This window comes from Myotis daubentonii, chromosome 16, assembly GCF_963259705.1.
Source record: "Myotis daubentonii chromosome 16, mMyoDau2.1, whole genome shotgun sequence".
Taxonomy (NCBI): Eukaryota; Metazoa; Chordata; class Mammalia; order Chiroptera; family Vespertilionidae; genus Myotis; species Myotis daubentonii.
Genome location: NC_081855.1, coordinates 56,967,977 through 57,089,872, shown reverse-complemented (window position 1 = coordinate 57,089,872; position 121,896 = coordinate 56,967,977). Strand labels below are relative to the sequence as shown.

Sequence of the window (121,896 nt, the reverse complement as noted above, 5' to 3'; positions counted from 1 at the left end):
GATGTCTGTGTTTGTACTCGGCGCCGAGACATGTGGTAAATTGTGATTATTTTTTCTTTCCTGCCCAACTTTTGTTTTCCTTCGTTATTAATTGCCTTCTTGTTCATTTGCTGTTTCCTGTGTACTAACACCAGCGAGGCTGTGCTCTCCCCGTCCTCCCCGTCTCCTCCCAGTGCGGTTGGTCACTGGGGCCCGTCGAGGGTGCCTCCCCGGAGCCTCTGCCCTGCTTGGGGCCCAGGGACCCCCACCCCCGCCCCCGGCCGGGCACAGCTCCTGGGGATGGGCCCTGACGCTCCTGGTGTGATCTATGTTTATCGAAGTCCATGCTTTCCTCTTCCTGGTCTCCACACTCTTTGTAACACACATATGCGCACACACGCACACGCACACGCGCACAGGCTGGGAGGGACCCCTGCTCTTGGGCGCCGAGGGAAGGACTGGGTGCAGGTGGTGGAGGAAGGGGCAGAGGGCCTGGGCCTTTATCTCCCGCTGGAGTGATGCTGTGGGGCGCGGGGCCCTGAGTGAGAAAGGGGGGCCCTCCTCGGCCCCCTCCCCCAGCCTGCAGGGCTGCCCACTCAGAACCAGGGTTTACTGGCTGGGCAGGCCCAGCCCGGCCAGGCCTCCACTCCGCCCGACTCCTCTGGCCGCTCTGGTTCCCCTGGGGACGGGACGGGGTAAAGGAGGACAAGGGCAGAGGGACTCGGGATGGGGGGGCAGCAGGAGGCCCCTGGGTGAGTACGCACCCCCAGGCGGTCACTGACCCTGAGCTCAGCCGCCGTGAAGGAGGCTGTGCCTTCCCTGTGCCAGCTGGGGCCGCACGGGCTCCCGGGCGCCGAGGGCTGGCGGGTGCCCCGTGGGCAGGGTCTCCAAGAGACTCGGGGCCTCGGGGGCCTGGGCATGAGGTGGCCTGACGCCTAAGGTCAGGTGCCTCCAGCCTCCGCTGCTCGGCTGGCACGGCCTCGGGTCCTGCCAGGTGCAGCCCACTAAGCACAGGGCACAGGACTCTCCGCTAATTAGCCTCCTAACCCCCTCCCCCCTCTGGGTCTCGGGCGTGGGCGGCTGGGGTGCAGCCCCTCAGGAGGCCCCGTCAGGCGGCAGTAATTCTATTTACCTTTCCTGAGAGCCTCCTGTCCTCTCATTTGCTCCCATTAGCGGCTGTGCCTGAGCAGCTCCAGCCCACGTGGCCGCCCGCCCGTGGTGGCACCCCTCCCCCAGGCCCAGCGAGTGGCCCAGTGGCTCCAAGAGCAGGGCCACCTGGCTGGCGGCCTGGCTGCGCACTCTGCTCCAGCCCCCCCTCCTCTGATGGCGCCCCCCTCCCGACACACGTCCCACCAGGCTCTCAGCTCTGCTCCCCAAGGGGTGACCACAGCCCCGGTGGCTCCTCCCGCCCTCGCCTCCAGCCTCTCCAGACGCTGTACCCAGGCGCTCGCTCCCTGCTCACCCTGAGCGCCTGGGCGTCCGCCAGCACTCGGCTCCGTCCTGGGGTCAGTCCCCCGCCTGCCCAGCAGGTGCCCGCCCACCCACGGCAGCTCCTGATGGGGAGGTCCCGGTGGCCTTGCAGAGGCCAGGGACACTGTGCTGTCACCTCACTCGGACCAGTTCAGTTGGGGTCCCCTGTCCCCCCACTTCACCTGCTGCGTGCCCTGCGCGCTGCTCAGGTGGCCGGAGCCTGGATGAGGCAGAGGCGAGCGGAGGACTCCAGGCCCAGGTTGTGCGGCAACGTCCCCACTGACCCGAGTGCAGCCCCGGCCATGTGTCCATGGGGCAGGAGGGGTGGGATGTCAGTGTCCTCCCTGGGCCATCGCCCCCCATCATGTCCCTCGCCTGGCAAATGGTGACCCCTGGGGGCCAAAGCCAATGGGGGGCTATCCCCTCAGCCTGGGGCAGCTGAGGCCGCCTGCGCTGGCGAGAGGCGGCAGCCGGGACCTGCTCCATGGGGCAGCCGGGGCGCTGCCAGCCACCACCACACTCGGTCCCATCGGGGTCCAGCTGCATCCAGTCCATCTGTAAAATGGGGGGTCCCAGAGGGCAGTGCCAGCCCAGGGGGTGGAAGAGGACCACTGCGCAAGCTCTTTATTGTTGGAGGACACACATTCCTCCTCAGACTCACAGACACACACGGGACACAGACACGCACTCACGAGAGCTCCCCACCCGTCCCCCCGCTCCCCCCTCGGGCCCGCTGGGCACAGAGCAGGTGTGGGGAGTGGAGGGGCAGGGCAGGGGAGGCCCGCCCTCAGGCCACTTGCAGTGGGCCCCGGGGACAGGGGGCCGCTCTGGCTACACCCCAGGCCACTCTGGGTCTTGGTCTGAATTGTTCGGGTGGCCTCTCACTCCCGAGTCCAGCCCCGGGGGCTCGGGCCTCACAGGGCGCTCTGGGCCCACCCCGGGGGGCTGCCGGCCGCGCGGGGCTCCCCGGAGGGGGAGGGGCCGTGGCTGCCCCCGTTGCTGTCGCAGCCTCCGGACAGCAGCAGCTTCTCGGTGGGGGCCCCGCTGGTGGACCGGGCCAGGGCCGGGTGGCCGCTGCCCTGGCGCTCCTCCCGCAGCAGCTCGCCCAGGCGCCAGCGGTGCCAGCTCCGCAGCAGCTCCGTCTGCACCTGGGGCAGCCGACAGGTGAGCCGGGCCCGGTGCCGCCAGTCCCACCCGGCTTCCCGCCTCTGGCCCCGAAGGCCGCCTGGCACCCGGCTGCGAGCAGGATGGGCTGTGCCACCTGGACACAGGGGCTGGGGACGGCTGGCACCCGGGCCGTGGCTGCCACGGGGCAAATGCAGGTGGGCATGAAGGCCGGGCGCCCGGGCTCTCTCCCCGCACCCCAGGCCGGTCCCAGACCCTCACCCACCTCCTTGTTGAGGAAACAGTAGAGGACAGCCACCAGCAGGCCCTGCAGAGAGGGGGTGGTCAGCGCGGCCCCGGGGAGGGGGGCGGGCAGCTGGGGGGGCGCGCACCTGGAAGGAGCTGAGGAAGAGGTCGAAGAAGAACTTGATGAAGCGCAGGGTGCCCTGGGCGTTCTCGTACATCACAAAGGCGAACACCACCTCGTGGACCCCCAGCAGGGGGATGAGGGTCAGCGTGGACTTGGCCAGCCTGTGGGGGCGGGGCCTGAGCACGGGCCCTGGGCGTCCCCGCCCCTCCCCGCCCGCCCGCCCGCCCGCACCCACCGGAATTTGTAGTCGGTGTGGTGCATCTGATGGGCCCGCAGCTTGGCCACGAGGATGTGCAGGATTCGGATGAAAATGCAGCTGTTGATCTGCACGTGGAGGGCATGGCTCAGGGCGGCCCTGGGGCTGGAGGGCACCCGGCCAAGACGGGCAGCCCAGCCCCAGGCCAGGGCGCCGGCCAGTGCCCTGGCTGAGTGCCGGGCCTCCCTCCCGGTCCGCCCAGGCAGGATGCTGTCTGCCTTCCTGGCCGCCGGCCGCCACAGGCCCACGGGGAGGCACGCCATCTCCTCACCAAGGTGGCCAGGAAGACGGGGAAGCGCAGAATCCACCAGAAGCTCATGTTGCCGTGGCTGGTCCAGCACCTGCAGGGCGGCCGCTCACACCTGTCAGCCCCCCGCCCCCCGCCCCGCCCCCCCATTCCCCGTGGATCTGATCAGTGACTCGGGAAAGAAAGGAGATGATCACGCGTGACCCCCATCCCGGGCTCCAGGTGTGCTCACCCCCAACGGCCTCAGGCCAGCGATACCTTCCCCCCCGCCCCCCAGCACTGGCTGCCGCCCCGCGGGCACTGCCAGCACCCGGAGAGGGGAGCCCGGCCGCTGTCCTCCCGTAGCAGCTCCTACTCACTGGATGTTCTCCAACACACACTTCAGCACGGCCCAGGGGATGACGAACAGCATGGGGGCGCCTGCAGGGGGCGGCCGCTGTGGTCCACGCTCCGGCCGGCCGCCCCCCCCCGCCGCCCCCCCGCAGCGGCCCACTCACCCCAGCCGATGCCCACGTAGAAGGCGAAGACGCTCCTCCTCTCAGGGCTGGCGGAGAGGCGCAGCAGGCGGTGCAGGTACAGGCCCTCCACCAGCAGCCAGCAGGCGTTGGCCACGACGCCGTACTGCATGAACACCGTGGCCACCCGGCAGCCGGCCAGCGCCTGGGGCAGAGCAGTGCGTGAGCCGGGCCCCGGCCTGCCGCCCGCCTGGGCACGGGGGGCGCTCACCTCGTCGCTCATCCAGCCCTGCAAGCGGAGGTCGTCCCCGAACTCCTGGCTGTAGCGGGTCTTGAGCAGCAGGTCGATGACCAGCACGGAGCTGGCCTTGAGCACGAAGGAGGCGAACAGGTTGATGTGGATGTAGTTGCGGGTGCAGTGCAGCTTCCTGTGGGGACGGGAGTCGGCGCCCGCCCGCACCCCGCCCGCCGCGCCCCTCCCGCCCGCCTGGCGTCCGTACCTGAGGCCCAGCATGATGGCCAGGGCCAGGAGCAGGGCCCCCAGCGAGAGGCAGTACCCCACCGTGTACATCACCCTGAACCCGACCAGCAGCTTGGCTTTCGCCTCCTGCAAATCACAGGGCTGCTCAGGCAGGAGGGGCGGGGGCCCGCGCCCGGCCCCGTGCCCCCTTCGCTGGCCGCGGGCTGACCTGCACCTCAAGCTCCTCCTTGTCCATCCGGCACTGGGAGGCGTTTCTCAGCGACTGCCCCTGCGGCCCCCTCACCCACTGCCCGTCCGGCCCGCACGTCTTGTAGACGAACCGGTGCTGAACTGCGGGGGGTGGGGGGCGGGGGGGGCGATGGTCAGCGCACGCCCTGAGGCCGGCCCCCGCCCCCCTGCCTCTGCAGTTACCTTTGTGGTACCAGGGCAGGTACCAGGGGCAGGCGATGCTGGCCGTGGTGTTGGGGCGCGTGTCGGGCCAGCAGGAGTACTTGTCGAAGGTTCTGTTGCAGACCAGCTCTGAGGGGGGCGGGCGGGGCTCAGCAGGCCGGGCCCTCTCTCCCCTCTCGGGATCCGCTGAGAACCGTCCTCTGCTCCCGCCTCCCAGGCCGCTGACCACCCGCCTCCCCTGGGACCCTGCATTTCCCCCAACTTGCCCCCAACCTACCTGGGGCTCCCCCTCTTCCCAGTTCCCTTCTTAAAAGTGCCTCCCGCTCTGGGGACTGAACCCCAATTTTGTTGGCTCTCTTCCTGGGCCCAGCACCTACCCTGTGGGCAGTCCCTGGCCCCCTGCCCTGTGCGGGCCCCTTCCCTGCCAGGCCAGCCCTCCTGCTCCTGCCTCTCTGCACCCCGGGGGCCTCCAGGACTGACCCCATCCTGGCCTGGCCCCCCACCCCCGGGCCTGTGAGGTCTGCCCACCTGTCTCAGCCGCCTCCTGTGGCCTCTAAGCCATGGGAGCAGATTCACTGTCCCCAGGCCCCCATGGGGGCGCCCAGCAGCAGGGGGCACGGAGCACCCCAGTGCGGAGGCAAGTCCACCACCTCTTTTTCCTGCTCCTGCGGCCTCTCCGTGACTCAGTCTCCTCACTGTGCCGAGCCTTCCCGTAAGCAGAGCCCAGGAAATGCCGCCTGGGAGGAAGGCAGGGCCCACCCGTGGGGCTCACCCGTGGGGCTCACCCGTGGGGGGCGGCAGCAGGCTCAGGTTGTGCAGACACTGCTCCCCATACAGCTTCCAGTTCTCAAACACGGAGTCCATCATCTGCGCACGGGGGGCCTGCAGCTGGGCAGGGAGGGTGGGCGGAGCGGCTGGGTCAGACAGGGGAGGGCCAGCCGGGAGGCGGGAGCCCGAGGGCAGCGGCAGCGGGCGCTCACCTGGCAGGCCAGCAGCAGCAGCAGCAGGAAGGAGGGTGGGCGTGGCCGGGTGGGGGGCATGCCTCCGGGCTGCCGCCCCCCACATCTGCCTGGAGCTGCAAAGCGGGGGCAGAGGGTCCTTTAGGCGTGGGCTCCGGGGCTGCGGGGGTCAGGCAGGGGGGCCTGGGGAGAGGCCCGCAGCGAGGAGGCTCAGCTGGGTCCTGTCTTGGCCACGGGGTGTCCTGCTCCCCTCAAGGCCCCCCCTGAGCCTCCGGGGCCCACTGATGAGGCGGGAGCTGGGGGGAAGCAGCGCTCTTGGCCAATAGGTCCTGCCGGGTCCTGGGGGCCGGCCGCCTCCAGGGGGACGGGGTTCCCGTGACCCCAGCGCCCGCCCTCCCCTCCCGCGGGTGGCAGCCATCAGCCTGCCGTCCGAAGCTGAGGGGGGAGGGGGAGCGGCGCCCGGACAGCCCCCCTGCCCCCCGCCTCCCTGCCTATTCTTAGCTCCTGGGAAAGGCCAGCGGGCAGGGTGCGGGCCATGACACCCCCAGCGCGGGAGCAGCAGGCGACCGGCCAGCGCCCAGCCGCGCCAGGGCCAGGAGCACCGGCACATTCTCAGGGTGGTCGCTGTCCACGCGCTGCAGGCTACTGGGCCCAGACGCGGGACCCCTGCCCTGTGGGGCCTGCGGGCGGGGGCGCCCCGGGGCCTGGTCGCGGGCTGCAGCCGTCTGTGCAGAGTTCTGGGGCAGCCGCAGCCCCATAAATCCTCCCCTCAGGCTTCCAGAGCCGGCGACTCCCACGGGGCAGCCGGGGGCGCCTCCCTCCGCCGGTGCAGGGCCCGCAGCCCCGCCCACTAGTCCAGCTGGTCCTGTGGGACCATTTCACCAGGGCCTCCCTGGGACGCGCCCCCCCGCCCCCTAATGGGGCCCTGAGATGCCACCGCGAGGGGAGAGCTGAGTGACCTGGGCGGGCACCGGCTCCCAGCCTGCTTGGGGCTCCTGACCCAGCGTGGTCCCCGGCTGCCGGCCAGGCCTGGGGAGGCCTCCCAGGGCGGCTGGTCCCGTCCCTGCGCAGGTAGGCTCCGCACTCAGGGCTGCGGGTGGGGCAGCCACAGTCTGAGGGGTGCCCTCAGCCGAGAAGGAGGCAGACCCGTGTCCTCAGCCCCGAGGTCACGAGGTCAAAAATGTTCCTTCTCTCCTGATCTGACCAGCCCCTCGCTGCCCTGCCCCTCGCTGCCCTGCCCCTCGCTGCCCCAGCTCTGAGCTGGGGGTTGGGTGGGAGTGGAGGGGGTAGTGGGGGGGGCGCCCCTAGGAGCAGCCTCTCCCTGTCCTACCGGCTGCAGGCGAGGAGGGCTGGGGTGCAGGGGTGTCCTGAGCAGCTAGAGGCTCCCCGGGGAGGGGAGTGACGGGCTGGCGGGCGAAGTGCACGGCGAGATGCTGGGCCCACGGAGGAAGGACACTGCCCGATAAGCTGTTCCGTCCAGAGGCCCTGCCCGGGGGGGCGGGGGGGCTGACAGCCAGCCAGGAGCTCCCAGGAAGCACAGCCCCCCCGAGAGCCGGCTTCTGGGGGGTGACAGTGCTCCTGCTGGCCCCCCGGGCCCTGGGGGAGGTGGGCGGGGCCTGGGGCGCCCAGGTGGGTGGTGGCCTACCTTCTGCAGGTGCTAACTTATCCCCGGACCCCAGAGAGAGTCAGGACTCAGGGGGAGGGGAGAGAGGGAGGGGCTGCCTGGGCTCTTCTCCATGGGGCTCTCCATGTCCCCCACTCCCACCCCCGGTCTGGCAGGGGCTCAGGGACCAGACCCCCAGGTCACAGACCTTGGCTCAGGTCCCAGAGGCTGCGGGGACCCCGCAGTGCCTGACGGGGGGGGGGGGGGGGGTAGTGGCGGACAAGGGGCAGAAGGAGGAAGTCCTCTGTCCGTTTACGGGGCCGGGGGGGGGCAAGGCGAGTCCAGACCCTCGTCTGATTAGGGGTGAGGTGGGGCGGGAGCCCCTTCCCCTGCACAGAGCTGAGGCCCCGGGGTCCCTGCTGGGCACCCGGTGGGAGGCTGGCTCCACGGGAGGCGCCCAGGGCTGGTCCCGGGACGGAGAACGAAGGACTTAACTCCTCGGAGCCCCAGGTTCCCCACTTGTGGATGGGGTGCCGCCTCCTCAGGAGTCAGTGAGCTCTGCCACCTGAGGGCTGGTGGAGCGTCCTGGCCAGGCCCCCCTGCCCCCCCATCCCCCAGCACAGGCCCCCCCTTACCCCCCCGCCCCCAACCCCCCCAGCACAGGTCGGGGCTGTGGGATGAATGAGGCCTGAGCCCGGGAGGGGGGGGCTGCAGGTAGGGGTGCTCAGGGCCCCCTGCTTCTACTATTGACCCCCCAGCTGAGCAGGGGGTGGAGGTGACCAGCCAGGGACCAGGACTGTGCCCCATAAATGTCAGCTCAGGACGGGTGCGGCTCAAGCGGACAGAGATGGGGGCTCTCCCCTCTTTCTCAGCCCCACCCTGGGTTCCCCCACCTGCCAGCTGGCACGCGCCCTGCAGAAGGCACCACTCACCCCCCAACAAGTATGGCTTGGCCAGCGTCCCACCAGTTTCAGGGCAGGGGTGGGGGTGGGGGGCCGGAGGGACTCCCAGGCCGGGGGAGGGACCCCAGCTGGGTGGGTGGCCATTATGAGACCGGCAGGTCCCCCAGGATGGAGGGCGGGGTTGAGGCCTCCCAGCCTCTGAGGTGCAGAGGTGCGTGGGGGGGGGAGGGTGTTTGTGAAACCGGATCAAGTGGCCGGAGGTGGTGGCCGAGGTGCACCAGGGGCCAGGCCTGTTGACAAAGCCTGGTTCCCTGTCCTTCACCCCCGGCCCTGAGGGCGGGCAGGCACAGCTCCCCCTGCACCCTCGCCCCTGCACCCTCACCCCCAGCCCTGGCCGGCCTCAGCCTGCGTGGATGCGGGCGCCCAGACCTGCGGGGTCAGTGGGTTGGGCTGGGGGTGGGGAGGGGGAGGGGAGGGGGGGAGCGGGTCACAGTGACAGCGTGGGCTTCCGGGGCGCTGGCCCCTCGCCCCCCATCCCGGAGACACCCGCTCCCGGAGCTGGGGTGCTGCTGGGACCTTCCTGGGGGGCAGGGCACGGAGGGGGGAGGCCGGGCCCGAGGACGCGGCCCGGGGGTGTCTCACGGGGCTGCCGTGGGGGAGAGAGCGGAGGGAGTAGCCGAGCCCAGGGGGGGCCGGACGGGCACCTGGCGGCGCGCACCCCCCGCCCGCCCCGCGCTTCCCGGAGAGGAGGGCGCAGCCCGGGTCCCCGTGGGCCGGTTCCGAGCCCCGATTCTGCCGCCCCCGGACGTCCCCTCGGGCCCCGTGCTCACCGCGCTCGGTCGGGTCCGGGTCGGCGCTCCCCGCTCCCCGCTGCCGCCGGCTCCCGCGCCCGCGCCCCGCGCCCCGATCCGGCCGCGCGCAAACTTTCCGGCGGCGACGCTGGGAGGCGGAGGCGGTGGCGGCGGCGGCGCGGGGGGGGGGGGGCAGCCGAGGGTCCGCGCCCCGCTCCTCCCAGCGACACCCCGGTCCTGCCCCCCGGACCCCGGCCCCGGGCCCGAGGACTCCGAGCGGCGGGTCCCTCCCAGGCAGAGGCGGTCGCCCGGAAGGACAGGTGGGGGTGGGGGTGGGGTGCGGTGCGGGGTGCGGGGTGCGGGGTGTGGGCTGATTTGCTGGAAGGACCGACTCCCCACTTACCCCCGCGGCTCCTGGGCGCAGAGCAGGCGGATGGGTGGGGGCTGCCCAGGCGGGAAGGGGGGCCCGGGTGCCCCTTAACCCGTCTCAGGGCCCAGGTCCCCTCCGTTAACCCCTCCAGCGCCACTGCCCCCCTCCCCCGGCTGCGCCAAGTCCCCCCGCACACTGGGGGCCCTACAGCTGCACCCCCAGCCTTGTGCCTGCAGACCCTCGGGAACCCCTCTCCTCCCCCAGGCCCCCCAGCGCCATCACCTCAGGGCCCCCCCCCCCCCCCCACACACACACACTGTGGGGCCCTATCTTTCCTGGGCTGTCAGCATTCAGGACCGGAAGTGGCCGCTCCTTCTAGAAAGTTCTCCCACTGCGTGGTTTCCTGGGGCTGCTCCCTCCACTGCCCTCACTGTCCACCTGCTCCCCAGGCGCCCCCAGTACCCAGACCCCACCCGGGCTGCTTGCGCCCCCTGGCTGTGCCCCCCCCTGCACCCCCTGGGGGGACACCCGGCTCAGCCCAGGCCGCCTCCCACCGCCGCCTGTTTCCTGGGATCCCCTGGCCTCTCTGTCAACCGCCTCCGGGCACCTGGGCGGCTCCCCCGTCCTTGGTCCCCAGGGTCCCCGGGCCCTTCTCGACTTCAGTTTTGGGGGCACTGGAAGCCATGGTCTCCCCGGGGCCCCGCCTCCAGCCCCCAGAGCAGAGATGCTGGCAGGGGCCTTAGCCCACCTGTGCCAGCCAGGCCTGGAGCCCAGGTGAGGGGCGCTCTGGAGGTGCCCGCCAGACCCCCCTTCTTACCAGTGCACCGGAGCCCTGCCCCCAGGGCGGCCTTTCTGTTTCAGTTCAGGTGCCGGCCAGAAGGCAGAGGTCAGCGGCAAAGGTCAGAGGCAAAGGTCAGAGAGCGGCTCAGCCCGCAGAAGGGCCTGTGCAAACGCAGGGGCGGGCGGGGAGGGCCTCCGCCTGTGCCCAGACCTGCCGTCCTCCCTCGCGGCCCCTCCTCTCTCCGCCCCTCTCCCTAAGACACAGGTCTGGACACCCCCAGGCGGCTGTGATGTCAGAGGTGGGGTGCCCCCTCCCGTGTGACCCTCAGAGATGCCCGGCCTCCCTGGCCCTTATTCCCGGGAGTCTCTGGCCGGGCACAGGCCCAGCAGCCTGGGCAGGCGCTGGGTGGCCCGAGAGGGGACAGATGGGGCGGGGGTTCCCCCCTGGGCTGGGCCACCTCTATTTACATAACTGAATTCATAAGACATAAACAGAGCGGATGGGAACGGAGGGCCTGGGCCTTCCCAGAGCCGTCCGGGGGCCTGGGGAGGAAGGCGCCTGCCCGCCGGGAACCCCAGAGTCCTATGGGGCGGCCTCGGAGCTGCGGGCACCCATGCAGCGGGGGCGGGGGGGGTAGCTGCCTCTGCCTGTGTCTGCCCAGTCCCTGTGCGGCCTGCCTGCAGCTGGTACTGCCCGCCACCAGGAGGACCACACCCCCACCTCGTGCTCTTGGGGGGCCCAGACGACAGTAAGCAGTAGAGAGAGGGGGCCCGACCGGGCGGGCAGACCCAGGGGGAGGGACCTGGTGGGGAGGGCCCGGGGCAGCGGGAGAGGAGGCCGCAGGGCCGGTGCCCACACACAGTGCGGGGGGCACCGGCTGGTCCCGCCCACGGCTCCTTGCTGCGCCTACTCATTCCTTTTGGTGAGCTTCTCCAGCTTTTCTTGGCTTAGAACACAAGCATTTCCTTCTACTGATAGAGGGCCTCACCCGCTCGCTCGGCCTGGCTCAGGGTTGAGTGTCGACCTAGGAACCAGGAGGTCACGGTTTGATTCCCGGTCAGGGCTCCATCGCGCCCCCTGCCCCCCCCCCCCGCCCCCGGGCCTGGCTAGTTCTGCTCCAGCCCAGGCCTGACCACGCGGATGGGCCTCCCGCCCTGCTCCCTCCTCCGGCCCCTGCCCACCGGGCCCAGGCCAGTGCTGTCCACCCCCGGCCCCCATGTCTGTCACTGACCTGAGCCCGGTACCGTCCGCAGCTGCAGCCCCGGGGCCCTCTCTTCAGTCGGCCTGAACGCGGCTCCCCAGAGCCTGACGACCTTGCTGGTGGCTGGGGCGAGAGGCGCCGGCGAGACCAGGCCAGGGCCCAGCGCCCTTCCCAGGGGAGGGGGGCCACTCGGGGGGAGAGAGGAGACACGGAAGGTCCCTGTTCCGGGCTGGACCGTGTCCCCAAATTCGTGATGAAGCCCCACCCCCAGCAGCTCCGGAGGGTCTGTGCTTGGAGGGGCTTAAGGTGACATGAGGCCATGGGGCCCGGCCAGCAGGGCTCAGGGGCTGAGCGTCCACCTAGGAGCCAGGAGGTCAGGGTTCGATTCCCGGTCGGGGCACAGGCCCGGATTGCAGGCTCCATCCCCAGTGTGGGCCGTGCAGGAGGCGGCTGGTCCATGATCTTCTGTGATCATTGATGTTTCTCTCTCTCTCCCCCCCTTTCTCTCTAAAATCAATTAAAATAATAACAATAATAATAATAGTATGGAGGGAGGAGATGACAGGCCCAGGGGCGGGGGGGGGGGGGGCGCGGTGGGTGGCGTCCATAGGAAGATCCGCTCCCTCAGGGCAGGTCCTGCAGAGTCGAGGTCCCTGCCTGTCTGCAGGGTGATGCTAAGGTGGGGTGCCCGCGGGGCGGGCGCCGAGGGCCTCGGGGAGCCCTAACGGCAGGAGCTGGACACGGTGTCCTCGCCGAGGGCATCAGCCACCCACGGCTGCAGAGCAAATTACCCCAAATGTGTCCGCTCCCAGCAGCCAGCACTTACCCCTCAGGCTCCTGCGGCTCCTGCGGCCAGGAATCTGGATCAGGTGTGAGCCGGGGCTGCAGCATCTCGATGCCCCTGGAGGGCCCTGCCCGGCTCAGCCCTGGGTCCCAGGCCTCGTCCCTACTGGCCGCTCGCCGCTTCCTCGGGCCGAGCAGGATGGCGGCCACCATCCTCCCTGAGCCTGATCTCGGAAACGTCGCCTCGGCCGCCCGTGCGTCAGAGGTGCTCCCTCTGTCCAGTCGAGGCTGCAGGCGGGGGTGCCAGGGCGGGGTCAGTGTCGCATGGGACAGAGCTTCAGTTGAAGAAAATGAGGAAGTTCTCACCAGCGGCGTGGCTCAGTGGTTGAGCATCGACCTAGGAACCGGGAGGCCAGGGTTCGATTCCCGGTCAGGGCACAGGCCCGGGTTGTGGGCTCCATCCCCAGCGGGGGGCGTGCAGGAGGCAGCCGGCCCATGGTTCTCTCTCATCATTGATGTTTCTGTCTCCCTCTCCCTTCCTCTCTCGCTAAAATCAATTTTTTAAAAATATATTTTATTGATTTTTTACAGAGAGGAAGGGAGAGGGATAGAGAGTTAGATGAGCGAGAAACATCGATCAGCTGCCTCCTGCACATCTCCTACTGGGGATGTGCCCGCAACCCAGGTACATGCCCTTGACTGGAATCGAACCTGGGACCTTTCAGTCCACAGGCCGACGCTCTATCCACTGAGCCAAACCGGTTTCGGCTAAAATCAATTTTTAAATAAACAAAAAAACCTCAGTATTTATTTTTTTATCCTCACCCTAGGATATTTTTCCACTGACTTTTTAGAGTGGAAGGGAGAGAGACAGGCACATCAATGTGAGAGAAACACATGGATTGGTTGCCTCCTGCACGTGCCCCGACCAGAGCCCAGGCCCGGGAGGAGCCTGCAACCCAACTGAGGTCCGCGCCCTTGACCGGAATCGAACCCGGGACCCTTCGCTCAGCAGGCTGATGCTCTATCCACTGAGCCAAAGGAGCTAGACTAGAGCAAAACCCTCACTATTTAAAAAATAGAAAGGAAGTGAGGAGTGCTGGAGATGATGTTGCGGACGGCTGCACAACAGTGTGAATGGGCTTCATGCCGCTGAGCTGAGGGCGGGCACGCGGGCTCCCAGCCACGGCCCAGCTGCCTGACACCTGCTGCCGCCCGAGAGCAGCCCGCCCGCCCGCGCACCTGCGGGAACGCCTCGCCCTCGGGTCCGCCTTCCTGAGGGGAGAGTCGGCCGACCTTGATGCACACGCAGGGTCTGAAGTGCCCGCACTCAGATTCATGATGTATTAATATCGTTATATGATTATTCCATTTTACCACAATAAAACCATTTTTAAAAATATACTTTTATTGATTTTAGAGAGGAAGGGAGAGAGAGATAGAAACATCAATGATGAGAATCATTGATCGGCTGCCTCCTGCACGCCCCCTACTGCGAGTAGAGCCTGCAACCCAGGCCTGTGCCCTTGGCTGGAACTGAACCCAGGACCCTTCAGTCGCAGGCCAACACTCTATCCACTGAGCCACACCGGCCAGGGCCGTGGTCGGCAAACTGCGGCTCCCGAGCCACATGCGGCTCTTTGGCCCCTTGAGTGTGGCTCTTCCTAAGCCTTAGGAGTACCCTAATTCAGTTAATAACAATGTACCTACCTATATAGTTTAAGTTTTTTTTTTTTTTTTTTAAATATATTTTATTGATTTTTTACAGAGAGGAAGGGAGAGAGACAGAGAGCCAGAAACATCGATGAGAGAGAAACACCGATCAGCTGCCTCCTGCACATCTCCCACTGGGGATATGCCCGCAACCCAGGCACATGCCCTTGACTGGAATCGAACCTGGGACCCCTCAGTCCGCAGGCCGACGCTCCATCCACTGAGCCAAACCGGTTTCGGCTATAGTTTAAGTTTTAAAAATTTGGCTCTCAAAAGGAATTTCAATCGTTGTCCTGTTGATATTTGGCTTGTTGTCTAATGAATTTGCCGACCACTGGGCTAGGGCAATAAAACCATTTTTTTAAACTATATTTTTATTGATTTCAGAGAGAGGAAGGGAGATTGAGAGAGAGAAACATCAATGGTGAGAGTCATGGACCGGCCGGCTGTGGGCGCGGGGCCAGCGCGTCCAGGTCTGGAATGTGTCCCATCGGTGGGGCTGCTTCTGGCCGCGAGGCCTCAGAATCCGAGCGGCTGAGGGTGGTGGATGGGAGCGGGGTGGGCTGGGGGGGGGGCGGGTGCAGGCCCACCTGAGGGTGCGTCTCCCAGGGGGCGGCCTCAGGGCCCACAGCGGCCAGGCCTCGAGGGACACGGGGGCCTGGGCCCAGCCTGGTCTAGGGTTCCCCAGGACCCCGCCCCGGGAGAGGAGGCTGCACCCAGTGGCCTTTGGAGGGTGAGGAAGGACTCTGTCACATGCAGGGGCACCGGGGTCAGAGCAGGAAGTGGGGGTGCAGAGCCCTTGGGGGACACACGCTGCACCCTGCGTCCAGCGCCCCCAGGCCGGCTTCCCCTGCAGAGCCCGCTCCCTCCAGCCGCCATGTCCCACCTGCACCGCGGCCACCCTCAGGGGCTCGCTCCGCACGCTGCGGTCTGCGGGGTCTCCCAGGCGCCCCAGCGGGGCCGCGGGACAGACACTCCTGGCTGGACAGGCCGGTCGCGCGGCCATGACTCGCCCTTCCTCCTTCCCAGCCGCGCGGGCCACTCGGACCCGCCCGCCCCTGCGGCTCCAACGCGCATCGCCCCTGAGCGCCCCGCTCCCAGGAGCGCAGGGCAGGTCGAGGTCGGCCGGGCGCCTCCAGGTCGGGGAGCCCTCAGGGTGGGGGCCCCGCCGGCCGAAGCCTGCGCCCTGGTCCCGCCCGGCGGCCCCCCTCCCTCGGGCCCTGCTGCCTCCTCCGCCGGGAGGGCGGCTCGGACCGGATGTGGGCCTGAGTGGTCCAGTTCGAATTGTCGCGGCCAAACCCCGGAAAACGGGCCGCCAGCTCCCTCTCTGCCGCCCCTTCCACTCCGAGTCCGGCCGGGCCGCCGCCGGACACGCCCCCTTCCCGGGCTCCGCCCACAAGCCCCGCCCCGCCGGCCACGCCCACCCGCCCCGCGGTCAGCGTCGCCCGGCTGCCCCCCAGCGGCCGCGCGGGGAGTGACAGGCTCTGCTGTGTCTGCGGGGCCCCAGGTGGTCACCCCCACCCAGGCCTCTCCATCCACAACTGGGTCTGGGTGGGGAGGGTCAGTTCCTGGGTTTGGGAGCCGGAGGAGCCGGGAAGGCACGCCCTTGAGAGGCGGTAGGATGGACCCCGGGGGCGGGGGCGCCACCCTTGGGGTCAGTGCTGGGGTCAGGGTTCATGGTCAGGGTTAGGGGCCATAGATGGTGAGTGGTGGCGCTCATCGTTGTTGTTAGGATTTCGCCTTATTGAAAAAATATTTTTATTGATTTCAGAGTGGAAGGGAGAGGGAGAGAGAGACATCAGTGGGAGAACGCCATTGGTTTGCTGTGTGCCCCCTTCCGGGGATCGAGCCCACAATCCGGGCCTGTGCCCGACTGGCAACCTCTTGGTGCACGGGGTGGTGCTCAACCCAGTGAGCCACTGGCCAGGGCAGGAGTGACTGTTTCTTCTTTTTAAAAATGCATGTCTCGCCCCGGCTGGTTTGGCTCAGGGGACAGTGTTGCCCTGCAGACTGAAGGGTCCTGGGTCCGATTCCGGCCGAGGGCACATGCCGGGGTGCAGGCGCCACCCCTGGCCCTGGTGAGGCACCGATCGGCGCCTCCCTCACGTGGATGTCTCTCTCTCCCCCGCTTCCACTCTCGAAACATCAATGGAAAAGCGTCCTGGGGTGAGGATTAACCAAGGAAAAAAGGGCAGCAGCAGAGGGTGTTAAGGGGTACGGAAGCGCGAGGAGGCCAGGGTCCGATTCCGGGCTACGACCTCCTTGAGGGTTCACCCCGGGGGAGGCATTACTTCGGGCATCGGCCCGGTACGTTCCTGTGGCCACAGCGCTGTCGGCCGGCAAACACCAACCTCGCCCTGGAACCCCAGGCCTGGTCCGACTGGCGACTGGCACAGGGCCTGCCGGTGAGGGCCCACCTCGCAGAGACACTTCCTGTGGAACCCCCACTTCCTGTGGGACACCAGGCAGGCAGGAAGCCCGGAGACTGGGGAGCAGAGCAGCTCCTCCCAGGGGCCCCTCCACCCATGGGAGGCGGGGTGACCTCACAAGCAGGACAAGCAGAGCCCGTTCCTCACTCCAGCTGCCTCGCACCCCGGACAGGGCCTGGACCCTGGCGTGGGAACCGGGCGAGTGTGAGGACGGGACGGGGACCCTGGCGTGGGAATGGGGCGAGTGTGAGGACGGACCAGGGCGCGCTCCCTCCTCCCGAACTCTGAGGGCAGGGCCTCTGCTTGTTCCTCCTGGGTTTTGCCCTTTGGCTCTGGGATCGCTTGGTGTTAACGTCTGGAGTGCGGGAAGGGTCCAAAGTCGCCTGTGCATGTGTCCAGCCCGGCGGCGTGGCTCAGTGGCTGAGCGTTGACCTATGAACCAGGAGGTCAGGGTTCGGTTCGATTCCCGGTCCCCAATGTGGGGCCCGCAAGAGGCAGCCGAACGGTGACTTCCTCTCATCATTGATGTTTCTCTCTCTCCCTCTCCCCTCCTCTCTGACATCAATAAAATATATTTAAAAAATAAGCAAAGCCTGGCTTTTCCACTGAATCTGCCTGGTGCCCTCACTAACATTTAAAAAAAAAATATTTTCATTGATTTCAGAGAGGAAGGGAGAGGGAGAGAGAAACATCCATGATGAGAATCATGGATCGGCTGCCTCCTGCACGTCCCCCACTGGGGATCGAGCCTGCAACCCGGGCCTGTGCCCTTGACTGGAATTGAACCCGGGACCCTTCAGTCCGCAGGCTGACGCTCTATCCTGAGCCACACCGGCAGGGCCTTCTGTGCAGCTTTTTGTAAACCAGACAGTCTCTCTTTAAGGAAAAGGCCTGGGCTGACTGGAAAGGCGGGGCTTGCTCTCCTGAGGGTGCATTTTTCCGCTTCCCTCCCGGCCCCGCCCTCCGGGGGCCAGAGGACCCAAGGCGGGCACGGCGGGACCCACCGAGGGCGGGGCGGCCCAGGCTCCCTCACACTCCAGACTGGTGCTGACCCCAGCAATGCCGGCTGTGGGCCCTGAACCAAAACCTCCAGGGGGAGGGGGGCGGCGCCCAGCCCTGCTCCCAGCCTTTCTGCTGTGCTGGGTGCTCTGTGCCAGGAGGCCCCGGGGAGCTCTGCCCACGCCCGCCTCTGTGCCCTGGAAACCTTGTCCCATCTACCCCACCCTCTGCTCTCTGCCCTGCACTGGGCCCCGGCCAGGCCCGTCCCTGCCAAACCGCCCAACCAGACAGGGCACTTTCTCCCTCCGTCCTGGCCCAGCAGGCGTGGCATCATGGGGGCCAGGCTGGGAGGAGGCTGGTGAGATGCCAACTGCCCGCTGCCCAGGGCACACCAGCACGCAGGTGAGTCGGTGCCAGGCTGGTGCTCCAAGTCGAAGCAGCTGAAGGAGACCCAGGCAGCCCTGAGGCCGGAGGACTGACCGGAGGCTGCTGTGGTCGCATCCCTCAGGCTCTCACAGACATGAAGTATTTCCCTATAAATGACCTGGCTTCCAGCCCCAGCAGTGTGGCTCAGTGGATGAAGCGCCGGCCTGCGGGCCAAAGGATCCCGGGTTCGATTCTGGTCAAGGGCATGGACCTCGGTTGCAGGCTCCTCCCTGGGCTGGTGGGGGCCCATGCAGGAGGCAACCAATAGATGTGTTTCTCTCACATCAATGCTTCTGTCTTTCCCTCTCTTCCACTCGCCCTAAAAATCAATGGAAAAATATCCTTGGTTGAGGATTAACCAAAAACAAAAGAAACCACCACCAAAAACTGACGTGACTTCAGGGTTTGCTCCCAAACACTCCAGGGGTGCGGAGGGCCTGGGTGCTCACCGCGGGAGCTGGGTGGGAGGTGGGTGCGGGCGGCTGGTTCTAACAGCAGCCTCATTGAGGTTCCGCGGTTTTCAACGTGGTCACAGCTGTGCAACCATCGCCACCTTGTACAATCCGACTTATCTGCTCGATGCTCCGACCGGGGTTGGGGCCCTGAGGTCTGAGCGGGCTGGGCTGCCCAGACCTCCTGGCCTGCTGGTCTCTATCCCGGGCAGTGCCCAGCTCCCCCGCCCCACCCGTCTGAGGGCCTCCAGTCCAGGCTCTCCCTAGCCCTGGGCTTGCTGGACCAGCACCCAGTGTCCAGGAGCCCGGCTCGGACTCGGGCACCTCCCACAGCAAAGGGGAGGGCCACCAGCTCAGCTAAGGGGTCTCCCGTTCCAGGTGCCGCTGGGCAGGGTCCTATGCGGTCCAGGTGAGCGGGACCTGGGAGCGCAGCACCTACCAGAACTCTCAGCTCGCACACATAGCCATGCCCCATGCTGGTTTAAGGCTGCCACCCCACACCCCAGCCCCCCACCCACACCCCAATCCCCACCCACACCCCAACCCCTCACCCACACCCCAACCCCTCACCCACACCCCAATCCCTCACCCACACCCCAATCCCTCACCCACACCCCAACCCCTCACCCACACCCCAATCCCTCACCCACACCCCAATCCCTCACCCACACCCCAACGCCTCACCCACACCCCAACGCCTCACCCACACCCCAACCCCTCACCCACACCCCAACCCCTCACCCACACCCCAACCCCTCAGCCCACACCCCAACCCCTCAGCCCACAGGCCTCAAGGCACCAGGCAGGGCTGGGCTTCCGCCCTGGCCCCCCGTGAGCCCAGCCCTCCTGCCCTCGGACAGCAAGGCGGCCACAGACCAGCGGGCGGCCTGGACACAGGGACCCACAAACCAGGGGCAGCTCACTGTCCTTTATTGCCAAGCCCTGCTGGGGGCACAGCCCTGAGGCGGGAGCAGTGACGAAGCCGGCCCATTTGGGGGGAACAGGCTGCGCTGGCAGCAGAGCCGGCGGGTTCTGGCTGATCAGCTGCTGGCGTCTTGGGGCACCGTCTGCAGGGAGGCCCCGAGGACCCCACAGCCCGCCTCTGCCTGGGGCGCGGGAGGCTCGGGCTTGGCGCGGCCAGTGAGGGACACAGCTCAACCCAGGGACAGCAGTGGCCTCTGGGCGCTGCGTTTTGGCAAACTAACTGTTGGAGCAGCTGGGGTCGGCTGGTGTGGGAGGGCAAGGGCCCCGCACTCGCGCCCGTGGTGCCCGCCCCGCACCTGGCTCTGTGGTCCGCTGGGCTCAGCTGTGGGTCAGCTACCTGTGAGCATCATGGAGGCCGCCCCCCTGCCCCCCACAAAGGTGCAGCAGCCACTGCCCTGAGGGAGCTGCGGACGTGCTGAGGGCCCAGGAGCTGCTCCATGAAAGAACCCTCAGGGCCAGAAGAGGGGCAGGGACCCCAGGAAACCGGACAGCCCAGCGCGCCCATCTCCGGTGCCAACTGCCTGCTGGGGGAGGGAACGGGGCCCGGACGCCTCCCTCGGCGTGTGGTCCGTGTGTAGGGCAGCAGGGCGTGGGGGCGGGTGAGGGGAGGCGAAGCTACAGGGGCCACCGGGGTGGGGGCCACGCTGCTGGAAGGAGCTCTGACCGGGCAGGCCAGGCGGTCCAGCCGGGGAGGGGGCGGCCGAGCTCTGTGGCCGGTGCGGGCTCAGGGCAGCGCCGGCCGCGTGGCCTCGGGAAGGAGCGGGCAGGCCGGCCGCTCCACGCCCTGTCAGGACGGCACCTTGACGCCGAAGTGCTTGCGAAGCTGCTCCAGGAAGACGAACGTGAGCACGGTGTGCGGCATGAGGCGGATGCCGGCAGGCACGAGGCCCTGGGGGGGGCGAAGTGAAAGCTAGGGGACCCCAGCCCCGACCCACTGTGCGCCCCTGACCCCCGGCACCACCCCTCCCCCACCACCGTGCCACCCACGCACCCTCCCCCGAACCTTGTAGAAGGCCAGCGGCCCCAGCTTCGCCGTCTCCATGGTGCAGTGCAGCACGCCCTGCAGGAGCGAGTGAGGCAGATGGAGCTGCGCCCCTTCCACACGGAGCACAACCCCCTCCCACAGCCGGGACGCAGGCCAGCGCACAGCGCGGCTGGACGTTCAGACACGGGACGTGTGAGCCAAAAGGTCACGGCCGCCCGGCCGCTGCCCGGCTGACTGCTGATGCGGCAGAACCAGAGCCCTGAGGGCGGGGGGGGGGGCGCCCGGGGTGCCAGCAGCAGGCTGGCTGTCGGGCACCGAGTGGGGTGGGGAGAACAGGGGCAGGGCCGCAGGCGCGTGAAGACACAGAAGGCGCAGAAGGCGCCGTGGGCACCATCAGGGCACCGTGGAGCCCAGGTCGTGCTCACTAGGTGGGCACCGGGCACCTGCCAGTTAGTATATCAGAGACTCTGACTCAGGGACACACGGGGCCAGGGCTGCTTGGAGGCGGCTGGGGGGGACCCATGGCGGGAGAGAACAGCTCTTGGCCACCCCAGGGCCAGAGCCTGGCAGCCGCAGGGCAGGGACCCCCAGGCCCCGCTCACCTGGTACTCGCCCTTGGAATTCATCAGGCGGGTCTTCAGCACGTCCAGGGGCTGGCACAGGACCGTGGCACACCCGCCCTGGGGGGGGGGCACGTCACCAACGGGCCTGCCATGTACGATGCCCGGGCGTCCCTCAACCCCCACAGGCCTGTCCAGGCCTGGGAGGCGATCCAGGGCTGCAGGGGGCACTGACCACTCTAGCCTGGGCCGGGGTGCCCCTCTCCCGGCCTGGCACCCCCAGTCTGAGGGGGGCATCCAGCGCCCCCACCCCGCCTGGCACTCACGGCGATGAAGCTGGCGATGAAGTGTGTGAAGATGCCGTCCGACAGGTACCCCGTGCCCAGGACCAGCTGCTTGGCCTGATCGTAGCAGGACAGCTGTGGGTGCAGGGAGGTCAGGGCCCGGCCGCCCGGCTCCTGGGAGCGCCGACGGGGCCCACAGGGACACCACCCGGATCAACTAGCGCCTGCTGGCAGTCACCTCATGTACTGGGGCTGCTGGACAGGTGAGACCAGGCAGGGAGGGGCCTGCCCAAGGCCATACACCCGACCTGCCTGTGCCCACTTCCCAGTGCCCACCTATGGCCACCACCTTCCTCTGTGGTCTCTGGGGGGGGGGGGCGGTACGCAGGGCAGGGACCCCCGGAGGCTCCCCCGAGCCCCCCTTCCCCCCGAGAAGGCCTACCTGGCCCACAGTGACCAGCATTCCCCGACTGGAGGCCATGGTTGCACCCGAGAACAGCTTCCTCAGACCCTCTGCGGAGGGAGGAGAAGGTGGGCACCGGCCGCATCCACCAGGCTGCCCAGCTCTGGACGATGCCCCTTCCCCTCTGCTCCTCGGGCTCTGGGCTCCCAGCTGGGGCTGCCCGGCCCCTGCCCGGCTCCTGCCCCGCCAGGGCCTGCTCCTCACCTTCACGGGCCACGCGGTACAGGCCGTCCAGGGCGTGGGCGTAGCTGCCGGGACACAGAAGGGGCCCACGTGAGGCTCCCTGGGGGGTGGGGAGGGGGTCCCCCAGGACGAGCCCGAGACCCTCGCAGAAGCCAAGGCCAGGGCTGTTCCAGAGCTCAGAGCAGCCTCCCGCCTCGGGGACCCACAGGAGCACACCTGGGCACAGGCCCTGGCTGACACCGGGACAGGAGGACGGGGCGCCCTGCCCGCCCTCCCCGCCCCGTCACCCGGTCGGAGGGTGCACAGCGGGCTGGCCCGGGGCCACCGTCCCCCTGAACTGACGCCCGTGATGGGTTCGCCGGCGAGTCTGTCCACAGGCAGGCTCAGTGACAGCGCCTTAGACGTCACAGAAAACGGTGCTTTCATCATTAAAAACCCCAGCTCCCAACCCGTGAAACGCCCAACTCGGACTTCTAGGCCACCCTCCGAGGAAACGTGACCGGCCGCCCGCCAGCCGCCCTGGTCCCACACCCTCCCCAGGGAAGCCTCAGGCCTGGCTCCCAAAGCCCAGGGCATCCCGCACAGCGCCCACCAGCCACACCCCGAGGGCAGAGCGCCCGACTCACTTGCGGCGCTGGCTGGGGGCCAGCTTCACGTCGTTCTGCATCCTGAAACAAGGACGCGGCTCAGGGGGCAGCTCCCCGGCTCGCCCCACAGGCTCGGCCGGCCCGTCGGGGGACCGCAGACCCTGACCTTGGGGGCCACTGACCTGACATTGACCATGTCGGCGGGAGTCCCCACGAAGCCTCCGACGCAACCTGGCAACAGACCAGACCCAGCACGTGACCGGCCGTGTCCCTGCTGCCCCGCGGCCCCTCTCAGCCCGCCCCCCACTCACCGCTGACGGCGCCCAGCAGCACCTTCTTGGAGAAGGGCAGGGGCCCCTCGCTGCCCTTGGCCACTCGGTCCCGCACGGTCTCGTAGATGGCGAACCGAGTCAGGGAGTAGGTCATCTGGGGGGAGGGGCCGGCTCGGAACGTGCAGGGGGAGGGGCAGGACAGGGCAGCACGACATGGACCCCTGCCCCCCCCAACCCCGCCCCCCCCCGCCCGGGCTGGCTGGGTGCACGGGCATCACCCGGACCACAGGGGCAAGAAGCCCTCCCAAGGCCGCACGGCCAACAGGTGGCTGAGCCCAGGCCTCGGTTTCCCCATCTGTAAGTGGCCGTCTCCAGCCGGCTGTGAGGGTGGGAGCAGCACACCCCACACCGCCCCGCCCTGCGCCCACCCAGCCCTGGGGTTCCTTCCTCCTGAGCAGCCTCAAAAGGGAGAGAGTGGCTTCGATGGGCATGGGCACCCACGGTGGGTAGAAGGCACAGCCACGTCGGAGCCAGCCCTCCCCTCTGCCCGCGTGGGCTGCTCGCCACGTGGGCGCTGGGACCGGGACCGCGGGAGGCACCTGTCGGCACAGCGAGGCGCTCAGGCCGTTGTAGAGCGCCAGCACGCCGTCGGAGCGCACCACCTGCAGCGCCATGCCCGTCATGCGCATCCTCACCTCCTGCTGCGTCTGCAGGTGCACCTGGGGGGCAGGGACACACCCGCTGAGTGGCTGCCGCGCGGCGGACCCTTTCCCACGGCCTGGGCAGGGCAGAGGGAAAGGCCGCCTCAGGCGGTCACACCCTGCGGGGCCGGCGTGGGCAGGTCACTGGCCCGTGCCTCAGTTTCTCTAGCTGTGCTGTGAGGATGAAGGAACTCAGTGGATACACCCCCCCCCCGCCCCCTTCAGGCTCTTCCCGGGGTCTCGGGTAGGGGAGCAGCACAGGTGGGGACGGAGAGGGCTTGTGCCCAGCTCAGGGACACAAGCTGCGTCCTCCTGCTGCCCGAGCCAAGCTGGGCAGGACAGTGGGCACTGGGCCTGCGGTCAGGGCAGCCACGCGGGCAGCAGCTCCCACCCAGGCAAGAAGAGGCTGAGGATCAAGTCAGGACATGAGACAGAAAGATCCAGGAGCTTTAAAATAATTTCCCCAATGACCATGCTGAGAGGTAAAACCCCGGCTGGGCCTCCTCCACGGCGGCCCCCACCCCCGGCGCAAGGCCACACGCTGCCGGGCAGAGGGGAGCCGGGCTCCTGTGGCCACCTGCTCCCGACTCATCCTGGCAGCAACACAGCACCCGGGGACGGGGGGCAGGGCAAGGGGCAGTGACGCCCAAAGGGGCCTTGGACAATGGGCAGGGGGCTAGGCCAGCCCAGGCCGGGAGGGCCCTGCAGCCCCTGGAGGCTGTGCCTGCTCCTGGCCAGAGCCTGACCCTCGGGCCCCCTGAGCGGGGCTGGGGACCTGCGAGGGCACCCAGAGAGCAAACCAGCAGAGGTGAGGGAGGGAGGGCTCCCGCTCACTGCCGTGCCCTCTGCTGGTCAGCGCACCCCCCAGGCCCAGCCCGGCCTCCGGCCCGCAGCCGGGCTACCAGCTTCAGCTTCTAACCGCAGGGCAGCCCCCCCCCCCCCCCCCCCCCCCGTCCCCGTCCCTGCTCCCCTGGCTCTCGCCCTTGGGATGCATCAGGTGGCATTTTTACTCATTAGAGAGGCAATGCCCTCCCTTCAGAAGAAGGACTGCTGCAAGCACGCCCACAGGCAGGGGCGCCCGGTCAGCCGGCACAGGCCACGTGGGCACAGACAGCTGGGGGGGGCGGGGGGGCCGGTGGCTGCCCCTTGCCCACGGGCCCCACGTGACACAGTGCCAGCTCCCTGGGCGGCCCTTTCTCCTCTGTTCCTTGTGGTGAGACAGGGCTCGGCCGGCCCTGGAGACAAGGAAGTTCTATCTTCTTCGACCCCATCAGCGGGCAGAACCCGGGTGCGCGGGGCGAGGCTGCCAGGCACCCGTGCCCCTCGCCAGGCCACCTCCCTCCTCCCTCTCCCTCCGCTGTGCCGGCCCCGCCGCGCGGGGGGCAGCTGGGTCCGCGGGAACCGCCCCTCAACTGTCGTCGGGCTGGACGACGTCCTCGGAGGAGCGGAGGGCACGGGCGGCCAGGCCAGGTGGCTGCCCGAGGTCACAGGTAGCGAAGCGCCGGGCCGGGAGGGACAGGCCTCCAGGAGCCGGGGCACCGGGCGCCCACCCCCCGGGGCCAGGCCTGGGGCCGCCCTCCCTCCCGCTCCCGGCGGCGTCTGCGGGCGGGGCAGCGAGCCCGTGGGCCGCGGTCCTCGGGGCCAGGCCAGCCGGCCGGTGCCCGCGGGTGCGGGAGCCCGGGTGGCGCGGAGCCCGGCCCGCCGCCCTCACCTTGAGCAGGTCCAGCGGGTGCGTGCAGCAGGCGGCCCCGGACGAGGCCAGGCCCCCGAAGTACCAGCGCGACACGCGCGACTCGGCCGCCATGCTCGTCGCTGCACCGGCTGTCCGACCCGACCCGACCCAGCCCGGACCCCGAGCCCGACCCGGACCGGCCGCGCCGCCCCAGCGCCGGGTTCAAAGCGCGTCCGCCACCCGCGCCCGGCGCAGCCAATACGCCCGCGCGGCGCGGGGCGGGACCGCATCCGGGGCGGGGCCGACGAGACCACGCCCCTCCTGCCTTAAAGGGGCCGCGGTCGCACGGACGGGAGGCGGAGCCGCGGATTCCACTGCCCGGCTCTGCCGGCCGCGCGGACTTCGGAGCCTGCTGCGCGGGCCGCCCCGATGCCCCAGGACCCCCCCACGCCTGGGGCACGCGGCTCTGCCAGCCCCCACCCCCGCGAGCACCCGCCCCGCAGGGTGGGGTCCTCCCCCGACACGTGCAGTTGCCAGGAGCAGCGAATCCCCGGGGACCGGCCTGCGGTTACAGTAAAACTAGGGGCGAAAGGCAAGTCCGAGCCCAGACACCGCCTCAGCCCGGACTTCCCAGCCACGTCCGGCCTCAGGCCTCCCTCCGACCAGGCCGCCCGGGCTGGAGTCCTGGGAACCGACCCGGGCGACCGTCAGCGGGGCCCCCGCCTGCCCCTGCCCGTCGGCTCCCACGCTCCTCCGCCCGCAGCCGGCGGCAGGAAGTGCCGGCGGGCCCCCAGCCCAGAAGGGAGCCGCGTCCCCAGGGCCACTTCCAGGCAGGATCTTGGGGGCCCAGGCGTTCTCTGCCGGGCAGCCTCCGATCTCAGGGGGGCACAGCCAGACCCCTCCCCCAGGGCAGGACCTGCGGCTCGGCCACTGCAGCCCCCAGCCCAAGGGAGAAGGGGGAGGAGCACCGGGGAAACCGCTCCTGGTCCCCTGAACCCGCAGAGCCTGGCCTCATGGCCTCGGCACCAGCCGGTCTCCAGGATGTGAGCAAACCCGCCATCTATTCATCCGTTTAACTGGAGCGGCCACTCGGAGACTCAGGAGCCAGGTCTTCCGGACCCCCCACCCGGCCTCTGACCCTGAGGTCATCGCTGGGCAGTGAAGAGCAGATGGCGTCCTGCCCGGAAATGCTGGGATCCAGGGGGCAGGAGGAGGGGCCGTTGGCACCGGGGCAGCTGGCTGATCTGAAGGGGGAGGGATTGATGTCCACCGGCCCGCGGGGCTCAGCTGGCCGAGCCGGTTCCTGTGCCCAGAGGGTTGCTGGTTTGATTTCCGGTCAGGGTCAGGGCGCATGTGGAAGGCAGCGCATCCAGGTTTCTCACATCGGCGCTTCCCTTTCCCGTCCTGTCGCTAAGCATGTCCGGGGTGTGGGTCTTTTTCTAAAAGACGTCAGATGCAAACCAGGCAAAACCACCACCCAGGGGCTCGCCGGGGGAGGAAGGGGGGTCCCACCAGGAAGCGGGGTGGCTCTCGGTGACGCACAGGCTCTGAGGTCACAGCCAGAGCTGCCCTGGCCTGGGTGTGTGGTTAGTGACCTCCCCGAGCACCGGGCTGTGGTTCGACCGCCAGGGCACCTACAGGACCAGCCAGTGAATGCGCAGGTGGGCGGAAGTCACTGCTTCTCTCTGAATCAATTTCTAGCAAACAGAAAACCAGAACCAACAGCCCAGCGGCCAGGGGGCGTGGCCCTTGGCAGGTGTCCCAGGGGGGTGAGGTGCCCCCAGCCCACTCCCTGCCCCCACACCTGCCTCACTCCTGTTGGGATCAGCCCCAGGGGGAAGCTGCTGAGCAGGGGTCTCTGAACCCCCAGCACTCACGCTGGGGACCGTCCTCAATTTGGGAGGGGCTGGCGGGAGGCTCGGCAGCCTGGACACTTTAAGAATAAAAAATGCAAAGAGCAGCGTCTGAAATGTGGTTCCTGGCAAAGCCGGGTCAGAACCGGGAGGTGGGAAATGCATGGACACTGCGGGTCAGGGACCGAGGACGCCGAGCGGGGTCAGACGGAGCCCAGCCTGGCCACACGCCCGGGGCTGCCGGGCAGACAGGCACGTCTGAGGCCAGGGCTGCCAGCCAGGCCGGGCTCTCGGGTGGGGCCCGGGGTCTGTTCTGGGGCGTCTGCACTTTCTCCTGGAGCCTGAAGCCCAGCAGGGAGGACGGAGCCACGTGGGTGGCCTGGCAGACACCAGGCTCCCTGGAACGGGAGGTCGGTGGGGGCAGGAGGCACGAGTCGGCTCCAGCTCCCTCTCAGCCGTGTCCCGTGACCTTCTCGTCAGGCTGGGCAGAGAGCAGGAATGCTAACTCCTCCCGGGATCCGATGGGGTCTTGTCAGGTGCTGTGTGGGCACCAGCGGGGAACTCGGGACCCACAGATCCCCCTCCCAGGACCAGGGCCATCCCTGGGGCACAGGCCACCGGGGTCCCCAGGTCTGACACTGTCTGGGCCACCTGCAGGCTGCAGCACATCCGGGGGGAGCCAGGAGTGGGGGGGCAGGACCCCCAGGGCCCTGACTGTGAGTGGGTGCAGAGCACCAAGCAGACCAGGTGCTGGCCGCTCCTGGCACACAGAAGGCATTTGGCTCGAGGGCCCGGAGGCAGGGTCACTCCCTCTGAGCAGCGACCACGGGATGAGGCAGAGGCCCCATCACCCCAGCTGTGCCCCTGGCTCCTTGGGAAAGAGGACGAGGGTCCGAGCTCAGCCCACTCCCCCCCACCCCCCCCAGGCAGGCAGCTCAGCAGGCCATGCCCGGCCCCAGGTGGCCCAGCACCCACTTCCGGGGAAAGGCGCACCCACAGATCTGCTGATGGAGAATCATTAACCCTGGGGTGGGCGGGGAAGCTCTGGGTCAGGCGGCAGCCTTCCCGCCTCCTTAGACCAGCGAGGTCCAGGGGAGCACACACGGGAGGTGGAGGTGGGGGGCCAGCCCCCGGGCTTGGGAACTGCTGGGCTCGCCCACCCAGGAGCTGCCCCACCAGAGGCCGACGCCTGGACACAGCGCCCCCTCTGGTCCCACACAACTTGCAGGCCATCCTTCCAACAGGCAAAGCTGGGGGGGTTCCCGGCACACTGCAGCCCCCTCCCGCTCCCTCCTTCCTGCTCTGGCCCAAGGCCCTGGGCCGGCTTCACTCTGCGCTGGTGCTTTGCAAGGCCCTGGGGCACAGCCTCACCCCTGCCGGCGGGGCGGGAGCCGCACACCCAGCTCCTGGGTGGACGGTTAACGCTGCTGATCACCTGCAGAGCCCCTCCCGCTGCCCGGGACACAGAAGCAGCGCGCATGGCCCAAACCATATATTTTCTCAGCGGCCACCAGGGGGCGCGTGGTAAACCCGGGGCGGTCCAGAGTCAGGCCGGATGCCCACAGGCAGCGCTGCCCGCTGCCCCCTGCCCGCTGGGTAGGTCCATGCCTGATCCAGGGCCCGGCTGCCGCGCAGTCGCGGGTGGGTGTGCCCTTCTGCTCTGAGGTGCCGGTCAGCTGAGCCTGGGTGCTGGGCGGGCGGCCGGGCCTCTCCCGGGTCCCAGGGACCCCTGTCCACAGTTCTCGGGGAGCCTACTCCAGGACCACGGTGCCGCCCACCGCCTCCAGCGCCGCCTTGATCTTCTCCGCCTCGGCCTTGGCGACGTTGGCTTTGATTTCCTGGGGCAGCGACTCCACCAGCTTCTTCGCCTGCCGAGAGCCGAGTCAGACGCGGCCCGGGCTCTGCACCCAGCCTGCCCGCAGGGGCCGCCGCACTCACCTGCACGAGGTTGATGCCCTGGACGTAGTTCTTGATCTCCTTGATCAGCTTCACTTTGTCCACCGGCTTCGCCTCGGTCAGGCGGACGGTGAAGTGTGTCTGCTCCTTTTGCTTGGGGATGTCTTCTTCCTCCACCGCCTGGGGAGGGAGGGAGGGAGGGGCTGGGTGAGGGAGGACGAGGGGAGCAGGCACCTTTGCTCCTCGGCTGTGGGTCCCCGCGATCCGGCCGGCCGCCCCTCCCACTCGGCGCCTCCCCCACCTCGTCCACTCCTCGGTCAGACTGGGTTCCACCACCCAGAACCCTTCCCAGCTCTCCAGAGGCTGTGATGACTGCCTCCCTCCCCGGCCCCCAAAACTCATCCTTTTAAAACTGTAACTTGTGAGACAGGGAAGAGCAACCCCAGAAGTGCTCTGTGGGTGAAACGACATGATAGAGAAGCAGCGCCGTGCCAGCCCCGGCCAAGCCAGCGCCGTGTCTCGGCACCAATGACACCAGCTCAGCCCCCCCGCCTTCGCCAAGCGGCCGCGGGGGTGGCGGAGCTCCCGAGGTGGGAAGAGTTGGGGTCGGAGTCAAGGCCAATGCCCTCTGCTGTGCAAATGGCGCCAGGCCACCGGTGCTGTCAGAGAGGGGTGTGCAGGGCCCCAGGAGAGAGGACAGGCCGGAAACCTGCCTTCAGCTTCAGGGAAAGAGACACACATGTGGCAAAACCTTAGTTATTTCTAAGGCCGGTGAGGGTGTGATTATTTCTGGGTGGGTGGGTAATTGGAGATTTTAAAAAATAACAAATATTGAAAAACACACACACACACATACAAAAAAGCAACAAAACCCCGCAAATTAGTGTGCGGCTTCAAGTCTGCTGTTTCCTCGCAGACCCCCAAGCCGTGGAGCTGCCCCCAGCTCCCCGCTCCTCTCCAGCCCTGGACGCGCTCATGGCCCGCGAGCCGGGAATGCCTTGCCGTCTCCCGCAACTCCTCAGGCTCCTCTCCTCAGGGCCTTCCCTGGCCTGTCACCCACCCCTCCCCCCAGGTTCTTCCCTCCTCCCCCCAGCTCCCCCCCCCCCCCCCCGCAACACAGCCTCTTCCGGTCCTTTCCCTTCCATCAGCTCATTGTTTCCCTCCCCCAGAAACAGTCCCCACGGGACACAGGTCCCCCGTGGGCAGGGCCCTGCCCGTCCTCGTCCCCAGGAAGGCTGACCAGAGCCTCAGCTGGAGGCACACGGATGTGGGGGGCGTGTTGACTGGCGCAGGACAGAGATGAGGGGCAAAGAGAGAATTCGGGACGTGAGGGAAGCGGGGAACCGGGCACCAGAGAAACAGGTCTCTGCGGAGGCCAGCGCCTGGCTCACCTCGGGGGCTGCGGCGGCAGGGGCAGCAGCGGGCATCGCGCCCCCCATGGGCATGAGCCCCACCTCCTGGATCTTGAGCGTTTTCTGCGGGGACAGAGGAGACAGTCTCAGAAGCTGGCGGTCACACCCACACACGCGCAGGGACGAGCCCGGCACACCCCTGCACCCAGGGAGCACACTTGCCACAACTGACCAAACCCTACCCCCCAAATGCACCAGGAGCGAGACACGAGCCCCAGACCCCACTGCCCAGGCCCGGCCCGCGATACCTTCAGGAGCTCATTGAGGTCTGAGATCTCCAGGAGCGTGAGGCTGGCAATGTCCTGGACCAGCTGCTGGATCTTGGGGGGGTACTCCTTGGGGGCGTTATCTAGGGGTGCGCCGGCGAGGGCCTCTCCCCTCCGATGGCTGCTGCATCGCATCAGCCGCACGGTGCTGACGCGCGGCACTTGTTGCCTAGACCCCATGCAAACAGAGCGGTCAGCCGGCACAGGCAGGTGGGTGCCACGAGCTCAGGTCTAGCCCCTTGGTCCCAACCCAGGGTTCTCAGCCTCCAGGCTCCACGTCGAGAGCAAGGGGGTTTCCCCGCTACTTTGTATTTTATATTCTTCACAAGCCTTAGAAACCCTCGTTATTATTATTATTATTATCATCATTATTACTGCAGGAGGTTGCCCTTAACAACTTCCTGGTTTGAATGAACCGTAGCAGCTCACGGGGTAACGCAATCACGTAAATGCACTTTGCTGCACAAAGCCTTTCAGAACCCGGAGCGCCGGATGCACTGGTGGGGGTCCTACGCGTCACTGGGCTGCGGGGGAAACCGAGGCCCGGGCAAAGACGGAACCCGTCTCATGTGATCTGAGGCCACCCCGGCACTCTCCGCGGCCCACACGGGAGTGTGTGTGTGTGTGGGGGGGGGTGTCTCCCCGTCCCGCCTGCTGCTCCGACCTGAACCATCGGTGGCCGGCTGAGGGCTACCCTCTGCCCGCCCGGCCCTCGGCAGCCCGCGGTACCTGGCGAAGCGGAGCGCGGCGCCCCTAAGCACTAGACACGGCCCCCATAGGGGGCGAGCAGCCGCCGGCAGCATCGCTCCACCGGCGGGAAGGTCACACGAGGCTCCCCGGAGGAGGGACGCTCTAGCTGCCAGAGCAGCCGAGTACACGCGCTGGAGAGGACGCTCTAGCCGCCAGGGCCGCCGAGCATACGCGCTGGGGGAGGACGCTCTAGCCGCCAGGGCCGCAGAGCATATGAGCTGAGAGGGACGCTCTAGCCGCCAGGGCCGCAGAGCATATGAGCTGAGAGGGACGCTCTAGCTGTCCGGGCCGCCAAGCATACGAGTTGGGGAGGACGCTCTAGCTGCCAAGGCCGCCGAGCATACGAGTTGGGACGGACGCTCTAGCCGCACCTCGCGCTGGCTTCCTCTCGCTCGCCGAGATTACCCACAAGGGACCGGGCTAAGGGAGGCCAGTGGAGGCCGAGGCTGAGCGCGGGCTCCGTCTGAATCGGGGGCGGGCCCGTCCGTGTGGAGCAGCGCAGTGGCCCCTGCGGGAGTCTCGCGTCAGCCGACCGCGGCTTTCGGCTCGTGCCGTTGGCTCGGCATCCGTGGTCACCACGTGCGGAGTGCTCGCTGCGCTCTGGCCGGCACGGCTGCCTCTCCCGCCGGTGCGGGAGGGGAGGAGCATGTTTTGTCAGTCGGTGCAGCCGCCCCGGGAGCGAGGACGCCTCCCTCCGCGGGACCGAGCGCGCGTCCCGGGCAGCGTGTGCTGGGGCTGTGATAGCCCGAGAGGGAACCGGGGCGGCGGGCTAGCGGGTCCCAGGAGAAGAGGATGCATAAGCCCCGGTTCTGTCTCCAGACCCCGGACCCCGCGCGCCCTGCCCAGCTCCCAACACCGGCCGCAGCGCCTGCCCCGAGGGCCTGGGCTTTGCTCTTTAGATGCAGCCAGAGGCACAGGCGGGATCCTCTGCCGCCGCCACGGGGATGCCTGGAGCCAGCGCTGAGCGGACTTGATGTCAAACGACAAGGCGCTGCCCCTCCGCCCCGCACCTCCGCGTCCTGGCCCTGCCCCTGCCTCTGGCCTGCGCTCCGAGAGCCTCTGGGCCTGTTCACTAGTCCGGCCCCGCATGGAGGAGCCAAGGCCGCCGTCACCTAGGAGGTCTGGGCGCCTCAGGCCTTGAGTTCTGGATGCAAGCGACGGACTCTAACATTGCACATTTTCCTCCAACTACAGCTACTGGCCTTGCAGTGGAGCCATAGCCGCGGGCCCTGCGAGCCCGTCCCAGGACTCGGGGCCAGGCTGGCCTGCGGAGATGCCCACACACCCCTGCCCAGCTGCCCAGCACCTTTCCCCTGAGCAGACGCGTGGCACTTGTTGAAGAGACTTTATTATGGCCGATCCATTCTGTCTCACTGGCGGCACTGGGCAACATGACAGCTCAGAAGCAGAGAAGCTGGAGACTAGCCCCCCTTCCTGTGGGGGCCAGGAGCCCCTGCTGACAGCTGGGGGGGCCTAGAGGGCTCTGGGGGCACACACTGGTCATCCATAGGCCCCTGCGGGAGTGGGGGGCAAAGGGACCTGACATCCAGGCTGGGGCTCACCCCCACCTCCCACCCCAGGCCCGGCCGTGGGGAAGGAGGTCGGAGGCCAACTCAGGGACAGGAGGTGGAGCCCGAGGGGTGAGCACAGGTGAGGACAGAAAGGCGGGCTGGGGGCAGGGGCCCTACATGGAGGAGGGGAGAGCGAGGAGAGCAGAGGAGGGGACAGGACGCTAGTCAGAGGGAGGCGGCGGTCTCGGGGAACGTAGTGTTACTCTGGGCAGCGCGCTGGCCTGGTCAGTCGAAGGAGATGAGCTGGGCTTCACTGCCCTGCACCTGCAGCCCCTGTGCGGGCGGCTGCTGGGCCACGGGTGGAGGCTGCTGGGGGGGGCCGCCAGCAGGTGCCATCTGTGGGACGAGAGGCCGTTGGTGCTCCTCCCCAGGCCCAGCTCCCCCTCTACTGGCTGCTCTAGAAACCCCACCCCAGCCTTGTCCCTGGTCTCCTCCAGCCCAGGGTGCGCCCCCCCTTGTCATGGGCTCTGAGCTTCACGCCCCAGCAGGGCCCACCCCGGAATCCTGACAGCGCCTATGGAGCTGAGCTTCAAGTCAACGTGGTTTGCTCCCCCCCACCCCCCAGGACGCTGCGTGCACCCAGGGTCTGCGGGCCGAGTGGCCTTCCCGCTGGACTCTTCCCAGGACAGCCCCCCGCAGACGGCCGGGGCCCAGGTGGTGGCCTGGGAGGGGCTCACCTGCTGGTACATGGGCTGCTGCCCCGAGATGTAGGGCTGAGGCGGCGGCTGCAGAGATGCGTCCTGGCTGGGGAGGGCAGTCATGAGATTCTGTGGAGAATGAAAGGAACCCCGACATTGAGAAAGCAGCCCTGTAACCAGACAAGTGGGGGAGTTTCTGACTTGGAAGAGCAGCTGGGGAGCCCAGTCGGGGGGAGGGGGACCAGAAGGACCTGCCTATCGGATGCCCCGTGTGGTCTCACCTGCATTTGGTAGGGCTGGTAGCCCACGGACACCGCCTGGCTCCCCATGTAGCCCACGCCGGCGGGCTGCGGGGGCTGGGAGGGCACCGTCTGTGGAGGGAAGGCCTGTGAGGAGTGTGAGGAGCTGGGAGAAGGGCTGGGCGGGCACCTCACAGGGGCCTCTGGGGGAGGGGCGCAGCCTCACCCTACCTGATAGCCCTGGGTGGGGGTGGGCTGGTAGGAGGAGTAGGCTGGGCTGGCGGCCGGTCCGGCGGGGCCCTGGGGGGCTGTCTGTGCGCCAGGGACCCCTGCTGGGTACATGTAGGTGCTCACCACGCTGGGATCTGAAGGAAGAGGAGTGAGGGGGAGACCCCAGAGTTGGGGAGCATTTCTCTGAGTTTTCCTTTTTTGTTGTGAGACTTGGAACCAAGTTCACGTTTCACCTTCTCACCCAAGGGAAATAAGGACATCAGCACAGATGGGAGGGGCCCCCAGCGATGAGTGAAGTCGAATGAACCCAACTGTATTCCAGCCAAGTCAGGACACTGCAGGGCGGGCAGCGTCGCCTGCACCTCCTGAACCCAGAACCGGGATCGGGACAGTGAGCACCTGTCAGGCCTGGGCTGGATCCTGAAACTCCTTTCCGAATCCCAGGACCCACGTCAGTCCACAGGGGACGGGGTGGGGGTGGGGGTGAAAGGGGAGGAAGCCAGAGCCTCCAGCCGGAAGGTGTCGGAGTGAACGCACGTTAGTGTGCGCAGTAGAGGCGTGTGCGTGTAGAGAGCAAACGTGGAAGAATGTTAACATTTGGGGAATCTCGGAAATTCTTTACACCATTCATTCTCTTAGCTATTCTATAAAACAAGCCAACGTAAAAATAAAACAAAAAAATAACGGTCTGGGGCTCATGTTGGCTGGTCGACGCATCCGCCCACCCGGTTACCTGCTGCGGCCCCGGGCACACTGGGGTAGGGGCTGCCGGTGGCCGCGGCCGGCTGGCTCATGTACACGGTGTGCATGGGGGAGCCCTCCACCGAGCCTGCCGGGCTATAGGTCCCCGGGAAGCTTGTGGGGCCAGAGGGCTGGTACAGCACGCCGCCCGCCGCGGGCATGGCCTGGAGCTGGGGAGAGAGACGGCTGTCAGGGGGCTCCCGGCGGCTGCAGGGCAGCGGGAGCGGGAGGGGCGGGCGCCTGCCTGGGCGTAGGGCAGGGAGAAGGCGGGCATCTGGGCGCGCATCTGGATGGTCTGCTTCTGCTGCTCCAGGCGCAGCTGCCGCTCCTTCTCCTGCTCCTGCAGGCGCTGGATGGCCAGCTGCCTCTGCACCTCCAGGTACTCCTGCGGGCACAGGTCGCCATCAGCACCGGCACAGCCGGTGCCCGCCACCCGGCCGCCAGGCCGCCCAGCGCACCTGCTTCTTCTGCCGCATGATCTCCAGCTTCTGGGCCAGCTGGATCTGGCGCTGGCGCTCCGCCTCCTCTGCCGCCCGGCGCAGCTTCTCCCGGTGCTCCTCCCGCAAGGCGCTCAGCGCCCCCCGCGCGTCTCGGATCTGCGCCAGCTTGTCCTGCAGCCCCTCGTAGTACACTGCAGGGGCAGAGCGGCCGTGGCTGGGGGACGCCGCCTTCAGCTGCCGGTCCCATGCTTGGTGGGCTATTGCCCGTCATTGGGACCCCCCTCCCCGCCGCTGGAGCCCAGGCGCCGCCCTGCCCCAGGAGCCTGCCCAGCCCACAGCCCGGCAGCGCGGAGGCCCGAGGGACGCACGCCTGCGCTCGTCCAGCTGGTTGAGCAGCTCCAGCAGCTGGGGGTGCATGCCGTTGATGGACTGGAAGAGGGACAGCACGGCCGAGTCGTTGGTGATGCTCCGGCCTCGCACGTGGTTGCTCTTCATGCGGTTGACGAAGGTGCTGACGGCGTTCTGCAGGGCCTTCAGGAACTGCGCGTGGCTCTCCTCCGACTCCCCGTTCTGGAACTGCTGCTGGGGACGGGCACACTGTGGGGTCCCCCGGCTCCCGAGTCAGGATCTGCCTCCGTGGGCAGGGCCTCTGCCCGGGGCCTCAGCAGCCGCGCCTGCACCAGCCCCGGACCCGGACCAAGGCCAGCACCTCAGGCTCCAGTCCTTCAATGAGGACAGAGCCGGCTGCAGCCCCCGCGGCCGCCCACAAGCACCCCCCCCCCACGGGTGCCATGGACCGGCCTCCCCTGCAAAGGCCTGGCATCTACTCCAGTGGCAACAAGGCCCGGAGCCCCAGGACGGACAGCGGGGTGCCTCTGGGCGCTGGTCCGCTCGGTAGGCAGCCAGGCCCAGCCGCCTCGGGTCACTGTGGGCGGCGGGGCCTGCGCTGCACCCAGAGGCTGTGTCCGCGGCCGAGGAGGGCGCTTACCTCGCTGAAGAGGCCCCCGGAGGAGGTTACGGGCTGAGGGTCCGTCTCGGGGAGGGAAGCCTGGAAGACACAGAGGGTGAGTGGCCGGCCAGTCCCTGGGGCCCTCCCCGGGGCACCGAGAGCGGCCTCACCTCCACCGCGGCCGCAGGGGCTGCGTGCGCCTCCCCGGGCTGGGCGGCGGGCTCCGCCAGGGGCGCGGGGGCGGAGGGCGTGGGGCTCTTCCGAGCCTCCTCCTGCTTCTTCTCCCAGTAGTTCCGGTTGAGGTACCGGGCGAGCTGCGGGGCAACGGGAGGTCATCCGAGGGCCGGGCGCAGGAGGGGAGCCCCGCGCACAGGACACTCACCTCAGGGTCCATGTCCTCAGCCAGAGGCGCCGACGAGTTCTGGGGAGACAGGGGAGGGGCCGAGGGTCACAGGCCACAGCACAGCTCCCCCACAGCCGTCACTCAGGGGCCCCATGGCCACGGCTGGTGTGAGGGAGCCCAAGGGGCTCCATACGGCTGACGAGATGCAAGGTGGCGCCTGCCCACCAACCGTACAAATGGTCCCCGATGGGCAGGGGCAGGGCTGTTCTCAGCCTGGGCCTGGCTGGCCCCAGCCCCCTACAGAAAGGCAGTCCTGTCCCGGCCAAGGTGAGGCTAGAAAGGGCAGCCACCTTGGCCTAGGGCTCCCACCTGCTCCCGCCTGGGACAGACAGACGGGCAGCACGGGCCTCTGCACCCGCACACGGGGGTGGGGCCTCCCTCCTGATCCCACCAGGAGCTTCAAGCCCAAACAGAGGCGCGGGAGAGCCTGGGCTCTCACCAGTGGGGACCCCTGGCCGGGAGCCGAGAGCAGGGATGGGAGTGGGGAGGGGAGGGAGACCAGGGGGCAGGGGCCGTCCTTTCTGGGCAGCCCTCCCGCTCCCACGGGGAGTAGTCCAGCCAGCGTGTGGGCCACGCGGGGCGCAGGGGGACTCACCACAGGTGACGCGTACAGGCTGCTGGCGGGGGGCGCGGATGAGGCCACGGGTGTGGGCTCCGCCTTGGGGTATGCTGTGTACCCCGACTTGTGTCTCTGTGGGAGAACCAGGAAGTGTGTCCCGCAGGGAGCACAGGCATGGCAGGCCCAGCCTCCACACTCAGCCCTCCCCAAACATCCAGGGGTGCCCCCTAGCTCCCCCTTCAGTGCAGCCTCGGGTTCCTCCTCCCCACTCACCATCCTCTCCTTCTCCTCGGCCTCGGACTGGGACAGCGCCAGGGCCAGCTGCAGCTCCTCCTCCTCCTGCAGGGCCGTCTCGTCCCGCTTAGGGGGCAGCTGGGGGCAGACAGGCTGGTGAGCGGGGCCCGGGGAGAAGGGCCGGGGGCGGGCCGCGCGGGGCATACCTGGGACTGCTGCGACAGGGGGCTGGTCAGGTACTCCGGGGGCAGCTCCGTCGTCGGGGGAGCCTTGCCGTCCGCTTTCCTGGACAACAGGGTGCTGTGGGGGACCGGGCACCGCACCGGATCCCCAAGGATTCCCTAGCGTCACCGTGGTCACCCCCGCACCCCAGAGAAAAACTGACCCTCAGACTAGCGGGTGCTTCCAGGCGGGGGACCCTGGTGAGTCACCGGCCTGACCACAGCCCGTCTCCAGGAAGTGAGGCTGGGACACTGCCTGGGACAGACAGACGGACGGCACGGGCCTCTGCGCCTACACACCGGGGACACGGCCTCCCTCCTGGTCCCACCAGGAGTACAGGCCTGACCCGAACCACGAGGGACCTCAAGCCCAAACCGAGGGCCACACAGCAAAGGCCTGGACATATCCGGAAAGGCAGAGGGGACCCCGGGGGCTGAGACGAACAGGCCCTGACATCACTGGGACTCGTGGACCAGAACAAGGTGCAGAGGACACGGCAGCGCCATGCGTGGGCTGCGGAACAGAGGGTTCCTCTTCTGGGCACGCACGAAGGTCCAGGACCACACACGTGTGTGAACACACACGCAGGGGGAGCCACCGTCAATGTCAACACCAAGGGACCAGGCAGAGGGCAGCCCTCACCCCTCACGCCCGTGTCTTTCCTGGAAGTTTGACTTCCAGACTAAAAAGTTAAGGGGCAACAAACTCCAACAAGCCCCAGGCTCTGGGTGCCCGCCTGGCTCCGCCCTGAGTCTGGGGCAGCTGAGGCTGGACAGGGGGCAGGGCCGGCCTCTGCCAGGCCGCGCTTTGGGGGACAGAAGCCGGGCTGCGGGGAGCGGGGAGCAGGCCGGCGCCGGGGACTCACTTGTTGAGCTGTTCGTAGCAGGGCTCGCACACACGCACCTCCTTCTCGATGCCGAACTTGGGGATGGTGGAGTACCGGGAGGAGCACTTGCCGCAGAAGATCTGGCCGCAGGCCCGGCAGTGGTGCTGCGACACAGGGCGGTGGCGGCTGCAGGACGGGCCACTGACCCCACTCGCCACCCACTCCACCCACAGCGCCCACCGAAAGCTGCCAGGCTGGCCTCCCGCGGGCGGGCCAAGGGCGGCGGAGGCAGGCCCTCCCGACACGGCACTGACACGGCACTCACCTTGCGGGTCACCACCCCGAACTGCACCCTGCAGCGGTGGCACTCCTCCGCATCCACCCAGTCGGGGGCCTGCGGGGGGGGGGGGGGGGGGGGGGGGGCGGCAGAGTCAGGCCCCGCCCCTGCCCTCATGCCCCCGCCCCCCCACAGTCAGGCCCCGCCCCTGCCCTCATGCCCCGCCCCCCACAGTCAGGCCCCGCCCCCCTCCCTGCGTCTGCTCCCGGAGGCCCTGCGGGAGGAGTCCTCCCCCAAGGACAGGCCCGATGCCACGTAACCGCGAGCCCGCCAGCCACAGCCCGCTCACTCCACTGGGCCACGCTGGGCGCCGCACTTTCCACGCAGACAGCAGCTCCCTGCGGCCCAGGTCCCAGCAGGCCTGTCCCGGCTCCCTCCGCCCCAGAGCAGCCCCCTCGCCCGGCACCAGAGACTCACTCTCTCCGCAGCGAACATGGCATCGCTCTCCTTGAACTCCGGGAAGACGTGTCCTGGAGAGAGAAGGCTGCAGTCACCGCGGGCCACCAGGTGCACGAGGCCCAGGCTCCCCTGCCCCCTCAGGACCGCGACCAGGCTCAGCACCCCGGTCTCTATGGAGAGAGACCTCCGAGAGCACCCCTGGGCCGCCCCTGCTCTGTTCCCCAGCGCGTGGTGTGCTGCTTGGCCCCACCCCGGCCCCAGTGGCGTTGAGGTCTGGAAAGGCAGGGGCTGGCTGCCTGGAGCTGGGCTGACCCACGCTCCTTGGGGGTGCCCGCTCCGTGTGCCACTGCTGGTTGGCTGGTGGGTGCCGTCCCCGCCCGCTCAGAGTGAGCACCGCCCGGGTCACCCAATGCGGACACCGTCCCGCCGACTCACCCTCCACCTTCATGATCTGGTAGGTGTCCTGGACCACCTTGTACTTGGGCTCGTTCCGGAAGGCGTGCGCCCAGGCCTGGATCAGGTACAGGATCTTGTTTCGGACGTTGACTTCCACCTGCCTCTACAGAGGAGGGAGGAAGACGTGAGGAGGGACACGGAGACGCAGGTGCAAAGGGATGTCAGCGTGACCACGTGGTGGGAGGACCCACTGCTCGGGCAGAGGTGGGCAGGTCCCCGTGGGGCGCAGGGGCCACCCTCTCCCCAGGCCCAGCCCCCTCCATGGAACTCCAACCTTGAGAAGCCCTGGCATCTGTCTGCCCACGGGGCCTGCATGGTAACCCCAGGTCCTGTAACAAGACCGGACTGGGAACCCCTCGCCTGTAACCTGCCTGACGCTGGGCCCTCCTTCCAGTCACAGCCAGGCCCACACCCAGCACCCTCGCCACCACCTGGAGCACCAGCTACACTCTAGCGCCTCAGGGCCACCCACCCAGGTCGCCCAGGAGGATGCGGGCAGAGCAGGCGGCTTCGGAGGGGCAGCCACAGCCCAGAGCCGGCTGCTGGGCCTTTCCTGGGATCCATGTGCCACCAGTGGAGGCCTCTTATCGCCAAGGGGGACTAACGGCCGTGGGCCATGATCTGCGGAACTCCTCCCCCTCTTCCCAATGGCCTCTGAGGAGCCAGCCGTCAGCTCAGGCCCAGATGGGCTCTGGCCCGTGGGCCCAAGGCACCGGCAGGACCAGGAGACCGCCGGAGCCGGGGCTGCGCTCCTCAGAGCACAAGGCAGCCGCAACTCCGAGGGGCCCTTGCACCCCAAGAATGTCTGCCCCACACCGCTCTGCATCACACAGCCTCGGGGTCACTGCCCAGGTCACAATCCCTGCAGGGGCAGCGCCGGCCCGGGCTCAGCAGGACTGTCCCTCTGCCCAAGGAGGGCATCGCCCCTCTCCCTCCAGCACACATCAGACCACTGCACCCTGCTCGGCGTGCGGGCGCCCAGCTGCCCTCATCCCTCCTCTCCCCTTCCCCCCACCCCCCCCCCTCTGCTCACACACACGCAGCTCCGTCCTCCTCTCAGCGAGTGTCCTGCCTTCACGCTGGGCTCCGGCCCTGCCCTGAGGGCTCCCTGGGCCTCTGCACGCGCATGCTCTCTCTCTCTCTCTCTCTCTCTCTCTCTCTCTCACACACACACACACACACACACACACACACACACGCAGCTCCTCCCTCCACCTTCCTCTCCTCAGTGAGTGTCCCGTGTGTCAGTGTCAGGTGGGCAGGTGAGGCCTGGCCCCGCCCCCAGACGCCTCGTCCACCTGGCGCCCAGGCATCACGGGCTGAGGCTGGCCTGGTGCAGGGACCACCACACTTGCCTCGCGGCCTCTGCCACACCTGGTGCTGCTCCTGCCACAGGTGCCAGCAAACACCCGGAACGGCCCAGGCCTGGCAGCGGGCGACACCCCTCCCCCGCGGGCCCTGAGGCGGGCCCACCTTCAGCAGCTCCTTCAGCTCCTCCATGGTCTGCTTGTTGGCCACCTCGTCGTGGACAGTCTGGCCACAGTTCTTCACCACGGACTCCATGACCTGCAGACCCCAAGGAGGGGAAGGGACGGGCTGCTGGCCAGTGCAGGGACCGCCCCCCCCCACGGGCCCACCGCCCCGCAGAAGGCCGCCCTCCACAGGCTCTCGGGCTCCCAGCGCGTCAGGAGAGCCCCGGGAGCCTGCGCTACCCAGGCTCCACCTAACTCCACGTGCCATCTCCACCGGAGGCTAGCGCCACCCTCCCTGCCCTAGGTCAGTGTCAGGTGGGGCAGGTGAGGCCCAGCCCGCCCCGGCTCTGCAGGCTGCTCCATCTGCCTCCCGCCCGATGCCCGCACTGTGTGGGCGCTGCCCCGGGCGGTGGGGAGGCCGTGGGCCCCTCCTCTGCCACCCTGACCGCTCGGGAGGGGCCCTGCGAGGGTGGGGTGCAGGCGTCCAGTCACCTCTAGGGCATACAGGGCCACGTGGGGGTTCTTGTCACTGACTTTCTTCTTGATGGAACTCACAGCATATTTTGCCCTGAAAGGAAAGGGCGTTGGTAGAAGCGCAAAGAGATGGGAGAAAGAAACTGTCTCAGCAACTAGACGAGAGAAGCCCAGCTCCGCCTGGCCCTCGAGGCCCCCACGCTGTACAGAGAGGCCTCCGGCTGCGGCAGATCTCCAAACCCCAGGCGCCCGGACCACACAGCTCCGCCCTGGTGCAGGCCGAGGGCAGTGCGCACAAGCGCCCCTCACTTACTGGGTGTCCCCCTGGCGGATGAGGTCACAGATCTGCAGGATGGACTCCCAGTCGGTCTCCAGCAGAAGCTGGCTGGTCGCTTTGTCTAAAACGGAAACGCACCATCACGGGGGCTCGTCCTGCTGGGGTTCCCTCGGGGGCCCCAGCTCAGCCACAGGGAGGAGCTGCCTCCACCCCGTTTCAAACACTTGGACGCAATGGAAAACCCCGCGGAAATCCTCCGGGCGCAGTGAGAGCCGTGGGAGCGCTGGCCTGGCCCAACGAGGCAAACCGCTTGGAAAATAACAAGAGACCCCGGCCCGCGCGGTCCCGGGTTCAGCGTCGACCTATGGACCAGGAGGTCAGGGCACCTGCCCGGGTTGTGGACTCAATGATTTTTCTCTCATCACGGATGTTTCTCTCTCTCTCCCCTTTCCCTTCCTCTCTGAAGACAATAAAAATACGTTAAAAAAACACAACAACAGAGAAACCCTGTTGTGTGCCTGTTACCAGCCTCTGGCCAACGCTCTCCACGAACCCGCTTCTCGCACAGCCTCACGGGCTGGGTCCCACTTCCGCCCCCTTACGGGTAAACCAGACAAACCGCGGCGGAGCGGGGAGGGCGCTGCCAGGGGTGACACAGCTTGCTGGGGACATGGCCAGGACCCGAGCCCGGGCCGGCTGACTGCCGACAGGGACCCGAGCCCTGGTTTGGGGAGGTTGGGCCTCGCTGGTGAGATGCCCGCGGGGGCCAGGCTCCGGAGCAGCACCTGGACTCGTCCTCTGCTTCAGGGACTGACCTCGTGGATTCTCCAGAATCCCTCCCTCCCCATCACGTGCGAGGCTCCAGCCCTGCTGGCACCCTCCTCCCTGGAGACGCCAACCACCCAGCAAGGCCTGGCCCCTTCGCGCTGATCTGCTGGGAACTCCTGGGTTGGTCCTCGAGAGGCTGAGCCACCCCCTAACGGGGTCCCTCGCCTGCTCCCCCCAAGAGCAGGAATGACGCCGGGCCTGAGGGTGGGCTCGGGCTGACCAGGGGGGGCCCAGGGCGCCTGTCCCGCCGGCACACGCCGTTCCGTGGGAGGGAGGGGGCTTTCCCGGGAACATTCCTCCTTCCTGACGGGTGTGACCTCCCGGAGCTCAGAGAGGATGAGCCACAGCCCGACAGACGGGATCGCCTCCCCGAAGCGCCCGGGCCCGTGGGGACAGCGGGGCTGGCCGGGCCGCAGGGAGCCTGCAGGTCCCGGAAAGGCGTCCTCTTGTGGGGGTGCTCGTGTTTGGGTCAGAAGCCCCAACCCCACGCGACCTCGGCTTTTTGCGGGGCGGACGTCCACCGAGATGGGCTATGCGGTCGAGTCACCCATCTTGGTGACTCAGAATCTCGAGATCGCTCGGTCAGGCGCCCGCGGTCGGCTCCCGGAGACCTGCCGGCTCCAGGCCCGGCTCCCCCGCGGACCCTCACCGCCCGGTCAGCGTCCGCGCCTGGCACGGCCAACCCCCGCTCGCGGCGCCCCCAGCCAGGGCCCGGGCCGCGCGGAGGCCGGCCGCTCCGCTCGGATCCGCTCGGGGCCGCGGGCCGGCGGGGAGGTGCAGGGGCCGCGTTACCTAGGAGACGCTCGAAGGTGCCGCTGCCGCGCCCCATGGCGACCCGGACCCGACCCGACGCCGAGGCCTCCTTTGCTGCGAGCCAGCGCGTCCCCGACTTCCGCTTCCGCCTTCCCCGTGGGCGCGCGCACGCACACGTCGCCCTCCTCCATCCGCGAGGGGGCGGCCTCTCCGCTCGCCCCAGTCTCTGCACGCCGATTGGGCCGCGGCTGCTGGAAGACCAATGAGCAGCCCGGGAGGCGAGGCTTGTCCAATGAAAGCGGAGCCGGGGGCGGGCCTTGCGTCCCTGCGGGGCGGAGCTACGGGGGCCGAGCGGCGAAGCGGTGGGGATGTGTCTCCTGTTGGGGGCCGCGGGCGCGGGCAAGTCGCTGTTGGTGAAACGACTGCAGACTATCCTTCCGGCCGGGCGAGGGGCACCGGGGAGGCGGGGGCGCCTGGCGGGGTCGCGGTGGTGGGGGACGCCGGGGGAGGCCGGGGCGGGGGTGGCCGGGGCGGGCGACGCGGGACTCTCCGGAGGCGGTCGGGGGCTGGAGCGGGAGCCCGGGGGGTCGGGGCGGCGTCCGGTCCCCGCTGCCCCCGCTGCCCCGCTTGGGTCCTTGACCGCCTCGCACAGCTGAGCTCTCAGGATGGGAAGGGCGACCTGGGCGATCCTCCGTCGACGCGGCCCACGGTAGGCGTCGCCCGCCCGCACGTTCAGTGGAAACGGTGCCCTTTGCGTTCTGCCAAGCGCTGTGGCTTCTGAAGCGGAAGCTGGGCCCCAGCCGGGCGGCGAGTTAAATTCACCCCCGGGAAGCGAGTGGGTGCCAGGGAGGCGCTGGGCCCGCGAGGACAGCGCTGTGGAGGCGGCCGGACGGCGCGGGCCGCCCGCGGAGCGCATCCCCCGGCGGGCGCCGCCTCCGGCCACAGCCCGCGGGAGCGGGAGGGGGCCCAGCCCTGGAAGCCCCTCTTCCTGTGGTTCCGCTCCAGGCCCGAGGCCTCGAGGAGGAAGGGCCTGTGAATTGGGGTCGCGGTGTGAGGAGCGCGCGGTGCTCTGCGGGGCCGGTGGGAGAGCTGTGCGGCCGCCGCATCCTGCTTTTCCCCGCAGGTGGGCACCAACCTGACCGACATCGTGGCCCCCAGAAGGATCACCATCCGGGAGCTGGGCGGGTGCATGGGACCCATCTGGCCCAGTTACTATGGAAACTGCCGCTCCCTCCTGGTGGGTCCCGTCTTTGAACTCTTCCAGGGAAGTGTGTCCCCGACCTGACTTTGGGGGGGGGCGGGCGGGGACTTGGCTTCCTGAGCGACTGTGCGAGTGGAGGGGACAGGGCCCACGCTGCTGTGTCCCTCTGGGAGCGCGGCCTGAGCCTGGTGGTCCCGCAGCCTCTGCTTCAGTCATTTTGCTCGTCTCAAGCCAGGTCTGTGGTGCCCGGGGGAGGAGATTGGGCAGGGCTGCCTCCATCACAGTGGCCCTGAGCTTTCCCCTTCTTCCCAGTTCATGATCGATGCCTCCAACCCCACCCAGCTCTCCGCAGCCTGCGCGCAGCTCCTGGGCCTGCTCTCTGCAGAACCGCTGGCAGAAGCACAGGTCCTGATCCTCTTCAATAAAACGTACGGGTCCGCCAGCCGAGAGGGAGCTCAGAGGGTTCCTGGAGAAGGGGTCCCTTGGAATGTAGCCAGGAGGGTGGCCCCTTAGGGAGGGGTGCCGTGGGGGTTGGGGTGGGCTTGTGGGGCCCACTTTGACAAGGCGCCCCTTTCGCTCCAGTGACCTGTCCTGTTATATGACCGTAGAGGAGATGAAATCGTTAATCAGGCTCCCGGACATCATTGCTTGTGCCAAGCAGAACATCACCGTGGCAGACATCAGTGCCCGCACAGGCACAGGCTTGACCGAGGTGCTGCGCTGGCTCCAGGACACCCACGGAGCCGGCTGACTACTATTGGGAGGGGGCGTGGCTGGACCGCTCTGTGGGGAGGAGGCGAGGGCAACCCTGCTTGGCCTCCGGAGGCAGATAAGGACCCAGCGTAGGAGGCAGATAAGGACCCAGCGTAAACGTAGAAGGCGGGCTTCAGTGCCGAGCTGCAGTGATGGGTAAACTGAGGCACCCAGGCTGGAAGTCCTGACAGCCGACGTTGGAATGAAAACTGTCCAGGGCTAGGAGAGCAGCACCGGCCTGCAGACCTCAGCACCCGGAGCGGCATGCAGGCAGGGAGGGCGGCAGGGACAGGTCTGGTGGCGCGCGGGTGCCGCTGAGCTCATGGTTACATCTGCGAAGACCCTTTCTCCAAGTAAGCTCAGGTTGGCACGTCCTGGGGGCCATGCTTGAACGTACCTTTTTGGGCCACTGTTCAGCCTCCTGTGATTGGTAAGGAGCTGTCTGCCTGAGTGTGGTGACACCTTAGGCCTTGCAGGTGTGCACGGCCCGTGCCACTGCTGGGCGCCACCTCCCCAGACGCCACCGAGCAGCCTGGACGCGGGCCATCTCCACTCCCCATTGGGGTCCTCGTAGATTTCACAGGCAACTTGAGACCCAAAGGGCTTTCAGACACCCCCCAGTTTCAGAGGACTTCAGCAGAGCCCAGTGAAAAGCGTGAAGTGTTAGAAGACTCTGGGCTGTAAGTCAGTTCTTCAGCTAAGAGTGTGCGACTCTCGGGGCAGCACCAGGTGAGCTCTAGGGCCTGCCTGCAGGGCAGGAGGCTCCCCCTTTCACTGTAAAATCGGAATTATGTAAACCGCGTTCTCTGTACTCAAAAAATGAATTAAAACAGCAAAGCAAAAATGACAACTTAAAGCCTGAAAACACAAAAGATCTTAACTGTATATCAAATTGTGCCACAACCAGAGAAAAGAACCTCTTAAGGCGACATTCCAACACCTGTCTGGTTGGATGAGAACAAAAATTGACATCTTAAACCTCGTTCTGTCCGTTTACGTTAGTGCTGTTCATATTGGGTATTTTATGTTTATTGGAGGATAAAGTACCTGTGAAACATTTCCAGTGTAAAAGATACAAAGACAAGTAAAACTTAAGATATTAAAATTTAATAGTAAATGTCTGTAAACTCAGAACTTTTAAGTTACATATATACATTTTAAAAAGTACATTCCTAAGGCCTGTCTGCAAAAATGGTCTAGAAACGACATCTCGGCATCCGCATTCCTAGAACCCAGGTGTTGGTCTCTAGGTACCACCCCCACACAGGGAACCGTGGTCTCCGACAGAAACCCTCCTACCACAGGCAGGGAGAGGCCGCCTTGCACCTGAGCCCGGAGCCCAGGCCAGGTCAGTGTCGAGAGGTACCAGGTCTCTTTGGAGGACTGACAGCTGCCCGGCCACTCTGGTGAGAAAGACTCCCTGCTGCCACGCCCCTTGGGGCGGTGCTGTCATTGGGCTCCACATCAGAACCAAGGCCTGGGCGGACTCCAGCTGCCTCTGGGGACTAAACTGGCACTGGGAGCCGGCGGTGTAGATGCCAACCACCCCTCATGGTCCTGCCCCCGCCCCCCTGCACTGGCAAACCCCGGAAGCCTGCGATGGATTTGGTTGACCCGAATGCACAGCATCTACAGTCACTTGGCACCTGGGGTTGGGATTATGGGTTATGGGGTTGGCCCGCGGTTGTCTCAGCCTGGACCTGTGTGCGCAGAACAACTGAGGGAGATGCTAGGCTCGGGAACGGTGCCGGGTGTGACTGGCTGGGGCTCAACCAGGCACTGGCCCCTTCTATGGGAGCTCGGCACAGGTCACGTCCCCTGGGACAAGGGCCTGGCAGATGATCTCATGTGAAAGAGTGGTCTTTAGGGAGGAAAAATGAGAGCAGAGAGTGGAGCCCTTTCCCGAACTCAGGAGTTGGTGCACCAGGCTGTGTCCGGAGGGGGAGGGGGGGGCATCCAGGGAAAGGACTAATTTGAGGACCCCCTGCCCCCCCCCCCCCCCCCCCGTGCAGGAACCCTCGTCTCTCAAAGGCAGGTCTCTGGCTCCTTCCTGGGAGGGAGATGGGCTGACTGAGGCCCCTGCCGCCGCCTTATCGCCCTGTAGGCCTGCACGGCCCGCGCTCTCTCCTCTGCCACAATCCGCTGTCGGGCCATGGAGGTGGGTGGGGGCTGGGACACACCGCCAGGGCGCAAAAGCATCGCCAGCATCAGGGATTTCCTGCCAGGCTGAGGACCAGACCGAGCGGGCACAGGGTCAGGAAGGAGGTGACAGAGCCTGGCCCGGAGCTGTTAGGCCCCGTGGGAACCTCACTCCCCGTGGCAGCCAGGGACGCCCCCCGCCCTCCTCACCTGGCCGGTGCTCACGCTCTTCCTGGGCTTGGCGGTCAGCTCAGGGGGCTGCAGGGCGACCTCACCGAACTTCACGGTGTCTAGGGGGCAGAGGAGCACGCCTGAGGCCTGCTGCCACCTGAGCCGCTGGGTGCCCACCCACCGACCTGGGGGGCACATTGGTGCCGCCGGCCCCACCCCCACCCCCACCCAGGCTGACAGTCCCCTCAGGACGAGCCACCTCGGAGCAGCTCCTGCTCCAGCCTCTCCGCTGCCTTTTCCTGTCTTTTCTTCCGGACTTTATCCCGCCGCCGCTTCTGGAACCTGGGGAAGAAAGCACAACACGGCAGGTTCCCAACTCATCTCACTGGACTCAGGAGGCGGTGAGGGTCACCCTGCCCTCGAGGGTGCCTGAGGCAGAGCCCCGGCAGCTGCCCCAAGTCCCCAATCCTTCACCACCCACAGCTGTCCACCAGAGGGCCCTGCACCCCGCCAGCCAACCTGTAAGATGGAGACGCCGGCACCTCCTCTGTACAAATGAGGAACTGAGGCTAATAGGGGTCACTGCTAAGGGCTCTCAAATGTCCTCTGGACAGGAAAGGTGACATTGGGAACAGAACCCCAGTCCTGGTCCAGGGAGAGACGGTGGCACCTGCTGACCAGAGAGGGAACCCCAGGGCTGCGTGTCAGCCTCACCCAGACCCCCACCCACAGCCGACTCCCACGGGGTAGGCATGGTCCTTGGCAGCCAGCAAGCCCTCCTGGGAGGACACTGAGCCTCATCCTTTCTCCAGCTCCCGACAGCAGCCAGCCTGGCTGGACAGCGGGCCTGACCTGCGCTGGCTCTTGGTCCCACTGATGACTTTCCAGAGAAACACAGAGGCAACGCTGGGCCCTCAGAGCTCCTGGGTCAGGGCCTCCCTGACCCGGAGGTGACCAGGGTTCTCAACTTCTTTCCCTGAATCATGGGGTGGGGTTGCCCCTGGCAACAGAAAACCATCATGGGACCCCAAGCCCCTCCAGCCCCCACTCACGCTTTCTTCCCCTCGGACTTCTTCTTGGGAGCCACCTGCGCCTCGGGCTGCTGGTCGGCCTGGTTTTTGCTGAGGAACAGCACGTGCTGGGCCTCCTGCTCCATGCGCTGGATGTAGGCGCCGTCAGACTCCCACTTCCTCTGCTTGAACTTGGGGACCGCGATGTCTGGGTCCACTCCCCTCGCCTCCTTCTCCAGCGTCTTTCTGAAGGCCGCCTGGGCTGCGGGTAAAGGGAGATGAGGCATGAGGGGCCGGGAGGAGTGGTGGCCCCAGTCCGGCTGCCGTGGTCACCCCCTCCCAAGGCCACAGGAAGGGAACACCAGGCTCAGGAGGGGGCAGCCCAACGACTGTGGCCGACGGGGGGATGTACGATGCCCGTCCTGGGGCACCTACAGGGACGGGGTCGCCCAGGCCACTGGCACATGTCGGAGATGTCAGCTCAGCTGAGAAAGGAAACAGGAAGCCACCTGATGTCCATCAGCAGGTGGTCCTGAGTGAGTCCCTGTGCTCGGGCAGAGGCCCCCCGCCCCGGTCAGGGGAGAGCACAGGGCAGCTCCGCACAGGGGTGTGGACAGGCCATAAAGCCCACTGCACGCGGAATGTGTCGAGGGCAGCACGCCCTCGTGTCACACGGACCAGGAGGCACGTGCAGGCGTCTGGAAGGTACGAAGCAGGAGCAGTGGGAGGAGGCTGTGCCTCATACCCCTCAGAACGGCCTGACTTTACCACATATGTGAGTTTATCCTTCAAAAAGCCCGGGATTTAGGTTAAATTACCCAGCAGCAGTGCTGCAAAATCACTCCTACCTCTGGGAGAACAAACACGTCTGCACAAAACAGAAACTCCACTCCCCCACACGTGCAAAGGCTCACCTCTGGCAGAAGCTGATGGACGGCACTGCCTGGCCTGGGGGGGTGTGATGGGCCAGTTTGTCCGAGTGAGCCTCATCACTGCCCTCCGCACCCCCGCACCCCCGCTGCTCCCCCCATTCTCCCTCACAGGAGACTCACTGGCTGGCCCTGTCCACCCTCCCTCCCTCCAAGTACATCTGCACCGACCTCCGTCCGACGGGTCCCCTGCTCTTGGGGGAAGTGAATGCCGCTCACCCCAGGCCCAGGGCTCCCCTGCAGCCTCTTCTGAAACCAGAGGCGGCGGCGGCCCTGGAGACGCGGGCCTCGGGTCAGCCCCCGGCAGGCAGGCCGTGGCGATCTGGGCAGGGACGCTCTATTGCCGCCCAGGCGGGCCCGCCCATTACCCTCTTTCTTCCTCCTCTTGTTACTGACGGGGTTCTTCATTTCCTGGCGGCTCCTCATAATCTCCCGGAGACGGAAAGGGACTTCCTGTTCATCCTGGTTCTTGGGCTTGGAATTCACTCTCTTCTTCTCTTGGCTAAGAAGGAGAACACGGGGGTGAGACGCGTCCTACGTCCCGCAGAAGCAGAGTCAGAGAAAACGAAGCGTCGCAGGCCGCCCCGCGGCTGTGGGCACGCGGGCCGAGGCAGCATCCTCCCCCGCAGAACGCTCCGAGCGCCCTGGCCTCGCCCAGGATGGCAAGACGGCACCCCGGCCGGTGGCAGTGTCCCCTCCTTCGCGCCTCCACTCGCGGCACCGACAGGGCAGAACGCGAGGGGCCCGGCACGGGGAGAGACCCACCTCCGCGGCCTGGGCCACGGCGCCGACTGCTTCCCCAGCAGCTGCTGCCGCCGCCCCTGCGGCCGCTCCGGGCCCCCAGGCCTCCCTGTCCTCGGGGGGCCCGCTGCTCGGAGCCTGGCTCCCGCCATCGGCACGCGCCGGGGTCGCAGAGAAGCCACTTCCTCTCTCGCGGCCGGTCCTGCCCCACGACAGCCGCTTCCACTTCCTGCACCCGCCCCACGCCCATTGGGTGGTGCAGCACCTGGCGGAGTGGCGATTGGCTAAGGCGGTTGCCGCTCACGGCCCGGAAGGGGCGGGGACTGGGGCGCGCGTGCGCGATGGGTCGGGCCGCGGGCGATGCTGCTGCGGTGTGTAGCCGCGGGCGGCCGGGCGGCGGCCTCAGCTTCCCGGTGCTGGGTGAGTACCTGGCGGGGTGGGCGCGGGGCCGGGGCGGCACGGACCGGAGAAATCCCGGCCTCCCCGCTTCCCAGGGACCGCGCTGCAGCCCGCGCCGCCGGCGGGCAGGGCAGCCTGGACGCCGCTGGTCCGTGCTGCTCCCGCTAGGCCCGCTCCCTGTCGGCGAGGCCGGCTGCTTTGCTTCTGGGCCGAGCCCCGGGATTGGGCCAGCGGGTTCTGGCTCGTCCTCCCGCTCGGCCATATCTAGGGGCGCCTGCTGCATGCGCGCCCTTTGGGGAGGCCGCCGTGAACAGGGAGCTCATGGTCCCCGCAGGAGCTGGAGACATAGTTCGGGCTGAGTCTGTCGGTTCTCCGTGCCCTGGAGACACGTGGAGCGGGAGGGGGCCCCGGGGCTGGAGGAGGCAGGGAGGCTGCCCACGGGCTCTGCGGCGACCCGGGCCGCCCGGGCTTCTCCTGTGAGAAGGAGAAACAGGACGAAGGGGTGATGCGGTCAGTGAGAAGGTCAGAGGGCACGGGCCCTCTGTGCTGGGTGGAGGGAGAGGGGGCTTGGCTGGAGGTGCCGAGCTTCCCCCCACCCTCCATCTGCTGGAATGCATTCCGGTGACAGGCCCTGAAACCGGCACTTCCCTTCAGTCGCATCAGGGCGTCAAGCCAACCATCACATCCGGTTACAGGTGGAAACCGAGTCTAGACTTGTCTAAGGTCACATGGGACTGAGGAAGCGGAGAAGACTGCGGATCCTTGGGCCCAGAGGCCGGGATTCCTCTGGAGCTGGGGGCGGGCCAGGCCTGACCAGCTCTCTGGACACTCACAGGCTTATTTGCGTTCTTAGGGGCCAGGCCGACTCGCCAGCTGGGAGCGGTGCCGCGGGCTTCCTGGAGGCGGCAGCACTCTGCACAGGCACCGTGCCTGGATCCTGGTCTGCGAAGGCCGTAGAGAGTTCGGGAAGGACCATGGGGAGGAGGGCTCCCAGGCAGGTGCGGAGGGCACCAGGCATCCTAAGTCCTCCCTGCCCGGCGGGAGCACCCTGGAGGCCCCGTACCCGCCGCCTCCTGAGCTGCAGCCCCCCACGAACTGCTGCATGAGCGGCTGCCCCAACTGCGTGTGGGTGGACTACGCAGACGCGCTGCTGCAGCACTACCAGGACGGCGGGGAGCGGGCCCTGGCCGCCCTGCAGGAGCACGTGGCCGACGAGAACCTCAAGGCCTTCCTTAGGACGGAGATCCAGCTCCGCACGAGGAGCAGAGGCTGAGCGGCCGCCGACAGCTCACCCACGGGAGCCCCAGCCCCTGCCCCGCAGCGCGCGGCCCCTCTGTCCCGGCGGCTTCGTGGGGCTTGCGTCGGGTGGGAATCCACTTCGCCTGGAAATAAATAAGCTCCCTGCCGCTGAGACGAGAGGCTCTGTGGTCTGAGAGGCTGTTGTGGCCTCGGCGGAGAGCAGGTGCCCTCAGACAGTCCCCGAGCACCTGCAGCCGCACCGGCCTGTGGGCGAAACAAGACCCCTCCTTGAATATTCAGATGACACTGACCCCAGAGCCCCTTTCCATGTCCCGCCTCCCAGGAGTCCGGCCGGAAGGTCAGCTGTGGCCGCTCAGCTGTGGGCAGAGGGAGGACTGTCTGCTCCCAGGAAGGTGCCCTTGGCAGCCCAGAACGTTCCCCGTTTGTCCTTGAGGGGACACCCGTCTGCCAGCCAAGCAGCCGGCTGCCGGTCAGCCTGCAGGGGCCTGAGCATGGAGCCACCGGTCCTTCCAGCTCACTTAGGCCCAGCCTCCCGGGCAGGTGGCCAGGGGAGGACTAGGAGGCCTCCGGCATTAACCCGAGAACCAGGGTCCCGACACCGGCCCGGTCCTTGGCTGCAGACCTGGCCCTGGGACCAAGTGGGACTTTATCTTAGGGCCCTCGCCGCCCATCCCTTCTCCCCTCATCCCCCACCCCAGCAATCGCAAGCTCCGATGCTAGTGGCCTGGGCAGGGCAAGGATTAAAAGAATTGATGCCGGTTTGTTGCCTCATTGAAGGGAAAAGCTCAGTGGGAACACGACTTCACAAGGGATTTGAGCTGACAAACAGGCCTCTTTGATGTGAAACCAAAGAAGGGGAATGCTCATTCCTCCTGGGATCCGATGGGGTCTTGTAAGGTGCTGTGTGGGCACCAGCAGGGAACGCGGGCCCACCTCCCAGCGCAGAGCCCATAGGGGTCCCCAGGTCTGACTGCTGTGTGGGCCACCTGCAGGCGGCAGCACGCCGGGGCGTGAAGGCGGTTTTCTGGAAGTCGGACTGGGCTGAGGCGGGGAGGCCAGGACAGCAGCAGCGTTGTGCTTCGTCTTTGTCTCGAGGAAGAGCTGCTTCAGGAGAGAGTCCTGCCCTGCTCACTGTCCTGATCACACTTCCCTCCCTGTCCTGGCCCGGCCCAGCTCCCTAGCTCGCCCTCCCTTCAGGCCCCTGACCGCACCTGAGCCCCTTCCCGTCCCCTGGTGCCCGCCCCAGCGGCCCCGGCAAGCTCATTAGTGTGGCATCAGGGGACAGTGCTAATCGGCTTACCCGGCAGCAGGATAAATGCCCGCTGACCCTGGTGCGGGAGGCCACCCTCACACCGATGGCCCCCTGAGACCTGCCCAGTGTCTGGTGAGTAGTGACCTCCCGTTGCCTCTCCTGGCAGCCCCTCACCCAAGGGTGTTCGTGGGCGGCTGCGCAGAGGGTGGGGAGCGGGCGCGCGTTTCACCACGACGCTGAGCCTGGGTCGGAGGATGCGCAGCCAGTCACCTCCTCTGCTCCCCCAAGTCAAGCGAGGTGCAGGCCGTCCCCAGGCCAGCGACGCTCTGGGTCTCACGTGCCCAGCCAACTTGAGGGGCAGCTCAGGCAGCAGTTTCCATGGGAACAGCATCTTCTCCTGGAGCTCCCTTGGGGCACAGAACTGTCCACGCCAGGCCCGGGGCCCAGGACTGAGGAAAGGACCCGGCCAGGCCTGCTGCCGTCCTCCTGGGACCGGCCTGGGCTGGTTCTGGTCTCAGCACAGAGGCTGAATCTTAGGGAGGGAAGGTCCATGGCGGGGCCACCCCAATCCCAGGCACCCAGCACCCACCACTGAGCCTTCCTTCCCAGCGGGACAACCTGTCCTTGCCTCTCACTTGGTCTCAGCCAGCAGGCGGCTGTTGGCAGCCCAAGGCTGGACCCCAGCCTTGCAGCCCATCAGACTGGGGGCAAAAGGGGACCCAAGGGACGGCGCCTGGGCCTGCGCTGTGGGCACAGCGCTCCTGTCTGTCACCTTCTGGGCCCCAGTGGCCGAGGGATTAGCCTCCCTCCGCTGCTAATAGGCTTAGAGGAAGCCGGGCTGCCCTTGTTCTGGGCCAAGGTCGCTGGGCTGAGGGCATCGGGAGTGGCTCTGGGAGAGGAGAGGAGGTCACCCGGTCGGTGTTGCACGGACACCAACAGGTGACACTGGCGCCCACAGGGAGCTCCAAGCACTGAGCGGCTGGGAAGACACTGCCACAGCTCAGCGCAGCGTCTCCTGTGAGACCGGCCCCTTCCCTGCCGGCATCCCCGCCCTCTCCCGGGTCCCCCTTCATTGGCACTGCCGGGTGACTACGACAGCATGCCCCAGCCTCAGGGCGGAGGGGTGCACTCGGGGGCCTCCGGCACTGCATTCCCCTGTGGCCCCAGTGCAGGCGGCAGGGGCTGCTGTCGGCCATGCTGAGGGCCCCTAGGTCTCACACTTTGGGGTTCCCTCTGGTGGGTTGGAAGCAAGAGGCTGACTGGGATCCCCACCTGGTCTGCCCCCAGCGCCCAGCGTGAGGGAGTCCAGAAGCCCAAGGTCACCACAGGGTCTCTGCCAGCCTGGCCATGAACCTGGAGCCGCCCAAGGCCGAGATCCGCTCGGCCACCAGGGTGACGGGGGGCCCCGTCACGCCCAGGAAAGGGCCCCCCAAATTTAAGCAGCGGCAAACCAGGCAGTTCAAGAGCAAGCCCCCCAAGAAAGGTGTCCAAGGGTAAGCAGAGCTGGGGAAGGGCGCCTCTCAAGGGGCTGGAGGGGCCCAGCAGGGAGGCGGGGGGGGGGGGCTCAGCCATCCTTTGCTGGTGGAGGTGGTCCCATTATCCTCTAACGGGGTCTGGAGAGCCCGAGCAGGGCCTGCCTCAGGGCCCCCCACTCCCAGCAGGAGGGGAGAGGAGCGGGGGATGGGGGCTCCTGTCACTATCTCCAGTCATTATTGCCAAACAGGCTCAGAAAGCGAGCTCACTGTCATCTTGACTCCATCACAGCCACCAGCATGGTCCCTGCACCCACGCACAGCCCACAGGTGCACACGCAAGGCACACCCTACACTCCACACTCAGGCACCTGCATTCGAGGGCAGACACCCCCCACCCCATTCCACTCTCTTCATGGCCACCGTCCTGACTGCTGTGCTTGCAGGTTTGGGGACGACATCCCTGGAATGGAAGGCCTGGGGACAGGTAGGACAATGCCGGGTCCCGCCCAGTTCTCCCCACTCACCTGCCACAGCAGGCAGGGTCCCAGCCGCCTCTGGCTTCCCCCGGCCAAGGCTCACTTAGGGATGCCCCCAGCCTGTCCTTCATTTTCTCCCCAGCATCAAAGGTGAGGTCCCCCTGAAGTGGGGTCGTTCCCACAAGTGGCTTCACCGGGTGCTTGGAGGGGCTGGGAGAGGAGGAGGAGCCCTTGCTGCCCCTCCCTGGGGCCTGCTGCACCCACCGTCTTTCTGGGCGGGGTGTCCACTCGACACCCCCAAAGCTGGTGTGTCCTGGGAGGCGGGTCCTCCCCACTGGAGGTGTGGACAGCGGCCCCCTTCTCCGCAGACATCACGGTCATCTGCCCGTGGGAGGCCTTCAACCACCTGGAGCTGCACGAGCTGGCCCAGTACGGCATCATCTAGCCGCACCTGCCGTCCGACCCCCTGCGGCCCCACACCCCAGCCAGGGCGCCAGGATTGCAAGGTCGAGGTCGTGTCTGGAGACCTCAAAGGGCAGCAACATCAGGAGCCCCGCCTCCCCTCAGGAGGGCCGGCCAGCCCTGCCTGCCCTCCTGGGAGGCTGGCCCACATCCCCTCTCCTCCTGCAGCTGGAAAACCAGGGCAGGAGGAGCTCCGCCCACAGCCACTCGTGGCTGGTTCTGGGTCAGCGTGGTGGGTGGCCATGCACACTGTCCCTGTTTCAAAATAAAACGATCACGCCTCCGTCGCTCGCTCGTCTGGGGGGTTGGGAGGGTGTGGGTCGCCTCTGCAGGAGGGTATGGATGAAGGCCAGGGCGGTGGGGCAGCAGCGGCCTGGCCAGGCTAAGAAGGAAGAAAACCCACTGGGCGCTGAGCCTAGACCTGTGGTGGCTGGGCACGTGTGGCCAGGGCAGGGCAGGTGGCCGAACGCACTCCCGGCGGCCAGAGCAGGAGGTGGCCTGGCAGCAGCAGCTTGCAGGAGGGAACGCCTATCCCCACCTCCCAGGGTGGGAAGCAGGTGCAGAGACGGTGGGCGACACCAGTGGCCCAGCCAGCCCGGCCTCCGTGTCCCCTAGAACTGGACAGGCTGGCCCCTGGGACCCGGCAATTCCGCGCCTGACACCACCCCCAGGAGAAGCAGGCGCCCCACGGGGACCTGTGCCAACGGCAAGTGCATGTCCACATGGCCAGGTGCCGTGGCCAGATGTGAGAGCCAGAAAAGACCACCCCAAAGAAAGGGGAGGAGCCCACACAGGGGTGGGGGGGTCGAGGGAGCCGCTGGGGCTGGGGCTGGGCCTGGGCCTGAAGGCGGGTCCGCAGGAGTCTAGATGGTAAGAACTCACTGCCCATTGAGGTCGGTGCAATTTACTGTGCGAATGACGCCTCTTGAGAATGTACTCCCTCCCCAAACAAGCCCTCCAGAGCAGCGGTTCTCAACCTGTGGGTCCCGACCCCTTTGGGGGGTCGAACGACCCTTTCACAGGGGTCGCCTAAGACCATTGGAAAACACATATAATTACATACTGTTTCTGTGATTAATCACTATGCTTTAATGATGTTCAATTTGTAACAATGAAATTGGGGTCACCACAACATGAGGAGCTGTATTAAAGGGTCACGGCATTAGGAAGGCTGAGAACCACTGATCTAGAGGGAGAGGCCTTGGGGGGGGGGGCTCAGGGGTCACAGCTGGCGGTGTTGGGGGTGAGGGTGGTGGGAGTCGGAGTTGGGGGCTGGGCTCCAGGCTTTCATTCAGCCCCTACCCCTGGGGCTGGGTGGCCTCGTGGGCACCTTCCGTGGTGGCCAGCTGTACTCCGACCAGAGCAGGTTGCAGGGCGGGGGCACTGCCAGTGGGTGGTCCCAGGGGCAAAAGCCTCTAAGGAAGGAATCCGGCGGCGGCCAGGGCTTCGGGGACTAGCAGGACCAACCGGCAGGCGGCGGTGGGCACCTCGGGAGCGGGGGGCGGGGCGCGGCGGGTGTCCGAGGCGCGTCCACAGCCCGGGTCAGCCGGACACTAGCGCGGACAGGGCCCCGGCGCGGGGTCCGCAGCGCCCCGCCGCCCCCTTGCGGCCGGCCAGGGCCCGCAGCAGGTGCGCGGCCACCAGCAGCTCCGCGCCCTGCACCAGCGCCGCCGCGATCGCCAGGCCGCCCGCCGCCCGCACCGTCCCGCGCAGCCACCGGCGGAGCGGCGCGCCGCAGCCCTGCACGTGCACCAGCCCCCGGGCCGCGTCCTCCTCCAGGCCCAGCGCCCCGAAGCCGCACTGGTCGTTGACGGAGGCTCCGTCCTCGCGGGGGTCGAGGCAGCAGGAGGCGGGCAGGCTGCAGGCCTGGACGCCCGGGGCGCTGCAGTTAAAGTACCTGCGGGGGGAGGGGGCGGGGGGCGCGTCAGTGTGCAGGGCGGGGCCCAGGGTTCGGGGACCCCACGCGGCACGGGACACCTCCTCCCACCTCCACACCTTTCCAGGGCCACACACAGGCCTGAATGCACACGCATGAGGCACACAGGTGTGAGTCCACACATGCGCACAACTGTGCACACAGACACAGACACGCATACACCGTGGCAGGAGAGCATCCCGAATTAACCTAAAAGCTATTTTCATTTGACACTGAGATGGTTCATGTGCCCTCCTTATTAAAAAACTCCCCAAAGTGACTTCCTAGGTGCTGACTGTGCACGTGGGCGTGTGCAGGAGTGAGTGCACGTGGGCGTGTGCAGGAGTGAGTCCACGTGGGCGTGTGCAGGAGTGAGTGCACGTGGGCGTGTGTAGGAGTGAGTGCACGTGGGCGTGTGTAGGAGTGTGTCCACGTGGGCGTGTGTAGGAGTGAGTGCACGTGGGCGTGTGTAGGAGTGAGTGCACGTGGGCGTGTGTAGGAGTGAGTGCACGTGGGCGTGTGTAGGAGTGAGTGCACGTGGGCGTGTGTAGGAGTGTGTCCACGTGGGCGTGTGTAGGAGTGAGTGCACGTGGGCGTGTGTAGGAGTGAGTGCACGTGGGCGTGTGTAGGAGTGTGTCCACGTGGGCGTGTGTAGGAGTGTGTCCACGTGGGCGTGTGTAGGAGTGAGTGCACGTGGGCGTGTGTAGGAGTGAGTGCACGTGGGCGTGTCTATGAGTGTGTCCACGTGGGCGTGTGTAGGAGTGTGTCCACGTGGGCATTTGTAGGAGTGGGCCCACATGGGCGTGTGCAGGAGTGAGTCCACGTGGGCATGTGTAGGAGTGTGTCCACGTGGGCGTGTGTAGGAGTGTGTCCACGTGGGCGTGTGTAGGAGTGAGTCCACGTGGGCGTGTGTAGGAGTGAGTCCGTGTGGGTGGGTGTGCCCCCTCTGGGCATGAGGACTCACAGGTTCTGCTGCCAGTCCTGGTAGGAGGCCGCCCCACAGCACTGCAGCCCGAGCTGGACTTGGTCCATGAGGAAGCACAGGTCAGGGTCATCCTGGTAGTGGGTGATGGCCACGTGCAGGGCGCGCTCCAGGCCGTCCTGCAGGGGGCCCCAGAGGGCCACCACCAGGGCCCCTGCCAGGGCCTCCAGCACCAGGAAGGCCAGGAGGCCCCCGGAGAAGCAGCGCAGCAGGCAGGCGTTCTCACAGAGGGCGCCCAGGCAGCCCGCCAGGCTCACGGCGCTGACCGCCAGCCCCCCCAGCACCAGCCCCAGCATGGGGTCTGCAGGCAGGGGGCCCCCCCAGCTGCTCCCCAGAGAGCCCTTGACGGCCAGGCCCCAGAGCCCGATGGCCAGGGCCAGCAGGCCGAGCAGAGAGAAGAGGAAGTTGGACAGAAAGATCAGGCACTGCAGGCAGCTGCTTCCCAGCGGGAGGGAGGGCAGGGAGGGGGCCCGGCCTCCCCCCAGGCCTGCCCTCCAGGCCCGTCCCTCCTGGAGCTCTGGGCCCAGGCAGCTGGCAGGGAAGGGTGGCTCCTGGCCCCCAGCATCCTGCAGAGGGAGGAGGGCCAGGGGTCAGAGCCTGCAGGGCGAGGGAGCGGTCAGTGGAAGGGGCAGTTCGGAGACCCTAGACAGCCAGGGACATGAGCATGGGGAAGGGGCGCCGGGGAGGTGAGGGGGCTGAGGAGCCGGGTGTTGGAGGGGGTGGAGAGGACCTAAGGGAGGCCCAAGGCCCCCGTGGGCACCATCTCCTGGGCCTGTGCTTTCCTGGGGGCATGGATGCACCCCGTGCTGGGTCAAATGCAAGGGCAAGGCTGGGCCACACCCCGGAGTCTAAACAGGGTGCAGGGTGAGGTGAACAGCCCACCCCAATCCTAGCAGCTCCTACGGGCCCTAGGCCTGGGGACATCTCCAACCAGGGGCCGCCGCCAGGGCACTGACTCACCTGGGACAGCAGGGGCCTCTTCTCGTCCTGCATCCGGCCCTCCCCCCAGGACAGGTGCGCTGGTCTCCGCGGCCTCTCTGGCGGGGACACAGACACGGGCCGGTGCTGTCCTGTGCCCACCACTCTGGGAGCCGGGAGCTCAGGGCCGGGTGAGCCGGGAGCCCCACCCCGGGATGCGCGTCACGATGGGATCATGTGAGGAATCACATTTTAGGGCTCAGGACCGCCCCTGCTGGTCCAGACGCAGCCGCCTTTCTTCCTGAGCCAGTTCTCGGCCTCGCTCTGTGGGCACCAAGGGGTGGGCTGCCCCATGGCCATCACTGTGGGGCCCCAGTGTGGGCCTCAGCCTGGCAGTGTCCACGGCTGCTCCCCCTGCTCCCCCAGGGACATGGAGCCCTGTGACCTGGCACAGTGACCGTCTCGCCCGCGGCTAAATGCCGGTTCATCCCCATTCATTCCCTGTAAAAACGAGCCAGACCGCGTCCTTCTTGGCTACGAGGTACCTGGGATCTGAGCTTCCAAGGGGTAGGACTGCCCCGGACAGTGTGGCTCAGCGGACAGAGCATCAGCCTGTGGACTGAAGGGTCCCAGGTTCGATTCTGGCCAAGGGCACATGCCTAGGTTGTGGGCTCGATCCCCAGTGGAGGGCGTGCAGGAGAGAACCAAATGATTCTCTCTCATCATTGATGTTTCTCTCTCTCGCTCTCTCTTCCTCTCTGAAATCAATAAAGAAAATAAAGAAATACTAGGTGTACCGGTTAATAATGTGGATTTTTTTCGATAGATGGAGTTACACATATGTTGATATATATGCGATTTGATATGTATGCTATGTTGTTGTATTGCTCCTTCAGATGACCACTTGTTCTGATCGACGGCACACGCACTTTCTGAGCAGCACTTCAAAACGTATGAAGAAGTGGAAATTTGGGTCTCTGAATGGTCTGCCTCAAAACAAGAAAGTTCTATTGGGACAGTCTCCACAAATTACCTGAAAGATGGGGGGAAATGTGTAGCGAGCGATGGACATTACTTTGAATAAAGCACTTTTAATGTTTTTTTTGAAATTATTGTTTTCTTTGATTATAAAATCTGCATTATTAACTGGTCAATAATGTGGATTAACTATTAACCGGTTATACTGTGGATTAATTATTAACCGGTTAATAGAGTGGATTAACTATTAACCAGTTAATAATGCAGATTAAATACTAACCAGTTAATGGGGGTTGACTATTAACCGGTTAATAATGCATATTAACTAGTAACCATTAATAATGTGGATTAACTAGTAACTGGTTAATAATACAGATTAACTAGTAGCTGGTTAAAAATGCAGGTTAATAATTAACCGGTTAGTAGTGCAGATTAACTATTAACCATTAATAATGTGGATTGACTATTAACCGCTTAATAACGCAGATTTTGTAATTCAAAGAAAATACAATAATTTCAAGAGAAACATCAAAAGTGCTTTATTCAAAGTAATGTCCATCGCTAGCTACACATTTCCCCCATTTTCAGGTAATTTGTGGATACCGTCCCAATAGAACTTTCTTGTTTTGAGGCAGACCATCCAGAGACCCAAATTTCCACTTCTTCGTACGTTTTGAAGTGCTGCTCAGAAAGTGTGTGTGCCATCGATCGGAACAAGTGGTCATCTGAAGGAGCAATAAACAACATAGCATACATATCAAATCGCATATCTATCAACATGTGTGTAACTCCATCTATTGAAAAAAAAATCTGCATTATTAACCGGTACACTTAGTACATATTAAAAAACAAAACAAAACAAACAAACAAACAAAACACGGTTTGGCTCAGTGGATAGAGCGTTGGCCTGCGGACTGAAGGGTCCCGGGTTCGATTCCGGTCGAGGGCATGTACCTGGGTTGCGGGCACATCCCCAGTGGGAGATGTTTCTCTCTCATCGATGTTTCTAACTCTCTATCTCTCTCCCTTCCTCTCTGTAAAAAATCAATAAAATATATTTCAAAAAAAAAACCCAAAGGGGTAGGACTTTGTCATGGTGACCATTGGGCCTAGTGCCTAATACGCCCTAAGGAAAATCAGTGTAGCCCTGGGCGGTGTGGCTCAGTTGGTTGGATTGTTGTCCCGTAAACTGAAGGTTCATGGGTTCAGTTCCCCGTCAGGACACATGTCCAGGTTGTGGGTTTGCTCCCCGGTTGGGGCGCTTACGGAGGCAGCTGATCAATGTTTCCCTCACATCAATGCTTCTCTCTCCCTCTCCCTCTCCTTCTCCCTCTCCCTTCCTCTCTGAAATCAATAAAAACATGTGAGAGATGGAACCAATCCTTAAAAATAAAAGGATTGGTGATGAAATAAGTCAGTGGAACAGCATGTGTCCCAAACACTGACACTGTAACAGTCACAGCAAAACCAGGTGGAGAGGGCAGGGCCGAGAGGAACAGGTCCCGACTGTCTCCAGCACAGCAGTGACATGAGTACCATCTGAAAGTGAGCCACGGGGTTAAAAGCATAGCTTTTCGCCGCTTGGATGTTCAGTAACTGTTTTGCAATCAAGGGTAAGGTCAGCTACAAAACCCGCAGGGCCCAGCGCAACCTGAAAACGCGGAGCTCCGTGTGCAAAATTACTAACAATTTCAAGACGGGGCGCTGAGCGGGGCCTCTGTGGCCGGAGTGGGGACGCGGCCGGACAGGCCTGCAGGAGGGACATTGCTCTAAAACGCAGCCAAGCCCTGGCCGGTGAGGCTCGGAGGCTGGAGCGCCGGCCGCAGACGAAGGCTCCCGGCTTCCACCCCGGGGTCAGGGCCCACGCCTGGGTGGTGGGCTCCCTCCCCAGCGGGGGCGAAGCCCAGCAGCGACTCTCATCATCATGTTTCCCTCTTCCTCTCCCTTCCTCCCTGAAATTAAGAAAAAATATATAAATTTTTGTTCAGTTGCGGCGCACATGCAACAGGACTTGACGTCAGCTCCCGGTGTATAGAACCCGCCTCTCCGAGCGCTTTCCCCGCGGCCGGGACCGGGGCCGGGCCAGGGGGCGGGGCGCCGCGAGGGGCGGGACCAGGGGGCGGGGCGCCGCGAGGGGCGGGGCTCCGCAGGGCCGCCGTGCGCATGCGCGGCCGTTGGTACGCCCGGAACCCGGCGTCGGGGCTGCGCGGTCAGGGGAGCGCGTTCCGTGAGGCACCGGACGTCGCGGCGGTGGCTGTCCGGCGGCGGCGAAGCTGGAGCGGCGGTGGCGGCGGCGGCGGGAGGCCGGGGCCGGGGCTGAGGCCGGGGCTGGGGCTGCGAGGCCCGCGGGGCGGCAGGCGGCGGCGGCCCGGGCGTCGAGCCCGGAGGCGGGAGCGGCCGCCATGGCCGAGAGCATCGTGAGTCGGGCGCCGGGCGGGAGCGGGCGCCGGGATGAGGCAGCAGATTTGCCGGCGCGGCCTGCCGGAGGCCCCCGCGGCCCGCCCGCCCTCCGCGCCGGGCTGGGTGCGGGGCGGGCCCGGCCTCCCCCTCGGCCCCTCCGGGTCCCCGACCCTCGCCCTCACCCGCGGCCGGGGAAGGCGGGGGTCTCCGCGCGGCGGGGCTGCCGGGCGGGCCAGGCGGGGCGCTGCCCTTCGCTCACCTCTCGTCGCCCCGTCCCGCCCGCACCCGCCCAGCCGGGGCCGTGTCACGACTCACCGGGGCAGGCGCTGCCTCCCCGCGGGGCCTGGCCGACCCTTCCCGGGAGCCCGTCGGCGCAGGGCCGTGTGGGGGCCGGTTTCCTGAAGTTGGGGCTCCGCACCCTCTGGTTCTACCCCTTAAAGGACCAGGAAAGCCACTGACAATCAGAAACCGCCCCGCGTTCACTCGGGGAAAGTTTCCCCCCAAAGTCAACATGGCAGGCGGACAGAGGGACCCGGGCCTCCAGGGACGTGGGGGTCCCCGCGGCCGGCCGCGCGGGGCGGGGGGAGCGGCCTGGTCTGCGGGCTCCGGGCCCCCCGCGCCACCTCCTTCCCTTCCCGGGCCCAGGGGGGCCCAGCCCGGAGGGAGGCCCGCGCACCCGACTCCTGGGAAGCAGGCTCCCGGGGGCTCCCGACCTGCCCCCCGCGGCCTCCCGCAGCGCTGCCCTTCCCCGCAGGGGCGGCCCGTGCTCCTGCCCGCGTGTGGGCCCAGCTCCCCCGGTTGTGGGGGACGGCAGGGGTCCTCTTCCTTCTGAAACCGATGCCAAGGCTTTTTTGTTTTTTAATGTTTTTATTGATCTCAGAGAGGAAGAGAGAGAGAGAGGAACATTCATGATGAGAGAGAGAGTCATGGACCGGCCGCTCCTGCACGCCCCGCCCTGGGATGGAGCCCGCAACCCCCGCCGGTGCCCTGACCGGAATGGGACCGGACCTCCTGGTTCCTAGGTGGACGCTCAGCCCGGCCTTCTCAGAACTTGTGTGGGCATGGCCCCTGGTCCTCTCGGCAGTTCTGAGAGCTCCCGGCCATTTACTCAGAAGCAGGGAAGCCCGGACCGGCGGGCTGTGTCCCCTTGCAGGGCCGCCCTGGGTGTGGGTTGTCTCTGTGGCCGCGGGGAGCCCTGCAGTGGAGTGACCCTTAGGCTCCCCGCTGTCCCCACGCCCCTGAGCCCCGCCTTCGGCTCCTCACCCGGGAGGGTCACGGGGAGGCGCTGCCCCAGCAGAGGGGCTCCCAGGTGCGCAGGCAGCTGGAAGCCACAGCCACAGCCTCTGTTCTGCCCACGGACGAGGGAGGAAGCTACACAGACAGCCAGGCAGCAAGAAGGAAGAGGATATTCATGCTCCCGACAGCGGGTGTCACAGGGAGCATAGAAACAAGCGTAAAAATGGAGGGGAGCGTGGGGCAAAGCCTCCTCGGCGGTGAAAGCGGATAGAGTGCGAGGACAGCCCCCCCCAGGTGGTTGGAGCGTCACCTGTCTGGCGGCAGGCGTTGCTGTCTTCTGCCCCCGCCGGGGCCAGGTAGTCACTCGCCTTCCGAAGGCTTTGATCAGCATGAAATCAAGTCCTGGAAGTGATGCCGTTTTACATTTTCTTAAAATCCTGCTAAGTGTTATCACCGTATTACACACATTTCTTTTCATCTTTACTACAAGTAAATGACAGCCCTGCCCCAGCACTCCAAGGAGGCGGGGAAGGGAAATGACAAGCTAGATTTCCTGTGCTGCTTTTTTAAAAATACATGTTTTTATTGATTTCAGAGCAGAGGGGAGAGGGGGAGAGAGAAACATCAGTGGTGAGAGAAAATTATTGATCGGCTGCCTCCTGTACCCCCCCCCCCCCCCCCACCGCTGGGGATCAAGCCGGCAACCCAGGCAGGTGCCCTGACCGGGAATCGAACCAGGGACCCTTCAGTCCACAGGCCAGCGCTCTAGCCACTGAGCCGAACCAGCCAGGGCTGGTGCTTTTAAATCAGTCCAGTGTGTGTGTGTAGATCCTGAAACAGAGCTTGGTCTTTTTGAGGAACCCGTCGTTCATGATTCAGGTGGGCTTTTTTCCTTCCCTGTTTTGGAATCTGCGGATAAAAACGTCAGTGTTTCAGATACACTCTTTGTGAGTGACGGCCAAGAATTGAAGCGGTGTGTTTGTGAGCGAAACAGGAAGCTGAGAGCCGGCGGACTTCGCCCTGTGCTTCACCTGGGCACGTTGGTGGGCACGGCCAGGGCGAGGGGCGCCGAGAGACTGCGCACGTCCCTGGGCACGGAGCCTGTTCCGAGCCGGTAGTGACCGTCTTGTCTCATTTACAACAGATAATCCGCGTTCAGTCCCCGGACGGGGTGAAGCGGATCACAGCGACGACGCGGGAGACGGCGGCCGCGTTTCTGAAAAAGGTACCGTGCTTTGCTGGCGACCTCAGGTGCTTGGTCCTCCACTGTGACTGCCTTCTCTCCGCTCCTCACTCCCGGTCCCTCCCACTCCCGGGTCAGTCTCCTGCTCTGCTTTTCCTGTTGTGACTGGTTGGATTGATACAGGGTCAGATGGTGGCACAGCGGGCACAGCGGGCAGTTGTAGGACCAAAGTCCCAAGGGATTTAGAGAGAGAGAGAGAGAGAGAGAGAGAGAGAGGGAGAGACATTGACGTGAGAGAGACACATTGGTTGGTTGCCCCCAGAAACATGTCCCAACCAGGGCCTGGATTGAACCTGCAGCCCAGGTATTTGCCCGTGATCAGAAATCGAACCTGAGACCATTTGGTACACAGGCCAGTGCTCCAACCACTGAGCACACTGGCCAGGCACAGGGCTGTATTCATTTTAACAGTGAATAATTGGGCTGTACACAGGTGTGCTATAGGGGGCATTGAAATGGCCTTCTGCCCTCACAGACTTGCCTGTAGAGTGTGTGTCGTCCACTGTGGCACTGCTGGCTCCATCTTGCTGTCCCCACAATTGGTGGCCTTGGTCCTTGTTGACATGTGGCGTACGCCTGTAAGGGAATAGAACAGCGGTTCTCAACCTGTGGGTCGTGACCCCTTTGGCGGTCAAGCGACCCTTTCACAGGGGTCGCCTAAGACCATCCTGCAGATCAGATATTTACATGACGATTCACAACAGTAGCAACATGACAGCTATGAAGTAGCAACGACAATAATGTTATGGTTGGGTCACAGCATGAGGAACCGTATTTAAAGGGCCAGAAGGTGGAGAACCGCTGGAATGGAGGTTGGCAGGTGCGCTGACATCATGTGCGTTGCAAGTGCCTCACAGAATCTCAGGCCTTGGTTCCTGCTCCTCCCTCAGCTCCCTCTCAGGCCCCTCTCTGTGTCTCAGCCGAACCCCAGGGCAGTGCCTCAGGCCACACTCGCCAGGCCCACGTCCTGTCTGCCTTTTGCGGCCCCTGTTGAGTCACCCCAGGTCCGACCTGTTCTTTCTCGGGGCGGTTCCTGGTCTGGTCATAATTGGCCTTTCAGCGGCATGTGACACAGTCCCTTCTTTTAACACTTGGAAACTTTTTTTAAAACCGTGAAGTAAGATACGTACTGAGAGAGGCTTGAAAAGCGATGAAGCAAAGGCCCAGGTCACAGTGGCGGTGGTGCCAGCGTTCCGGCAGCCACGGGGCAGCCCTCCGCCTCCGCTATCCCGGCACCCTCTCCTGCCCTGCGGGCTGGGGTGGAGGAGGCGGGAGGCGCTGTGAGGCTCTGCGGAGCTTGTGCCCAAAGGCCAGCCTCACGTTAGGTGTCGGCCGGCATCTTCAGGTGCAGAGCTCAGACTCTCCTGGGCAGTGGCTCCACGGGAGCCCTGTGAACACACCGGGACTCCGCCCGCCCCGGGGCCAGCTCATGGGCGGGGCGGCCGCCGCTGTCCACTTGGGCATCGCCGTCCGTGCTGACAGGACCAGGACGCCCGTGGTGTGCTCGTCCGTCTGCAGCCACCTTCGCTCCGAGGGCTGGTCTCTTGAGTGTTACGTCTGGGAGTATTTACCGTCCCTACAGCCAACATCCTGCAGCGGAGGGCTCATTCCTGGGGGCAGCTGCAGTGCTTCGTCTACAGGAAGCATAGTTTTTGCAGAATTGGTGAAATACCACAGTTAATTTCAGTTTATATCAAAGCCGTTTCAGAGAAGAGTCAAATTAAAGCTATTATTTTTAGTCTTGAGTCCTAATTTTTTTGTACTTGGGGACACAAAACTTCAGTCTCAATTTCCTGATGCTTAATTTTATAATGCCACTTTTCGCTTGGGAAAAAACTACCTGTTATCAAATGCTTATTTCAGTATATCGATATAAAATCGTAACTTTGTCTTAAAGATCATTTTGATCACTTTTAGAATTTCAGAATGACAAGGTGATTTGGAGTTAGTTTTAATCCTTTTTTAAAAATCAGTAGAAAATAGGTTAGTACATAAAGTTAATCATTAAGTCAGCTCTTTCCTTTTAGTAAATAAATGCGAGGCTCTATCAGTAATTCCATGTGGGAGGAGGCATCACTTGTAGGTAAAAGAACCAGGGAGAAGAGCGCGCCTGCGGGTCTCCTGGGGACCTGCCTCGTCTCCCTCGGGCTCGCGGGGCCGTGGTGTGAGTTTCCCGTGTGTCACTCGGGCTCCTCAGGTCTGGGTTCTGCCTGGTCCGTGGTTCTGCAGTCTGCAGAGCGTCCACGAGCTCTTCCTCCGTGAGCCTGTGGCCACAGCCCCTGCCTGTGGCTGATGGGGACGGTCTCCTCCGACCCGTGTGGGAGGGTGTTTCCAGTGGCGGGCGCAGGGCTGACAGACCTGACCCCGCGCCCCCGGGACGCACGTCAGCGTGGCCCGTGTGCCGGGACGGCTTCCTTCTTCTTCCTCCTTGAGGTTTGCTGAGCTCCCCGGGCTGTTATTCGATGGTTTCATCCAAGTGGAGGTTTTCAGCCGTTTTCTTTAAGGTGTTTCTCAGCTCTGCTCTTACTCTTTCCTGAGGATCATCTGACATCGTCCCAGGGCTCGTCGGCCTGTTCATTTCTCTCTTGTAGTTTCTATTAACCTATTTTTATGTTAATCGGCTCCTTCTGTCGTCTTCCTTCTGCGGAAGCATCCAGTGAATTTCCATGTCAGTTGCTGCACATCCGTGTGGACGTGGTCCTTCTGCCCTTTCCCGTCTGCTCAGGCCTCTGCTCGGGATCGTCAGAGAGGCCGCCCTGTCCTCGCGCCTCACTCTTCCCTTCCTGCCTGTGTCTCCGTCCTTGGTGACTTTGTCTCCCTTGTTGGTGTTCAGACCCTCGAAGGCAGGAGCCTGGCCTGTTGCACTCACTGTTCTGGGTGCCGGAGTGGAGCCAGCACGAGGACTGCTTGCCGCGTGCTGGGTGCCCTCGTGCGTGGCCCGCACCTGGCCCAGCGGGCGTTCAGCGCTGATGCGCAGGCGTCTTTCACTGCTTCATCCTTCTCTTAGGGTCAGCATTGGAATTGGGTTTTTACACTTGACTTCAACAGAAGTTGCCCCCAGACACAGTCATGGCTCTGAAATGTGCCCTCAGTCTGAGTGTTACGTGGAGCTGTGCTTCTTTTTGGCCACTTTTCTCATTTTGCTTGACATCTGTGTAAGCAGAACTAATTTCCTCACGAGAGCGAAAGTAGTGAAAGATTTGGTTACCAAGGAGCAGCTTCTCAATTGAGTGAGGGTCCCCGTCTCGCCTGGCGTGCGCGCAGTCAGCACTGACACAGCTGTTTCATGAAATCTGTTGTTGGCTCTTTCAGGTCGCAAAGGAGTTTGGCTTCCAGAATAATGGCTTCTCAGTTTACATCAATAGAAACAAGACCGGAGAGATAACAGCATCATCCAACAAGTCCCTCAACCTGCTGAAGATCAAGTGGGTACCTCTGTGAGGAGACGCGGGGGAGGCCCTGGGGGCTGCTTGTCTTGAGCATTTTCCTCTGGCGTCCGGGTGGCAGGGGCCACAGCGGCACGCCGACAGCGTGGGCGCCGCAGATGCGTCCTGAGGCGCCTCACTGGGAGCATTGTGCAGCCCCAGAAGTGCTGGTGAGACAAGACGGTGTTTGGGTGGATTTGGCGAAGTGTGGTCACATGAGAACAGCAAGTGCAGCCCAGCCCTGTGGCCCAGTGGTTGAGCATCGACCTATGGACCAGGACGTCAGGGTTTGATTCTTGGTCAGGGGTGTGCAGGAGGCAGCTGATCGATGATTCTTTCTCATTGATGTCCTCTCTCTGAAATCAGTGAAAATATATTTAAAAAAAGAAAAACAACTGGGGCCTAGGCAGAAATTCCTGACCAAAAAAAAAAGCATGCCCGGCCTGTTTGGCTCAGGGGATAGAGTGTTGACTTGCAACCAACGGGTCCCGGGTTTGAGTCCAGTCGGGCACATACTTGGTTGCAGGCTCCTCCCCCTCCTGGACCCTGGTGGGGGCTCATGCAGGAGGAAACCAATCGATGTGTTTCTCTCACAGATATTTCTCTCCGTTTTCCCCACTTTCTTCCCTTCTCTCTAAAAAGCAATGGAAAAATATCCTCGGGTGAGGATTTTTAAAAAAAGCAAATGCAGACAGTATGTCTCTGAGACTCGTCTTCATCCAGCAGTGCCGTGTGTGCGTGCCCGCGCGTGTGCAGGAACGAGGAGAAAGAAATGGAAGGATGTGTCCAAAGCAGATAGGATGGGGGGCTGGAGAGGGGGCTAAGGAGCGAATGGAGGGAACTGGGGGCCAAGCAGAGAATGAGATGGCGGGAGAAGCTGCCTGCCCCCCAGTCTGTGTGGTGACTCCAGCTGGCCCTTGACCCATGAGGGTCTGAGCTGCGCAGGTCCGCTCCTACGCAGATGTTTCCCAATAAACACAGTGTTTTCAGTCGGCAGCTGGAAACCGAGGGTCAGAGCCGTTGTATATGAGGGTGGCCCTAACGCCGTGTTCCCGGGTCAGCAGGGTGTCCCTCTGTGTGAAGCTAGAGAGGCATGTGGCCGTGTGTCATCAGTGCTCACATGCAGTTGTCAGGAAAGCACCGCTGCAGAGACCCTGCTGCTGATCTTTCCAAGCTGGAAGCAGAGGGGGTGGGAGAAGAGCCGTCTGGTCTCTGTTGAGAGCGGCCGCCTCGTGTTGAGCTTTCAGCCTGGCCGGCCTGGGCTTTGGCAGAGGTGAGACCCTCACATCCAGGCGGTGTCTGCAGCTCAGGGGCCGCAGGCAGATGGGCCTGGACTGTTTGTCGTTGGACAGGCACGGCGACTTGCTGTTCCTGTTCCCCTCGAGCCTGGCCGGACCCTCGTCGGAAATGGAGGCGTCCTCCACGGTGGCGCTGAAGGCTCTTGGGGCTCCCAACGTGGTGGAAGATGAGATCGACCAGTACCTGAGCCGGCAGGACGGGAAGATCTACCGGAGCCGCGACCCACAGCTGTGAGTGCGGCCAGGACTGTTTGTAATGCGTCTGCTGGTCGCGAGGGTCCAGGAGGAACCCAGATTGACCCCGATGTGCCCAGAGAGACCTGAGTGCTCTGTGCGGGGCGGGGGGGGGGGGGGCGGGGGGGTGACACCTGGGCGCGCCTGCAGGGGCTCGTCCCTGCCGCCCCGTGTAGTGAGGTGGAGCCGCTCCAGCATCACACGCACGGACTTGCTTCTGTTCTTCAGTTAACGCCTTGTTTGCTGAAGACAGTGCCCCTTCGAACGTTCGCTTTTCTCCTGGGACCATATAAATGCCTGTGACGTGTGCTTTCGTTTAGATTTTTCAATTCCTTTTAAGGAAAGCAGTTAGAAACACCTGCGTCTGCGCTCGGGGAGCAGAGCTGCCTGAGGGAAGGTGCCTGCCCGCAGCGGAGTCTTGCTAACTGCATCCTCCCGGGGCGTGGAGGTGCCAACACCCAGACTCGGGGGCTCCAGACGCTGCCTTTGCGGCTTGTGGGTGTCGGATCCAAGAGCCCGAGTGGTGCTCTGCTGCTGTCGGCACAGAGCCTCTTCCATGTCCTTTCCTCCTGTCGGCCGCTGCCCGCTCCCCAGTCGGTGCCTTGAGGCTTCATGAGCCGCGTGTGCATGTGCCAGCTGACCTCTCCCCTGGCCATAGGGCCTGCCTGTTAGAGACCAGCCCTCTGCTCAGAAATGTCGAGCTCACGGCACCTAAGAGCGTGACCCCATTTGGAAAGGGCTCTGACTGAGCCTGGCCGCGTAGCTCAGCGCTCAGAGCGCCAGCCGGCACCACTCAGTGGGAAGGAAAGCGCCATTGCAGAAACCCTGCTGCTGACCTCTCAGCTGGAGCGGGAGAGACTGGAGAAGAGGGTCCTGTCTCTTTTGGAAGTGGAAACCTTGTGTTTAGCTTTCAGGGCACCCTGCCTGGGGCGTACAGGCCCAAGCAATCGATGTTTCTCTCTCCCTTCCCCTCTCCCTCCCTCCCTTCCTTCCATTGTCTCTGAAAAGGCAATGGAAAATACCCTCAGGTAAGGATTTACAAAAATAAAAGGATTGTTTGAGCTGGGAGGGACCACTGGGCTTTCACCCAGCCCGTCCTCCTGGTGCCGGCGCAGTCCACTGTGGCTGGGCGCACGGCTCCCAGGTTTCTCTGCCCGAAGTGACTGCGCCCGAGCCAGGCATGCTCTACGGGCTTTTTCCAAACTAGAGTTGTTTACCTACCTCTGTCGGGGTCTGCCGTATCCATGGACCCGTTTCTAGTATTTGCTTAAGATTTTTATGTATTTAAATGACTTCACACCCATTCCCTGTGATTTTGTTAGTGTCAGAAGTGCCGGGAGGCGGCAGGAGGCAACAGGCGTGCTAACCACTGTGTTTCTTTGCCCCGCGCTCTTCTCAGGTGCCGCCACGGGCCGCTGGGGAAGTGCGTGCACTGTGTTCCTCTGGAGGTGAGTCTGCAGCGGTTCCTGCTTCTCCCCGGCTAGGCTCTCCCGGAGCCCTGCACTGCCCTCGGGGCTAGAGGACCTGTCTCTTCACTGCCCTGGGCCTCGTCGTCCCTCCAGGGCCCGCGGCACAGGCACAGAGGCGAGCCCTTATTTATGGCGGCGGCCTTCGGGGTGCATTGTGGATGGCTCAGCGTTTGTGTTGCTGTGATGAAGGGCCGTGCTTACCGGGGCTCCTGGGCCATCCTTTCACCCTGACACACAGCTGCGCCAGGCACTTCTGTGCTCGTCGTCTTTTAGATTTGCTTCGCCCTGAGTCCCGCGCCCGCTGATCTGTCTGGTGAGAGTGAGAGTCACCGTGATAATGCTGACGGCACCCGGCTAGGCTGAGTTACGGCAGAGGCAAGCCCCGTCGCCACGAGGCTGCTCTTCCTTGTTTCATCTTGTGACTTTTGGGGGGAAAATTTCCCAATCTTATTTGACTTAGGGCATTTTATATTTAATGGAGATCCATTTCCATTTCCATCTTGAAAAGATAGGCACCCAAAGAAAAGGTGGGTTCTGACCTGGAGTGGCAGAGAGCCAGCCCAGCCCCCCCCTTGCCCGTGGGCTTGGCCCTTTCTGCCGCACTGATCCGCCCGCGCCGGCCTGCAGCCCAGCAGGTGGGACCCCGGGTGTGTGACCGCTCTGTGTCTCGGCAGCCATTCGACGAGGACTACCTGAACCACCTGGAGCCGCCCGTGAAGCACATGTCCTTCCACGCCTACATCCGGAAGCTGACCGGGGGCGCCGACAAGTGAGTGACCTGCGGGCGGCGGCAGTTTGCTGTGTGTTGGTAGGTGGTGGCTGAAGCCACCGGGCAGATAAATAAGAAAAGCAAAGATGGCATCTGGGCCCAACGCACTTGGACTCATGGGTTTGCCTGATTGTAGAAAAGAAACAGGTGGGTGGAAACTGATGCCCAGAGCCTGGCGTGTGGGGCAGATGCCAGGCTGGTGATGCCACTGTGGAGGCCCCAGGGACTTCCCAAACTTTCCGGGGTAGGCAGTGCCCTGGCCACTTGGTGCTGAAGGTGGATGAGATGAGGTGTGATGGTGGCCAGTTGTGGCTGGCGTCTGAGTTTTGCTCTGCTTTCTGGAAAAACAAAACCACCCGTGGTCACGTCGGACCGCCTCCGTCAGCCCCCCGCCCGGAGCCTGGTCTGTAGCAGCCCTGTGGGTCTGGAGCAGCGGCGCTGGCACGGGCTGGCCGTGTCTGCAGGGTCAGCCAGGCGGGCACAGGTGGCGGCAGCGGGCGGCTCTTCCCGTGAGTGCAGGCCGTGATGGTGGCTGGAGACAGACCATTTTGATGTCTTTTCAACCATGTCAAGTCCTTCCTTGCCTGTGTGAGCCTTCTGTCGGCCACATCCTGCTGTGATTTCTCACTCCCGCCCGAGTCAGCAGATCGTGGGGCCTGATTGTCGTTTTGCTCTGACAGCCGCTGACATCCTAAAATGACTTTTAAAAATGTTTGGCAGGAGAAAAAACTCCCACCAGACACCCATTCTTGCCTGTCAGTGGGATAAGCTATGGAAGTTGATGGACCAGGGGCATGAATTTGCCAGCCTTTCTTCCGTCTGGGTCCAGGACCTTGGGATCCGGGGGCACGTTTGTACCTGTCACCAACCTGTGACCGCCAAGCGCTCCACACGCCCTCCGAGCAGAGGCCGGGGGCCTGTGAGATGAGGCCGAGTGTTTGGGCCATTTTGTGGGCAGGACACTGGCAGAGGGTTCGCCCCGATGTTCTGAGCAGGGCCCGTGCTTCCTCGCTGGCAGGCTTGTTGCCACAGTTTTTGTTTTGGCCAAAAGCAGGGTGAAGATGTCTTTGTTGTGTATCCTAATCAGTTTTTCCTGAGAAAAAGCAATTTTTACAAACCTCTAGGTATGTGTCTCACAGTGAATGTCACTGATAAATTAATGAAACTTAAAAAGCACTGCATTTCCCTTCAGGGATACAGGTTAGATCAAAGGGTATTCAACAGTATTCTTTTTTTTTTTTTTTTTTAATATATTTTATTGATTTTTTACAGAGAGGAAGGAAGAGGGATAGAGAGTTAGAAACATCGATGAGAGAGAAACATTGATCAGCTGCCTCCTGCACATCTCCCACTGGGGATGTGCCCACAACCCAGGCACATGCCCTTGACCGGAACCGAACCCGGGACCCTTCAGCCCGCAGGCCGACGCTCTATCCACTGAGCCAAACCGGTTTAGACTCAACAGTATTCTTTTTAAAAAAATATTTTTTATTAATTAAAAAAATGTTTTTTATTGCTTTCAGAGAGGAAGGGAGAGGGAAAGAGAAATAGAAACATCAGTGATGAGAGAGCCACTGACCGGCCGCCTCCTGCATGCCCCGCACTGGATCGAGCCTGAACTTCCTGTGCAGGCGATGAGGCTCCGCCAGCTGAGCCGCGCCGGCCAGGGCTCACCAGTGTTCTTGACAGCCATCGTGGGCGTCAGAGTGGGACGGGCACAATCAAAGGGTTTACGTGGGAACAGCGAGGCGGGCCTGGAGTCCAGTGCGCAGGAGCCGGCCGCCACTCCTGCTGCTCCTCCACGGCTCGCCCCGCCCCGCCCCGCCCCGCGGAACTGTTCAGAGTGGATGGTATTTGAGTGTTGTTGCCAGTCTCCGCGAGTGTTTCCTGTTGTCACGGCTGATGACGTTGGCTCTTGTTCAGGGGGAAGTTTGTTGCCTTGGAGAACATCAGCTGCAAGATTAAATCGGGGTGTGAGGGCCACCTCCCGTGGCCCAACGGGATCTGCACCAAGTGCCAGCCCAGCGCCATCACGCTCAACAGACAGGTGAGTGACAGCGCGGAGCGGGCTCCGGGGCTGAGAGGACACTGCCCTGGAGGGGAGCTGGCCGAGGAGGGGCCCCCTGGTGGACTCGCACCCTGAAGCTCGTGCCCGCAGGGGTGGCGTCAGTTTCCTGTTTGTCAGCTTGTGTGGAGGCGAAACTTCCCCGTGGCTGTCCCCACACTCCCTGCTTGTGGCTCGGCCTCGTGGACCTCGCGTCTCTGGGGCCTCGGGAAGCGTGTCCTGGACCAGCTCGGGGCGCCTGCCCGGTGCTCGGGGCAGCAGGGCTGAAGCAGGAGGGAAACAACCAGGACAACTGGGGTTCTTCTGGCCTTTGCCCCTGGGGCCCTCCTGCCCCCGAGAACAGCCCACCGTGTTCCCTGCCGCTGCGGCCGCGCTTGCTCCTCAGGGAACCCCGTCCGTCTGGAAACCGTTCCTCCTCCTCCTCCTCTCCTTCCCGCTGTCTTCTCCTTCTCTTTCTTTTTGAGAACAACTCTTTCCTCTAAGGCAGCGGTTCTCAACCTTCCTAATGCCGCAACCCTTTCATACAGTTCCTCATGTTGTGGGGACCCCCAACCATAAAATTGTTTTCGTTGCTACTTCATAACTGTAACGTTGCTACTGTTATGAATCGTCATGTAAATATCTGATATGCTGTATGTGTTTTCCGATGGTCGCGACCCACAGGTTGAGAACCACTGCTCTAGAGACTTTGAACACCTCCCTTTTAGGTGAAATCCCAGCAAGGTTCATTTGAGTTAACTTAGCTAGGAACCCCTCTCCTCCACGTACCCACTAGAACAGTGGTTCTCAGCCTGTGGGTCGCGACCCCTTTGGCGGTCGACCGACCCTTTCACAGGGGTCGCCTAAGACCATCCTGCATATCAGATATTTACATGATGATTCATCACAGTAGCAACATGACAGTTACGAAGCAGCAACAAAAATAATTTTATGGTTGGGTCACAACATGAGGAACTGTATTTAAAGGGCCAGAAGGTTGAGAACCACTGCACTGCAATCTGAAGTGGTCCTAAGGGCAGAGCACACTCTAAAGCAGTGGTCGCCAGCCAGTGGTCCACGAGGCCGAAAGGTTGGCAGCCGCTGTTCTAAAGCGCGCGCGCGTGTGTGGGTAGAGCCAGGTAAAAGCTATTTATTTTTACCTATGTAATTTTATTAACCACTAGAGGCCTGGTGCGTGAAATTCATGCGGGGGCGGGGCCTCAGTCCGACCTGCACCCTCTCCAATCCAGGAGCCCTCAGGGGATGTCCTACTGACGGCTTGGGCCCACTCCCCATGGTTCTCTGCTCTCTGCAGGGCCTATCTGCTCCTCACCATGGCGGTGGGCAAGCAGGCCACGCTTGCCTGCACGCGGGTCGCCACGGTGACAGGGCCAAGTAGGCCCTTCTGGGAGCTGCCTGTGGGCACAGCATGCTTGCCTGCTCATGGGTTGCTGTGGCGACCGCCAAGCAGGCCCTGCTGGGTGCTGCCTGCGGGCCGTGCTTGCCTGCTGGGGTCACGTTGCCGGGGTGATGCTGCCAGCATCCTGCCCCGGCCGCTATGGGTGCTGCCATCTTTGTCACGGAGTGATGGTTAATTTGCATATTACTCTTTTATTAGATAGGATTGTCACCCCAGTGAATTTAATTTTAAAAAGGCTACTTGTCCTGACTGGTTTGGCTCAGTGGATAGAGCATTGGCCTGTAGACTCAGGGGTCCCGGGTTCGATTCTGGTCAAGGGCATGTACCGCGGTTGCGGGCTCATTCCTAGTGGGGGATGTGCAGGAGGCAGCTGATCCATGTTTCTCTCTCATGGATGTTTCTAACTCTCTATCCCTCTCCCTTCCTCTCTGTAAAAAAATCAATAAAATATATTAAAAAAAATTAAAAAGGCTACTTATTTTTTATGGATGTCTTTACTTAGCCGCATGTTGTTAACTCTACAGAAATACAGACATGTGGACAATATCATGTTTGAGAATCACACGGTAGCTGACCGCTTCCTGGACTTCTGGAGGAAGACGGGGAACCAGCACTTCGGGTACTTGTACGGGCGGTACACGGAGCACAAGGACATTCCCCTGGGCATCCGGGCCGAGGTGGCCGCCATTTACGAGCCTCCTCAGGTGGGTCTGCGCTTCCTCGTGAGGCTGTGTGGGCTCTCAGATGGCAGCTCCTTTGCCCTGTGTCTGTTTCTGTGTGCTCGCACACACACACACACAGACACACACACAGACACACATACAGACACACAGAGACACACACATACACAGATACACACACAGGCACACACAGACACACATACATACACACAGACACACACATACACAGATACACAGACACACACACAGACACACATACAGACATACACACAGAGACACATACACAGAGAGACACACAAACACAGATACACACACACATACATACACAGACACACACACACACACACACACACACACGCGATACTTACTCTCTGAGTTATTGGAGAGGAAGATCGTGGCTCCTAAATACTTCAGTGTGTGTTTCCCCGATGGACATAGAGAGTATCAGGACATTCTCTTCCGTGACAAGTACATTTGTCAACATAAGTACATTGGACGTCGACACAGTATTCGTGTCTCACCTGCCAGCTGCAGTCCGCTGCCATCAGCTGCGCCCAGAGTGTCCGCAGTCCTTCCCTCTCCTCTTACCCCGTGTGTCCTCCCCTGGCTCAGCTCTTCCGGGCACAGTGGAAACAGTCACGCGGTCTTCACCCTGCCCCCCCCCCCCCCCCCGCCCCGCTCAGAACACGGCCCCGCATGGCCGCTGGTGTGGACTGGAAACAGGATCAGGCTTTTTTCATGGGAGGGGAGGGTCCCGAGGGAACCCCTGTTACTACGTGTGAGTTTTTTAAGGTTTTGATTTTTGGAGAGCGAAAGTATTGATGTGAGAGAGAAACCTCAGTTGGTGCCTCCTGCACGCGTTGTTGGGGATGGAGCCCCACTCCAGGCATGTGCCCTGACCGGGAATCGAACTAGCAATCTATTGGTGCAGGGATGATGCCCAGCTAACTGAGCCACCCCGGCCGGGGCTGTCACTCTGCCTTAAAGTGACTTGGGCCCTGGCCGGTGTGGCTGAGTTCGTTGGAGTATCGTCCCATACACCGAGAGGTTTGATTCCCGGTCAGGCCACGTACCTAGGTTGTGGTTTAATCCCTGGTCAAGGTGCGTGTGGGAAGGAAACTGATTGGTGTTTCTCTCTCACATGGATGTTTCTCTCCCTTCCCTGCTCTAAAGTCAGTAAGCATGTCTTCGGGTGAAGGTTTAAAAAATAAGGAATAATTAAAATGAAAAAAGAAAAGTGAAGTTACTGGGAAGATCCTTCCAGTCAGTTATGGCTCATGCTCGCTGGCTGTGTTCCAGTTTGAGTAGCGAAGGGTTGCTTTTCCATGTAGTGGACATGAGTTCCAGGGAGCAGTGCCCGCTGACACGGGGCAGTGTACTCGTGTCTGCACTGGATCATGAGCTGTGACAGAAATAAGACGGACTGGGGGTGGCTAGGGCGCGGGATGGTGGAGCACAGCAGACATTGGCAGCTGAGCTGGGTGCTGGTACACAGTGCGCTGTGTAACATTCTGGTGACTTTGCTATATATTTGGGGGGAAAAGTTGCACATTTCTAACGTCAGACCTGCAAACAAGGCATTTCCTTCTTCTGTGCCCTCCCTCCCCTGCAGGTAGTGCCACCTGTAACAGTTTCTAGTCTAGGTTGCCGAAGTCTGACTGTTTTAATGTCAGCAGACACTCACGGGCACTCACTGTCCCCAGCCTTCGGTCCTGTGGGTCTGCTCGCACTGGGCACACCTGCCCTGGAGAGTGCGCCAGGACCGCCTCCTTTCTGCATGAACCAGGGTCTGACGCAGGCGCGTGGCCGTGGCTGGAGTGCAGGCCTGGGCTGCCCACAGTGCCAGTGTCTCCGTGGCTGTGCCTGTGAGTAGGTTTGAGTGCAGTCTCCCTCCCTCCCGTTTACTGAGAGCTGCCATGAGGTGCGTGGCCACGCCTTGGTGTGGTTCTCTGACGAGGAGACGAGGTGGCAGCAGAGACCCCTCTGGAAGAGCCTGGTGCTCCCCCCGCCCCCCCCACCCCCGGGCACTGGGCCCGGCTCGGTGTGAGGGAGTCTGATGGCGGAGGATCCCCACGTTCCGTTAGAGTGAGACCGAGCAGGAGATAGGACAGAACCCTCTGGCGCCCAGGCGGCTCCAGCATCCTCAGCCCCCGGGTCCTGGGGGTGCCCCGCGGACCCTGCACCTCCAGCTCATGCTGCACATGGTGCGAGCAGGGTCCTCAGGTTTGTCCTGCGTGTGACTTGGTCTCTGGGCTGAAGGATTAATGGTCCCAGATGGGGATGCCAGCAGCAGGCAGCTCTGTGGCTCTCCAGGTGTGGCTGGTGGGCAGGGGTGCCGGCAGGGAGCTCGGGCTGGGCTTGCGCGCTGTCCTGGCTCTGTGGCCTGTGCCTCTGCTCAGCACAACGCTTCTTCCTGCTGACCCACAGCTGCCTTCCAGGGCGGGTTCAAGGCCCCCGAGCATCGCCTCCTGCAGGCAGCTGGGGCCGGGCCAGCAGGCTGGGCAGGAGCCAGCCAGAGTGAACCTGTTATCAGGAGCGCCTTGAAAACAGCCTCTTCCCCACAGAGGACCTTACCCCGTGGCGCGCCCTCCTGAGCCCCGACAGCCCTCCTGGCGGCTCAGCTGTGGCATCGGGTCTCCGTGTTCTGAAGCACGTGCGGCCGAGGGACGCACGGAAGCGGCTTGGGCTGTGTGCGTTCTCTGGCGGCCTGGCGTTCTCTCCGCTGCTGTCACCCCCTCTAGGCCAGGGGCGCCCCGCGCTCCTTTGTGACAGAAAAGCCAGGGTGGAGCTGGGGCCCGCGCTCTTCTGAGCCGCTCCTCTGACTCCTCTCCCTTCAATGCCGACAGATCGGGACACAGAACAGCTTGGAGCTGCTTGAAGACCCAAAAGCCGAGGTGGTGGATGAAATCGCTGCCAAGCTCGGCCTGAGGAAGGTACGTGGAGCCGGGCTCGGTGGGTCATCGGGAGGGAGCGTGGCCAGGCCCAGGCCGGACGGAGCCCTCAGCTGCTCGCGCCAGCAGTACGCCGTCGGTGCAGGCAGCGTGTCTGCAGCCTCGCTGTGTTGACTGGGTTTCTCTGATTCAGCGCTCAATACGAACATGTCCCTGAGCATAGAATGTACGACCCCAGCGCAGGGCTGTGACACTGAAATCCGCCAGCCACACTTCCTGGGGACGGCTTCATGGGGGGACCCCGTCCTCCTGCCAGGCGTGTCCTCCTGCCCTGCTGCGCACACCTCAGGCGGGAGTTCCTCCTCCCTGCACCGTGGCTGCCTCTGGCCACGGCCCGCCACGTGCTCACGTTCCACATGGGGCTGGCGCAGGTGTGTCCTCTTCCGTGGGCACTGAGCTCCCTGGTCAGTGTGGGCGGGAAGCACTTGGGAGGCGGGAGCTGCCTGCTGAGCCTGTGGACCTAGTTTGTCTCATCACACCCTTCTGGGGTCGCTGGGACCTTGAAGGTGGGTCCACAGCTACCTGTGGGTCTGAGCACAGCTTAGCAGCTCGCTGTCAGTCCCTTTCCTGCCAGACCCGTGTAGACACTGAGCACATTCCCTCCGGCGGCAACGGAACAACGGGAAACGTGCTTTCCAAGCCGGAGTGTCGGCGAAGGCACTTCGCTGTCGTAAGCAGGATGTCCCCTCGTTTCTGACGGGTCAGCATCTCCGTTCAGGGTCATGTTTCTGTTTTAGTCCTGGACGTTTTCCTCGGTATAATTTTCTGACCTGTATTTGTTACACGCGTGTAGTTCCTGGTAACCGTGACTACCACAGAGGATTTGAAGTTACCTAAGTGCCTTTCTCCCGACAGTCTCCCCAGCCTATGCAGCTCAGGCTGGTTGTGGCTGTGTCCTCGCCACTGCTTACTCACACCTGTCCGCTAAGTCTCATTTTCTTCATTGCCACCCTCCTGTGTTCTGCATTCATCTGGGCATTTTATTTATTTATTTATTATTTTTTTAAAATATATTTCTTGCCAAAACCAGTTTGGCTCAGTGGATAGAGCGTCGGCCTGCGGACTGAAGGGTCCCAGGTTCGATTCCGGTCAAGGGCATGTACCTTGGTTGCGGGAACATCCCCAGTAGGAGGGTGTGCAGGAGGCAGCTGATCGATGTTTCTCTCTCATCGATGTTTCTAACTCTCTATCTCTCTCTCTTCTTCTCTGTAAAAAATCAATAAAATATATTTAAATATATATATATATATATATATATATATATATATATATATATATATATATATATATATTTCTTTCTTTATTGGTTTCAGAGAGGAAGGGAGAAGGAGAGAGAGATAGAAACATCAATGATGAGAGAGAATCATTGATCGGCTGCCTCCTGCACACCCCCACTGGGGATTGAGCCTGCAACCTGGGCATGTGCCCTTGGCCAGAATCGAACCTGGGACCCTTCAGTCCGCAGGCCGACGCTCTATCCACTGAGCCAAGCCGGCCAGGGCCATTCTGGGCATTTTAGAGGAAAATGACTGTCTCCGAATTTGCCTGGTCGTGTGTGCAGCAGCCGGATTTGAAGAGTTCTGTGTCAGGGTTGTGCAGGCGAGCAGCTCGCTCCCCCAGGGCACGGGAGTGAGTGTGAGCCTCGATCCAGCCCATGGACTCCCAGCCCCTCGGCTTCAGGAAGGCTGGAGGCTCGCGTGCAGGGGAGGGCCAGCGGCACGGAGCGCGCAGACCGTCACGGCAGCAGGACGCACCTCGGAGGCCACCCCTGCGGGGACTCGGGGGCTGGCTGGGGGCCTTGGCGCCAGAGGTTCTCGCCTGCACCTCAGGTGCTCCCTTCCCCGCAGTCCCCGAGGTGCTGCCCGTGCTGCCCCCTCCAGGCCGGGGCTCTTACAGCACCTGGACACGGCCGTGTGCTTCCTCTTGGCCGGCGCAGGTGCCGTTCCCATGGACAGTCTGTTCCTTTTGTTGACCGTGGGGTCCCTGCACCTGGCACAGGGCTGGGCGTGAACTTGGCTGGCGGGTCAGTGCGTTTGGCTTGTTGGCACCAGGAGGGTGGCCGCGTTGAGCTGAGCAGGTTGGGGCCTAGGTGTGGCCTGGCTGCTGGGGGAGAGGCTCAGGCTCTGTCCGTGGTCCGCAGGTCGGCTGGATATTCACAGACCTCGTCTCCGAAGACACCCGCAAGGGCACCGTCCGATACAGTCGGAACAAGGTGAGGGGCTCTCGGCTGGGCGGCTGGTTCATAGGCGGCCGTGGGCGTTGGTTTTGCCCCAGTTCCCGACGAGCTGCCGTTCAGGCCGCAGTGTCCTGGGGCGTGGAGGCTACCACGACGTGCTCTCTCCTCAGGACACCTACTTCCTGAGCGCAGAGGAGTGCATCACCGCGGGGGACTTCCAGAACAAGCACCCCAACATGTGCCGGCTCTCCCCGGACGGGCACTTCGGGTCCAAGTTCGTTACTGCCGTGGCCACAGGTATCGTCAAGACCATTTCATTGTGAACGTCACTTGTTCACTTGTCGTCCTTCACTTAGTTTCCTGAGACGCGAAGTGACTGTGAAGCTCTGAGCTGAGGGAGACCCTCCCTCAGGCCACACGTCGTCCTCCTGGGACCTTGTCCTGATGGAGGCTGCGTGCTTGCTTTTGCAGCTACACAGAGACCCTCTCGACCTGAACCCCGTCATCAAAACGGGGGTGTCACCTGGCTGGTGTGGCTCAGTGGATGGAGCGTCGGCCCGCGGACTGAAGGGTCTCGGGTTCGATTCTGTCAAGGGCACGTACCTCAGTTGCAGGATCAATCCCTGGGTCCTGATCAGGGCCCGTCGGGGAGGCAACTAATTGATGTGTCTCTCTCACATCGAGGCCTCTCCCTCTCCCCTCCCCCCTCTTTCCCCCTCCCTTCAACTTTCTCTAAAAATCAATGGAAAAATATCGTTGGGTGAGGGTTAACAACAAAATGGCTTTTATCTGCCTGAGTGTGCGGGTCCATTCAAGGCCATTGGGCTGTGAACAGCTGTTGGTTGTGTGGGACTTGCCCGAACTCAGCGATGTCTGCTGTCTTTGAGGACATTTGGCTACAGCCGCTAACCCTTCCCCACTGCCGAGCAACCAGCAGCCTCCAGATTTTAAGACCCCTCCCCCCATCTGCTGTTCTCGGCAGGGAGTGACTCGGTGGCCAGAGGCATGTTTTCAGGATGACGGCTCCTCTTGGTCTCCCTGGCCCCCACCCCACTCAGCAGCTCTGACACTCGGCCTCAGCCGTCACTGTAACTGTCACTGGAGGTTTACGGGTGGGGATCGAGGGACATAAAGTGACGTGTGGAGGCCATGCAGGTGCAGGGAGAGCGGCGCCCTGGGCGGCCATGCTGCAGCGCCGCTGGCCAAGCAGGTCTTTCCGAGGCAGAGGCTGCGTGGGGCGACGCCGGTGCTCTCACCGCCATGGCTCTGGCCTGCTCCTCTCGCCCGCTCCCACCTCCTGCCTCCAGATGCATCCCCCTCGCTGGAACGAAAGCTTGCTGGCAGGCAGGCTCCAAACCGGTAGCCCAGGACTTGACTCTGAGCTGAGTTTGTGCGGATATTGGAGAATGTTTACTGTCTTGTTTCCCGGATTCTGAGAGAGGGTGCCCTGGGTGGGGCTGCTTGCGGTGCGGCTGTGGCCGCTCCATGCCCTGTGTTCAAGGCCTGGTGCTCAAGCCACTCGGAAAGATGCTGTTGGATGTTTTTGAAATCTTAGCTACAACAGGCTCCTGTTGGCTGCCTGCTCTGTCGGTCTAAAGAGGAGCAGGTGTGGGCTTGTCTGCATGTCCTGTGGATGCTCACGGAAGGTCTCTCTTGCAGGCGGTCCGGACAACCAGGTCCACTTTGAAGGGTACCAGGTGTCCAACCAGTGCATGGCGCTGGTGCGGGACGACTGCCTGCTGCCCTGCAAGGACGCGCCCGAGCTCGGCTACGTCAAGGAGTCCAGCAGTGAGCAGTACGTGCCTGATGTGTTTTATAAGGTAAACACTCGGTGGGCTTCCAGTGGACGGAGGCCGTGTGGACCCTGGCCTGCCGGGCCCGCCTGGTTCTGGTGCTTTCTGGCCACCGGGGCCAGTGGTCCGCTGCAGTGGTTCAGTCTCAGCTGTGGATGAAGGCGTTCCGGGGCTCGGTAGGGCCTGTAAATGGAAGTGGACGTGGCTTCGCTGGATCTGGCGTTTAGACACCAAATCAAACCGAGCAACACAACAAGCTCGGTCTCTAAAAACAAGGAGATGTGCGTGTCAGGGCCTCCCCAGGAGTAAAGACGGAGCTGAGGTCAGTGATGGGCTCTGCGGAAGCTGCCGAGGTTTCCGCTGACGCTTTAGACAAGTGACTGTCCCTTCTAAGTCTTGGTTTCTCGTGGAAGCTGTAAAAACTGTTCTTATTGAGAAGCGCTGTCCGCGTCGACCATGACGAGTCCTGTGCTTCCTGGTGGGACCAGAGACCCCATCTCATGCTCAGCTCGGACTTGTCCCTGGTCGTGACCGAGGTCCCTGCCTGCCCCCACTCCAGGCCGCCTAGGGCTCACCTGGCACCGCCTGCGGCCGCAGGACTTGGTCTTTCTCGGAGCACGGGGCCGCCTTTATGTCTGAAAGTACTTTGTCTTCATTGTTCAAGGCCGTTTCACTGGGTAGACAGGGCTGAAGGTTTGCGCCACAGTTACCTGACCCACAGGTTTCCCCAGGAGGTCGCTGTCACCCTCGCGGGTCCCTCTGTCCATAGCGCGGCTCTTCCCGCTGCTGAGCCGTCCTCCCGTGTCAGGGTTTTTGCGGTCTCATCGGGATGTGCCCGGGCCCTGGCACGCGTGTCCTGTCGCGTTTGTTGAGCTGCTCGGTCTGTGGGTGGATGGTGTCGTTTTGTGTTAATTTCTGCTGCTGCCCTAGCACGGCTGCAGCTGGGTGGTGGTGACACACAACACGTGTGACTCCCCTGACCGCTCCGTGCACCTGCTCCAGGCCATCCCGGCCACAGCCGTGCGGGTCTCACCTGTGTCAGGTTGGGAGCACTGGCTCCCGGTCCCCCCGGCGGCTCCCAGCCTGGCCCGCAGGAGCACCTGTCTCAGGCCAGCACGGCCTTGAGGGGCTCCTGTCGTTCCACTGGGCGTCCAGGTGACCCAGGTCATCTCCCGATCTGGAGGTCAGCCGGGTCGTAACCCTCGTTACACCTGCACAGCCCTGTCTTGTGGGCTTCTACATGGACGTAACTCCCACATGTTCTAAAGAACACCTTCTAAGAGCAAGTTTCCAAACCGCTGCTGTTGGAAGCTGGTACACTTCTGTATCGAGCACCTTTGCTGTTTCTGCCCCTTAATTCACACGAGGGTCCTGTTGGGGTTTCCAGGACCGCACCCCGTACCCCCCACCCCCCGCCCGTCCTCGTGCGGCCAGGCTTCCGGGGCAGCACCAGAGCCCACGCCCTTGTCCTGTTTCACCGTCCAGGACGTGCTTTCGGGATCTCGGCGTTACCCGGCGGTGGCTGTGGGTGGTGTTTCACTCTGCCAGGTGGGCAGTGTGCTTTCCCGGGTCGCGCTCTGTGCCGCTGGCATGTGCCGCAGGCCTGTGCTCCTGCCTTGGTCTCATGCTGTTTCCGTGGGTTGTTAGCTGCGTGTTTGTAGCCCCGGAGGGTGGAGACTGAAGGCGGGCGGAGAAGCCACTGTCCTGGGGCGCTGGGTCAGGTTTAACGCATGCTTGTGAACGGCCGTGCTGCAGCGTTGGTCTGAGGAGCCCTGGTGAGAACTTCTTCCCGCTGCAGCCTGTGAGGTCGCAGGTGAAGCTGCTCACGCCGTGTGCTGCCTCTTGGCTGTTCTTAGGGAAAAGCAGTGCCTTCAGGGTTTCACCCGCCTTTTCCAGAGCAGGTGGTGCCCGATGGGTGGGGTTTGCTGCTGTCCCAGCACCAGGCCCGGCGCCCTAAACGCTCATGCAGGCAGGGGCCCTGGGCTCCTCCGCTGGGTCCAGATGTGGCCGTGGCGGGGAGGGAGGCAGGAGGAACCACGATCTTTGACTTAGTGTCTTGCTCAGGAGGAGCTAAAACTGCTGACACTTTGGCAGCTGCCTAACGTAGAACAAAGGCGTCTCCTCCAGCTCCTGCACTGGCATTGCTGACGCTTGGGGAAGTGATTGCCTGTGAGACGGTGGGGCGGGGGGACCTTGCCTGCTCTTCCCCCAGGGAGGAGGGGCCTGCAGCACCTCTGTCTTCTGGGGGAGCAGAGAGGTGAGGTTGGGTAGTGGAATTTGAGAGAGAACAGCTAGAGAGAGCGGCTTTAACAAGAGCCCCGGGAGGGGTCACCGCGAGCAGGTGCTGCGACTGCTTCTGCGGTCGGAGCTTCGTTCAGTGTGAAGATGAGTTCCGAGGGGCGCGTTACGTGCGAGTCCTGCAGGTGAGGCTGTGGGCGAGCGTGCCTTGTTGGAAGCGGTGGTTGGATTGGATTTGACTCCTGCCTCCTGGTCTCCTCCATCGAGAAACTGCCGCTTCCGGGCCCGGGCCCCAGCAGGCTCCCTCCTCTGGCTGCCGGTGGACGCCGAGGCAACCAGCGCAGGGCACTTCCTCCTCCCCTCCAGGCCGAGGAGCAGTCATTCGGCTTCACGGGCTGCAGACAGACAGACAGACAGCTGTGTGTGGTCTCTAGGAAGGTGTCCTCTGACGGGGGTCGATGCTCCGTGGAGGTAGCTGGTTAGGTGGAGCTCAGGGGGACAAGTGCTTGTTGGCAGCTCTGTCGGTTGTGAAGAGAGAAGGTGAGGAAGGTGTGGATACAGGCGAGATGAGCTGCAGCAGGAATTTCAGTTTCTGAACAAAAGGAGCGAGGCCGGAGGGGGCAGCGGGCTTGGTCTGACCGAGGGCTCTGCGTCCTGGGAGATTGGCCGTGCTCGCACCCAGGTGGGTCCAAGAGCGTTCAGACAGAGAGACTTTTACGTAAGCCCCCGTCGTTGGAAGCACAGTGTCTAACTGCTCCAACTCCGTGAGTGACTACACAATGCGAGTGGTGCCCCTCAATCTCTCATGAGAAGCCTCGGTCTCAGGAGTTCATTTTCAAAGCCGTTTGAACACAGCACGTTTGACATAAATCAGGTTTAATTGTCATTTTATGATTAATGACCATATGCTGGCCGTTTCCCCCATAATTAAACTTTATGTTCCGCATCTGACAAAGCAAAACTGTGTGGACTCTGACAGATTGGCGGGGGGTTTCCGTGTCTGTGTCCTTGTGTGCATGTGGCTCATGTGCGCATTTTCTTAGAGACGTGTAAGTATTCAGTTCTGTCAAGTGGGGTTTCTGAGGTGTGAGAGCGTGGAGGTGGAGCACTCAGCCCCACGTGGGAGCTTGTGGGGGTGAGGCAGCGTGGGGGCGGGGCCCCGGGGAGTCCTTCTGCCCGGCGAGTTCCCGTGGAGGCGGCACACGGGCCCTGCAGGAAAAGGCTCACTTTCCTTCCTGCTTTTCACACACCTCAGCAAGAACTGTCACCATTGACCAGGGGAGACGGCTCGCGAGGGGAGAAAGGTCGCCGGTCAGCAAACACTCACCGTTGTTTCCGTTTCAGGACACAGACAAGTTTGGCAACGAGATCACCCAGCTGGCCCGCCCGCTGCCCGTAGAGTATCTGATCATCGATGTAAGTGCGCCCGGTCCCGGAGCGCGCCGGAGCCAGGGCTGCGGGGGGAAGGCGCTGGCGCAGGCCAAGGCCCTGGAGGGCTCCTGGCTCCCTGAGGAGCCCTCAATTTTAAGGGCTTTTTCTTTTAGTTTTTTCCCCTTAAAAACAATTAGGTGTTAACTTCTCCCAAACTGAAGTGCAACAAAGGACCACCAACCAGTCCACGTGTGGCGGGTGCAGGTGCTGCCCTGGTCACAGCTGCTGCCACGGCCGGTCCTCAGGGACCAGCCGTCATGGCCTCCAGTGGGGGGCAGTGGGGTTTCCTGGGTGGAGCTCCAGGAGCCGAGAGGACGCCTGCTCCCGGGCATCTGCCCAGGGTCTCAGCTCTGCTCTGGCCTCAGGCTCTGGTCACAGATGAGGCCACAGACCAAGGTGGTGACTGACCTGACGATAGCCCGACAGCAGCAGGCAGTACTCTGACTGCTGGGACCCGTGGGGCTGTGCTGGGCTTGGGATGGCATGTGAGGCAGGCCTGGCGTTGGAGGGCGGGCCCAGGAGCTCACCCGTCGGTGCTGCATCCAGTCGACAGCTCCCAAGAACATAGCGATTACTCAGGCCGCAGGCATCTGGGTTCAGACCACCTGGGTGTGACGCAGAGGCAGACAGATCGCGGAGACACTCTCAGGCGGAGTCGGCACTGTGAAGCAGCTTCCTAAGGTCCCCTCCAGAGGCTGCCCGCCCGCCCGCCCTGAGTTCTTGCCTCGCGCATGGTTCCGGTTGTCTTTGGTAGAGGAGGGAGCACGGTCCCTGTGACACCCCAGTTCCTGTGGAAGAAGTTCCCGGGCCGCAGGGGCCAGACAAGTACTCGGCTCCTCGCCCCCCAGGTGCAGGCCTGACGAGGGCCCTCTGGTGTCTGAAACCTTGTGACTGGGCCGATGTTTCAGGCTCCTGTGGAGGTTGTCGGAGGGGCCCACGCATCGGCCAGTCGGCCCCGAGAAGGGCCGGGAGGGAGAGGGTTGAAGCAGAGGACCCGGTGCCTGGGGCCTGTGCCCGCCCCCCGGGCACCCTGATTAGTCCTGGGCTCTCCAGGGCAAGTGCACGTCAAACAAGCACTTCCCTTCGCTCCACTCTCACTAGCAGGTGCTCTGCTTCCCAAAGGGAGGGACCGAGCTGTCCACCGGCTTTGTCTCAGCAGCATGGGCTGCCCTGCCATTGTCTTTCGAACTGTGACAGCCGCTAAAACTGAGTCCCGTGTATGTGTGTGGCCATCCTGAGGGCTTGACGTGTCTGCGCATTTAATCCTCTGAGCAGCCTTAGGTGCAGGCGCCGGGTCAGCCTCATTTTACAGATGAGCAGAGAGGCTGAGGTTGTGTGGCCCACAAGCCACACCCCTGGGACGGGCCAGTGGCTCGGGTCCACACCCTCCGCCGTGACCCGCCCGTCTGGTCAGCGAGGCACAGCACAGCCCATTGCTGCCCGCTCCTGACCTTTTAGAAACAGCCCAGAAGAGCTGCCCTGAGCCTGGCCCACAGGCTGCTGCCGCTGGTGCTGGACTGCGGAGGGAACGCTGTGGCCACCGGAAGGGACAGGCAGGCATGGCCACATGGCTCCCGTGGGCACCACTGCCGGGTTTCATGTGCCCTCATCATCACCAGAGCACGTCTGAGCCGAACGAGGGCGTGGCTCCCTTTGGACACAGGCTCTTGACTCCAGCTGTTCTGGGGGGACAACAGGGAGCTGTGCCCCATCTCAGGCCCCGATTCCCTTCCCGCCCTGACTCTGGAGCAGCCCATGGACTTCAGGGCTCGCGCGGCTCTCCGACCCTCGGGCTGCTCTGCAGGGCCCTCAGACGCAGAGATGGAACAGAGTCTGCTCCTGAGGTGCCTCCTCGGCCTCCGGGCTGTGCCCGTGGTTCACCCTTGAGGTCGTCCAGGGCCACGGAGAGCAGCAGGGGGGCGGGAGGCTCGTCGGATGGAAGCCGCCCCCGGCTGACCCAGGGGGGCTGCGTTGTTGTATCCGAGGCGGCAGACAGCAGCTGCCTGGGGGCGGGGCCGTCTTGGAAGCTCCTGGGAACGGTTCTCAGCGCGCTTCCCAGGGTCAGGTTCGGAGTTCTGCTCAGAGTGGCCCAGTGGTGCCCGTCCTTGTGGGCAGGGAGGCCTCTGGCTCTGTGAGTGCTTGAGGCTCGGGCTGCTTTGTCCGGAGGGCCGCCCACACCCTGTTCACACAGTTCACTGACGTGGGTTTGTCTTTCTGTTCCTTAGATCACGACAACTTTCCCCAAGGATCCAGTTTATACTTTTTCTATTTCACAAAATCCATTTCCTATTGAAAACCGGGACGTGTTAGGGGAAACACAGGTAAGCTCTTGGCTTTAGAAACCGAATCTGAAGTATCTGCTGCCCGTGTGTGTAGGGCCAGGGTCCTGGTCTGGCAGTGGACAGGCAGGGGGAGAGGGATGTCTGTCGGCCCGGAAGCCCTCAGGAGGCCTCAGGAGGGAGGGCGTCCGGGCCGGAACGATGCATGTTCCTGTCTCCCCTCCGCCCTCCGGTCCAGGACTTCCACAGTTTGGCCACCTACCTGTCACAGAATACCTCCGCCATGTTCTTGGACACCATCTCGGATTTCCACCTCCTGCTCTTCCTGGTCACCAATGAAGTCATGCCTCTGCAGGTGGGGAGCGAGTGTGCCGTGAGCCGGGGGCTGGGCACAGGGCACCCTCTTCCTCTACCTTTGGAGAAGGCGGGCCAGTCCCCTGCGCCCTGTGCTTGTTGATGGAGAGGTGACTCGCCCTCGGCGTCTGCCTACAGAGGCGTCTAGGTGGGGCCAGACTGCTTGGTGTGAGCGAACCACAAGGGACGGAGGGCGGTTAGCTCGGTCCCCGGCTGAGCCCTGTCCTGGCAGCTCCAGAACCACAGCTGCTCCTTCCCTGTCTTCCCTCCTGAGCCAGCTGCTCTGGCTGTCGGGCACCCAGGCCCCGCGCAGCTGCAGTTGGCGCCTGTGGGACATGGAGGGAGGAGAGGGCGAGTGCCCGGCGCAGGCGCTCTCAGCCGGGCGGGCCCTGGGTGCGGGCAGCGTCCCGCCAGGAGCCCCCGTGGCACTGGGTGTGGGTGGCCTTTCTGCCCAAGGCCCCAGGAAGCACGAGAGAAGGGGCGGTTTCTCCAGCCTCTGATGCTGACTCAGCGCGTCCCCCCAGGAAACGGATGCAACGGAGGGGCCCCCCAAGGAGCCCAGGCTTTTCTGTCGGCTGGCCTGTGGCTGCTCTTGTATTTTACTGGCTTTGTCTGCCATTTCACACCAGGCACCGAGACACCAGAGAGGTGCAGCTCCGGGCCCAGGATCAGCTGCCGCCGTCCGGTGGGAGGGGTGGTGCAGGGCCGGGCCGGGCCCTCCCCATCAGGGCTCCTGCGGGGCAGCAGGGACCGTCTGCGTCACTGCCAGGCATCACTTTCTGCAGGGACTGCGCCCCGCTCTCTCCTATAAAGCAGTTTAATTCTCTGCCCTTTGGCCCTGGGGGCCTGGGCTGTGGTGTGTATTGGAAGGCGGGTTGAGAAGGTAAGGGACCTGAGGGGGGGGGGACGCAGGACCTTGACTCCTGCCCGTCCACCTCAGCCCAGGAGCCTGTCATCTGGGTGCTGACAGATGGCTCAGTGGCAGCACGGCGCATGGGAGGAATGTAAGTGCTGGCTCAGTTTGGCACTTATGCCTACACGGGAGTGTGTGGCAGTGCGTTTCAAAGTGACGGCCTGTGAGGGTTCTGCATCCCCTCCCAAGTGTGTGATGCTGGGGGAGAAGCCGACAGGAGCCGTCCACCGCAGGCCGCGCATGGACCCTCCTGTTGGCTTTGCAGGACAGCATCAGCTTGCTGCTGGAGGCCGTGCGGACCCGGAACGAGGAGCTCGCCCAGACCTGGAAGAAGTCGGAGCAGTGGGCCACCATTGAGCAGCTCTGCAGTAAGTGCTCCCTCTCTTCATCCCAGGACACCCCTCGGGCTGTGAGTGCGCGTGGTGAGCTGCTCAGCTTTCCAGGCTCCGGAGCAGCTGCTCGGGGTCCACGTGGACTCCGATGGGCAGTGAGGTCGAGCTTAGCCGGTGAAACGTCCTCCCTGTGAGAATGACAAACCGCTTCTCCCCTCTGCAGGCACTGTTGGGGTGCAGCTTCCGGGCCTCCAGGAGTATGGAGCCGTCGGGGGCTCCTCGCATGCCGCCGCGGCCGCCATGTGGGCCTGTGAGCACTGCACCTTCATGAACCAGCCGGGCACCGGCCACTGCGAGATGTGCAGCCTCCCCAGGACCTAGGGCTTCGGCCCAGCGGGCAGGACTGGGGCCCCGCCCGCTCTGAAGCTGGACGTGGAGACGGCCACTCTTCATGGAGGGCGGGGGGCTGCCCCGGGGTCTCCCCCATGAAGCCTCTTGGCACCAGCTTTCCTGGAAGATGGAGCCCCTCCCAGCAGAGGGGCAGGTGCCGCGGACGCCTCTCGGTGGGAGGACTGGCGCCCCGACAGCGCCGCCTGCAGGGGAGGGCGTGCTTGCTGCCAGCCTCCCCCGTCCTCTCTGGATGCTGTTTGCTCTTGCCCCCCGGTCGTGGCTGGGCTCTTGCTGGCCTCTGTAGCCTGTTCTCTGGGCAGACCCTGCTGTGGGGGCCTCTTCTCCCCCGCCCGGGAGCCATTGTCTGGTGGAAACGCAAGTGGCCACGGGCTCGCGGCCTCCCTTCTGCTTGGTCCGCAGGTCACTTTGCTGCCCACCCCTTCTCCCGCTCTCACCCGACCTCCAGGTGGGACTTAAAGTTGGCATTGGTCGTAATAACAGTTATCAGTAATTCCTGCCCAGAAGACGTTTATTTATTTTTTTAAAGATAAAAACTGCATAAAAGGGGAGTGAGAGAGACTAGTTTCCACTTCCTTCCCTCCAGGGAGTCCCTGTGGGAGTGTGCAGGGTGGTGAGTGCGGACGGGGACCCACAGTCAGTTCTCCTTGGAAGTAAACCTCAGTGCCTGAGACTTCTGCTGGGTGCCCGGCTGCGGCAGTGGAGACCCGGCCCTCTGAGCAGGGGCACAGCCGGGCATCAGTGAGACAGCTGACTAGGTTGCCTAGGACTGGAAGCTCTGGTCCCCTTTGCCCCCATGCAGTTCCTTCCTGGGCCCTCGCCCGGCTCTGGCCTCTGACACAGTGATGTGGCCATTGAGACAGGCCTGGGGGAGGGAGGGGCCTGGCCTGTTGTGAAACCACGTGGGTCTGCCAAGGTCACTGGAAGGCTGCCGGTGGTGCGAGGTCTGGCCATCCCACGTGTGCTGTGGGGTCCCCGCACATCCTCTGGCTGGGCTGTGGCCGGGCCCTGCCCAGGATCCTGCGGGCACTGATGCCTCCTTGCCTTAATAAGAGCTGCTGACTGAGCTGCTCTGCACCCACTGGGGAGGCCAGCCCAGGCACAGCTGCTTAGGAACCCCACATCTGCCCTGGGGGGCCGGCCTGGGGGCCCTCCCCACCTCCCAGTGCAAGGAAGGCGCTCGATGTTGGCTGCGGGGGGAACAGCCCTGTCTGGCACCTCCAGGTGCACCGCACAGACTCGTCTGCTCATCGGCGGGGGCTGATCAGGGGTCCGGCCGGGGCAGAGGGCTGGTCCGGGGGCAGGAGGGGCAGAGTAGCCGCCCAGAGCACAGCCACCTGCACAGACCGTCGGTCGCCCTCCCAGCAGCCCTGGCCTGTGGTCCCTGCGGCCAGATGGAGGCTGCAGGTGGGCCTGTGCCCACCCGCGCTCAGACCTCTCCGCCTGCCCAGCTAGCTTCTCACCAGCATTCTCACTCAGTCTGGCATCGGAATCCACTTGTTCTGTGTCTTTTAGCGAAAGAAAAAGCGTTGTGATTCTCTGCTTCTGGTTTTGAGTCGCTCTTTGTTCAGTAATGCACTTTCTTTTATTGTCCAAAGAGTCAGAGCTCAGGCAGCTCAGCCACCTCCTCCTGCATAGGGAGGGCCCAGCCCCCTGCATCCACCTGCCTTCGCGTGAGCACAACCCTCTCTGCTACCAGGCCCCACAGCGGAGGGTGACGGAGTGAACTCGGCTGGCTGCCGGCCCGCCTCCCCCTCGGTGCTCCCACAGCCCTGCAGCGCGCTTTCCCTGTCCGCAGGGCCAGTTCACAAGCCGTGTCAGGTGGGCACCACTGGAGGGTAGCGACCCCTGCCCCGCCAGGCTCCAGGGCTCTGCTCCCAGCAGGTGGGAGGTGGGGGAGGAAGGGGGGAGCCTGGCCTCCCTGGGTGCCCTTCCTGACCGTCACCCAGGTGTCACTCCTGGGCCTGCGTGCTGGGACAGGTGCGTGTGGCCAGGCAGCAGGTGAAGGGGGCAGCCTAGGAGCCCCTCAGCTGCAGGGAACAAGGCCAGAGGGACACGCTGCTGGCCTGAGCGACCTGCCCTCTGGGTTCGGTGGCAGCCTTCGTGCACCACACACTCGGTGACTGCTCCCGGGACAGGCACATAGACACCAGGCCCCTTGCTGAGACAGGCTATCACCAGCATGGCTCGCACCAGCTCCCACGCCCAGGTGTGGCCGCTGTGCTGGCCGAGGGCACCTGAGGCTGCTGAGCTTGGTTCTGGAAGGGGGAAGGTTCTCGGACCTCCCCCAGGTGATCCAGCAGGTGGAGTGCACTACTTGGCAACAATCTCAGGGCCGCCCTCCTATCCTGCACGTGCACCCCATCATGGCTGTGCTGCCTCTGAGCAGCGCCTGGCACAGCCTGAAGTCCCCGCCCCCCCGCGTCTGGGGCCATGATCTGTCCTTAGGAAGGTGACACTGCCTCCAGATTTGGCACAGACCAATGGCTGCCAGGCTTCCGGCCGGGAGCAGGGAGGCCCCTCTGTCCCCCTCGGCTCTGAGCCGACCATAGCCCTTTGCTCGTGCCCGACCTCCACGATCAGCACTCCAGGCCCCCTTGGCGCTTGGACGGGCAGGTGATGCTCATCAGTCCGCACGTCACAGGTGCAGCCAGCCTGGGCTCGGGGCCAGGAGCCTGCTAGCTGAGCAGAAGGTAGTGGGCCGGGGGCCGCCCACTTAACAGTGTGGGAAAACTTGCAAGTTTGCTGAGCAGGGCAGCTCACAACACGTGTGTGAGTGTGTGTGTGTGTGAGGGGGGGTGGGTGTTTAGAGTGGGACGTGGCTAGAAAGGAGCATGGCACAATGGGAAGGTCTTCCTTGTGCCTGGTGGCCGCCTCCCAGCATCCAGCATAGAAGGGGGCAAGCACTGCCAATGCCACGCTCCCACTGTCCACCCAGCACCAGAGAGGAGGGCAGTGGCTGGCTGCTGCCCGGGGTTGAGTGCCCGCCTCCACCTCAAGGGCAGTGAGAACGTTTGCTGCTGCTGGTTCTGTTTTGGCAGGATCACCAGCCTCCCTGGTGCCAGCTTAACTCCAAGCCAGAGAACACTTGGCAGCTGGGCCCCTTCAGCATGCCATGCCTGCCATGGCCCCCACATGCCTCTCATGGGTGGCCTTGGAGACTGTCCCATTGGCTTTTTAAAAAATATATAGTTTTATTTCAGAGAGAGAGGGGGAGAGGGATAGAAACATCAATCATGAGAGAGAATGATGGATTGGATGCCTCCTGCACGCCCCACACTGGGGATCGAGCCCACAACCTGGGCCTGTGCCCTGACCGGGGATCCCACTGTGACCTCCTGGTTTATAGGTCAACACTCAACCACTGAGCCAGGCTGGCTGGGCCCACTGGCTTAGAGGAGAGGGGTGTGGCCTGCAGGCACCTTCAGGGGTGCTCCGGTCTCCACTTCTCCCCAGCCCTGGAGGATGAGGGCAGCCCTGTGGGGGCAGAGCTGCCTGCCCTCCCTCCACTCACCCCCGGGATGATGGCTGGTGACCCCCCTCATTTTCTCTACCGCCCTGCCCCCAGCCCAGAATTCCTCTGGCTTACCCCACTCTCCATGCAAACCAACACACGGAGGGGGCACGTGTGTCCACGTCTGGCTCAGCAGGTCAGAGGGATGGGACCCACCCCTAAGCCCAGGGCCTCTGCCTGTGGAAGCAACAGGAGCGGGCACGGCCCGCCCGCTCCCGCCCCGCAGCATCCAGGCGCTCCCCAAACCCCAGCAAATGGCTGGAGGAGTGGAGCCCGGGAGGGCGCTGGCCTGGCTCCAGGGCGCGCGAGGGGGGCGGGCTTGGTGCCAGACCGCGTGGCCCTGCGCGGGCGACGGGGGTGCGGCGGGCCCGCAGGGCACCCCAAGAAGCGCCTCGGGCTGCGCAGAGGACCGGCGGGGCGGGCGAGGACAGGCCGCGGGGTTTCCCGCGTTTGCCAAGCTGCTCGGTGTCCCCTGGACCCGGCCCCGCCCCTGTATTTGGCCACGCCCCCGGCCCGCTTGGCCACGCCCCCGCCGCGCCGTTTTACGGCGGAGGCCGCGCCGAAACGTGGGCGGCCGTACAGCGCCCCCGCCGCCTCCTCCGCCGGCCTCCCCCGCGCTCCCGCGCCTCCCGGGCGGCGGGCCGCACTATGGCCGGCCTGGCGCCGCGCGTGCACTACCTGGCGGGCTTCAGCTGCCCGGCCGGGGGCCTGACGGCGGGCGGGCCCCGCGTGCTGCACCTCGGCGCGGAGGTCTTCCTGGCCGCCGGGAGGGAGCTGGTCTATGTCTACGACCGGGAGGCGCGGCGGCTGACCGTGAGCCGCGGGGGCGGGGTCCCGGGTCGGCGGGGGCGGGGGCTGGGGGGCGGGGTCCCGGGTCGGCGGGGGGCGCGCCCGAGGAGCTGGTTCGGAGCTGGAGCCTCCGCCCTCCCGCCCCGCCGGCCAGGCGGTGTACAGGTTCCCGGCGCAGGTGTGGCACCTGGAGGCGCTGGCCCGTCGCCGGGCGCTCCTCGTCCTGTGCGCGCGGAGGGGCATCTATTGCTTGTCTCTGGACCAGGCCCGCAGGTAAGGAGGGGTCGCTGTGGCAGGTTGCCATGGAGACAGCACGTGCATCTCGGCGGTGACACTTGCCTGTGCTCCCCAAGGTCTGTGAGCCAGAGTGATGGGGACGACGAGGACAGCGAGGCCGCCTCCCCCGTGACCCCCGTGGACCCGGACACCTGTGTGCTCCCCGACGCCACGCTGTGCGCGTTCACGGTGCTGGGCGACCTGCTCATCGCGCTGGCGCAGGGCCCCGCCCAGTGGAAGGTGCAGCTGTTTGAGTGTCCGAGTCCGGGGTCGGACCCCGGGCCCAGAGGCCAGATCGGGGAGGTGGAGCTGTCTACCCACACGCCCCCAGCGGGGAGCCCGGGGAAATCCCAAGCCCCCTGCTTCCGCCCGGTGCTGTGCTGTGTGTCCCTACCCAGCTCCAGGGCTCGGCACAGCCCCCCACAGGGCCCCAGGGCCTTCACGCTGGAGGGGCCCCTCTTCGGGCTCCTCTTTGGAGCCGACGCCGCCCTCCTGGAATCGCCCGTGATCCTCTGTGGTCTCCCCGACGGCCAGCTCTGCTCTGTGGTCCTGAAGACCCTGGTCACCTCCCGGTCGGCCCCTGGGGACCCCAAGGCCCTTGTCAGGATCCTCCATCACCTGGAAGAGCCCGTCACCTTCATCGGGGCCTTGAGGACGGAGCCCTCGGCTGAGGGCCCAGAGGACGCGGACTTGGACTGCCTGGTGGCGCTCGGTCACCACGGCCGGACCCTGGCCATCAAGGCCAGCTGGGACGAGGCAGGGAGTCTGGTGCCAGAGCTGCGCGAGTACTGCCTGCCGGGGCCCGTGCTCTGCGCAGCCTGCAGCGGGGACAGCCACGTCTACCACAGCACCCCCTCCGGCCTCTGCGTGGTGGACCTGGCTCGAGGGGGCCCCCCCGAGGACCCCGTGCAGTCTGACGGCCCGGGAGGCCTGCCCCCTCTGCTGTGTCCCACCAGCCTGGGTGTCTGTAGCGTCGTCACCCTCTCGGTGTCGTCTAGGTCGCCTGCAGGTATGAGCGCCGTGGAAACCCGAACACCGGAGCCTGGGGGACGGGCCACCCGTGGCAGGCTTCTCCCCGGGAGCCGGCCCTCCCCTCCCTGCCCGTCCCCGGCTGCTGGGACCCTGCAGGCGGCTCCTCCTGCCAGGCAGCCTCGTGGAGAGGGTCCTTTCTCGGCGTCAGAGGCTGCCCGTGCGTCCGGGGTTAGGAGTGGGAGGTGCCGCCCTGCCTGGAGGGGTCTGCACCTCCTGACCAGGTCCTGCCTCGCGGGCAGTCGGGGGCGAGTTGGCCTTGACGTTTCTCCTCTGCTCACCGAGCGGCCGCCGGCGAGCCTGCTCTGCACGGGTTCTGTCCCGTGTTGGGGGACAGCAGTCTGCCCGGGGCGTGTTCCTGTTTGGTGGCCCACGTGTCGGCCTGATCCCTGCCACGCAGCGTTCTAACGTGAAAGAGACGCTTTGATGGGGAAAGGCCCCTGTCCACGCGGGGAAAGCGGGCCACAGGGAGCCCCACAGACATGGTGACCAGGAGGGTCCTGGTTTGGCCCCGTGTAGTCCGGTCCACATGCCCTGTGCAGCCGCGCTGCCACCTCCGCGGTGCCGCCCTCCCTCCTGGGGCGGGCCCTGTGCAATGTGTGCACGTGAACACGGGCAGCCCCGTCAGGCCCTGGCGCGTGCCCGGCTCTCCAGTCGTTCTGGGTCCTCATTTGGTGCTGGCTTCCTGCCGGCGCTTGTCTGGGATCTGGGGGAGCTGCCTCAGCAGCCGCCCTCTCCTGCTGACTGAGCCCGGCCCGTGTCCATCTGCAGGGGGCACCGAGCTCCTGGCCCTGTCGGCCAAAGGCCGCCTGATGACCTGCTGCCTGGACCTGAGCCGTGAGCCCGCTCGGCCCACCCGGGTGACCGCGGCGGACACGGGCCGGAAGATCAAGGACCTGCTCTGTGGGATCGGCACCGTCTCCGAGAGGTGAGCAGAGGCTGTGTCCGCGGGAGGCGGCCTGGTGTGGCCAGTGGTCCCAGCGAGAGCCCCAGATGTAGAGCTACCTGAAAAGGGGGCTTCCTCCCCCACCGTGTTCTCAGACTGCCCCCTCTTCCCTGGAGGGGATGTGGGAGACCCCTCCACTCCGTGCTCAGTGAGGCCACCAGCAGCCTTTCCTCTGGCCGAGCCCTCCCCTGCCCTCCTGTGCCCCCCGGCACGTCCCTAGGCTGCGGGCCCTTGTGCACCAGGGCCCGTCCACAGTGCTGGGCCTCCCTAGGGGGGCGGCAGGCTCCCTGGCCCGGTGGGCAAGGCCCGGACGACGGGACGGCGTGGGCGGGACAAGCAAGCTGCTCCCTGAGGAGGCGGGGGCTCTGCGATGGGTTGTCGGAACAGAGTCCTGGTCCCTTCTGACCCCGCACCCCGCTCCCCGCCCCTCCCTGGTGCCCGTCGGCCCTCCCCAGAGTGTCTTCCCTGAAGAAGGCCGTGGACCAGCGCAACAGGGCCCTGACGTGCCTGAACGAGGCCATGAACGTGAGCTGTGCCCTGCTGGCCAGCCGGGAGGGCGCCCGGCCCGTCTCCTGCACCACGACCACGGCCTGGAGCCGCCGGGAGCTGCAGGACGTGCTGACCGCCACCTGCCTGCTGGAGAACAGCAGCGGCTTCCGCCTGGACCGCGGCTGGGCCTTGTGCGTCCAGGTGCTGCCCGGCTCCCACGCCTCGGACTCGGGCTCGGCCGTGACCTACACCGTCCCCGTCGACCCGCTGGGCCCCGGCGATCGGCGGGAGGTGACGCTGCTCCTGGGCCCCGGGGCGGACGGCGCGCTAGACCTGCCCGTGACCGTGTCCTGTGCGCTCTTCCTCAGCCTCAGAGAGGTCGTGGGCGGGGCCCTGGCCCCCACGGACCCTTTCAAGGACCCCTCCTTGGACGGGTGCCCCCCCGACGTCCTGCCGGAGCAGGGGGGTATCTGCCTGCCCCTGAGCGAGCACACGGTGGACATGCTGCAGGGCCTGCGCTTCCCGGGCCTGGCTGCGCCCCCCGTGCAGGCCCCCGCGCCCTGCCACCCTCCCGACGACCCCGTGGGCACCTTCCTGGAAACCTGCTGGCGGCCGGGCAGCGAGCCAGTGCGACCCGAGTCCCTGCGCGCCAAGTACCTGCCGCCGTCCGTGGCCGCCATCCGGGCGTCGGCAGAGCTGCTCAGAGCGGCCCTGGGGGACAGCTACTCAGGTTGGTGGCGCTGGGGACTTGGCTCTGGCCTCGGGGCCCCGTGGACACACAGGCTGTGGACGTGGGCTCCTCACTGCCCCAGGGCACGTCCACACTCACGGCCGGCACCTCTGTCCCTCAGGCGTGTCCCTGTGCTGTGCCACCCTGCAGTGGCTGCTGGCCCAGAACGCCGCTGTGGACGCTGTGCGGGCCCAAGCCCTGACCTCTGTCCAGGCCGTGGCCCCGGACGGCACCGAGATCCGCCTCATCGTCCACGAGGCAAGCAGAGCCGGCCCTCCTGTCTCCGGGGAAGCCGCCTCGCTGGGTGCCCTGGTGGCCTGGGTTGTCCCGTGTGGGCCGCGCGGGTGTCAGGCAAGGCCACGGCCACCACCTCGTTCTAGCGAGTGCCCCAGGAGCAGGTTCTTCCCCAGCGGGGAGCAGGCGCTGTTGGTCGCTGGCCGGTTCTTGGGGGGAGTTGCCGGTGGGCAGAGACCAGCTTTGCCCAGGAGGGTGGGGGCCAGCCGGCCTGGAGCTGGCACGAGGCCTCTCCTGTGCTGCAGGTGGCAGTGGCCGACCTGTGCCCGGCGGGGCCCGTCCAGGCCGTGGAGATCCAGGTGGAGAGCTCGTCGCTGGCCAACATGTGCAGGGCCCATCACGCTGTCGTCGGGCGCATGCAGGTGCGTCCGCTCTGGGGGGCGCGCCCGGGGTCTGGGGCTCCCTGATGGGGTGGCAGCCCAGTCCCACCTCCTCTCTGCCTCCAAGCGCATGTGTCTTGCAGGTGAGCCGGGGGTGTGGGGGGCCTGCTGCTGACCCTCCGGCGGCCCCTGGTGGCCACCCAGGACCCGCCTGGCCAGGAGGTTAAGGGGAGACGCCCCTCTTACCACCTGTGAGGCAGCGGGTTTCTTTCCTGCCCGTGTCCCCCAGAGGATGGTGGTGGAGCAGGCCGCCCGGGGCTCCAGCCCCCCCGACCTCCGCGTGCAGTATCTCCACCAGATCCAGGCCAACCATGAGGTGAGCCCCGGTCCAGCCCCAGAGGACTCTGGGCAGGCGAGTGTGTGACCTGCAGGGCCTCTCAGCCCTCAGCACCCGCAGAGGCAGAGTGGGCTCGGGCCTCCTGCCCTGCCCGGCTCCGACCTGTGGGCCAGGACCCTCCTGTCACCTGGGGGCTGGTCCCCCTCCAGCCCAGCTGTGCCCTCCTGTCTTGAGGCAGCTTGTCCCACACTTAGAGGCCACAGAGGAGTTTTCCTGGGCTGCCCCCCACGTCTCCAGTGGGGTTTGTGGGTGACCGGGGGGCGGGCAGGCAGGAGCGTGGGGGCCTAGCTGTTGTCACTCACCACCCCCCCCCCCCCATTGCAGACACTGCTGCGGGAGGTGCAGGCCCTGCGGGACCGGCTGTGCACAGAGGACGAGGCCAGCTCCCAGGCCACGGCCGAGCGTCTCCTGCAGGTGTACCAGCAGCTCCGCAGCCCCCGCCTCCTCCTGCTGTGAGAGGTGGGCCCCGCCCCGCCCCTCCCACCCACAAAGGCTGCTTCCAGCTCCTGAGCTGGCGCAGGTGCCGGCTGCGTGTGGCTGTGGAGGGCCAGGGCGGACTTGGCTGCCGACAGCAGGGCGCAGACACCTGCCCGATGGCCACCTGGCCTCTGGACGTGCTTGGAGAAGGGGTCAAAGAGCGCCTTCTCAGGGTAGCCGAGCTGGACGCTTGCCCTGCCCCTGCTGGCCGCCCCCCCCCCCGCCCCCCCCAGCCTGGCCCGTCCTGTCCTGGGTTCAGGGCCTCGGCCCATCCATCCTCTCCCTCCACAGCTGCCGTGGGCTCGCCCTCAGCCTTTTCTGCTGGCAGCCTCCCCAGACGCGGGGGCTGGGTCAGCGCCGTCCCCTCCACTCACGTCCAGCGCAGGACGAGGGCCGGCCCAGCGCAGGAGCGGCGTTGCCTGGGCGGCTATCGGAGGCCACAGAGCTGGCTCGGGACTGCCTGGCTGTCGCTGTTCCCGGGGGCACTGCCCGTCCACCTGCCTCGTCGCCCACCCGGGAGCCTTGGCCCTGCTCCGGCACCGCTGGAGTCCCCGGGGGCTCCCTGTGACCAAAGCACAAAGACTGGGGGTGCTCCTAAGTGGCCAGTCGCCTGGACACCCGTCACCCGGCGCCCGTGGCTGGGGCCGCCCAGTGCCCTGCTCTGTACTCCCGGGCTGTGGGGGTCCCGGCCGGTGCGGGCATGCTCCGTGGGGAGGTGACTCCTGGGCTGTGGGGGGGCTGGCCGGTGCGGGCATGCTCCGTGGGGAGGTGACTCCAGATGTCACTTGGTGCTTCTCTGTGGGGCCAAGGGCCCCGCTGCTGCCACAACACGCCTTCCTGTGAGCCCTCGACTCCGCCCCTTTGTTACCCCCCCCCCCACGTTGGGTGGGGCTCTGACCCGGGTCCTGGCACCCCTCCTCCCGCACCCGGTGAGCCCGGCCCTGGCCTCTTTGTGCCCTGGGGTTGAGGTCAAGCTACACGTGGGATAAAGGGGAGAAAACACGTCTGAGAAGAGGCAGGACACTCGGGACAAATGGGCACAAGCCACAGGGTGGGCTCAGCCCGGCTGTGACGTGTGAGCTCGTGAACATGACCTGCGGTCAGGACCACCCGGAAAGGTGCAGGCGCAGGCGCAGGGTGGGTGCGGCCGCACAGCCAGGAAGCGTGACGCTGCTCAGGAGCCACCTGCACCGAGCCCTCCCCGGCCTGGGCCACTGTGGCCTCCACTCGGAGTGGCTGTGAGGCCCTGCGCTAGCCACAACGGTGATGTCCTGCCTGCAGCTCCTGCCCCAGCCCTCGCGTCTCCACCCCGTCCCAGCCTCCTTCCAGGGGAGCCAGGCTGGGGGACCCCCCTCTACGAGTGTCCGTGGCCGAGGCAGGTGGCACAGGGATCCCAGGCCTAGCGCCACCTTCCCAGCCTCCTCCCAGCACCACCAGGGGGCAGCACAGGCTGCAGCTGGGCACAGTCTGTCCCTCCCTCAGTTAACGGGCCTAACGGGAAGTGGGCCAGAGGGTCCTTGGGTAGGGCCTGGGGGTGACATAGCAGGTCCTCTGTCCCAGGACTCCTCCCAGCCCGCCCTGCCCTTCCCTTCTCCCTGGCCATGTGTCTGACTTCCCGGCACCCACTCTGCACCCGTGCCCCAGGGGAAGGGCAGCAAGAGCATCTGTCCGGTGAAGACACCTGTCTGGGGTCTCGTCCTCCCTCTGGGCTCTGGGCCTTGGCTCAGGCTGCCCCCCAACCTCCCATCGCCCATCCTCAAGGTCCTGACCAACCCCAGGGGCAAGCCTCCCACCTGCACCCACCTCCGAAGTCCCAGGTCACCCAGGCAAAGGCTGGGGGGGCGGGGTGTCCTTGTGAGCTGGGGGCCCTGGGCGGCAGCTGCTGTGGGGGGGGCACACAGGTGGGCGTGGGTCACCCACCTGGGCCACCGGGCAGCCAGGTGCGGGGCGAGGCAGGTGGGGGTTTCTGCACAGGTGGGATGGGCTTGGCCCCAGAGCCCCTTTCCTGGGTTGGGGGTGACTGGGTGGCAATGAGGGAGCTTCCGGAACTGAGCGAGGGTGGGTGTCACTTGTCCATCAGATGTTTCCAGGATCCCCAAGACCCTGCGCAGCCTGGGCGCAGTGATGCTGGAGACACACTCACCCCCGACCCCTCACTGGCCTGCCTGTCGGGGCCTCCCAGCGGCCTCAGACCCGAGGGCGTCGTCTTCCCCGGGTTTGGGGACAAGAGGAGACCCCGGGCTGTGGTTGTGCAGGATGGGGTGGGTGCCGGCTGGACCCTTATCCTGGACGGAGGAGGCCCAGACCCTGCAATCCGGAGAGGGGTGGAGAGGGCAACCAGGAGGGCGGGGCCCAGGGCAGACCCTCCCGCCCATCCACGCCGCTGCCTCGAGCCACCAGCCTCTGGACAGACGGTTTAATGGGGACACGGGCGTGCTCAGCACCCCCAGAGCTCAGTACTCCCAGGGCTCAGTACTCCCAGAGTGCGAACCCCGCAGGCGCGTCCGCGTCCGCGCGCAGCAGCCCCGAGGCGCCGCCGCGCAGGTACTTGCCGCTCCGGGCGCGGATGGCCAGGCGGCCGCGCTCGCGGAGCTCGAAGAGGAAGTCCTCGGGCCGCTCGCCGTCGCTGCACACGCTGCCGTGGCTGCCGGTGCGCCAGAACCCGCCGCGGCCTGCGGGCGAGCGCGCGTGGGCGGGGCGCTCCAGGGCCGCGCGCCCCCACGCCCCTCGGGCTCCCCTGGCTCCGGCCTCGCGCCCCCGCCCGCCCGCCCGGGCCCACACCTCGGATCTGGTAGGCGCCGTCGCTGAAGCTCAGGTGGAAGACGTCGTAGACGGAGCGGTTGGTGTCCAGCTGGTTGGAGCCGCGCCGGTGGCACACGAAGCCGTCCAGGCCGCGCAGCACCAGGATGGGCCGGTTGATGAGCTTGAGGACGAACTCCTCGTCCTGGCCTGCGGGGAGCCGTCCCGTCCTGGCCTGGCCGCTCGGGTGGAAGGGCTCCCCCAGCAGACCTGCTGTCCCACGTGCCCTGGCGAGGGGCCTGCGCCCTGGGCTTCCCACAGGTGCCATGATGTGGGCCAGCAGGGGTGGCAGGTGCCAGGGACAGCGCCTGCCCTCGGGGAGGGGAGGCGGGCTCATGGTGGACACAGGGCCCCTGGGCAGGCGTCGTCCCGGGCAGAGGGCCCAGCCCAGCATCCGAGCAGGGGGGAGCGCTCACCCACGAAGTCGCTGATGGCCGCCAGCTGTCCGTTCTTCTTCATGCACACGTAGCGCCCATTGCTGGCCTTGAGGGCCACCCGCCGGCCCCGCCACTCCACCTCGAACATGGTGCTGGCCGAACTGAGGGCCAGGACACGGGGCTCAGGGCCAGGGCTCCCAGCCCCCTCAAGTCCAGCACCGCGCCCCAGGGGGAGGGACAGGCACTTGTCTTCCACTGATATGCCCACCCCATGCCATTAAGAGCTGTCCCCCACCCCAGTAGGCATTTCTCCCTGGCTGGGCTGCTACAATATCCTGGTGATGGAGGAAGTGGTGGTGGAGGTGGTGGTGATGGAGGTGGAGGAGGAAGTGGGGGAAGTGGTGGTGGAGGTGGAGGAGATGGAAGTGAAGGTGGTGGTGGACGTGGGGATGGTGCCCTCACACTTGCGTGGCTGTGGCCTGGATGCCCCCGTGGGTGACCAGGGTCCAGTAGCCTCCGGTGCTGGAGTAGAAGGTGCACTTCTTTGTCTCCCGGTCAATTTGCATCAGGAAGGTCTCGTGGTCCAGCTCTTCGTCTTGGTTGGCTGAGACGTTGACCCCTGCAGGGAGGAGATGGGAAGCCCCTCACGCCTCTCCCTGGGCGGGTGGGGAGCAGACGTGGGGAAGCATGCTCCTGGGGCAACCCCGAAGCCAGAGCGGCTCATCGAGAACCTGAGAGGGTTTAGAAGGCACCTCTCCAGGGTCTGGGAGCTATGCCCCAGGGCCACATGGGAGGTGGAGCCCACACACCTCTGACCACAGCCCAGGAGCCAGGCCCTGGCTAGTCAGCAGGTAATCTGCGTCCCCCTCAGCCTCTATTTACATCCCGGCCCTAAGCTGCTATGTGGGCCCGTGAGGTCCCTGCCCTTCCCAGTGCCACAGCCAAAGCCTGGGGTTCCCTGGGCAGCGGCTGAACCTGTGTCACCTCCCCAGCCTCCCACTCACATGTGGGGTCTCCCAGGGGCCCCAGGGGAGGGCAAGGCTACCCACAGCACTGCCTGGGGTTCAGATCAAGGGTGGCCAGTGAATGAAAATGGTCCGTACAGCCCACTCCTCACCACCATCATCCTCACCATCTCCAAACCAACACCACTGCCAACCTCATCAACACCATCACCACCAACCCCACCACCATCAACACCATCATCACTATTAACACCACCACCATCAACGCCATCATCACTATTAACACCACCACCATCAACGCCATCATCACTATTAACACCACCACCACCAGAATTGCTGGTAGGACCCCCAGCACCATCTCTGTCACTTCGGCCCCCTCACCACCAGTGCGGCCACCTCGTCTCCCACGCCCCACGAGGCTGCTCACACTGGACACGCGCAGGCGCTGTGCCCACCATCTCCTTTGACCCAGAAGCAGCTTTTTCGCATTCTAACCTGCATTTCGCTGACAAACCAAGCACCTGGGCCTGGGCCTGGCCCGGGCCGGATGCCGGCGTAGCTGGACCACAGGCCTGTGGTGGGCGGGACAGGGCAGTGGACCCCCCGCTGGAGCCAGGACCAGTGCTAGGGTGTTTGTGGGATCCCCCCCCCACTGGATGGGCTGAGGGCCCTGACTACAGGCAGGGCCCCTATAACCAGAGTGGGCACCCTCCCCGGCACTCATGCTGGGCCTCTGCCCTCTGGACGGGGTGGCATTGTGCCAGGTCAAGGTGTGTCGGCCACTCCTGGGTGCACAGAGCCAGGAGCCCAACCCAGGGGGGCAGCTGAGACCGCTGGCCCGGGGCCCGGCCGCACCAACCAGGCAGACAGTGCCTTCCCCCGACGAGCACAGGCCGGGAGGGGCCATCTGCTCCCTGCGTCCCCCAGACGGGAAGGACCCCAGGCTCCCTCCCCTCCCCACTCCTGGGGCTGGACAAGGACCCCGGGTCAGCCCCACGGGGGCATGGGAACCGCTGCTCTGCCTCACTCAGGTCCTGCTGGCTCCCTGCCCTGGCCGCGGCCCCTCCCCAGCCTCCTTTAAAGTTCAGAAAGTGGGGTGGTGAGTGGGCAGGGGGCCTTGCCCACCCCCGCTGGGCACTGCCATGTGGCTCTCAGCAGCTGCCCAGCTGTCTTGAGACAGAGCCCCTTGCTTGGTTTTTAAATATATATTTTCTATATTTTTATTGATTCAGAGAGGAAGGGAGAGGGAGAGAGAGAAACATCCATGATGAGAGAATCATGGACCGGCTGCCTCCTGCACGCCCGCCCCCCACTGGGGATGGAGCCCACACCCCGGGCCTGTGCCCTGACCGGGAATCGAACCCTGACCTCCTGGTTCATAGGTGGACGCTCAGCCCCTGAGCCACGCTGACCCTGCCAGAGCCCCTTCCTTCTGACCCCAAAGCCAGCGGCCCTCCACGGGGACCCACACGTGGCCCACAGCCCGTGCACCACCACACACGTGTTCACCACCAGACACGAGCGCCCCCCCCCCCCCCGTGTGACCCTCTCGCGGAGGCGCCTCACCTTGCCGCACCGACACGTAGCGGCGGTTGGCAGCCACCAGCACCACCTGCGGGTGACTCTCCTCCAGGTCGAACAGCTCGTCCTTGCCCGGCCGCGTGTTGCGCCCGGCCCTGAGCATGCCCGTGGGCCCCACGGGCGCCAGGTAGCGGCCGTCGCAGTCCTTGAAGGCCAGCTTGCCCGCCTTGAACTCCAGCGTGTAGCGGGCGCGGGCCTCGGGCTCCCAGACCAGGCGGCCGTCGCTGCGCAGGTAGCGGCTGTCACAGGCCCGGAGGCAGTACCGCCGGTTCTGGAAGATGAGGGTGACGAGCGCGTCCACGCCCCACGGCGTGTTGCTGTCGGCCGCCATCTCGTCCTCCTGCGGGCACAGGTGCACGTAGCGCCGCCGGCTCACGCTCAGCAGGTGGGCCTGGGGGTGGATGGCCAGGTGCACGGTCCAGAGCTCGGCCGGGGAGACGGCGGTGGCGAAGCAGGACAGCCGGTCCTCGGTGCCGCCGAAGAAGCGGCCGTGCGGCTCCGACCGCAGCGCCCAGCGCCCGTCGGGCTGCGGCAGGACCAGGAAGCGGCAGTCGCGGCCCGGCCGCTCCGCTTCGCAGGCCACGCGCCCGTCCTCCCCGGCCGACAGGTAGCGGCCCAGGTGGCTGCTGCGGAACAGCACCGCGGGGCCCTGGCCGGGGTCCGGCTCCAGCACCCAGATCTGCTTCCGCTTGAGGCTGGGCGCCGAGGCGTTGACCTTGAAGCCGAAGCTCTCGGCTGTCAGGTAGCGGTCGGTGTCGTTGACGAGGCCAAACTGGATCTTCAGCACCTGGCGGAGGCCGTCGGTGAGCATCTCGGACGGGGGGCAGCGGCCAGGAGCCTGGGCGGCGCGCTCTGCGCTCACGAACCCCGACGGCCCCCCGGTGCCCGGCGCGGCTGGGCTGGCCCGTGGCCCTCAGGCCCTGCCAGCGTCATGGACCCTGGTGCTGCCTCTGACCAGTGGCCGTGGGCCCGGGCAGCTCTTACATGGCCAGCGGGCAGCAGAGGGCGGGTGGGAGGCGGATCAGAGCTGGGCCGGCTTAGGGACAGCGGCTGCCTGTCGCTGCCCCAGCTTGGATTTCAGCCACTCCCGGGCTGCACGGGCTGGAGCGGGGCCCCGGGCCTGGGGGTGCCCCCGCCGAAGCCCTGACCACCTACGTGCCCCCCTCTTCTCGGGGCTGCTGGGGCCCAGGCTCGGGTCCTGTGTCCCGCCTCGTGGCCTCTCCCCTCCCGGCCCCACCCCGGGCCCCAGACCCCCAGCACGGCCTCGCCGCCCAGCACAGCCCGTTCCCTGCGTAGAAAAGGCCGCGGGTGGAAAACGGCGCAGTGGCAACCCGATCAGAGCCGCCACCCTCGCCGCCGCCAGCGCCCGCAGATCCAGTTACCGCTTCTCTGATTCCCACCGCCAGGAGCCCAAGGCCCCCGCTCGGCGGCCTGCGTCGGTCAGGTGCCCCGGGGCCGCCCCTCAGCCGGGCCTGCAGCCTGCGGCCTGGGCCTGGGCCTGGTGCTTCCCGAGGGGGGCCGGCTGGAGAGTGGCAGGCGCCCGTCCTGGCACCGGAGGCACCCAGACCCGAGGCAGCTGCTCACTGTCCCAGGGGCCCCAGGCGATGGCAGCTGTGATGGAGGCAGCGACACCTGCTAGAGGCTGCACAGGGGAGGGGACACGGGAGGCGGCAGCGGGGACCCAGCTGACTCTGCGCCCCGAGCCCTCCAGGGGCCCCGGGCTCCCCCTCGTCCCGCCTCCGTCGGAAGCTCTGCTCAGGCCAGCCTTGCTGGGGCGGCCTTGGGGCCCCCGAGCTGCCATCCAGGCAGCCAGAGAAGCTGGCCTGACTGTGGGGTCTCCCTGGGCCCGGTGCAGGGGGCCATATCGGGATGAGCCACAAGAGGGCACCCCACACCCGGCACCTCTCAGTCCCAGTGGTGGGGGCGTCCCCTGCACCCCTCCCTGTGGAACCCCGGGGCGTCCTGGGGGGCCTGCAGGGCCTGCACGCCCGGGCCGCCGTGCCTGTCTGTCTCCTGCACCTGCCTCGGGGGCTGGGCGCCAAGGAGGGAAACCAGAGCTGCCGGCCTGGGCCTGGGCCAGCGCGCCCTCTTCCCCTTCCCAGCGTGTGACCCTCAGGCTCCCTAGGACCCGCCCGGACCAGGGGCACTTCCAGCCACGGCTCCGGAGTCTCGCTCCACCTCGGGCCTGAGGCCTGCACCCCTCCCCAGGCCATGACGGGCCCCCTGGCAGGGGTCCAGCGGATTGAAATGGACTTGGGCTGAGCATGTGTGAGCCCAGGGGGGCGGGCAGGTGGCACAGGGGGGCACCGTCAGGAATGGACCAGGGTCAGGAGTCCTCCCTCCATCTCCCAGCTCTGGCAGCCATCGTGCCTGGCACAGGCAGACTGAGGAGCAGACCAGGGACCCAGCCAGGCCTCGTGCAGAGCGAGGGCCCTGGACCACGGGGCTGTCCGGACCCCAGGCTGTGCGCGGGGCCCGCGGGGTAGCGGTGCCCACGGCTCCTCCTCGCACCCTGACCCCCGCCAGGCGCGGGAGGGGCACCCGAGAGCGGGAGGCTCATTAGCGTGACTGGCGCTGGCAGGTGCCGAGGCAGCAGGTGTTTGGGAGGGAGCGGCCGCCAGGCGCTAAGCGGGCCTGGCTCCAGGCAGCCTCTCGGCGGCAGAGCCAAGTGGCTGTGGCCTCTCCATCCCGGGCCCCCGTCCCGGGCGGAGGCGGGCGGCTCCTGGGGTGGCCTTTCGGGTCCTGGGGACTCTGGGAGGTGGGCCTCTCCCTCGGGACCCGAGGCCCTTGCCCAGCTGCCTGGGACCCCATACTGGGTGGGATCTCCAAGGGTCTGGCACCTGGTAGGTGCTTACTAAGTCCCTGTGAATGTTTGATGTGGAGGCTCTTGTGTGATGGGCTGGGCCCCACAGGTCCCCACGGATGGCCGTCTGCGCGTGCGTGTGTGCGTACCCGTGTGTACATGTGCGTGTGTGTACCCGTGTGTACATGTGCGTGTGTGTACATGCCCGTGTGAGTACACACACACAGGCCGTGCACCGCACTAGGGGGGCTGCTGCAGGGCCGCCGATGCACCTGCTTCCCAGGCCGGGGCCGCACCCTCCCCCTCGCATCTCCGAGGCCACGCGCAGTGCCCTCGTGGGACCTCTGGGGCCCCTGGCTCTGACCCAGGAGCCCACACAGCCGCTCCCTCGGGCACACAGACATGCCGCCCGCGTCCCGTCCACCTGCCCCTCCGGGAGTCCGTCCACCCAGCCCCGCTGACCTCTGAACTGACAGCCCCCTCCCGGGGCCCGACGTGTAACCGGCGTGTGCCCACTGCCCGGGCTGCCCCTCTCAGCTGCTGGGCCAGACCTCAGGCCCTGAGGCCCCGAGAGGCCATCTAGTGAGCAGCACCCTGGCCCCTGCCCCAGGGAGTGACCACGGTGGATGGACACGGCCGGGGACCCTCATGGGGTTCTCTCAGCTGTTGGGAGCCCCCAGCAGACAAGGCCGGGCTGGCCCTCGGCGCCGGCCCCTCTTGGAGCACCCAGTGTGGCCGGGAGCAGACAGGGCCGTGCTGGGGAAACAGCTACTTTCCCGGGAAGCCGGGGGATGTGCAGGCCTGGCTCCCCAAAAGGTCCCCCTCCTGCTCCCCCCAGGCAGGCCCCTCTGGCCACCAGAGAAAGGACCCCTGCCTTGGGCGGTCTAGACCACCCGCCCTGGACGCCAGCGCCAGCCTGGGCTCCTGCCAGCATGCTGCTTGCTGCCATGGCGACCGGCGCGTGCTAGGCTGGGTGCCCGGGCAACGCCGAGCCGGTGGTGTGAGCTGGCACAGGCCTGGGTGTGCGGGTGGGGGCGGGCGGGGGGGTTCCCGCCTCGCTGGCCCGGGGCCCTGGAAACTGGGAAGTGGCCCAGGACAGAGCCCCGGCGGCCACAGGCTGAGGGGCTTCCACGGTCACAGCGTCCCTGACCCGGGTCGTGGCCCCGCTCTGGGTGCCCCCAGCAGCACAAGCCCAACGCCCACCCACTTCCCAGAGCCCCTCGGCCCCGGCCCCGGCCCCGGCCCCTGCTGCTCCGGGCACTTGGGTGCTGCCCTGCCCGGCACTCTGCCCCCCAGGCTCAGGCCTCCAGGCCAGCACCCCTGTGCCTCTGAACCCGAGGCCGGGGGCCACTGTGCCCTGATGGCCTGCTCCCGGGGGTCCCCCCTGGCGGGCGCCCAGGCCCCGCCTCCTGCATTGTTCCTGCGCGGCCTGCTGGGTTACCTCATGATTTTTTCATGGTGAGCTCGCTGCCCAGTTCCACTTACACGAGGGCGGGGCGCCTTCCCTTACTCCAGCCTGGGGGGTTGGTTTACGGGAGGCCTGCGGGCGGTTTAGGGTAACAGCTCCCCTCGGCGGGCGGGGGGCAGTGCTGAAATGAGCTGTGTGGGGAGGGGCCCCAGGCCTCAGTGGGCACAAACCCTGGGGGGGCCCAGCCTGCACCTCCTGCCTGCTCCACGTGAAAACCCACACCCATCCCCACCTCCAAGACCCTCCCCTCCCCCACCCTCTGCCCCTTTTGCCCGTCCACCCCCACCCCCACCCCCAGGACCCTATGTTCCATCCCCTTCCCTGGACTTGGCAGGGCGGCCCCTTGAAATACTGGCTTTTGTGGATCCTCCTGCCTAAACACAGACGGAGCTGTGCCGGCGGGAGGCGGCCGGGGCGTCAGGGTGGAAAGCTGGGCAGGCTCCGGCTTTGTCTCCTCTAAAACCGTCTGGGGGCGATGTCTGGTGGGGGAGGGGCACCTTGTAGGTGACAGTGAGGCCAGAGGCTCCAAAAGACTCGAAAGACACGAGGCCAGCCTGAGGCCTCTGAGCAATCCGAGATCGTTCACACCCAAACCCCAGGACCTTTGCACATACCCAGGACACGGGAATGCCTCAGGGCACAGGCCAGGTTGTGGGCTCCATCCCCAGTGGGGGTTGTGCAGGAGGCAGCTGATCCATGATTCTCTCTCATCATGGATGTTTCTCTCTCTCTCTCCCTTCCTCCCTGAAATCAATAATAAAAATATATTTTAAAATCCTGCTGACAGCCCAGCCTGTCCTCCCGGCTGGATGCCCACCCCCCCAGCCGGCCCGGGGGCGGTGCTGCGGGCCTGGGCGGGTGTGGGTGGGGCTGCTATTGGGGTCCTCCCTGTGCTGATTCACGCCCACAGTCCCCGGTGGACACACGGGTGGAGGTGACTCACCTGTCACCCAGGCAGGTGGAGGTGTGGCCTGGCCACCTGCCCACGGGCGTCTCCTGTCCTTCCTCAGCAGGACCCAGCCCCACTTGGCTCCCTCCTGCCTCCTGCCTCCTGCCCTCTGCTCCTCTCCCGGGCCGCCCAGGGCCACCCAAGGCCCCCAGGACCCTGTAAGACTGCAGACCCCTGAGGCTACCCTGACCCCTCTGTCCCCCGACCCTGCATCCCACAGCCTGGGGGGTTGCACAGCCGGGGGGGGGGGCACTCACAGCCCCACCCCCGCCTCTGCTGCACCTTCCCGCTCTGCGACCTGGGACCCGCCCCGACCTCGCTGAGCCCCCTTTCCTTCCCTGAATTACTGGGGCGCTGCCGGGTCCTGGCCAGACACACACCAGTCCCGGGGCAGCCGCAGCCTGGGGTGCAGTCCGCCCTGCACAGAAGGGGTTCCAGACAGTGGGGTGGGCTGGCTCTCCCGCCGTGGCCCTGAGTGCGGGCTGGACGGGTCCCGCCTTCCCTCCCTGCGTCAGCGCCACGCCCAGGCCGCTCTGCGTCACCTCGGGGGGCGGTGACTCACCGGAGGCGGCGGCGGCACCTCCCCAGACCCAGGGGGCCCCCCGAGTCCGGGGTGGGGGTGGGGGGCAGGCAGGGGCGGCCGGACTCCCGGCTGGGCCCAGTGGCAGCGCGACCCCCTGGCGGCCCACCTGGGCACCGCACCGGCCTCTCCGGGCGCAGGGCGCCACCTCCCGGCCAGGCCTCCAAGGTCGCTGCCCGGTGCCGGCGGGGAGGCGCGCCTGGGGCCGACGCTTCGCCCTCTTCCCGTCCCCGGGCTCCTGGCCGTGCCCGGCGGGGCAGAGGAGATGGGGGTGCGGTGGGCGCAGGGGCGCTGGCCCCGGGTCTGAAACCGGCTGACATTGGGGGCGCAGAATGGCCGCGGGGGACAGGGCGACCCGGGCTCCGGCCCCAGGCTGTGCTGCTTGGGGGCCGCCAGCTGGTTTCCCGCCGGGGCCCACCCCTTCTCCCGGGACCCCATCCCCATCCCTCCCGGAGGCCGAGCCGGCGCTGGGACGGGTTCCCGCGGGCGGGGGCGTCGCGGGGTGTACAGACCCAATGGGGTCGTGCTGCCCTGGGTCGGGCCTGGGAGGGGTGCCCCGCGGGGTTCACCCCGCGCCCCACTCCGCAGGTTGCTCCCCAGGCGGTTAACCCACGACCGGCAGGGACCGGGCGGGGCCGAGCCCAGACGCCCCCCGAGGGGCACCTTCCCGCGGAGTCTGCGCGGGGGAAGGGGGGCGGCTGAGGCCAGGATGACCGGTCAGGACCCCACGGGGGCGAGGGGGGCGGGGACAGAGCGCCCAGAGAAGCAGCCTCCGGCCGTCCCCCTCTCCCGCCTCCTGCCCTCTGCGTGGGACACGGTGGCAGTCACAGGCCCCAGGCCTCCTCTAGCCCAGGAGCGCGGCTGGCTGCGTGCCCTCCCCACAGTCCGGGCCAGAGTGGGGGGCGCAGGCGGGTGGCCGTGCACCTGCCAGGGGCCGCCTCAAGGCCTACCTGTCCCGCCCGGAACTGGGTGGGGAGAGGGTCGCTGGGCAGTGGGGCTCCTTCCCTCTGGCCCTAGGGCCTGTCCCCCTGGGCACGCTGGGGTCAGGGATGGGTGACAGCGGACGGCCTTTCCCCTGTCCCCCTTCTGCCTCCCAGCGCCGCTCCCCCCTCTCCGCCCCCCACCTCCCTTCGGGCTTTCTGGGGGTGTTGGTCCCAGGCGCTGCCCCGGGGACCCGGGCTTCCCCATCACGCTGGGGAGCCTGACAGTATTCAGGTGGGAAGAGGGTGGCCTGGAACCCTTCCTGGAGGAGGCAGCTTTCCAGGCAGATGGCCACCAGGTGCTGGCCCGCGGCAGGAGGCAGGGCCACAGGCTGCAGAGGTGGAGGGTCGGGCCAGAGACCCACAGCCCCAGGCAAGGGGCCCAGGCTCCATCCGAGGCCGAGGCCGTGGGTGGCACTAGGAGCAATTGTGGGGAGGCAGGAGGTGGGTGGACGAGGGGGGGACCCCACAGCCGGCCAGGGGTGTGCGGGCGGGCTGAGGCCTGGTGGGCACCCTGGCTCTGGCTTTGGCCACGCGTGGAGGCACAGGACTGTGGATGAGAGCCACCGAGGGGAGGGGAACGCAAGGCCAACCCCAGGCAGTGGCTGTCATGCTGCCAGAGGGTGTGGCCTGGGAGTCCTCCCAGGAAGCTGACCCGAGAGCTGGGCTGGGTGAGTGAGGCCAGAGGCCTGGAACCCTCAGGGTGAGGCCGGGAGGAAAGGGTCGCTGGGCCAGCCCATGGCCTCGGGTCCAGTGCGGGGTCACCAGCTATTGGAGCCTCTGCTGGGCCGCGGCGCTCCCTGAGCTGGGCGTGGCGGGGGGGGGGGGGCGGATGGCTGGGGCCTGGGTCCTGCTGCCCCACAGTTGGGACATGGGAGCCTCACAAACTCTCACAAGGCCTGACCTCCAATGGCCTGAGCCCCCCGTGAACTGGGCAGAAGGCAGGAGGGGAGGGGCTCAGGGACCCTGGACCTGGCTGTCTCTGTGCACCTGGCCCCCCCAACTTCACGTGTGGGTGCACAGTGAGCCTCAGTTTCCCTGTTGTGAAGTGGTGTGGTCCTGCGTGTCCCAGGGCAGTGAGACCCGGACCGCACGCTGGTCCAGGACCAGGCACCGCCTCACTTGGCACAGTGACGCACAGTGGGCCCACAGCGCCAGGGGCTGGGCGAGGGGAGGGGCTCGAGCCCCGACAGTGGACCCCAACAGTGGGCTCCTGTGCCCCAGGCTGAGCTGAGCTGGAGAACAAGTCCCCACAGGGCCCCAGACCAGAGACAGAAGCGTGTGGCCCTGACCTTGTCCTCTGACCCGAAACTGAGGCCGGCAGGCCACGCTGGGGTGGGGGTGCCTGGCCCTCAGGGTCGCCACTGCAGACAGCCACACCCTGGAGGGGCTTAGGGGCATCGGACCTGCCATGGGCCAGGGAGACAGGGCAGTGGCTGAGGGCGGGGACCTGAGATAAAGCCTTGAGGAGAGGACTTCAGACCTGCAGGGTCAGGGTGGGCGTTCCTGCAGCTTCCCCGTTAACGTAAAAAAACCACTGAGCCAAACCACTTGGCTCAGTGGATAGAGCGTCGGCCTGTGGACTGAAAGGTCCCAGGTTCGAGTCTGGTCAAGGGCATGTGCCTGGGTTGCAGGCACATCCCCAGTGGGGGGTGTGTAGAAGGCAGCTGATCGATGTTTCTCTCTCATCGATGTTTCTAACTCTCTATCCCTCTCCCTTCCTCTCTGTAAAAAATCAATAAAATATATATATTTTTTTTTTAAAAAAACCCACTGAAACCTGTAAAGAATTTTGTGAGTTTATTTGAGCCAAACTGTCGACATAGGCCGGGAAGCAGAACCTCAACGAATGGAGATAGTGCTCCGGAGAATGGCAGGGTTACATCCGTATTTAAACATGAAATCCATTGGTGACACATTTAAGGAGGTGGGATTAAGCAAAGTGGGGGAAACCTCTGGGATAGGATAAAAAGTAAAATGATGGACATATGCTTAGGTGGGTGCAGGAACAATTAACATGATGATGAAGGAATCTGTGGTCCTGTCCTCGCGCCCAGCACACCTGGCCCTGCCCCAGGGGCTCCAGATACAGGGAAACCACAAGTTACCCAGACATTTCAAGGGTGTGTTGTCATAGATGCAAAAAGGCAGACAGGCTCAGTTAAGGTAAAGGCTGACCTTGTCAGTGAAGATACTGGCCCAGGACGTAACTGCCCGCCATCACTGCTTTAGTTAAAGTTTAATTTCAGACCATCCTTTGTGGTGACTTTAGGTCTCCGAGTCTGCAAGACCGCCATGCAGGCCTCCCCTGAGCTGTCAGGTCAGCGTGTGGCCCCTTCCGTCCACACCCCCCAGCAGCCTCAGCAGCCGGTGGCGGTCACTGGGGACGGACCTCCAGCCTTGGCCTGCTCATCCACTCTCGGCCTGTCTTCTGTCCCAGGACCCACCCAGGGGCAGGAAAGGACTCCTGGCAGGTGGCATGGGAGAGGCACAGGCCAGGCGGGGCCTCCCTGAGGGAGGGGCTTGGGGAGGTGGTGACCCAGGCCGGGGAGCACCCCTGAGGCTGGAGCAGGGTGAGGGCGGGGTGTCCCAGGGAGGAAGGGCAGGACCCTGACTGGGTAGCCGGCGGTGCCCAGGACCCCAGACAGGCCTCGGCTCCCCCCCCCCGCCCCCCCCCCACCCGCCAGGGGCGCCCCCTCCCTGGGCCGCAGCTCCTCCGCCTTTGAATGGATGGAGGCGGAAGGAGGCTCCCGAGATTACACCCGCCAGAGGCGGCCCGAGCCGGGGAACCGCGGGCTCGAGCCCAGGCACCCGCCCTCCGGACGGGAAGGCCACTCCGCCTGGGGCAGCCGCGACCCCCCCCCCCCGCCGTCCCACCCCCCGCTCCAGGAGGGGGCGCCCTGCGCGTCCGGCCCTAAGCTCCGCGGTCTCGGGCGAGGCCTCGCGGCTGCGAAACGAACAATCTCGGTGCCGAAGGCGGTGCTCCCGCCGCTCCCAGGGCCGCGCTCCGCCGGCCCGGCCCGCCGCGCCCCCTCCCCCCGGCTCCGCACCTCCCCACCCGTGGCCCCCGGACCCCAGGGGTCAGACACCCCCTCCGGCCCCCGCCCCCACCGCCCCTCGGTCCGCAGGCCAATCGGCGGCCTCCGTGTCTAAATAAGGCGAGGAGCGCGCCCGGCGCCCCGTCCGTTACTTCCGTCCCCTCCCGGCCAGTGACTCAGGCCGGCGGCGGCGGCGGGCGGGGACGGGGCGGCCGGGACGCGGTTTCCCGGGCGGCGCCGAAATCGCCAAATAAGGCCGAGCCGCGCGCCCGCAGGTGCCCCGCCCGCCGCCCACCTGCGGCCGCACCTGGACCCCCGCCCCGCCCCCGCCGGGGGCACAGCCGCGGGCAGGAACCCGCCCCCTGCCCCCCGCATCACAGCCCTGCGGGTGGGGGATCCGCGACCTACCGAGGGGGGCCCCCGGAATCCCGGCCCCCTCACCTCCCCGCGACTCTGGCCGCGCACCTGGCGGCCCAGGTGGAGGAGGGAGGCGGGAGGCGCAGACGGGCCGGCGCCCCGGCTCCCTCCGTCCGTCCCCAACGCACCGGGCAGCCGGCTGCACCCCCTCCCGCAACGCCAGACAAAGGAGGGCTGGAGGGGTGGGTGGCAGGCGGCCCCCAAGTCAGGGGGCCTGGGTGAGGGGCCTTAGAGACTGTCCACTTTCTCCGCCTCCTCCCGCGCCCCGCGGGGTGAGTGAGGATGCAGGCGCCCCGTTACCCCGCGAGGGCAGGTGCCTGACGGACAGCAGCCTTCCTGCACCTGGGAAGCCTGGGGGGGTGACCTAGCGAGGCCCGGGGGGGGGGGGCAGGCCTCAGCACTGGGGTCCGCAGTCGCAGGCGAGCGCAGCTGTGTCACCAGCTGCCCTTCCAGGCTCCTGGGGCGCCCCCCCTCAGGCCCCTGCCCCCGTCCGGCTGAGTGTGGGGACCACGGCCCTGCCTCCCTCCCAAGGGCGCCCTCACGCCTGGTCTCACCCGGGCGGCTCCAGGAGCCACACATCAGCCGGGAGGCCGGAGGCCGCTCCCCCGGAGCCGGGCACCAGCAGGTGCGGCCGGGCCCACAGGCCTCCCGGCGCCGGCTCCCGGGGCGGGGCGCTCAGACCCCCAGGCCGGGCCTCTCCCAGCGCACAGGTGCCCCTCGGTCCAGCGGGGAGGTCACCCCGTCCCTGCCCGTGTCCCGGTAATGCCCGCGGGTGGCCGAGCGGAGACAAAGCCCGCACCCCCTAGCGGGCGCGGGGGGCAGATCCGGAGCGGAGCCGCGATTGGGGACAATCAGGGCTGCGGTTTGGGAGGATGTGTCGTGTGGGAAGCGCGGGCTCGGCCTGTGCCGTGCACCCCGGGGCCCTGCAGGGCGCCCCTCCTCGGGCGGAGGGACCTGCGCGGCCCCAGCTGCCGGTGGGACGGTGACAGCGGCGAGCTCACGGCTCCCCGAGGTGCCCGGGCCGCCTTTGGGGACCCCCCTCCCCAGCCCGACCCCGGCTCCGGAACCGCCATCGCGGCCCAGCCTCCGCGGGAGCTCGCAGGGGCGCGGGGCCAGGCTAGGGTGACACACCACGACTTGGGGCGCGACCCCGCCCCGGGCCAGGCAGTTTCGGGGTGCAGCCGGGCCCTCCTCCACGACGCGCGGCAGTCCCGGGGCGGGGCCGGCCGGTGGGCTCCTCGGGACCCTCCCCCCGAACCCCTGGCAGCCCCGGGGGCTCCCGCCAGCCCCACCCGAGCGGGCGGCGAGGGGGTTTCAGGCGCGGGGTCCCCCGAGCCGAGCGGGCGCGGGCGGGGCCGTTGGGGGCGGTGCGGGCGGGGGGCGGGGCCCGGCCGGGGACCCCACGTGCCCCGGCCGGGCCGGCCAATGGGCGCCCGGCGTTCGGAAAGATCGCCATATATGGACATGTTCTGGGGCCGCGCGCGCCGCCGCCCCACGCGCGCGCCCCGCTTCGCTTAAATAGCGGCGGGGGAGGCCGCGCTCGGCCTCAGTCGCTGCAGCCGCCAGCTCCCCGCTCCTCTCCGCTCCGCTCGCTCTCGCTCTCTGCGCCCCGCCGCCCTCCCAGGTAAACGGTGGGCTCTGCGCGCCCCGGCCCCGCTCCGCGTCCCGCGGCCTCCCTGCGGGCCTAGGCGCTCCCGGCTCGGGAAGCCCCGGCGCCGCGTCCCCGGAACAAAGGGCGGCCGGGCGGCCGGGCCGGCGCCGAGGTGGGGGGAGGGGAGCAGGGCGGGGCCGGCCGCAGTGCGGGGAGCCCGGGCCGCGCTGCCGCGGGGGACCCGGGGGGTCGTTACTGCAGAGCCCGGCGGGGTTCCAGGCGGTTGCTCCGGTGGCGCCGGGGCAGGCGGGACTGGGCGCTGAGGCCTGTCTGGGCTCCGAGCCCGCCTGAACTTGTCGCCTCTGCACGCAGGTCGCCATGGAAGAAGAGATCGCCGCTCTGGTCATCGACAATGGCTCCGGCATGTGCAAGGCCGGCTTCGCTGGGGACGACGCCCCCCGGGCCGTGTTCCCGTCCATCGTCGGGCGCCCCCGGCACCAGGGCGTCATGGTGGGCATGGGGCAGAAGGACAGCTACGTGGGCGACGAGGCCCAGAGCAAGCGCGGCATCCTGACCCTCAAGTACCCCATCGAGCACGGCATCGTCACCAACTGGGACGACATGGAGAAGATCTGGCATCACACCTTCTACAACGAGCTGCGCGTGGCCCCCGAGGAGCACCCGGTGCTGCTGACGGAGGCGCCCCTGAACCCCAAGGCCAACCGTGAGAAGATGACCCAGGTGAGTGCCGGCCTCCGCCCTCCCCGCCATCGCCCAAGCCATTTTCTGTTCAGCTTCGTTTTCTGAAATTCAAGTATTTCTTTCGATGTTTCCAGGGTTCTGTTCCTCTCCTGGCATTTCCTCCCTGAAGTCTCAAGGTTTCTCGTTGTGTTTTTGCCTGCTTTCTTTTCTTTCTCCACACATCACATTTGTGGCATGCTGGCATGCGGGTGTGAGCATGGGGGGGCCCTGGGTCCCCCGCCCGCCTCTGAGGGGAGCCCTTGCCTCTCGTCCAGATCATGTTCGAGACCTTCAACACTCCGGCCATGTACGTGGCCATCCAGGCCGTGCTGTCCCTGTACGCCTCTGGCCGCACCACGGGCATCGTCATGGACTCTGGGGACGGGGTCACGCACACGGTGCCCATCTACGAGGGCTACGCCCTCCCCCACGCCATCCTGCGTCTGGACCTGGCGGGCCGGGACCTGACCGACTACCTCATGAAGATCCTCACCGAGCGGGGCTACAGCTTCACCACCACGGCCGAGCGGGAGATCGTGCGCGACATCAAGGAGAAGCTGTGCTACGTCGCCCTGGACTTCGAGCAGGAGATGGCCACGGCCGCCTCCTCCTCCTCCCTGGAGAAGAGCTACGAGCTGCCCGACGGGCAGGTGATCACCATCGGCAACGAGCGGTTCCGGTGTCCGGAGGCCCTCTTCCAGCCCTCCTTCCTGGGTAGGTGGCCGCCGCCCGGTGGAGGCGGGGCCCTTGACCTCCAGCCGGAGGCCCGGGCTGACCGAGCTTTGTCCCTCAGGCATGGAGTCCTGCGGCATCCACGAGACCACCTTCAACTCCATCATGAAGTGTGACGTGGACATCCGGAAGGACCTCTACGCCAACACGGTGCTGTCTGGCGGCACCACCATGTACCCGGGCATCGCCGACAGGATGCAGAAGGAGATCACCGCCCTGGCGCCCAGCACGATGAAGATCAAGGTGAGTCCCCTGGGGCTAGGCCTGGGCTGGGCCTGGGCAGGCTTTGCTGGGAAGATGGTGGCAGGAGCTGAGGCCACTTGTCCTCTTGCAGATCATCGCCCCGCCGGAGCGCAAGTACTCGGTGTGGATCGGCGGCTCCATCCTGGCCTCGCTGTCCACCTTCCAGCAGATGTGGATCAGCAAACAGGAGTACGACGAGTCGGGCCCCTCCATCGTCCACCGCAAGTGCTTCTAAACGGACTGCGGGCAGATGCGTAGCATTTGCTGCACGAGTGGATGAGCCTCCGTTTGCCCTGGCCAATGCACACCTCGTGCTGGCCCCGAAACTGGAACACGCCTTCAAAAAGAAATTGTCCTTGAAGCCTGTACCTGAGCTCAGCACTGGATTGTAGGCCTGGTTGCTGATGTTGACCTGTATTCAAGTTACCTGTTCCCTTGGTACATGTTTAACGCCCTGTACATACCTTTCATTTAAACCCCTGAACACGCGTCGGTCGCTTGATGGCCGAGATGAGAACATGTTTCTTCTGCAGGAAAAATCCAGGGGCCCCGGGAGCCCGCGGGGCCTCGTGTGTGCGGGGCACTGGCCTGTGGGAGCTGCCCTTTCCAGGAGCTCTGAGTGTGGCACGCGCCCTGCCCGTTACCACTGCCCTGCCGTCCACGGGTGGGGTGGGGTGGGGGGGTCCGAGCATGGGGCCCACTTTCCTTTCTTAGTTGATGTTCCTGCCAGAACCCCTGGGCGGTTACTTGCCTTGAGTTGGAAAACGGTCTGCATTTCCACCTGTAAATCTTCGTCCTTTTAATTTATGTAAGGCTTTTGTACGCGATTCTTTCAGAAATGACAAATTTTGGTTTTCTACTGTCATGTGAGAACATTAGGCCCCAGCAACACGTCATTGTGAGGAAAATAAAAGTGCTGCAGTAAGAAGTGCCCCCTGCCTCAGTCTGTCTGGTGCTGGGTGTGTCCTGTGTCCTGGGTGCTGGGTGCACTAGGTCGGCCGTGGGGGTGGGGGTGGGGGGCTGCAGGTTCTGCCTTCAGGCCCAGGGGGTTGAGTCCATAGGCTCAGCCTGTGGGTGGGTGTGGCTGGCAGGCTGGGCTCAGTGCTGGGTCAGGGAGGTGGGTGGGAAAGCCTGAGAATTGGGAGATTTCTAGTGAAGGTGGCTGGGTGGGGAACTGCCCGGCAGGCCTGGTTTCCAGCCGCCCCCCTGCCCTTGGGGGGGGGAGTGTGGAGAGTCCTTGGTGCAGAAAGCGGACCCTGCCCGGCCCAGGCTTCCCTCTGCCCTGGACTGAACCAGGGTGTGTGCAGGGCCGTCTCCACCCTTCCCCGCGTTGGGGCTGGTGGGTGTGTCCACAGGGACCTTGGACTCTGAGTCAGTGAGGCCGCCTGCTGCCCGCACATGAAGGGGTCACACAGCCCTCCCCCCACTTCTGTGGTAGCAGGAAGACACTGGCCCTTCCTGTGGCTCCTGGGACAGTCAGCAGATGTCACAGCCAATCACTGCGGCACTCCTGGCGGACGCCTGTGGGTGCGGTGCCAGGCGTGCCAGGCGCTGCTCCAGGCCTCACCTGGCCCTGGGCTTGTGGCCGCCAAAGGCTCTGCTGCCAGGACAAGGCCCCACAGTGACCCCTGGAGCCCAGCCCTGCAGGAAACCTCACCCATCCCAGCAGCTCAGCCCTGTCTCAGAAACACTGAGCCTGGACCAGGAGATGGGGCGTGGCTTGGGGCTTGGGTAGTGACCCCTGAACCAGGAGGTTCAGAGTTCAATTCCGTCAGGGTCAGGGCACATGCCGGGGGTCAGGGCATATGACGGGTTACGGGCTGATCCCCAATGTGGGGTGTGCAGGAGGCAGCTGATCCACGATTCTCATTGTGGAGGTTTCTATCTCCCTCTCCCATTCTCTCTGAAATCAACAAAAACATATTTTAAAAAAAGAAAACAAAAGGCCAGCTGGAGCCACCATGACTTGGAAACTGAACTTGCTCACGACCGGGACCGGGCTCGTGTGGCCGCTCCTCTGCTGGGCGCAGCCCCCACAGCCACGCGGGAAACGCGGTTTGGGCCCCAGACGAAGAACCAAAGGTCAAGAAACGGGAAACTGGGCCAAGTGACGGGAGAGCAGACCGACAGCAGACGCAG

The 121,896-nt window shown here is 65.3% G+C and overlaps 13 protein-coding genes and 1 long non-coding RNA gene across 24 annotated transcripts; 6 read left to right on the top strand and 8 right to left on the bottom strand.

Moving 5' to 3' along the window:
* Nucleotides 1-1,468: 1,468 nt before the first annotated feature.
* Nucleotides 1,469-12,355, bottom strand: GCGR (glucagon receptor). Its single transcript, XM_059671701.1, has 14 exons — nucleotides 12,186-12,355; nucleotides 5,733-5,827; nucleotides 5,538-5,666; nucleotides 4,774-4,881; nucleotides 4,571-4,692; nucleotides 4,382-4,488; nucleotides 4,153-4,309; nucleotides 3,924-4,086; nucleotides 3,786-3,846; nucleotides 3,451-3,520; nucleotides 3,159-3,247; nucleotides 2,946-3,084; nucleotides 2,840-2,881; nucleotides 1,469-2,597 (listed from the first exon to the last, which is right to left on the bottom strand). The coding sequence occupies exons 1-14, from the start codon at nucleotides 12,353-12,355 to the stop codon at nucleotides 2,364-2,366; spliced, it is 1,686 nt and encodes a 561-aa protein (XP_059527684.1). The 3' UTR covers nucleotides 1,469-2,363.
* A 6,719-nt stretch (nucleotides 12,356-19,074) lies between these two features.
* SLC25A10 (solute carrier family 25 member 10) lies at nucleotides 19,075-25,110 on the bottom strand. Of its 3 annotated transcripts, XM_059671535.1 has the most exons (12): nucleotides 24,892-25,110; nucleotides 23,079-23,198; nucleotides 22,519-22,633; nucleotides 22,390-22,438; nucleotides 22,247-22,288; nucleotides 21,642-21,685; nucleotides 21,417-21,487; nucleotides 21,017-21,109; nucleotides 20,733-20,810; nucleotides 20,149-20,205; nucleotides 19,927-20,034; nucleotides 19,075-19,893 (listed from the first exon to the last, which is right to left on the bottom strand). In XM_059671535.1, exons 1-11 carry the CDS (start codon nucleotides 24,982-24,984, stop codon nucleotides 19,933-19,935), a joined length of 864 nt encoding a protein of 287 aa, XP_059527518.1. In that variant the 5' UTR covers nucleotides 24,985-25,110; the 3' UTR covers nucleotides 19,075-19,893; nucleotides 19,927-19,932. The 3 variants fall into 3 exon arrangements, with proteins under 3 accessions (XP_059527518.1, XP_059527517.1, XP_059527519.1); XM_059671534.1 differs by having other exon boundaries at nucleotides 19,075-20,034; XM_059671536.1 differs by lacking the exon at nucleotides 22,247-22,288 and having other exon boundaries at nucleotides 19,075-20,034.
* Nucleotides 25,111-28,182: 3,072 nt separating this feature from the next.
* On the bottom strand, nucleotides 28,183-31,196 carry MRPL12 (mitochondrial ribosomal protein L12). The gene is made up of 5 exons (XM_059671526.1): nucleotides 31,009-31,196; nucleotides 30,262-30,448; nucleotides 29,993-30,076; nucleotides 28,644-28,781; nucleotides 28,183-28,573 (listed from the first exon to the last, which is right to left on the bottom strand). Exons 1-5 carry the CDS (start codon nucleotides 31,080-31,082, stop codon nucleotides 28,457-28,459), a joined length of 600 nt encoding a protein of 199 aa, XP_059527509.1. The 5' UTR covers nucleotides 31,083-31,196; the 3' UTR covers nucleotides 28,183-28,456.
* Nucleotides 31,197-32,359: 1,163 nt separating this feature from the next.
* Nucleotides 32,360-43,252, bottom strand: HGS (hepatocyte growth factor-regulated tyrosine kinase substrate). 4 transcript variants are annotated; one of them, XM_059671520.1, is made up of 22 exons: nucleotides 43,118-43,252; nucleotides 41,534-41,618; nucleotides 41,239-41,314; nucleotides 40,748-40,840; nucleotides 39,254-39,377; nucleotides 38,837-38,889; nucleotides 38,408-38,476; nucleotides 38,122-38,246; nucleotides 37,241-37,319; nucleotides 37,074-37,172; nucleotides 36,837-36,932; nucleotides 36,221-36,259; nucleotides 36,009-36,152; nucleotides 35,878-35,937; nucleotides 35,258-35,486; nucleotides 34,908-35,080; nucleotides 34,694-34,834; nucleotides 34,442-34,619; nucleotides 33,709-33,842; nucleotides 33,520-33,624; nucleotides 33,278-33,367; nucleotides 32,360-32,936 (listed from the first exon to the last, which is right to left on the bottom strand). In XM_059671520.1, the coding sequence occupies exons 1-22, from the start codon at nucleotides 43,152-43,154 to the stop codon at nucleotides 32,826-32,828; spliced, it is 2,340 nt and encodes a 779-aa protein (XP_059527503.1). In that variant the 5' UTR covers nucleotides 43,155-43,252; the 3' UTR covers nucleotides 32,360-32,825. The 4 variants fall into 4 exon arrangements, with proteins under 4 accessions (XP_059527503.1, XP_059527504.1, XP_059527505.1 ...); XM_059671521.1 differs by having other exon boundaries at nucleotides 33,520-33,609; XM_059671522.1 differs by having other exon boundaries at nucleotides 35,258-35,471.
* A 165-nt stretch (nucleotides 43,253-43,417) lies between these two features.
* On the top strand, nucleotides 43,418-45,882 carry ARL16 (ADP ribosylation factor like GTPase 16). Of its 2 annotated transcripts, none has more exons than XM_059671528.1 (5): nucleotides 43,418-43,507; nucleotides 43,729-43,787; nucleotides 44,202-44,315; nucleotides 44,622-44,707; nucleotides 44,862-45,882. In XM_059671528.1, the coding sequence occupies exons 1-5, from the start codon at nucleotides 43,447-43,449 to the stop codon at nucleotides 45,028-45,030; spliced, it is 489 nt and encodes a 162-aa protein (XP_059527511.1). In that variant the 5' UTR covers nucleotides 43,418-43,446; the 3' UTR covers nucleotides 45,031-45,882. The 2 variants fall into 2 exon arrangements, with proteins under 2 accessions (XP_059527511.1, XP_059527510.1); XM_059671527.1 differs by having other exon boundaries at nucleotides 44,592-44,707.
* Nucleotides 45,883-46,117: 235 nt separating this feature from the next.
* On the bottom strand, nucleotides 46,118-50,242 carry CCDC137 (coiled-coil domain containing 137). The gene is made up of 6 exons (XM_059671525.1): nucleotides 50,047-50,242; nucleotides 49,650-49,783; nucleotides 48,395-48,614; nucleotides 47,602-47,684; nucleotides 47,382-47,461; nucleotides 46,118-47,258 (listed from the first exon to the last, which is right to left on the bottom strand). Exons 1-6 carry the CDS (start codon nucleotides 50,172-50,174, stop codon nucleotides 47,058-47,060), a joined length of 846 nt encoding a protein of 281 aa, XP_059527508.1. The 5' UTR covers nucleotides 50,175-50,242; the 3' UTR covers nucleotides 46,118-47,057.
* A 56-nt stretch (nucleotides 50,243-50,298) lies between these two features.
* Nucleotides 50,299-51,839, top strand: OXLD1 (oxidoreductase like domain containing 1). The gene is made up of 2 exons (XM_059671529.1): nucleotides 50,299-50,442; nucleotides 51,275-51,839. The coding sequence occupies exons 1-2, from the start codon at nucleotides 50,383-50,385 to the stop codon at nucleotides 51,692-51,694; spliced, it is 480 nt and encodes a 159-aa protein (XP_059527512.1). The 5' UTR covers nucleotides 50,299-50,382; the 3' UTR covers nucleotides 51,695-51,839.
* A 154-nt stretch (nucleotides 51,840-51,993) lies between these two features.
* Nucleotides 51,994-55,371, top strand: PDE6G (phosphodiesterase 6G). Of its 3 annotated transcripts, none has more exons than XM_059671530.1 (4): nucleotides 51,994-53,065; nucleotides 54,221-54,426; nucleotides 54,852-54,892; nucleotides 55,253-55,371. In XM_059671530.1, exons 2-4 carry the CDS (start codon nucleotides 54,281-54,283, stop codon nucleotides 55,327-55,329), a joined length of 264 nt encoding a protein of 87 aa, XP_059527513.1. In that variant the 5' UTR covers nucleotides 51,994-53,065; nucleotides 54,221-54,280; the 3' UTR covers nucleotides 55,330-55,371. The 3 variants fall into 3 exon arrangements, with proteins under 3 accessions (XP_059527513.1, XP_059527515.1, XP_059527514.1); XM_059671532.1 differs by lacking the exon at nucleotides 51,994-53,065 and adding an exon at nucleotides 53,817-53,872 and having other exon boundaries at nucleotides 55,253-55,364; XM_059671531.1 differs by lacking the exon at nucleotides 51,994-53,065 and adding an exon at nucleotides 53,897-54,018 and having other exon boundaries at nucleotides 55,253-55,364.
* A 1,253-nt stretch (nucleotides 55,372-56,624) lies between these two features.
* On the bottom strand, nucleotides 56,625-59,884 carry TSPAN10 (tetraspanin 10). The gene is made up of 3 exons (XM_059668309.1): nucleotides 59,204-59,884; nucleotides 58,226-58,809; nucleotides 56,625-57,243 (listed from the first exon to the last, which is right to left on the bottom strand). The coding sequence occupies exons 1-3, from the start codon at nucleotides 59,234-59,236 to the stop codon at nucleotides 56,889-56,891; spliced, it is 972 nt and encodes a 323-aa protein (XP_059524292.1). The 5' UTR covers nucleotides 59,237-59,884; the 3' UTR covers nucleotides 56,625-56,888.
* Nucleotides 59,885-62,367: 2,483 nt separating this feature from the next.
* On the top strand, nucleotides 62,368-91,730 carry NPLOC4 (NPL4 homolog, ubiquitin recognition factor). Its single transcript, XM_059671519.1, has 17 exons — nucleotides 62,368-62,556; nucleotides 64,920-65,000; nucleotides 68,331-68,443; nucleotides 69,796-69,972; nucleotides 71,375-71,423; nucleotides 72,119-72,213; nucleotides 74,137-74,260; nucleotides 76,202-76,381; nucleotides 79,204-79,290; nucleotides 81,449-81,520; nucleotides 81,655-81,781; nucleotides 83,144-83,304; nucleotides 86,860-86,931; nucleotides 89,172-89,267; nucleotides 89,464-89,580; nucleotides 90,758-90,860; nucleotides 91,048-91,730. The coding sequence occupies exons 1-17, from the start codon at nucleotides 62,542-62,544 to the stop codon at nucleotides 91,203-91,205; spliced, it is 1,827 nt and encodes a 608-aa protein (XP_059527502.1). The 5' UTR covers nucleotides 62,368-62,541; the 3' UTR covers nucleotides 91,206-91,730.
* Nucleotides 79,427-81,175, bottom strand: LOC132219206 (uncharacterized). Its single transcript, XR_009449408.1, has 2 exons — nucleotides 81,133-81,175; nucleotides 79,427-79,592 (listed from the first exon to the last, which is right to left on the bottom strand). It is a non-coding gene; the product is annotated as an uncharacterized LOC132219206 (long non-coding RNA).
* A 3,356-nt stretch (nucleotides 91,731-95,086) lies between the features above and the next one.
* FAAP100 (FA core complex associated protein 100) lies at nucleotides 95,087-101,336 on the top strand. Of its 2 annotated transcripts, none has more exons than XM_059671517.1 (9): nucleotides 95,087-95,559; nucleotides 95,690-95,808; nucleotides 95,889-96,820; nucleotides 97,612-97,768; nucleotides 98,242-99,005; nucleotides 99,127-99,661; nucleotides 99,909-99,995; nucleotides 100,341-100,475; nucleotides 100,785-101,336. In XM_059671517.1, exons 1-9 carry the CDS (start codon nucleotides 95,395-95,397, stop codon nucleotides 101,059-101,061), a joined length of 3,171 nt encoding a protein of 1,056 aa, XP_059527500.1. In that variant the 5' UTR covers nucleotides 95,087-95,394; the 3' UTR covers nucleotides 101,062-101,336. The 2 variants fall into 2 exon arrangements, with proteins under 2 accessions (XP_059527500.1, XP_059527501.1); XM_059671518.1 differs by lacking the exon at nucleotides 100,785-101,336 and having other exon boundaries at nucleotides 95,089-95,559; nucleotides 99,127-99,263; nucleotides 99,545-99,661; nucleotides 100,341-100,472.
* A 1,495-nt stretch (nucleotides 101,337-102,831) lies between these two features.
* FSCN2 (fascin actin-bundling protein 2, retinal) lies at nucleotides 102,832-107,731 on the bottom strand. 2 transcript variants are annotated; one of them, XM_059671515.1, is made up of 5 exons: nucleotides 106,201-107,731; nucleotides 104,132-104,288; nucleotides 103,675-103,830; nucleotides 103,275-103,474; nucleotides 102,832-103,165 (listed from the first exon to the last, which is right to left on the bottom strand). In XM_059671515.1, the coding sequence occupies exons 1-5, from the start codon at nucleotides 107,024-107,026 to the stop codon at nucleotides 102,963-102,965; spliced, it is 1,542 nt and encodes a 513-aa protein (XP_059527498.1). In that variant the 5' UTR covers nucleotides 107,027-107,731; the 3' UTR covers nucleotides 102,832-102,962. The 2 variants fall into 2 exon arrangements, with proteins under 2 accessions (XP_059527498.1, XP_059527497.1); XM_059671514.1 differs by having other exon boundaries at nucleotides 103,275-103,442; nucleotides 103,709-103,830; nucleotides 106,201-107,730.
* A 10,202-nt stretch (nucleotides 107,732-117,933) lies between these two features.
* Nucleotides 117,934-120,685, top strand: ACTG1 (actin gamma 1). The gene is made up of 6 exons (XM_059671513.1): nucleotides 117,934-118,074; nucleotides 118,414-118,782; nucleotides 119,058-119,496; nucleotides 119,576-119,757; nucleotides 119,849-120,413; nucleotides 120,447-120,685. The coding sequence occupies exons 2-5, from the start codon at nucleotides 118,420-118,422 to the stop codon at nucleotides 119,990-119,992; spliced, it is 1,128 nt and encodes a 375-aa protein (XP_059527496.1). The 5' UTR covers nucleotides 117,934-118,074; nucleotides 118,414-118,419; the 3' UTR covers nucleotides 119,993-120,413; nucleotides 120,447-120,685.
* The last annotated feature ends 1,211 nt before the right edge of the window (nucleotides 120,686-121,896 follow it).

Coding starts and splice junctions, on each gene's coding strand:
- GCGR (XM_059671701.1), bottom strand. CDS start 12,355: ATGGTGGCCGCCATCCTGCTCGGCCCGAGGAAGCGGCGAGCGGCCAGT. Junction 4,310..4,381: donor GCCATCATGCTGGGCCTCAG/GTACGGACGCCA, acceptor CCGTCCCCACAG/GAAGCTGCACTGCACCCGCA. Junction 2,598..2,839: donor ACTGTTTCCTCAACAAGGAG/GTGGGTGAGGGT, acceptor CGGCTGCCCCAG/GTGCAGACGGAGCTGCTGCG.
- SLC25A10 (XM_059671534.1), bottom strand. CDS start 24,984: ATGGCGGCCGAGTCGCGCGTGTCGCGCTGGTACTTCGGGGGCCTGGCC. Junction 21,686..22,246: donor GCCCCCAGCCAGCGCCGCAA/GTGAGTCGGGCG, acceptor GTGTCCCGGCAG/CTACGCCCACGCCCTGGACG. Junction 20,206..20,732: donor ATTCCAAGGGCGAGTACCAG/GTGAGCGGGGCC, acceptor TCGCTCCTGCAG/GGCGTGCTGCACTGCACCAT.
- MRPL12 (XM_059671526.1), bottom strand. CDS start 31,082: ATGCTGCCGGCGGCTGCTCGCCCCCTATGGGGGCCGTGTCTAGTGCTT. Junction 30,449..31,008: donor GCCGCGCTCCGCTTCGCCAG/GTACCGCGGGCT, acceptor CATGGGGTCTAG/GCAACAAGTGCCGCGCGTCA. Junction 28,782..29,992: donor CTGCCGCCGCAGCCCCCGAG/GTGAGCCAGGCG, acceptor CTCCCTCCCCAG/GCGGTGGAGGAAGAAGACAT.
- HGS (XM_059671520.1), bottom strand. CDS start 43,154: ATGGGGCGCGGCAGCGGCACCTTCGAGCGTCTCCTAG. Junction 37,320..38,121: donor TGCTACGAACAGCTCAACAA/GTGAGTCCCCGG, acceptor CCTGTTGTCCAG/GAAAGCGGACGGCAAGGCTC. Junction 35,081..35,257: donor CCAGCTGGACGAGCGCAGGC/GTGCGTCCCTCG, acceptor CTGCCCCTGCAG/TGTACTACGAGGGGCTGCAG.
- ARL16 (XM_059671527.1), top strand. CDS start 43,447: ATGTGTCTCCTGTTGGGGGCCGCGGGCGCGGGCAAGTCGCTGTTGGTG. Junction 43,788..44,201: donor CTCCGTCGACGCGGCCCACG/GTAGGCGTCGCC, acceptor TTTTCCCCGCAG/GTGGGCACCAACCTGACCGA. Junction 44,316..44,591: donor GAAACTGCCGCTCCCTCCTG/GTGGGTCCCGTC, acceptor CCTTCTTCCCAG/TTCATGATCGATGCCTCCAA.
- CCDC137 (XM_059671525.1), bottom strand. CDS start 50,174: ATGGCGGGAGCCAGGCTCCGAGCAGCGGGCCCCCCGAGGACAGGGAGG. Junction 47,685..48,394: donor AAGTCCGAGGGGAAGAAAGC/GTGAGTGGGGGC, acceptor TTTCTTCCCCAG/GTTCCAGAAGCGGCGGCGGG. Junction 47,462..47,601: donor GGAGCAGGAGCTGCTCCGAG/GTGGCTCGTCCT, acceptor TCTGCCCCCTAG/ACACCGTGAAGTTCGGTGAG.
- OXLD1 (XM_059671529.1), top strand. CDS start 50,383: ATGCTGCTGCGGTGTGTAGCCGCGGGCGGCCGGGCGGCGGCCTCAGCT. Junction 50,443..51,274: donor CCTCAGCTTCCCGGTGCTGG/GTGAGTACCTGG, acceptor TTGCGTTCTTAG/GGGCCAGGCCGACTCGCCAG.
- PDE6G (XM_059671530.1), top strand. CDS start 54,281: ATGAACCTGGAGCCGCCCAAGGCCGAGATCCGCTCGGCCACCAGGGTG. Junction 54,427..54,851: donor CCCAAGAAAGGTGTCCAAGG/GTAAGCAGAGCT, acceptor CTGTGCTTGCAG/GTTTGGGGACGACATCCCTG. Junction 54,893..55,252: donor AATGGAAGGCCTGGGGACAG/GTAGGACAATGC, acceptor CCTTCTCCGCAG/ACATCACGGTCATCTGCCCG.
- TSPAN10 (XM_059668309.1), bottom strand. CDS start 59,236: ATGCAGGACGAGAAGAGGCCCCTGCTGTCCCAG. Junction 58,810..59,203: donor AGAGGCCCCTGCTGTCCCAG/GTGAGTCAGTGC, acceptor CTCCCTCTGCAG/GATGCTGGGGGCCAGGAGCC. Junction 57,244..58,225: donor CAGGACTGGCAGCAGAACCT/GTGAGTCCTCAT, acceptor CTCCCCCCGCAG/GTACTTTAACTGCAGCGCCC.
- NPLOC4 (XM_059671519.1), top strand. Junction 69,973..71,374: donor CGGAGCCGCGACCCACAGCT/GTGAGTGCGGCC, acceptor CGCTCTTCTCAG/GTGCCGCCACGGGCCGCTGG. Junction 86,932..89,171: donor TAGAGTATCTGATCATCGAT/GTAAGTGCGCCC, acceptor TCTGTTCCTTAG/ATCACGACAACTTTCCCCAA.
- FAAP100 (XM_059671517.1), top strand. CDS start 95,395: ATGGCCGGCCTGGCGCCGCGCGTGCACTACCTGGCGGGCTTCAGCTGC. Junction 99,996..100,340: donor AGATCCAGGCCAACCATGAG/GTGAGCCCCGGT, acceptor CCCCCATTGCAG/ACACTGCTGCGGGAGGTGCA. Junction 100,476..100,784: donor GCCTCCTCCTGCTGTGAGAG/GTGGGCCCCGCC, acceptor CTCCCTCCACAG/CTGCCGTGGGCTCGCCCTCA.
- FSCN2 (XM_059671515.1), bottom strand. CDS start 107,026: ATGCTCACCGACGGCCTCCGCCAGGTGCTGAAGATCCAGTTTGGCCTC. Junction 103,831..104,131: donor CAGGCCACAGCCACGCAAGT/GTGAGGGCACCA, acceptor CCTGGCCCTCAG/TTCGGCCAGCACCATGTTCG. Junction 103,475..103,674: donor CTGCTCGGATGCTGGGCTGG/GCCCTCTGCCCG, acceptor CTTCCACCCGAG/CGGCCAGGCCAGGACGGGAC.
- ACTG1 (XM_059671513.1), top strand. CDS start 118,420: ATGGAAGAAGAGATCGCCGCTCTGGTCATCGACAATGGCTCCGGCATG. Junction 118,783..119,057: donor ACCGTGAGAAGATGACCCAG/GTGAGTGCCGGC, acceptor CCTCTCGTCCAG/ATCATGTTCGAGACCTTCAA. Junction 119,758..119,848: donor CCAGCACGATGAAGATCAAG/GTGAGTCCCCTG, acceptor GTCCTCTTGCAG/ATCATCGCCCCGCCGGAGCG.